At 50.2% G+C, this 121896-nt stretch overlaps 5 protein-coding genes, 3 long non-coding RNA genes and 1 pseudogene across 23 annotated transcripts; 6 read left to right on the forward strand and 3 right to left on the reverse strand.

The window, feature by feature from the left end:
- Nucleotides 1-8368: 8368 nt before the first annotated feature.
- Nucleotides 8369-17797, forward strand: LOC148380532 (janus kinase and microtubule-interacting protein 3-like). Its single transcript, XM_088366108.1, has 15 exons — nt 8369-8439; nt 13805-13949; nt 14074-14187; nt 14419-14574; nt 14635-14761; nt 15616-15686; nt 15823-15927; nt 16071-16184; nt 16266-16382; nt 16566-16628; nt 16715-16813; nt 16895-17128; nt 17249-17314; nt 17365-17444; nt 17521-17797. The coding sequence occupies exons 1-12, from the start codon at nt 8369-8371 to the stop codon at nt 16922-16924; spliced, it is 1212 nt and encodes a 403-aa protein (XP_088222234.1). The 3' UTR covers nt 16925-17128; nt 17249-17314; nt 17365-17444; nt 17521-17797.
- Nucleotides 17798-21126: 3329 nt separating this feature from the next.
- Nucleotides 21127-22643, reverse strand: LOC148380533 (uncharacterized). Its single transcript, XR_015855147.1, has 3 exons — nt 22493-22643; nt 22037-22137; nt 21127-21559 (listed from the first exon to the last, which is right to left on the reverse strand). It is a non-coding gene; the product is annotated as an uncharacterized LOC148380533 (long non-coding RNA).
- A 1608-nt stretch (nt 22644-24251) lies between these two features.
- Nucleotides 24252-25896, forward strand: LOC148380534 (uncharacterized; annotated as a pseudogene).
- A 1091-nt stretch (nt 25897-26987) lies between these two features.
- LOC148380535 (uncharacterized) lies at nt 26988-27801 on the forward strand. The gene is made up of 2 exons (XR_015855148.1): nt 26988-27032; nt 27112-27801. It is a non-coding gene; the product is annotated as an uncharacterized LOC148380535 (long non-coding RNA).
- Nucleotides 27802-39020: 11219 nt separating this feature from the next.
- LOC148380536 (janus kinase and microtubule-interacting protein 3-like) lies at nt 39021-83085 on the forward strand. 3 transcript variants are annotated; one of them, XM_088365701.1, is made up of 11 exons: nt 39021-39194; nt 39279-39349; nt 39486-39590; nt 39735-39847; nt 80781-80842; nt 81054-81116; nt 81203-81301; nt 81387-81620; nt 81741-81806; nt 81868-81936; nt 82013-83085. In XM_088365701.1, the coding sequence occupies exons 5-11, from the start codon at nt 80783-80785 to the stop codon at nt 82151-82153; spliced, it is 732 nt and encodes a 243-aa protein (XP_088221827.1). In that variant the 5' UTR covers nt 39021-39194; nt 39279-39349; nt 39486-39590; nt 39735-39847; nt 80781-80782; the 3' UTR covers nt 82154-83085. The 3 variants fall into 3 exon arrangements, with proteins under 3 accessions (XP_088221827.1, XP_088221826.1, XP_088221828.1); XM_088365700.1 differs by lacking the exons at nt 39021-39194; nt 39279-39349; nt 39486-39590; nt 39735-39847 and having other exon boundaries at nt 80654-80842; XM_088365702.1 differs by lacking the exons at nt 39021-39194; nt 39279-39349; nt 39486-39590; nt 39735-39847 and having other exon boundaries at nt 80654-80842; nt 81208-81301.
- LOC148380537 (janus kinase and microtubule-interacting protein 3-like) lies at nt 39977-41541 on the forward strand. The gene is made up of 8 exons (XM_088365698.1): nt 39977-40066; nt 40153-40251; nt 40345-40578; nt 40699-40764; nt 40826-40894; nt 40971-41048; nt 41105-41338; nt 41418-41541. Exons 1-8 carry the CDS (start codon nt 39977-39979, stop codon nt 41532-41534), a joined length of 987 nt encoding a protein of 328 aa, XP_088221824.1. The 3' UTR covers nt 41535-41541.
- Nucleotides 78018-80171, forward strand: LOC148380538 (uncharacterized). 2 transcript variants are annotated; one of them, XR_015855082.1, is made up of 4 exons: nt 78018-78242; nt 78474-79590; nt 79675-79745; nt 79882-80171. It is a non-coding gene; the product is annotated as an uncharacterized LOC148380538 (long non-coding RNA). The 2 variants fall into 2 exon arrangements; XR_015855081.1 differs by having other exon boundaries at nt 78146-79590; nt 79882-80170.
- Nucleotides 83086-86202: 3117 nt separating the features above from the next.
- LOC148380539 (janus kinase and microtubule-interacting protein 3-like) lies at nt 86203-121647 on the reverse strand. Of its 11 annotated transcripts, none has more exons than XM_088365055.1 (17): nt 99966-100042; nt 95480-95582; nt 95249-95416; nt 95060-95136; nt 94416-94592; nt 89342-89412; nt 89101-89205; nt 88646-88956; nt 88372-88434; nt 88187-88285; nt 87872-88105; nt 87686-87751; nt 87556-87624; nt 87402-87479; nt 87112-87345; nt 86907-87032; nt 86203-86537 (listed from the first exon to the last, which is right to left on the reverse strand). In XM_088365055.1, exons 11-16 carry the CDS (start codon nt 87902-87904, stop codon nt 86916-86918), a joined length of 597 nt encoding a protein of 198 aa, XP_088221181.1. In that variant the 5' UTR covers nt 87905-88105; nt 88187-88285; nt 88372-88434; nt 88646-88956; nt 89101-89205; nt 89342-89412; nt 94416-94592; nt 95060-95136; nt 95249-95416; nt 95480-95582; nt 99966-100042; the 3' UTR covers nt 86203-86537; nt 86907-86915. The 11 variants fall into 11 exon arrangements, 8 of the variants coding, with proteins under 8 accessions (XP_088221181.1, XP_088221183.1, XP_088221182.1 ...); XM_088365057.1 differs by lacking the exon at nt 95480-95582 and adding an exon at nt 95607-95636 and having other exon boundaries at nt 99966-99984; XM_088365056.1 differs by lacking the exon at nt 95480-95582 and having other exon boundaries at nt 99966-100054.
- On the reverse strand, nt 107308-109932 carry LOC148380540 (janus kinase and microtubule-interacting protein 3-like). Of its 3 annotated transcripts, XM_088365050.1 has the most exons (10): nt 109779-109932; nt 109501-109563; nt 109316-109414; nt 108997-109230; nt 108811-108876; nt 108681-108749; nt 108527-108604; nt 108237-108470; nt 108032-108157; nt 107308-107662 (listed from the first exon to the last, which is right to left on the reverse strand). In XM_088365050.1, the coding sequence occupies exons 1-9, from the start codon at nt 109845-109847 to the stop codon at nt 108041-108043; spliced, it is 1029 nt and encodes a 342-aa protein (XP_088221176.1). In that variant the 5' UTR covers nt 109848-109932; the 3' UTR covers nt 107308-107662; nt 108032-108040. The 3 variants fall into 3 exon arrangements, with proteins under 3 accessions (XP_088221176.1, XP_088221178.1, XP_088221177.1); XM_088365052.1 differs by having other exon boundaries at nt 108032-108155; nt 108997-109414; XM_088365051.1 differs by lacking the exon at nt 109779-109932 and having other exon boundaries at nt 108032-108155; nt 109501-109622.
- Nucleotides 121648-121896: the final 249 nt, after the last annotated feature.

Raw genomic sequence — 121896 nt, forward strand, 5'->3', positions numbered from 1 at the left:
CGTTGCAGGTGCTTATTTCTTCGTGCGCAGTGGTCAACGCGGAACTCCCTAGCTGCCAGGAGCTCTTTTTACTGTGCGCACCCAACCAGAGTGACGGGAGGAGCACATTTCAGAAAACGTGCTCAGCTCGTCGAGAAAATGCGATTTAAGCAATAAAATTAAAAATGCAGCTAAAACCTAAACCAAACGTTGCAGGTGCTTATTTCTTCGTGCGCAGTGCTCAACGCGGCACTCCCTAGCTGCCAGGAGCACTTTTTCCTGTGCGCACCCAACCAGAATGACGGGAGGAGCACATTTCAGAAAACGTGCTCAGCTCGTCGAGAAAATGCGATTCAAGCAATAAAATTAAAAATGCACCTAAAACCTAAACCAAACGTTGCAGGTGCTTATTTCTTCATGCGCAGTGGTCAACGCGGCACTCTCTAGATGCCAAGAGCACTTTTTACTGTGCGCACCCAACCAGAGTGACGGGAGGAGCACATTTCAGAAAACGTGCTCAGCTCGTCGAGAAAATGCGATTAAAGCAATAAGATTAAAAATGCACCTAAAACCTAAACCAAACGTTGCAGGTGCTTATTTCTTCATGCGCAGTGGTCAACGCGGCACTCTCTAGCTGCCAGGAGGACTTTTTACTACGCGCACCCAGCCAGAGCGACGGGAGGAGCACATTTCAGAAAACGTGCTCAGCTCGTCGAGAAAATGCGATTTAAGCAATAAAATTAAAAATGCACCTAAAACCTAAACCAAACGTTGCAGGTGCTTATTTCTTCATGCGCAGTGGTCAACGCGGCACTCTCTAGCTGCCAGGAGCACTTTTTACTACGCGCACCCAACCAGAGCGACGGGAGGAGCACATTTCAGAAAACGTGCTCAGCTCGTCGAGAGAATGCGATTTAAGCAATAAAATAAAAAATGCACCTAAAACCTAAACCAAACGTTGCAGGTGCTTATTTCTTCGTGCGCAGTGGTCAACGCGGCACTCCCTAGCTGCCAGGAGCTCTTTTTACTGTGTGCACCCAACCAGAGCGACGGGAGGAGCACATTTCAGAAAACGTGCTCAGCTCGTCGAGAGAATGCGATTTAAGCAATAAAATAAAAAATGCACCTAAAACCTAAACCAAACGTTGCAGGTGCTTATTTCTTCGTGCGCAGTGGTCAACGCGGCACTCCCTAGCTGCCAGGAGCTCTTTTTACTGTGCGCACCCAACCAGAGCGACGGGAGGAGCACATTTCAGAAAACGTGCTCAGCTCGTCGAGAAAATGCGATTTAAACAATACAATTAAAAATGCACCTAAAACCTAAACCAAACGTTGCAGGTGCTTATTTCTTCGTGCGCAGTGGTCAACGCGGCACTCCCTAGCTGCCAGGAGCACTTTTTACTGTGCGCACCCAATTAGAGTGACGGAAGGAGCACATTTCAGAAAACGTACTCAGCTCGTCGAGAAAATGCGATTTCAGCAATAAAATTAAAAATGCACCTAAAACCTAAACCAAACGTTGCAGGTGCTTATTTCTTTGTGCGCAGTGGTCAACGCGGCACTCTCTAGCTGCCAAGAGCACTTTTCACTATGCGCACCCAACCAGAGTGACGGGATGAGCACATTTCAGAAAACGTGCTCAGCTCGTCGAGAAAATGCGATTTAAGCAATAAAATTAAAAATGCAGCTAAAACCTAAACCAAACGTTGCAGGTGCTTATTTCTTCGTGCGTAGTGCTCAACGCGGCACTCCCTAGCTGCCAGGAGCACTTTTTACTGTGCGCACCCAACCAGAGTGACGGGAGGAGCACATTTCAGAAAACGTGCTCAGCTCGTCGAGAGAATGCGATTTAAGCAATAAAATTAAAAATGCACCTAAAACCTAAACCAAACGTTGCAGGTGCTTATTTCTTCATGCGCAGTGGTCAACGCGGCACTCCCGAGCTGCCAAGAGCGCTTTTTACTGTGCGCACCCAACCAGAGCGACGGGAGGAGCACATTTCAGAAAACTTGCTCAGCTCGTCGAGAGAATGCGATTTAAGCAATAAAATTAAAAATGCACCTAAAACCTAAACCAAACGTTGCAGGTGCTTATTTCTTCGTGCGCAGTGGTCAACGCGGAACTCCCTAGCTGCCAGGAGCTCTTTTTACTGTGCGCACCCAACCAGAGCGACGGGAGGAGCACATTTCAGAAAACGTGCTCAGCTCGTCGAGAAAATGCGATTTAAGCAATAAAATTAAAAATGCACCTAAAACGTAAACCAAACGTTGCAGGTGCTTATTTCTTCGTGCGCAGTGGTCAACGCGGCACTCCCTAGCTGCCAGGAGCACTTTTTACTGTGCGCACCCAACCAGAGCGACGGGAGGAGCACATTTCAGAAAACGTGCTCAGCTCGTCGAGAGAATGCGATTTAAGCAATAAAATTAAAAATGCACCTAAAACCTAAACCAAACGTTGCAGGTGCTTATTTCTTCGTGCGCAGTGGTCAACGTTGAACTCCCTAGCTGCCAGGAGCTCTTTTTACTGTGCGCACCCAACCAGAGCGACGGGAGGAGCACATTTCAGAAAACGTGCTCAGCTCGTCGAGAAACTGCGATTTAAGCAATAAAATTAAAAATGCACCTAAAACCTAAACCAAACGTTGCAGGTGGTTATTTCTTCATGCGCAGTGGTCAACGCGGCACTCTCTAGCTGCCAGGAGCACTTTTTACTACGCGCACCCAACCAGAGCGACGGGAGGAGCACATTTCAGAAAACGTGCTCAGCTCGTCGAGAGAATGCGATTTAAGCAATAAAATAAAAAATGCACCTAAAACCTAAACCAAACGTTGCAGGTGCTTATTTCTTCGTGCGCAGTGGTCAACGCGGCACTCCCTAGCTGCCAGGAGCTCTTTTTACTGTGCGCACCCAACCAGAGCGACGGGAGGAGCATATTTCATAAAACGTGCTCAGCTCGTCGAGAAAATGCGATTTAAGCAATAAAATTAAAAATGCACCTAAAACCTAAACCAAACGTTGCAGGTGCTTATTTCTTCATGCGCAGTGGTCAACGCGGCACTCTCTAGCTGCCAGGAGCACTTTTTACTACGCGCACCCAACCAGAGCGACGGGAGGAGCACATTTCAGAAAACGTGCTCAGCTCGTCGAGAGAATGCGATTTAAGCAATAATATAAAAAATGCACCTAAAACCTAAACAAAAGGTTGCAGGTGCTTATTTCTTTGTGCGCAGTGGTCAACGCGGCACTCTCTAGCTGCCAAGAGCACTTTTTACTATGCGCACCCAACCAGAGTGACGGGATTAGCACATTTCAGAAAACGTGCTCAGCTCGTCGAGAAAATGCGATTTAAGCAATAAAATTAAAAATGCACCTAAAACCTAAACCAAACGTTGCAGGTGCTTATTTCTTCATGCGCAGTGGTCAACGCGGCACTCTCTAGCTGCCAAGAGCACTTTTTACTGTGCGCACCCAACCAGAGTGACGAGAGGAGCACATTTCAGAAAACGTGCTCAGCTCGTCGAGAAAATGCGATTTAAGCAATAAAATTAAAAATGCACCTAAAACCTAAACCAAACGTTGCAGGTGCTTATTTCTTCGTGCGCAGTACTCAACGCGGCACTCCCTAGCTGCCAGGAGCACTTTTTACTGTGCGCAGCCAACCAGAGTGACGGGAGGAGCACATTTCAGAAAACGTGCTCAGCTCGTCGAGAAAATGCGATTTAAGCAATAAAATTAAAAATGCACCTAAAACCTAAATCAAACGTTGCAGGTGCTTATTTCTTCGTGCGCAGTGCTCAACGCGGCACTCCCTAGCTGCCAGGAGCACTTTTTACTGTGCGCACCCAACCAGAGTGAAGGGAGGAGCACATTTCAGAAAACGTACTCAGCTCGTCGAGAAAATGCGATTTAAGCAATAAAATTAAAAATGCACCTAAAACCTAAACCAAACGTTGCAGGTGCTTATTTCTTCATGTGCAGTGGTCAACGCGGCACTCTCTAGCTGCCAGGAGCACTTTTTACTATGCTCGCACAACCAGAGCGACGGGAGGAGCACATTTCAGAAAACGTGCTCAGCTCGTCGAGAAAATGCGATTTAAGCAATAAAATTTAAAATGCACCTAAAACCTAAACCAAACCTTGCAGGTGCTTATTTCTTTGTGCGCAGTGGTCAACGCGGCACTCTTTAGCTGCCAAGAGCACTTTTTACTATGCGCACCCAACCAGAGTGACGGGAGGAGCACATTTCAGAAAACGTGCTCAGCTCGTCGAGAAAATGCGATTTAAGCAATAAAATTAAAAATGCACTTAAAACCTAAACCAAACGTTGCAGGTGCTTATTTCTTCATGCGCAGTGGTCAACGCGGCACTCTCTAGCTGCCAAGAGCACTTTTTACTGTGCGCACCCAACCAGAGCGACGGGAGGAGCACATTTCAGAAAACGTGCTCAGCTTGTCGAGAAAATGCAATTTAAGCAATAAAATTAAAAATGCACCTAAAACCTAAACCAAACGTTGCAGGTGCTTATTTCTTCATGCGCAGTGGTCAACGCGGCACTCTCTAGCTGCCAGGAGCACTTTTTACTATGCGCGCCCAACCAGAGCGACGGGAGGAGCACATTTCAGAAAACGTGCTCAGCTCGTCGAGAAAATGCGATTTAAGCAATAAAATTAAAAATGCACCTAAAACCTAAACCAAACGTTGCAGGTGCTTATTTCTTCATGCGCAGTGGTCAACGCGGCACTCCCGAGCTGCCAAGAGCACTTTTTACTGTGCGCACCCAACCAGAGCGACGGGAGGAGCACATTTCAGAAAACGTGCTCAGCTCGTCGAGAGAATGCAATTTAAGCAATAAAATTAAAAATATACCTAAAACCTAAACCAAACGTTGCAGGTGCTTATTTCTTCGTGCGCAGTGCTCAACGCGGCACTCCCTAGCTGCCAGGAGCACTTTTTACTGTGCGCACCCAACCAGAGTGACGGGAGGAGCACATTTCAGAAAACGTGCTCAGCTCGTCGAGAAAATGCGATTTAAGCAATAAAATTAAAAATGCACCTAAAACCTAAACCAAACGTTGCAGGTGCTTATTTCTTCATGCTCAGTGGTCAACGCGGCACTCTCTAGCTGCCAAGAGCACTTTTTACTGTGCGCACCCAACCAGAGTGACGGGAGGAGCACATTTCAGAAAACGCGCTCAGCTCGTCGAGAAAATGCGATTTAAGCAATAAAATAAAAAATGCACCTAAAACCTAAACCAAACGTTGCAGGTGCTTATTTCTTCGTGCGCAGTGGTCAACGCGGCACTCTCTAGCTGCCAGGAGCTCTTTTTACTGTGCGCACCCAACCAGAGCGACGGGAGGAGCACATTTCAGAAAACGTGTTCAGCTTGTCGAGAAAATGCGATTTAAGCAATAAAATCAAAAATGCACCTAAAACCTAAACCAAACGTTGCAGGTGCTTATTTCTTCATGCGCAGTGGTCAACGCGGCACTCTCTAGCTGCCAGGAGCACTTTTTACTATGCGCGCCCAACCAGAGCGACGGGAGGAGCACGTTTCAGAAAACGTGCTCAGCTCGTCGAGAAAATGCGATTTAAGCAATAAAATTAAAAATGCACCTAAAACCTAAACCAAACGTTGCAGGTGCTTATTTCTTCATGTGCAGTGGTCAACGCGGCACTCCCGAGCTGCCAAGAGCACTTTTTACTGTGCGCACCCAACCAGAGCGACGGGAGGAGCACATTTCAGAAAACGTGCTCAGCTCGTCGAGAGAATGCGATTTAAGCAATAAAATTAAAAATGCACCTAAAACCTAAACCAAACGTTGCAGGTGCTTATTTCTTCGTGCGCAGTGGTCAACGCGGAACTCCCTAGCTGCCAGGAGCTCTTTTTACTGTGCGCACCCAACCAGAGCGACGGGAGGAGCACATTTCAGAAACCGTGCTCAGCTCGTCGAGAAACTGCGATTTAAGCAATAAAATTAAAAATGCACCTAAAACCTAAACCAAACGTTGCAGGTGGTTATTTCTTCATGCGCAGTGGTCAACGCGGCACTCTCTAGCTGCCAGGAGCACTTTTTACTACGCGCACCCAACCAGAGCGACGGGAGGAGCACATTTCAGAAAACGTGCTCAGCTCGTCGAGAGAATGCGATTTAAGCAATAAAATAAAGAATGCACCTAAAACCTAAACCAAACGTTGCAGGTGCTTATTTCTTCGTGCGCAGTGGTCAACGCGGCACTCCCTAGCTGCCAGGAGCTCTTTTTACTGTGCGCACCCAACCAGAGCGACGGGAGGAGCATATTTCAGAAAACGTGCTCAGCTCGTCGAGAAAATGCGATTTAAGCAATAAAATTAAAAATGCACCTAAAACCTAAACCAAACGTTGCAGGTGCTTATTTCTTCGTGCGCAAAGCTCAACGCGGCACTCCCTAGCTGCCAGGAGCACTTTTTACTGTGCACACCCAACCAGAGTGACGGGAGGAGCACATTTCAGAAAACGTGCTCAGCTCGTCGAGAAAATGCGATTTAAGCAATAAAATTAAAAATGCACCTAAAACCTAAACCAAACTTTGCAGGTCCTTATTTCTTCATGCGCAGTGGTCAACGCGGCACTCTCTAGCTGCCAAGAGCACTTTTTACTGTGCGCACCCAACCAGAGTGACGGGAGGATCACATTTCAGAAAACGTGCTCAGCTCGTTTCAGGAGCTTAAGAGGAGGTTCACATCCGCTCCCATCCTCAGAGTTCCCGATCCCGACAGACAGTTCGTGGTCGAAGTGGACGCCTCGAACGTGGGTGTCGGGGCGGTGTTGTCTCAACGCAGCCGCCAAGACGATCGTCTCCACCCGTGCGCCTTCTTTTCTCGCCGTTTGTCAGCCTCAGAACGGAACTATGACATCGGTAATCGGGAGCTCCTCGCCGTCAAGTTGGCTTTGGAGGAGTGGCGACATTGGCTGGAGGGCGCCACCACTCCGTTCATTGTCTGGACCGACCACCGCAACTTGGAGTATCTGAGATCGGCCAAGAGACTGAACGCGAAACAGGCACGGTGGGCTCTGTTCTTTGACCGGTTTGAGTTCTCTCTTTCCTACAGACCGGGTTCCCGTAACGCGAAGGCGGACGCCCTGTCGCGTTTGTTTCCTGGTGGGGAGGAGGGACAGGGTCCGCCTCCCACTATCCTCCCGAGCTCGGTTCGGGTGGCGGCTCTTACATGGGAGATCGAACGCCAAGTGGAAGCCGCATCACGCGATCAACCCGGCCCCAGCAACTGCCCGGAGGGTCGCCTGTTCGTCCCTGAAGGCCTGCGATCGGCCGTGCTGCAATGGGCGCACGACTCACGCCTGGCCTGTCATCCCGGCGCTGCACGCACGAGGTACGTGGTGGCACAGCGTTTCTGGTGGCCCACCTGGCAAGTGGAGACCAGCGACTACGTCAGAGCCTGCTCAATCTGTAACCGCTACAAGACGCCTACTCGTCCTCCGGCCGGGCTGCTTCAACCCTTGCCGGTTCCCCAGCGTCCCTGGTCTCACCTGTCGATCGACTTTGTCACGGGCCTCCCCCCCTCAGAGGGAAACACGGTGGTCCTCACGGTGGTAGACCGTTTTAGCAAGATGACGCATTTCCCTCTGCCTAGGCTCCCATCTGCGAAGCAGGCAGCGTCCATCATGGTGCGGGAGGTGTTTCGTCACCACGGTCTCCCACGAGACATCGTGTCAGACCGAGGACCTCAATTCGCTTCCACCTTCTGGACGGAGTTCTGCCGACTCCTCGGCGCCACGGCCAGCCTCTCCTCGGGGTTTCACCCTCAGTCCAACGGTCAAGCGGAGCGCCTGAACCAGGAACTGGGCAGGTCTCTCCGATGCATGGCCGCCGGAGACCAGCGCGGGTGGGTCCAACAGCTTCCCTGGGTAGAGTACGCTCACAATTCCCTTCCCAGCTCGGCCACGGGACTTTCGCCTTTCCACTGCGTCTTCGGGTACCAGCCACCCTTGTTCGCCCACCAGGAGCGTGGTGCGGCGTGCCCGTCGGCCCAGGCTTGTGTCCGCCGTTGTCATCGTGCCTGGGCAAGGGGCCGGGCCACTCTTCTCCGCTCTGTTTCAGGCTACGCCCGCCAGGCGAACAAGCACCGGACGCCGGCTCCGGAGTACAGAGTGGGGCAGCGTGTGTGGCTCTCGACGCGGGATTTGCCGCTGCGAGCGGGATCCCACAAACTGGCGCCCCGCTTTGTTGGACCGTTCCCTATCCAGAAGGTGATTGGCCCGGCCGCAGTCCGTCTGCTCCTTCCAGACTCCATGAAGGTTCATCCCACGTTCCACGTGTCCCGTGTGCGGCCCATCCATGAAAGCGCGTTGGCGCCGGCGCCCGTTCCGCCGCCGCCGCCCCAGCTCGTCGATGGGGGCCCGGCTTACGCTGTCCGCTCCCTGCTCCGATCGCGGCGGCGTGGTCGGGGCCTACAATACCTCGTGGACTGGGAGGGTTATGACGACGCGCACCGCTCCTGGATTCCGAGCCGCTGGATACTCGACCGTTCGCTCATCACGGAGTTCCATCGCTGTCATCCGGACCAACCGGGTCCTCGGCGCGGGCGCCCAAGGAGGGACGGGGGGACCAGGGGTGAGGGTCCAGGGTGGTCTTGCCCACCGGTACCGGGGTCTTCTGCCCCCGCGCCCGTCGATCCTGCGTCTGGCGAGGTGTCGGACGTTTCAGCGGTGTGCTGACCCCTCCACCTGGCCACCCGGGGTATTGCCTTCCTTTTAGTTTTTTTTGTTTTGTTATTTTCAGTTCCTGGGGACGTCAGGAGCCGTCCCTTGTGGGGGGGGTTCTTTCACGTGCTGGTGCCACCTGCGACGGGACCACGCCCCCCTGTCAGTGGGATCACCGTCACCTGCCACGGGTTCATGGACAGCGCTATATCAGCGCCGCCAGCGCCGACCCGAGTGCCAGTCTGTCCCTTGATGCTGCTTCGCTCATCAATCCCGGAGAGAATTGACTCGCTTGACTACTCGAGACCCTCGCAGAATCGTTGTCCTCTCCAGCCCGATCGCCGCTCCAGCGCCAGCTGTTCCCATCATCCCCTTCAAATAAAGTCCGTCGTTACGCACTTGGCTGTACTGTCCGATCCTTAACACTCTAGCTGCCAAGAGCACTTTTTACTATGCACACCCAACCAGAGTGGCGGGAGGAGCACATTTCAGAAAACGTGCTCAGCTCGTCGAGAAAATGCGATTTAAGCAAAAAAATTAAAAATGCACCTAAAACCTAAACCAAACGTTGCAGGTGGTTATTTCTTCATGCGCAGTGGTCAACGCGGCACTCTCTAGCTGCCAAGAGTACTTTTTACTATGCGCACCCAACCAGAGTGACGGGAGGAGCACATTTCAGAAAACGTGCTCAGCTCGTCGAGAAAATGCGATTTAAGCAATAAAATTAAAAATGCACCTAAAACCTAAACCAAACGTTGCAGGTGGTTATTTCTTCATGCGCAGTGGTCAACGCGGCACTCTCTAGCTGCCAAGAGCACTTTTTACTATGCGCACCCAACCAGAGTTACGGGAGGAGCACATTTCAGAAAACATGCTCAGCTCGTCGAGTAAATGCGATTTAAGCTTATAAACAGCCGATCCGCTCAGCCGGAGCTATTTTCGGCCACCCGGCGCGTGCGCACGGCCTCCCTGTGGTCCCGGGCGGCGCGCGTGAGTGCGCGGCCCGCTGGAAGTCGAATGGGGCTCCGCGATCTCATCCGCGGTGCTTATAAAGTGCCGATCCGATCGGCCGGAGCTATTTTCGGCCACCCGGCGTGTGCGCACGGCCTCCCGGCTGTGCCGGGCGGCGTGCGTGAGCTCTTTGGCTGCTGGAAGTCGAATGAGTCTCCGCGATCTCATCCGCGGTGCTTCTACAGTGCCGATCCGCTCGGCCGGAGCTATTTTCGGCCACTTGGCGCATGCGCGCGGACTCCCGGTGGTCCCGGGCGGGGTGTGTGAGCACGCCGGCGTCCGGAAGTCGAAAAAGGTTCCACGATCTCCTCCGTGGTGATTATAAACAGCTGATCCGCTCGGCGGGAGCTATTTCCGGCCACTTGGCGCTTGCACACGGCCTCCTTAATGTGCCGGGCAGCGTGCGCGAGCTCGCAGCCTGCTGGAAGTCGAATGACGCTCCGCGATATCCTCCGCGGTGCTTATAAAGTGCCAATCCGCTCGTCTGGAGCTATTTCCGGCCACTGCGCATGCGCACGGCATCCCGGTGGTGCCGGGTGGCGGAGTTCATGAGGGCACCGGCCGCTGGAAGTCGAATGAGGCTCCGCGATCTCCTCCGCGGTGCTTATAAAGTGCCGATCAGCTCGGCTGGAGCTATTTTCGGCCACTGCGCATGCGCACGGCCTCCCGTGTGTGTCGGGCGGCGTGCGCGAGCTCGCCGGCTGCTGGAAATCGAATGAGGCTCCGCGATCTCCTCTGCGGTGCTGATAAACAGCCGGTCCGCTCGATGGGAACTATTTCCGGCCACTGCGCATGCGTACGGCCTCCCGGTGGTGCCGGGCGGCGCGCGTGAGTGCGCGGCCCGCTGGAAGTCGAATGAGGCTCCGCGATCTCCTCCACGGTGCTTATAAACAGCCGATCCGCTCGGCCGGAGTTATTTTCGGCCACGGCGCATGCGCATGGCCTCCCGGTGGTGCCGGGTGGCGTGCACAAGTGCGCTGGCTGCTGGAAGTCTAATGAGGCTCCGCGATCTCCTCCGCGGTGCTTATAAACAGCCGATCCACTCGGACAGAGTTATTTTCGGCAACAGCGCACGCGCACGGCCTCCCGGTGGAGCCGGGCGGCGTGCGCAAGTGCGCTGGCCGCTGGAAGTCTAATGAGGCTCCGCTATCTCCTCCGCGGTGCTTATAAACAGCCGATCCGCTTTGCTGCAGCGATCTCCGGCCACTGCGCATGCGCACGGCCTCCCGGCTGTGCCGGCTGGCGTGCGTGAGCTTGCCGGCTGCTGGAAGTCGAATGAGTCCCCGCGATCTCATCCGCGGTGCTTCTACAGTGCCGATCCGCTCGGCCGGAGCTATTTTCGGCCACTTGCCGCATGCGCAAGGCCTCCCGGCTGTGCCGGCTGGCGTGCGTGAGCGTGCCGGCTTCCGGATGTCGAAAAAGGCTCCACGATCTCTTCCGCGGTGCTTATAAACAGCCGATCCGCTCGGCTGGAGCTATTTTCGGCCACTGCGCATGCCCACGGCCTCCCGGATGTGCCGGGCGGCGTGCGCGAGCTCTCCGGCTGCTGGAAGTCGAATGAGGTAGTTACTCATAGTTACTCCCGCCATTTACCAGCTTAAAGTGTCATCGGACGCGCAGGAATGCGAGTGTGCGCTAAGTGCGAGAGGTGGTGTATTTACTCGCCGTGTCCGCTGGAGGGAGGCAGTTCCCCGCAACAGCGGCACCTGCGGCTTCCGAACGTCTTCCCGAGCGCTTGGAAGTCCGTGCAGGGGGAGAAGCGGGCCGTGCAAGGTAGCGGGTGGAGCTGGACAGTCACCGGCGCCCCTCATCGTATATTATTTTTAATATATATATATATATATATGACCTGACATGACTTAGACTTAGACAAACTTTATTGTCATCTTGTCTGCACATGGTGCATACAAAACGAAATTTCGTTGCATACGTCTTACAACAAAGTAGTGATATTGCAGTTGAATAGAAGTAACAAATCCTATGAAAAAAAAAAAAATATATATATATATATATATATATATATATATATATAGTTTTTTTTATATATATATATATATATATATATATATATATAAAAATATAAAAAATATATAGATAAAAAAAAAACTTTTCCTCACCCCCCGTGGGTGGTCTCTTTTTTCCCTTCAAGCTCGGGTCCTCTACCAGAGGCCTGGGAGCTTGAGGGTTCTACGCAGTATCTTTGCTTTTCCTAGTACTGCACTTTTCTGGACTGAGATGTCAGATGTTTTTCCTGGGATCTGTTTCAGCCACTCCTCCAGTTTGGGGGTTACTGCCCCTAGTGCTCCAATGACCACAGGTACCACTGAAGTCTTAACTCTCCAGGTCTTCTCCAGCTCTTCTCTGAGCCCTTGATATTTCTCAAGTTTCTCATGTTCCTATTTTCCTAATGTTACCATCATTTGGGATGGCTATGTCAACCACAACGGCTTTCCTCTGCTCTTTGTCCACCACCACAATGTCCGGTTGGTTCGCCATTACCATTCTGTCTGTCTGGATCTGGAAGTCCCAGAGGATCTTGGCTTGGTCATTCTCTACCACCTTTGGAGGTGTTTCCCACTTGGATCTTGGGACTTCCAGTCCATACTCTGCACAGATGTTCCTGTACACGATTCCAGCTACTTGGTTATGGCGCTCCATGTATGCTTTACCTGCCAGCATCTTACACCATGCAGTTATGTGCTGGATTGTCTCAGGACCTTCTTTGCACAATCTACACCTGGGGTCTTGTCTGGTGTGGTAGATTTGGGCCTCTATTGCTCTGGTGCTCAAGGCCTGTTCTTGTGCAGCCAGGATCAGTGCCTCTGTGCTGTCCTTCAGACCAGCTCTTTCTAGCCATTGGTAGGATTTCTGGATATCAGCTACTTCAGCTATGTTTCGGTGGTACATCCCATGTAGGGGCTTGTCCTCCCATGATGGTCCCTCCAGCACCTCATCTTCCTTTGATGCCCATTGTCTGAGACATTCACTGAGCACGTGATCCGTTGGGGCCTTATCCCTGATGTATATATATATATATATATATATATATATATATATATATTTTCATAGGATTTGTTACTTCTATTCAACTGCAATATCACTACTTTGTTGTAAGACGTATGCAACGAAATTTCGTTTTGTATGCACCATGTGCAGACAAGATGACAATAAAGTTTGTCTAAGTCTAAGTCATGTCAGGTCAGCTGTCTGGAGAGAGAGAGAAGTCAGGACCTGCCGGCGGAGCACCACCGTGCCACCGCCGCCATGACGGAACTCAAAAGCAAACTCCATGAGGAGAAGCAGAAAGAGTTAGCCGTTACCAGGGAGAGATTACTGCGGCAGCATGAAATGGAGCTGATGAGAGTGATCAAAATCAAAGTTGCAGAGATCCAGCGACTGAATGCCTTGGTCCTCAGCCTGAGGGACGGCTCCATGGACAAGGTGATCCGCTCAATCCGTGTCTGACTATCCGCACGCCACGTCGGGCTCCGATGCGGCCGCTACCGTATTGTGTAGCTTGTCCCCAGTAAGCGTCGCGGCGCTCCGTTGCGGTCTCAACGGCCCGGTGTGGCGCAATGTCTGCTCAGGTGAGGAGCGGGGGCGCTTTGCTGGCGGAGGTGGAGGAGACGCGGCGGTGTCGGGAGACCCAGTGGTGTCGCCTCCACCAGGAGCGCGGAAGAAGCCCTGGCAGCGGCCCAGCAGACCTGGCAGTCCCGAGCGGACGAGCTCCTCCCGATCGGCTCATCACCAGCATCGGGAGGAGCTGAGCCGAACCAAGTGAGACTGCGAGAGGGAGATCCGCTGACTGGTAGGACTGATCAGATGCGCGGTGCGTGGCTATGTTCCCAATTTCGTTGTATACCTGCAGTGCAATGACACCTAAGGCATTCTATTCTATTCTATTTTACAAGAAGAAAATGTCCGGTTGCTCGCTTCGCTTTTGTCACAGCACAGGTGTTCTAGTCGATTCAAGAAAAAATTGGTCGGTTGCTCTCTTTGTTTTTGTCACAATTCTGGCAAATGAGTTTGCCCGCCTGCCTGAGCGCTCTCCGTTTGTACATCCAGATGGATGAGATCAAGCTGAAAGACAGAGCGGTTAGTGTTTTGGATAAAGCCCTGGGGCCGGCCACGTCCACCGCCTTCAGCTGCAGACTCAGGCTGCCGAGCAGCAGATCGTTGTCCTGAGGGATTCCCAAAGGGCGGGCCTAAACTACCCTGGAAGTGGGGTCAACGCCGCTACTAGCAATCCTCTTCATAGCGTAAGCCACCTCATCACACACTTGCAGTACGCATGACTTAGTTTGTTGCTGGAGGAAGGTAGCACAAAAACAGTTTTGAACTTTGAACGAGTGGTTGTGTGTGTGTGTTGCGGGGCGTTTTCAGTCTCAGGAGGTTCGGGACACGCGACGGTTTCATCTGAAAATCGCTGAGCTCAGCGCAGTCATCAGGAAACTGGAGGATCGAAACGCCCTGCTTTCTGAAGAGCGCGATGAACTGGTAATTTATTGACGGCACGCTTGAAGGTTTGTGCTACGTTTGATGCGCGCCATCCAGCGAGGCACCCTTTGCGCTTGCTTATTAGTTGAGCAGTGCGGCGAGTCGGTTTCCTGGTAGATGTCTTTTATTGGGAGCCAATGCCACGATTCCGTTCAAACCGATGCAAAAGGAATGGATACGTTCTGGCCTGCGTGTTGTGCGTCTTTCACATCCCGCACTTCATGCTTGCAGCTAAAGCGACTGAGAGAAACAGAAAGCCAGTTTCTGCCACTCCTGTACAAAAACAAACGCCTGAGCAGGAAGAATGAAGAACTCTCGCTGGTGCTGTGTCGCCTTGAAAACAAAGTGCGCTTTGTCACCCAGGAGAACGAGGAGATGGCAAGCTTGGTAAGTCGACGCGGACAACGGCGGCGTGCCAACTGAGTCCACTGCATTTGTGTTCCACAGAGAAGGCCTAGTTCGCTCAATGACCTGGACCGCGGTTGCGGCCAGCAGGACGGTGAAATGGAGTTCCTTCAAGTTGTGGAGCAGCTGCACATAATGGACAACTTGTCCAAGGTCTTCAGGCAGGCACGTACGGCAGCGCCGCGCTCGCTCGCTGTCGCCAGGAAACCTTTTCCGTCCAAAGCTTGGCCGGCGGCCGCCATCCAAAAAATTGGCCCCTTAAATTCCGATCTTTCAAGCAGGAGCATTGTGCGCACGCGTTTGAACACGCTTTAGACTTGTTTTGCCGTTTTCAGCAGCTCAAAGCTCCCGTTTTGTCAGCGCCTTTGCCACTCGCTGTGCGCTGAAAACGACGGACTCGCCCAGCTGCTCAGCCTGTCAACCATGAGCCGCGAGCGCGACGTCATTGTCCTTAGGCAGCTAGTGGCAAAATGCACCCTGTTAGAGTTGCGCTCGCTCCAACTTATTTTGCAAGAACCACACGGGAGACAAGTAAGTTCTTTTGGACACCTGCAGGTGGAGAGTCCATCCGTTGTACGAATGAAGTCTGACTCTCGGCTCCTGCACAAGCATTTTTATTAAGAGAAACAGGGTGGGTGTAAGCGTGGATTGAATAGAGAAAGCCCTTGACCTCTAGTCAAAACATAGCAAGGGGTGTTTTACAACTTTGTGTAGGAAGTTGCTATCGCTTATGATAGGGATAAATAAGGGATAAATAATATTATTTATTACAGGTTGCAGTCAAAGTCAAAGCAACATAATCATACGATAAAGATAATCTGGAAAACCCTGACACACCCTGTAGTTGTCACTTTTGGAAAAGACGAGCGTCCCTCCAATCATCGCCGGTGACGTGTTTTTCAGGCTCTGGAGACAGGAGCTCATGTCAGAAATGTCATTGTGAGTCGCGTTTGTTTCAGCGCCGGAGCCGTTCGTTCCCTTTGCATCCAAAGAATCTCAAAGGCGGATTATTTGTGTCGACAGGAGAGAGATTTGCTGCTACGATACCGACGTCGAGTATCTCTGAGGAGGAACAAAGCGTGAGGTCCCGCAAGGTGAATCTGTTTGTTTGCGGCTGCTTGGTGTTGCGCAAGATGAAATGGCCTTTTTCTCGCTATCGTTCCTCTCGTCGATTCATCGTGAGGTGTCGCTTCAGTTTGTTCAGAGAGATGTTTGCTTCCGCGCCCTCAGGTCATCGAAACATTTTACGGCAACGACGAAGACGTGTTGGTGGACTCGGACGGATCGCCCTTGTCTTTTCACACCGACAGAACCCCCGACACGGAACCCGAAGAGGTAGCCCGCCATTTCTGCCAGCGTATTGGCGCCAAACATTCCTCTTCAGCCTGGAATCGGACTCGTCTTTGCGTCGCGGGTGCTTTGTCGCCGGTCTGACTGATTCTGGTACTAGTGCTGTGTTGCATTGGTGTGTGCATGAGGAGGCGGAGCTTCGCTACCGCCAGCTGACGCAAGAATATCAAGCGCTGCAACGAGCCTACGCTCTGCTAGCCCAGACCAGCGGAGGGGACTACGACGCCGAGAAGGAGATCAAGGTGGCGCCCCTTCCCGCAACCCCCGGCCGGGTCGCAGCCTCCCCGTTCTCACCCAGCCTCGGGTGTTCTCTTGTCTGAAAGGAGGAGGAGGAGCCTCCCTCCTCCTCCTTTCAGACCAGAGAAAAGCTGATGGTAGAAATGGGTCACTATCAAAGCAGAGTAGCAGATCTGGAGTCAGCGCTGAAGCAACAAGGACAGGTAAGCTCATCAATGAGCACACCTTTTTCTCAGACAACATAGCTACATTCTTCAGTCACTCATTCGTCTGGCATTACTGGACCACCCCCCCCCCCCCCGAACGTGGCTGGGAAAATGCGGAGAAAAGCAAATGTCATTTTCCAGTCAACCAAAGAATTTGTGGATGAAAATGACACATTCTAGAATGTCAAGTGGGTGGAGGAGAAGCAGCTGCTGCGTCAGAGCAATCAGCAGTTGGCCGAAAAGGTGACGGAAAGAAAGGCGCTGGGCGGAGTCGCTTGGCGTCACACCCGTCGGGAAGCCCCGCAGATGAGGTCTGACTGTCTTTTCAGGTCAGGCGGATGGAGGCGGAAGAAGCGCGTCTGAAAGAGCACATCCAGGATATCCGAGACCAAAACGAACTGCTTGAGTTCCGCATCCTGGAGCTGGAGGTGGGAAGACTCGCACAAGCGTGTTGAGGCCAGAGATGTGACAGACGGACGGACGAACGGATGCATGCCTCTGCCTTTCAGGACAGGGAGTGGCGCTCCCCCGTCTTGTAGTTTCTGCAAGTCCGTTTCCCAGACGGCCTCAGCCCTTTGCAGATCTACTGCGAGGCCAAGGGCGTGAGCTTACGTAAGGCGTCCCTCGCAACCCTAACCTTAACCCGAGGTCCCAGAACACCTTACATTGCTCCTTGCGCCTTTCCCCCGGACATCGTCATCAGTGATCTGATGAAGAAGCTGGACATCCTGGGCGATAACGCCGTAAGTGTATGTCGAACTCCTTATGTTCGCACTCCACGAGACTCGGCGGCTCAAATGTGACTTTTGGAAGGCTTTGCGCTGAAAGAAGCTTGTTGACGCTGTGCCTTTGGGCTCTTGCAGAATCTCACCAACGAGGAGCAGGTGGTCGTGATTCACGCCAGGACCCTTCTCACCCTAGCCGAGAAGGTAACGCGCACGTCCACGCACGCTCTCGCATTCTGCTTATGTGACAGCAGCCTTTCCTCAGTGGTTAGAATACATCAAAGTGACCAAGTCAGCACTTCAACAGAAGATGTTGGACATTGAAAGTGAGAAGGTAGACAGACACGCGACATCAGCCAAGGGGAACTCCGGCAATGTGCCCCAACAATTCTGACCTTGAGCTGTGCTAGGATATGTTCTGCAAGCAGAAGGGCTACCTGGATGAAGAGTTGGACTTCAGGAAGTGTTCCATGGACCAGGCTCATGAGGTAAGCCGCCCTCAAATCTCCCGCCGGACCACTGATGGACGAGGATTGCGGCCCAGAGGATCCTGGAGCTGGAGGCCATGTTGTACGAGGCGCTACCGCAGCGGGACTGCCCCGCCACGGACGGCGAAAAAGCCAGCCACGCTGGCGTGAATGACGTGCTGACGGCGGATCAGAGAGAAGAGCTTAGGAGCGCCGTGGACCAATGGAAGCGAGCCCTGATGTGCGAGTTAAGGGAGCGCGATGCTTGCATTGTTGGAAATAATATACTTTTTATCATTGGATTCTATGTAGCTACTTTTGTGTGCAAGATTCTCCACAGTATGTGTCCATCTGGCCTCGTGAAAATTACTTGGGGGCATATGGCCGGCTAATGACTGGAGTCATTAGCCGCGCTATACAATAAGCCCCACAGTTAGCTAGACATGTACAGATCATGAGATTGTCATGGGATGGCTGAAGCAGACAAAGGTCTTATTTAAGATGAAGTCATGAGTACGGCACAGCGATGTATTCCCTACGTCTTTGTTAAGCTAATGGTCATGAGACGTCCATACTGCCCCGTCCATAAGAGTATCCCCTTTGTTCTGTGGTAATGAGATATAACTATGGAATGTCCTTCCTGTTTGGAAACCTACTCGATCATGTACACTTGCCCCTTTGTTTCTCTCTCAATAAAAGGCACGGCTCAACTCAGAGCAGAGTGCGAATCTCAGCCACACTTGCTGCGTGTGTCTGGGGTGCGCCCTTCTGCGCAGGAGAAAACGCTAAGCCAAGAAAGACCTACCGTCTCTGAGATTGATTTCAGATAAATGTTGTCAACCCAACATTTTTGGGGGCTCGTCCGGGATTTCCTGAAAATCTGCTCGCTGATCCGAGGAGTGTTGAAGACGCCGAATCCGTGCACGGCAGGGGTCAAAGGATGCCTGAAGAAAGTCCTGGGGAGCGACGTTCATCCACCAGCACCTCTCGACGGTGACGATTGACGGAATCTTCAAGAGGAATCTCTCGGAGACTTGGTGAGATCTCTTCGTTGGCTGCGTGGTTGGGGTATTTCAGTCCCCAGAAAAAGGGTACCCGGGTAAGGGCGGCGGAGTCCTTGTTGTGAATTCCAAATAATAGGAATGCGGTATACAGATGTACTTGTAGACGTAAATACACCTCGTTCTGTTAAGAAAATTCCGTGGTGTGAATGGTAGCACGTATCACTCGGTATTGTGCTGCATGTAACATAGTGGGAAGAAATAACGAATTTCTGTGGAAGCACAGGCAAGAATTCCTCACCAGTAAATTGGTCGAAGCAGGAATTACCACAGAAAGTCGTTATCCCACGAAAGAAACATTCCAACTTTAGAAATCCCTAGGATTTGACAGTTGGACCAAATTGATTAAAATGGGGGGCCATCAAAGTGTTACTGACAAGGTATCAGGAGATGAAAAGTATATGTTAAATAACTTTCCAGACAGTATCGAATGGTTGACAAAATGGAACAAAAAGTATGGTGTGACTGGTCACCTTAAAGTAGATCAGTGGAAAAATGTAGTTGCCAAACTTGAGGCTAGTGTGATTATGAAAAAAGGAAAGAAAAAAGAAGAAAAGGAAAAAGAATTGGGATGTGCGAAGTTATGGTTAAAAGAGGCTGAAAAACGACGCATAGCTGGACTAAAAGCTAGAGAGGAACGAAAAGCACAACAAAATAAAATGACTGGTACAATTTGTTTTATCAAACCAGAGGACAATGAAGGACAAGGACGACAAAGACAGAGACAAAATGACGTGGCACCACAAGGACTTGACGGAGTGAATGGAGAAGCAGTTCAAGCTCAACCTGAGCATTCCAGTCTATATCCCACGAGGGAATTACAGGCCGCAGCTAGAGCTGAAGCCAGTGTGCCCCCACCCTATTCTGCGGTTTCTCAGCACACTAGACAAAAGACAAGACGAATGACAGTCCAGCCGCAGGCTGTCCCAGACAAAATGACTGAACTAACACGCGACAAATACTCAGACGAGGAAGGTGACGACCCGATAATGGGCAATTATCCCATGATTCAGGTCCCTAATCCAAATGCCGACGGACCAAATAATCAACACATGTACGTGTTTCGACCTTGGTCAAACAGAGAGTGCAGAGAAGCTGTTGAGGGAATCCCTGATCCACAAGAGGATGTAGAATCCTGGATCAGAGACATGGAAGGAGTAATACACTCATAAAGATTAAATGGTAGGGAGGCAGGAGAAGCTTTCCAGTGCTCCATCCCTCGTTTATGGGGAAGAGTGAGGGGAGATTACACAGGTAGAACTAATCAAGGGGAAGTTTTCCAATACCCAAATGATGGAGAATTAAGAGGTCCATATTTGGCTCAATTAAACGCTTTATGGGACCGATGTAGAACAACATTTAGGAGAAAAGCTGATTATGGACGTTTGGCAGGGATAAAACAAAAATTGGGTGAGGATGTTGATGACTTTAGGGTGAGATTTGAAAAAGAATTTAGAGTTCACAGTGGAATTCCCGCAGACGACCAAGACGCAGGCCCCTACCAACAACAATTAAAAAATGCCCTTTTAAATGGAATGGAATCCAAAATCAGTGAATGGATTCGGAAACACAATGTAGAGGTAGACACAGCTAGTGTTTCCACTGTAATGCAATGGGCTAGACATGCTGCTAAAATTGTAAAGAAACCTAAAACTCCAACAGGGTCAGCTGGAGTTTTTTGGGCAGACGCGGACTGCATAGAAGAATCAGAATTCTTCTATCAGAACCACCTGCCCTATCGAGGCCGAGGTGGACGCAGAGGAAATTTCAGGGGGAGAGGTAGAGGATCAGCATCCAAAAATCCTCCCCGCTGGTCTGGCGACCCCAATGCCTGCTGGCATTGTGGAGAAAAAGGCCACTGGGCCAAAGAATGTCCTAAAACGAAAAAAGGACCGCGGCCAGAACAGAGCGCATGACTAAATGTTGAAGACCGGCATTGAGTCACTTAAAAGAAAAACCATTAATAGATTTAATTGTTGATGAAGAAAAAGTATTTTTTTTGTGTGATTCTGGCGCCTGTACATCAGTTTTAAGACACAAAGTTAAGGGCCTGACCACTGGAAAACAGTCAATTTGGGTCAAAACAGCTAATGGTCAGACATACTTGGAACATATGACCCTACCACTAAAGGTTAAAGATCCAGAAACAGGCAGCGTGATTTCAGCACCAGTTGTCTATTCACCACACTGTCCTGTAAATCTCCTGGGAAGGGACTTAATGTCAGCCCTGGGCATAGCTGTGTTCCCACTAAAAGATGGGATGACAGCAGCCAGAGTGCCACACCTCTTACTCACAGAGGATGATGAAGCCGTTTACTATTCACTTGATTTCCCACACTCCCTCTGTGACCGAGAAATTGCAGATCTGATCAAATTTGCAAAATCCTCTATTTCTGATTTACAAGATGAAATGCAGTACACCAAATTACATGTCACAATGAAAGTTTCACCATGTACAGATAGTGAATATAGTGAGGAGTTCCTAAACCAGCCCTCCGTTCCAGTGTCCATTGACGATATATATTCTGATCACATATCATTTGCAGGTGCCACAGTAATCTTACCTACAAATCTAAAAACCATGTATAGAGGAGGGTCAATGCCCCACGTGTCACTTTTGAAACCAGAACATATTAAGTGGAAAGACACTGGTCCGAAGCTAAAAATAGCTGTCACAGCAACTGATTATAAGCCTTGTGAAATGGGATGGGAAGCTCCAAGTTGCGAATACAGCCCAAGCTGTGACATGTATAGACATAAATTTTGCATGTTATTCACAGCTACCCCAAAAATCCATGCCCTAGAATGACAGACAGCAACAATTGCATTTTCAGAAGAGGATGAAAAAGATTTGAAGAATGTAGATCCTGCTGTGTGGGCCACGGGCCCGACGGATGTTGGTCTGATTACAGCCATTCCACCTGTGGAAATTAAACCGATATCTTCTTACAGACCCAGAGTAAAACAGTATCCTCTGAAGCCTGAAGCTTCTATAGGCATTGAACCAGTCATTAAAGACCTATTAAAAGCAGGAATAATTAGGAAATGTAATGACTCTCCATGTAATACACCTATATTCCCAGTTCAAAAAGCAGAGGCATCAAAGTGGAGAATGATCCAGGATTTGAGAGCTGTAAATGATGCAGTGCAGACCAGAGCACCAAATGTTCCTGATCCGCACACATTACTAAATTCATTACAGCCAAATAGGACTCATTTTACAGTGATTGATTTAAGTAATGCATTTTTCTCTATTTCTGTTGCTGATGATTCTCAATATTGGTTCGCATTCACCTATAAGGGTCAGGGGTACACCTATACCAGATTACCACAAGGTTTTACCGATAGCCCAACCATTTTCACACAGGCTATCATGAACTGTATGGCTGGTTTCACACCTTCATCTGAGAGCCAAGTACTGGTCTACGTTGATGATATTTTAATTGCTTCAGAAACAAAGGAAGCATGCAGACAGGATTCCCTCCGCCTTCTGCAACACCTAGGCCAGACAGGAAATAAAGTCAGCAAACAGAAGTTACAATGGGTAAAACCAGAAGTAAATTATCTTGGTCATACACTCTCAGCAAAGGGAAGAGCGGTACAACAGGGCAGGAAACAAGCTATATTAGACACACCACGACCTGTCACAAAGAAACAACTTATGTCTTTCTTAGGACTATGTAATTACTGCAGAGCATGGGTTCCATTCTATGCTGAAATGGCTCAACCACTGATAGAGGTAGCTCATGGACAGCTATTAGCACTCAAAGATAAAATCACATGGACACCAGAAGCAGAAGAAGCATTCACAAAATTGAAAATGGCATTGGTTCAAACAACAAATTTGATCCTACCTGATTATAGCAAAAGGTTTATGCAAACAGTGGACTGTAAAGATGGGTTTATGACATCAGTGCTGACTCAACAACACGGTATGAAATGGCTACCAATAGCTTTCTATTCCAAAAGACTTGACCCTGTAGCTAGAGCTTTGCCACCATGTGTTCAGGCTATATGTGCCGCCGCAATGGCAGTAGAATAGTCAGCAGATGTTATCTTGTTCCATCCCACAGACCTGTTTGTACCACATGCTGTTGATGTGTTGCTACTTCAAAGTAAAATGAATATGCTGTCTCCAGCCAGGCATTTGTCCTACACAGCTCTGTTGCTGTCACAGCCACACATAACCATTAAACGCTGCACTATATTAAATCCAGCTACTTTACTCCCTACACCAAATGATGGTATACCTCATAATTGTGTAGAGGAAACTGAACAACTGCAGCTGCTCAGAGCAGATCTGTCAGACACACCACTCACCTCAGGTAAAACGTGGTTTGTAGATGGATCTTGCTCAAGAACACCAATAGGAAAAACGCAGACAGGTTATGCTGTAGTGGAAAACCCAGATACAGTGATAGAAGCGGCAACGCTTCCTTCGCATTTCTCAGCTCAAGCAGCTGAAATCATTGCACTGACCAGAGCATGCACTCTAGCAGATGGACAAGACCTGACTGTATACACAGACAGCCAGTATGCATTTTCAACAGTTTTTTTTTATTTTGCAAAACAATGGGAAAGGCGTGGAATGATAACTTCAACAGGAAAACAAATAACACATGCACAACTTCTAATCCAGCTCCTCCAGGCAGTAATGTTGCCCACAAAGCTTGCAATTTGCAAATGCGAGGCACACACACGGAGGAAAGACTTGGTATCACTGGACAATGCCCTAGCAGATAAAATAGCAAAGGAAGCTGCTACAGGCAAATATGGAACCTCAGATCTATTTCTGAGCTTGCCGTCAGATAAGGAGGAACTAATAAATACACAGATTCTGCATGATATGCACCATTTAACCCCTAAACAGGAACAGAAAATGTGGATAGCTAAAGGTGCACAACTGACAGACAAAGACATATACGTTGTAAATGATAAGCCTGTTTTCCCTAAATCCCTTTTTAAAGCAGCTGCGATTTCGACACATGGAAGTACTCATGTGTTGACAGGGGGGATGCAGGAGCTAATATCACAACACTTTACAACATATGGTTTCAATTTGTACTCAAAACATTTTTGTAGAGCATGTGAAGTATGCATAAGAAATAATCCACAAGGGAACGTAAGGCCAAAAAGCGGAAAATTCCCGGAACCAACATACCCGTTTCAAATGTTGCATATGGACTTCATAGAACTAAACAGGTGTGGACTGTACAAATACTGTTTAGTCCTAATCGATTCCTTTTCAAGGTGGACAGAAATAGTCCCAGCAAGAAATGCAGATGCTATAACAGTAGCAAAGGCTATTTGCAAGACCATCATTCCCAACTATGGCATCCCAGAGATCATTTACAGCGACAATGGGCCACATTTTGTCAATTCAGTCAATTAACAAAATGGCTGAACATTTGCAGATTACATTAAAAAATCATTGTTCCTATCATCCATCGAGCGCTGGCCTTGTTGAAAGGACCAATGGAACAATTAAAAATAGACTAACCAAATGCATGGCAGAAACAGGAAGACCATGGCCCGAATGTCTAGATTTGGAAAAACTCTATATGAGGATTACGCCCTGTAGCAAGGGTTTAATCCCTTATGAGATCATTCATGGCAGAGCATACAGGCTCCCTCTGTTCTCACATGATCTAGACATAGCCACAGAAGAGCTAACTTTAGCTGACTACATGATCAAAACCATGCAAATGAAAGAAGTCTCTAATGCAAATTTACTGCCCTCCACTCCTTTATCCCCACAGGATGACTCAGCGAAACCAGGCGACTGGGTTTTCATCAAAGTAATCAAGAGAAAGACGTGGTCTTCACCCCGGTGGGAGGGACCATTCCAAGTCCTACTCGCCACACCCACCGCTGTCAAGATTGCAGAAAGACCCACCTGGATACATCTCAGCCACTGTAAGCTGCAGAGAGTGCTTGACCCCTAGGCCCCGGTCAGGACGAAGTCTGGCTACAAAGGGGGTGTCAATTATAGTTTGGCATCAGTCTCAAACCGGTGAAGATCTAAGAATCCTGACCATTTAGCTCCCTGGGGGTTCAGGTGGCTCTGTGGAACTGAACAGAAAATGGCACTCAGAGGAGTGCTTGTCTGTGCTGTGGCTGTAGCATGCTTGCCGATGACATGGAGTGTCCAGGGTCCCCAAGGGGAAAGGGGAACTCCCACCCGAATCAAGAGAATGACGACCGAACTGTTGACAAAGTATATAACGATAAACCCAGATATACCACATGCAGACAACATGTGGTACCAGTATGTGTCAATGTTGGCCAAAGCATCCAACCAAACTGAATGTTACGTATGTTCCATAATGCCACGATCAAGTCAACAGCCCGTCCTACATGCCCGACCGATGCCAGAGAAAAATGGATGGTGTTTCGCATTACTAAGGGCTTTTGGGTTTAATCCCCTCGAAGGACTGAAACGGTCAGGAATTACCGATGCACAACTGGCCACCCATCCCTGTTACAACATCTCCAGGCCATTCACAATAGTGGCAAAAAGTTCTGTTGCCACACCCGCTCCAGTGACTCTCGAAGTGAGTAAAGCCATCTCACATCCCTTGTGCTTCCGACGAAGACGTGTTGATGGAATAAAGGTGGGAGATACAAAGCGCTGCATCACCACCGCACTTCTAGAAGATACCGGCGAGACCTCGATGAATACCACAGTAGCAATCAGACAAATCCTAGCAGGAGGCGAAAATCCCCATTCTATCATCGAAGGGGGATGGTGGCTCTGTGGTCGCCGAGGCTACGCAGTCCTTCCCGGACAATGGGATGGCACATGTGCCCCCGTATATGTGTCAGATCACACTGTGTTCCTCAGTCTGACACATTTTCAGGAACATCATCAACGAAAGACCCGTGCAGCTGTGGCTCCCACCTTCCGTCCCTACGACAGTGTCTGGGGCTCAGACGTACCAGATGAATACAAGCTTTGGAGCACAGGACAAAAGGTGGCGCTCACACTCTTTCCACAGGCGGGTGTGGCTAAAACTATTCTCAGAATAGAAACCATGGACTACAGGTTGAAGAGCTTTGCCAATTTTACTCTTGAAGCCCTTACAGGTTACCAGACAGAGCTGCAGGCTCTGAGACTAATGGCACTACAGTCCCGAATGGTTTTGGACCTCCTGACTGCCGAAAAAGGAGGTGTGTGTGAAATAGTTGGTACTTCCTGTTGTACCTACATCCCAGGAGAAAATGACACCCACATCGAATATGCGCTACAAGGACTTCGGAACCTCCGTAAAGCTATGTCCCAAGATGAAGCTCCAGCCAAGCATGCCCATCCCTTTTGGTGGCTGTTTTATGGTGATTGGAGGCAACTTCTCTTGAAGGTTGCAATTGTTTTAGTTGCCATACTGTTATTTCTCTGTATTTTTACATCGTGCATCATACCTTGTATTCGTCACATGATGACTAAAATGTTGACATCAGCGTTTGCTGTCCAGAATATCATGTTGGTCCAGCGTGAACAAGATGAGTGGGACCACCTTGCGTAAATCACCTACCTGTCTATTTTTCTTCCTATTGATGATCCAAAAGAAAAAAAGGGAAAAAACATTCCATTATGACGAACTCAGCCAAAGCCGAATGGAGAGCTGTAGTTCTGATAAACTCTGGAATATGAACTTTCATGCTTTTTGATGATACTATACTATATTGTGTAAGCATATATTCATTTATATACATATGTAGTTATTAGTTGATGTTTTGTTTTCCCATGAATTCCAATGTTAAAACAGGAGGGAATGTTGGAAATAATATACTTTTTATCATTGGATTCTATGTAACTACTTTTGTGTGCAAGATTCTCCGCAGTATGTGACCATCTGGCCTCGTGAAAATGACTTGGGGGTATATGGCCGGCTAATGACTGGAGTCATTAGCCGCGCTATACAATAAGCCCCACAGTTAGCTAGACATGTACAGATCATGAGATTGTCATGGGATGGCTGAAGCAGACAAAGGTCTTATTTAAGATGAAGTCATGAGTACGGCACAGCGATGTATTCCCTACGTCTTTGTTAAGCTAATGGTCATGAGACGTCCATACTGCCCCGTCCATAAGAGTATCCCCTTTGTTCTGTGGTAATGAGATATAACTATGGAATGTCCTTCCTGTTTGGAAACCTACTCGATCATGTACACTTGCCCCTTTGTTTCTCTCTCAATAAAAGGCACGGCTAAACTCAGAGCAGAGTGCGAATCTCAGCCACACTTGCTGCGTGTGTCTGGGGTGCGCCCTTCTGCGCAGGAGAAAACGCTAAGCCAAGAAAGACCTACCGTCTCTGAGATTGATTTCAGATAAATGTTGTCAACCCAACATGCATCCTCCAAGAGAGAATGGATCTGCTGCACAGCGCGCAACAGGTAAGGGCCCAAAGCCAGCCCGGCACTTACTTGCACGCTTACTGGCTTTTGAAGGCCACTTTCCATTTGTCCGTCCTAGAGGAACAAAGAGCTGAAAGAATTAATCGAAGCTCAGAAGAGACAAATCAAACAATTAGAGGAGAAGTTTCTGTTTCTCTTTCTATTCTTCTCCTTGGCCTTCATTCTGTGGACCTAACACCAGCTGGTGAGTGAGCTCCAGCGGCACCGCACTCGACACCTCCGATACACTGCCAGCCGGTCTCAGACGTTGGCAGACGCTCCGATGCCGACGTATACCCCCCGCCACGGTGACAGAGGCACCGCGTCACACCGGCGCTCATCCAATCAGAAGGCAGGAAAGGCAAATTCACATGCAGGGCACTCTTGAACCAGAAGAGAGCGCCACAAAAAACGGTTGTTGCCCCAAACGCGCACTAAAAAGGGTCAGAATAACAAGAGTCCCACCGGCCAGCCGGGGCCACCCGTCCATCCATTTCTTCAGGGGGGAAAAAATTGGAGTCACCGGTGAGTACATTTTGCATTTAGCTCTGCTTTTCTGCTTCTGTCTTCAAGTGTGTGGCATCCTGCGACCAAAGATTCAGCCAACCCCAAAGCGGTTGACCTCAACGTCCCACCACCATGCCTACCAGAGCAGGTGACGTGATGCTTTGGACATCCTTCCGTCTCAGATGCCCAAAAGTACTCTTTGCCACATCTGCGGCAATACGGTGTCTTTTCAAAGGTGCAAATAAATCCAGCGTGGGCGGAACACGCACGTCTTCGGTTTTTCCCGCTTTGTTTGTGTTACAGCTGTTGTGAAAATTTTATACAAATAAAGTTGTATAGTACAGGTTTGGCCAAGCCGCAATTCCCGAACCGCATGCGGCTCTTTGCTTGGATTCATCCGGCTCTTTTATGTTCATATCAACGTTTGTGTGTGTGTGTGTATGTGTGTGTGTGTCGGGGGGGGGGGTTGTGCGTGTTGGCTTCACTTGAGTTCAATTTGGTATTTTGGTCAAAAGCGCATGTGGTGAAATTCCACAAAGTAGGATGGGCAAACACATTCCAGTAAACTATTAGTGTCAATTGGGCTCTCGAAATGGCAGGGAAAAGATGCACAGCAAAACGGAAATATGTAGATGAACACAGGACGTTTTTATCAGAATGGGGAAAGTTTCTATTTTTTGTTGAACGTGATGGCAAACCATTCTGCCTGATATGTCAGAACTCAGCGCATTTCAAAGATTCAAATCTTCAGCGCCATGCACTTCAGCTCACTCCATGACTAACATTGATCAGGCGTCGAACCCGCAACATCATGCTTAAGAGGTGGCCATGCTAACCAGTGCGCCATTATGTCAACGCATAATAACTGTAAGTCTACTGATCAAAACAGCGGTTACTATATGACGTCGCTACGTCGTGGTCAAGTGACGCAGACAAGACATCAATGGACGGACCTTCCTCCGAAATTAGAATCCGTGGGCAGAGTTAACTTGTTTAAAAGGGAGTGGGCAGAAGAAATATTTAATTTATTTAAATCTATTTTGAGTGCACACCATTATGCCAATGCATAACAACTGTAAATGTACTAAACAAAACAGCGGTTGCTATATGACATCTGCCACGTTGTGGTCACGTGACAGACGTGACGTCGATGGGCGAAACTTCCGCCGGAATTCAAATCCGCGGGGAGAGTTAACTTGTTTAAAAGGGAGTGGGCAGAAGAATTATTTAATTTATTTAAATCTATTTGGAGTGTGCGCCATTATGTCAATGCATAACAACTGTAAGTCTACTAAACAAAACAGCGGTTGCTCTATGACGTCTGCCACGTCGTGGTCACGTGACGCGGACGTGACGTCGACGCCTACTTTACATCCCACCGATCACAGGACCCCTCGGCTGCATAACCGCGCCCCCTTCCCAACCAATCGGATTTGCTATAAGCGAAAACGACGCCAATGGGCGGGACTTCCACCAAAATTTAAATCCGTGGGCGTGGCTCGCAACAGGAAGTAGGAAAATGGCGGCGATGTTGACAAAGACACAGCGGATGGTAACATACGACTAACGAGAGAAATATTTGTATTTTCTGCTTGCAACTGGACCGTCCAGAGCGTTCACGGTAAGTACAACTCATCGTTTTTAAAAAGAAGTACTTTTGTTGCCCTGAAAAGCGAGTGAGTGTGGCGTTTGGGGGGAACGTCGAATTTCGACGATTATTTCGACTGGTCAACGGTTGTAAATGATTGCGTTGATTAAAAACTTTATTTAACTCTACTCTTAACTTTGCCGTTTCAGATATGCGGGTATTACACCGCGGAAATGACGTCAATAGGCGGAACTGTCGCCAAAATTCAAATCTGTGGGCGCAATGGCCTTGAGCGAGACAACGGATACAAACACGACGACTATCAACAGAAATATCTTTATTTTCTGCTTGCAAGTGGACCGTCTAGAGCGTACACGGTAAGTACAACTCATTGTGTTTAAAATATTTAATTTTTCATTTCCTTCCTTTAGGTTCCACGGTGTTTGTTGGCTGTAAGTTTTCCACTGCAAGAAGAGGCTCGTATCATTGACCAGGAGTGAGCTACAAGTATCATTGACCAGGAGCGAGCTACAATGGTGAGTAGCCATAACATTTATGTTAAACACTTCCTATTTCATGTCTCACAGTACTTGATTTAACAAATAAACATAAATAAATACAGTGTGAGCACTGAAGTTAACATATGTGATTATACTGCCTAATCTGTCACCGGGTATATTGTTGCAAAGTAATATAAGATCCAAAGTTGTAATTCAGAATAGTTTTCAAAAGAAGGCCATTAGAATTATATACAAGTCTGATTACCCTGAACATAATAACAAGCTATTAATTAAATCACAAATTCTTCAATTCAAAAATTTGGTAGATTAACAGACAAATAATGTCTAACAGTAATTGATTTAACACATCACGATAAGTAGATTGAGTGTGGGCACTCTCAAGTTAACATATGTGATTATACTGCCTAATCTGTTACAGAGTATGTTGTTGCCGAGTAATGTAGAATAGATCCAAAGTAGTAATCCAGAATAGTTTTGAAAAGGCCATTAGAATAATAAGCAAATCTGATTACCTTGAACATAATAACAAGCTAAGTGTTTAATATGTCCTATGAAGTCAAAATTGGGCACCATCATGTGGTGAAATTTGGAATTGCATCACATCCAATTTTGCCTGGGAACAAACAGATTAAATAAATCTTAGTTTTGAATAAGCCACACCTTCTCAAACAAGTAAACTCTGCCCATTTTGCACAGTAGATGTTCTGTTAATATCTAGTATTTATACAAAGTCATAATTTAAATTGCTTTCAACCTTCATTCATCGGTTCAACCAACATTACTCGCTCTTATTACCAATTTGTATTGATTTAACTAAGCGGTTAATACTTCCTATCAGGTCTCAAGTCAAGATTTGGCAAAATACAATTTCAGCAAATCCAATTTTGCTAGGGAACAAAAATAGATTAAATAAACTAAATAAGTCTTCTTCTCATTAAATAAATCAGAAAAGTTTGTCTTGTAACCAGTCCTCTTCAAACAAGTAAAGTCTGCCCATTTTGTGCCATAGATTTTGTGTCTATGCCTAGTATTTATACAAAATCAATTTAAACAGCTTCTTTCCTTCATTCACTTTGGAAATTTGGAATTGCAGCAAATCGAATTTTGCCAGGGAACAAAAATAGATCAATTAAACTAAATAAGTCTTCTTCCCATTAAATAAATTAAAAAGTATGTCTTGTAACCAGTCCTTTTCAAACAAGTAAAGTCTGCCCATTTTGTGCCGTAGATTTTGTGTTTATGCCTAGTATTTATACAAAATCATAATTTAAAGGACTTCATTCCTTCATTCACTTTGGAAATTTGGAATTGCAGCACATCAAATTTTGCCTGGGAAGAAAAGTAGATTAAATAAATTTAATAAGTCTTACTACTTCCCATTAAATAAATTAAATACGTCTTACTTGTTCCCACTCCTTTTCAAAAAAGTAGTTTAAAACGAGGGCCCTTCACTCAACCTTTAACCCTATTTCTTCACCTTCTAGACTAAGTGTTAAAGGCTAAATGTTAAAGGCTAAGTGTTAGAGGCTAAGTGCCAGAGGCTATTCGCCAGAGGCGAGTTTTTGTGGGCTGAAGTTTTAGTGGGGTTAGTGTGAATACAATCCAAAAGAATACAACAGAATACAATACAATAGAATATAATACATAGATTAAATTCAATAGCTCTTACTACTTCCCATTAAATAAATTAAATACGTCTTACTTGTTCCCAATCCTTTTCAAAAAAGTAGTTTAAAACGAGGGCCCTTCACTCAACCTTTGACCTCAACCCCGCACGTCACATTGTGTTGTATCTGTGAATGTTGGTTGTGGCCAAATGATAGTTTTCTTTCATTCGTTTAGGTTCCACGGTGTTTGTTGGCTATATGTTTTCCACTGTCAGAAGGATGAAAATACAAAGTACAACGCTTGGACGTGGGCGAAGACGTCACCGGTGAGTCCTTCCTTCCTATTTATTTACCTTCTAGGTGCTAGAGGCTGAGTGTTAGAGGCTAAGTGTTAGAGGCTAAGTGTTAAAGGCAACACAATACGAACAACACAACACAATACGAACAACTCAACACAATACGAACAACACAATATGAACAACACAACACAATACGAACAAAACAACACAATACGAACAACACAACACAATACGAACAACACAACACATTACTATCAACACAACACAATACGAACAACACAACGATACTGCACTGAACAACACGATACCGCACTGAACAACATGATACCGCACTGAACAACACGATACCGCACTGAACAACACCATGCCGCACTGAACAACACCATGCCGCACTGAACAATACGATCCCGCACTGAACAACACCATGCCGCACTGAACAACACCATGCCGCACTGAACAACACCATGCTGCACTGAACGACACCATGCCGCACTGAACGACACCATGCCGCACTGAACGACACCATGCCGCACTGAAAGACACCATCCCGCATTGAACAACACCATGCCGCACTGAACAACACCATGCCGCACTGAACAACACCATCCCGCACTGAACAACACCATGCCGCACTGAACAACACCATGCCGCACTGAACAACATTATGCCACACTGAACAACACCATCCTGAACTGAACAACACCATCCCGCACTGAACAACACCATCCCGCACTGAACAACATTATGCCGCACTGAACAACATTATGCCGCACTGAACAACACCATCCAGCACTGAACAACACCATGCCGCACTGAACAACACCATGCCGCACTGAACAACACCATGCCGCACTGAACAACACCGTGCCGCACTGAATACCACCATGCCGCACTGACCAACACCATCCTGCACTGAACAACACCATGCCGCACTGAACAACACGATGCCGCACTGAACTACACCATGCCGCTCTTAACAACACCATGCCGCACTGAACAACACCATGCCGCACTGAACTACACCATGCCGCACTGAACAACACGATGCCGCACTGAACAACACGATGCCGCACAGAACAACACGACGCCGCACAGAATAACACAATACCGCACAGAACAACACAATACCACACAAACAGTTTTAGATAATATTATGTCGCAGTCATGTGACGCGGACATGACGTCAATAGGCGGAACTCACGGCAAAATTATAATCCGTGGGCGTGACTTGCAACAGGAAGTAGGAAAGCGGCAATGCTGGCAAACAAGACACAGCGGTTAGTAACACGACGACTAACAAGACAAATATTTTTGTTTTCAGCTTGCAACTTGACCGTCTAGGGCGTACAAGGTAATTACAACTCATTGTTTTGAAAAATATGTTTTTTTTGTGTAGCCCTGAAAAGCGAGGGAGTGTGGCGTTTGGGGTGGAACGTCGAACTCGGCGTCTGCTTCCAGCCACAGACGCCAAATTTCGACGATTATTTCGACTGGTCAACGGTCGTAAATTATTGCGTTGATTAAAAACTTTATTTAACTCTACTCTTAACTTTGCCTTTTCAGATATGCGGGTATTACACCGCGGAAATGACGTCAATAGGCTGAACTCTCGCCAAAATTCAAATCTGTGGGCGCAATGGCCTTGAGCGAGACAACGGATACAAACACGACGATTATCAACAGAAATATCTTTATTTTCTGCTTGCAAGTGGACCGTCTAGAGCGTACACGGTAAGTACAACTCATTGTGTTTAAACAGATTTACGTTTGTGAATGTTGGTTGAGGCTAAATGTTAATGTTTGATTTCATTCCTTTAGGTTCCACGGTGTTTGTTGGCTGTATGTTTTCCACTGCAAGAAGAGGCTCGTATCATTGACCATCAGGAGCTACAATGGTGAGTACCCCTTTCGTTGTCCATTTATGTGAAACACTTCCAATTTCACGTCTAACAGTACTCGATTTAACAAATAACCATAAATAAATAGTGTGGGCAGTCAAGTTAACATATGTGATTATCCTGCCTAATATGTTTATCACAAATATGTCACTAATCACTAATATGTTTTTTTGTTTATCACAACACCTTTGGACCTTCAGCAATCGATTATTTCCCTTCATCTACATAGAGACAGAACGATGGTGTCTTAAACATCTCATTCATTTCACCAAATAACTTCACACAGGTGGATAACGGCCGTCTCGGTCACGCTATGTTGCGTGATGCAGTTTTCAAGAACTAAATACATTTATTCAATGAATAAGTCAAGCTAGATCTATGTTTATGATGTTGTAAGTTACGGTACCGATTGAAGTTGAGTCCGAACCCAGTGGAAAACAGCGCTGCGTTTGTGCTCTCCAGGTACAAATGTTGTGATCTCTGACTGACGACCGGGCGAGACTCGAGTAAGAGATGTCCAAACGAGCTCCGGCAGGGCGGGCCAAGGCGGAGTGAACGGGCGCCCTTCAGGCCGCCAATGACGAGCTGAGAGCCAAACTGATGGACGTCCAGTTAGAACTTCAGCAGGAGAAGAACAAGGTGAAAACCTCAACGGACAGACACTGCCTGCCTCCCTGCCTGCCTGCCTCCCTGCCTGCCTCCCTGCCTGCCTGCCTCCCTCCCTCCCAGTTTTCCCGATGTAGATTTGACATGCGTGTGACATGACTGTGTCAGTCTACATCAACAAATGCAGCGAGGACGTCAGCACCACTAAGAATATCATCACCCGGGGCAACCAACGACCCTGGATGACTGAGGAGGTACGTCAAACGCTACGAGTGCCATGATCGTGTCAGCCTACATCAACAAATGCACCGAGGACGTCAGCACCACTAAGAATATCATCACCCGGGGCAACCAACGACCCTGGATGACTGAGGAGGTACGTCAAACGCTACGAGCGCGGAACTCTGCCTTCAAGTCTGGCGACAAGGAGACACTGAGGACAGCGAGAGCCAACTTGAACCGTGCCATCAGGGTAGCGAAGCGAGACCGCAGTCGGAAAATTCAGGATCGTTTCCACGACGCCAACAACACCAGGAGTATGTGGCAAGGCATACGGGCTATTGAAGACTACAAACCACCCTCCCAGGGTGGGTGAAGTTGATGCTGACTTTCTAAATGGTCTAAATAACTTCTTTGGGAGGTTCGAGGCACTAAACGGCACTCCAGCAGTTAAAACTGTCCCCCATCAGGAAGAGGAGGTACTCTGCCTTGACTCCGCCGATGTGTTGAAGACCCTGAGGAGAGTCAACCCCCGTAAGGCCCCTGGCCCCGACAACATTCCTGGGCGTGTGTTCAGGGAATGTGCAAGTCAGCTGGCTGGGGTCATCACAGACATTTTTAACACCTCGCTGGGCCAAGCCACAGTGCCAGCGTGCTTTAAGACTGCCTCCATCATTCCGGTGCCGAAGAAACCTCAAATCACCTCATTTAATGATTACCGACCTGTTGCACTGACTCCGGTCATGATGAAGTGCTTCGAAAGGCTGCTTAAAGGTCACATCGTTTCCAGACTCCCCCCATTATTTGACCCGTTCCAGTTTGCCGACCGGCAAAACCGCTCCACTCAGGACGCCATCTACTCCGTTCTTCACCTGAGCCTGGCTCACCTGGAGGAGAAGAACACCCATGTGCGGATGCTGTTCCTGGACTTCAGCTCAGCGTTTAACATCATCATCCCACAGCATCTGGTAGGAAAATTGGAACACCTGGGCTTCAACACCCCCCTTGGCAACTGGCTGCTAGACTTCCTTACCAACAGACCTCAGTCAGTCAGGGTCGGACAGAACACCTCTGATGTCATCACCCTCAGCACAGGCTCCCCTCAGGGCTGCGTCCTGAGCCCCCTGCTGTTCACCCTGATGACACACGACTGCGTCCCCAGGTTCACCACCAATCACATCGTGAAGTTCGCAGACGACACAACGGTGGTGGGGCTCATCAGAGACAACAACGACCTGGACCACAGAGAGGAGGTGGAGCAGCTGGTGGGCTGGTGCAGAGACAACAGCCTGATCCTGAATGTGGAGAAGATGAAGGAGATCATCGTCGACTTCAGGAAAAAACAGCCTCACCACGCTCCACTGATCATCAACAGCTCAGCTGTGGAGGTGGTCAGCAGCACCAAATTCCTGGGGGTCCACATCACAGAGGACCTCACCTGGACTATGAACACTAAGGCACTGGTCAAGAGGGCACAGAAGCGCTTGTACTTCCTGCGGAGTATGAGGAGAGCCCACCTGCCCCCACCCATCATGAGGACGTTCTACAGGAGCACCATAGAGAGCATTCTGACAAGCTGTCTCTCTGTGTGGTGTGGAGGCTGCACCGCCTCCGATTGGAAGAACGTGAGGAGAGTGGTGAGGACAGCAGAGAGGATCATAGGGGTTCCTCTTCCCTCCATTCAGGACATTTCATCTCAGCGCTGCATGTCCCGTGCCCGTAACATCATCCATGACCCATCACACCCCCACCATGGACTGTTCTCCCTGCTGCCCTCTGGGAAGAGGTTTCGCAGCATCCGCTGCAGGTCCACCAGCTTCTGCAAAAACGTTTTCCCTGCTGTCATCAGACTGTTGAACACTAGAACTGTTGAGCTCTAAACTGAACTCTGCATCACACATTCACAGAACTGTACTTTATGACACTATGGACCTCTATCTCGCACTACCAACTTTACTGAACTTGTATGAACCCTTTAAATAGAAGTTTAATACATGGTTTAGCATTCCTCTGCACACTCTTGAATACTGTTTTGCCTACTTGCACTATTGCATAATTATCACTGCTGCACTTTATACTTATTTTTAATATATATATATATATATATATATAGTATATGTATATATATATATTTTCATAGGATATGTTACTTCTATTCAACTGCAATATCACTACTTTGTTGTAAGACGTATGCAACGGAATTTCGTTTTGTGTGCACCATGTGCAGACAAGATGACAATAAAGTTTGTCTAAGTCTAAGTCTAAGTCATGTCAGGTCAGCTGTCTGGAGAGAGAGAGAAGTCAGGACCTGCGGGCGGAGCACCACCGTGCCACCGCCGCCATGACGGAACTCAAAAGCAAACTCCATGAGGAGAAGCAGAAAGAGTTAGCCATTACCAGGGAGACATTACTGCGGCAGCATGAAATGGAGCTGATGAGAGTGATCAAAATCAAAGATGGAGAGATCCAGCGACTGAATGCCTTGGTCCTCAGCCTGAGGGACGGCTCCATGGACAAGGTGATCCGCTCTATCCGTGTCTGACTATCCGCACGCCACGTCGGGCTTCGATGCGGCCGCTACCGTATTGTGTAGCTTGTCCCCAGTAAGCGTCGCGGCGCTCCGTTGCGGTCTCAACGGCCCGGTGTGGCGCAATGTCTGCTCAGGTGAGGAGGGGGGGCGCTTTGCTGGCGGAGGTGGAGGAGACGCGGCGGTGTCGGGAGACCGAGCGGTGTCGCCTCCACCAGGAGCGCGGAAGAAGCCCTGGCAGCGGCCCAGCAGGCCTGGCAGTCCCGAGCGGCCGAGCTCCGATCGGCTCATCACCAGCATCGGGAGGAGCTGAGCCGAACCAAGAGAGACTGCGAGAGGGAGATCCGCCGACTGGTAGGACTGATCAGATGCGCGGTGCGTGGCTATGTTCCCAATTTCGTTGTATACCTGCAGTGCAATGACACCTAAGGCATTCTATTCTATTCTATTTCACAAAAAGAAAATGTCCGGTTGCTCGCTTCGCTTTTGTCACAGCAAAGGTGTTCTAGTCGATTCAAGAAAAAAATTGGCCGGTTGCTCTCTTTGTTTTTGTCACAATTCTGGCAAATGAGTTTGCCCGCCTGCCTGAGCGCTCCCCGTTTGTACATCCAGACGGATGAGATCAAGCTGAAAGACAGAGCGGTTAGTGTTTTGGATGAAGCCCTGGGGCCGGCCACGTCCACCGCCTTCAGCTGCAGACTCAGGCTGCCGAGCAGCAGATCGCTGCCCTGAGGGATTCCCAAAGGGCGGGCCTAAACTACCCTGGAAGTGGGGTCAACGCCGCTACTAGCAATCCTCTTCATTGCGTAAGCCACCTCATCACACACTTGCAGTACGCATGACTTAGTTCGTTGCTGGAGGAAGGTAGCACAAAAACAGTTTTGAACTTTGAACGAGTGCTTGTGTGTGTGTGTTGCGGGGCGTTTTCAGTCTCAGGAGGATCGGGACACGCGACGGTTTCATCTGAAAATCGCTGAGCTCAGCGCAGTCATCAGGAAACTGGAGGATCGAAACGCCCTGCTTTCTGAAGAGCGCAATGAACTGGTAATTTATTGACGGCACGCTTGAAGGTTTGCGCTACGTTTGATGCGCGCCATCCAGCGAGGCACCCATTGCGCTTGCTCATTAGCTGAGCGGCGCGGCGAGTCGGTTGCCTGGTAGATGTCTTTTATTGGGAGCCAAAGCCACGATTCCGTTTAAACCGATGCAAAAGGAATGGATACGTTCTGGCCCGCGTGTTGTGCGTCTTTCACATCCCGCACTTCATGCTTGCAGCTAAAGCGACTGAGAGAAACAGAAAGCCAGTTTCTGCCACTCCTGTACAAAAACGAACGCCTGAGCAGGAAGAATGAAGAACTCTCGCTGGTGCTGTGTCGCCTTGAAAACAAAGTGCGCTTTGTCACCCAGGAGAACGAGGAGATGGCAAGCTTGGTAAGTCGACGCGGACAACGGCGGCGTGCCAACAGAGTCCACTGCATTTGTGTTCCAGAGAGAAGGCCTAGTTCGCTCAATGACCTGGACCGCGGTTGCGGCCAGCAGGACGGTGAAATGGAGTTCCTTCAAGTTGTGGAGCAGCGGCACATCATCGACGACTTGTCCAAGGTCTTCAGGCAGGCGACTTGGTGCACGTACGGCAGCGCCGCGCTCGCTCGCTGTCGCCAGGAAACCTTTTCCGTCCAAAGCTTGGCCGGCGGCCGCCATCCAAAAAATTGGCCCCTTAAATTCCGACCATTCAAGCAGGAGCATTGTGCGCACGCGTTTGAACACGCTTTAGACTTGTTTTGCCGTTTTCAGCAGCTCAAAGCTCGCGTTTTGTCAGCGCCTTTGCCACTCGCTGTGCGCTGAAAACGACGGACTTGCCCGGCTGCTCAGCCCGTCAACCATGAGCCGCGAGCGCGACGTCATTGTCCGTAGGCAGCTAGTGGCAAAATGCACCCTGTTAGAGTTGCGCTCGCTCCAACTTATTTTGCAAGAACCACACGGGAGACAAGTAAGTTCTTTTGGACACCTGCAGGTGGAGAGTCCATCCGTTGTACGAATGAAGTCTGACTCTCGGCTCCTGCACGAGCATTTTAATTAAGAGAAACAGGGTGGGTGTAAGAGTGGATTGAATAGAGAAAGCCCTTGACCTCTAGTCAAAACATAGCAAGGGGTGTTTTACGACTTTGTGTAGGAAGGGATAAGCGATAGGGATAAATAAATAAATAAATATTATTTATTACAGGTTGCAGTCAAAGTCAAAGCAACATAATGATACGATAAAGATAATCTGGAAAACCCTGACACACCCTGTAGTTGTCACTTTTGGAAAAGACGAGCGTCCCTCCAATCATCGCCGGTGACGTGTTTTTCAGGCTCTGGAGACAGGAGCTCATGTCAGAAATGTCATTGTGAGTCGCGTTTGTTTCTGCGCCGGAGCCGTTTGTTCCCTTTGCATCCAAAGAATCTCAAAGGTGGATTATTTGTGTCGACAGGAGAGAGATTTGCTGCTACGATACCGACGTCGAGAATCTCTGAGGAGGAACAAAGCGTGAGGTCCTGCAAGGTGAGTCTGTTTGTTTGCGGCTGCTTGGTGTTGCGCAAGATGAAATGGCCTTTTTCTCGCTATCGTTCCTCTCGTCGATTCATCGTGAGGTGTCGCTTCAGTTTGTTCAGAGAGATGTTTGCTTCCGCGCCCGCAGGTCATCGAAACATTTTACGGCTACGACGAAGACGTGTTGGTGGACTCGGACGGATCGTCCTTGTCTTTTCACACCGACAGAACCCCCGACACGGAACCCGAAGAGGTAGCCCGCCATTTCTGCCAGCGTATTGGCACCAAACATTCCTCTTCAGCCTGGAATCGGACTCGTCTTTGCGTCGCGGGTGCTTTGTCGCCGGTCTGACTGATTCTGGTACTAGTGCTGTGTTGCATTGGTGTGTGCATGAAGAGGCGGAGCTTCGCTACCGCCAGCTGACGCAAGAATATCAAGCGCTGCAACAAGTCTACGCTCTGCTAGCCCAGACCAGCGAAGGGGACTACGACGCCGAGAAGGAGATCAAGGTGGCGCCCCTTCCCACAACCCCCGGCCGGGTCGCAGCCTCCCCGTTCTCACCCAGCCTCGGGTGTTCTCTGGTCTGAAAGGAGGAGGAGGAGCCTCCCTCCTCCTCCTTTCAGACCAGAGAAAAGCTGATGGTAGAAATGGGTCACTATCAAAGCAGAGTCAAGTGGGTGGAGGAGAAGCAGCTGCTGCGTCAGAGCAATCAGCAGTTGGCCGAAAAGGTGACGGAAAGAAAGGCGCTGGGCGGAGTCGCTTGGCGTCACACCCGTCGGGAAGCCCCGCAGATGAGGTCTGACTGTCTTTTCAGGTCAGGCGGATGGAGGCGGAAGAAGCGCGTCTGAAAGAGTACATCCAGGATATCCGAGACCAAAACGAACTGCTTGAGTTCCGCATCCTGGAGCTGGAGGTGGGAAGACTCGCACAAGCGTGTTGAGGCCAGAGATGTGACGGACGGACGGACGGACGGACGGACGGACGGATGCATGCCTCTGCCTTTCAGGAGAGGGAGTGGCGCTCCCCCGTCTTGAAGTTCCTGCAAGTCCGTTTCCCAGACGGCCTCAGCCCTTTGCAGATCTACTGCGAGGCCGAGGGCGTGAGCGTACGTAAGGCGTCCCTCGCAACCCTAACCTTAACCCGAGGTCCCAGAACACCTTACATTGCTCCTTGCGCCTTTCCCCCGGACATCGTCATCAGTGATCTGATGAAGAAGCTGGACATCCTGGGCTATAACGCCGTAAGTGTATGTCGAACTCCTTATGTTCGCACTCCACGAGACTCGGCGGCTCAAATGTGACTTTTGGAAGGCTTTGCGCTGAAAGAAGCTTGTTGACGCTGTGCCTTTGGGCTCTTGCAGAATCTCACCAACGAGGAGCAGGTGGTCGTGATTCACGCCAGGACCCTTCTCACCCTAGCCGAGAAGGTAACGCGCACGTCCACGCACGCTCTCGCATTCTGCTTATGTGACAGCAGCCTTTCCTCAGTGGTTAGAATACATCAAAGTGACCAAGTCAGCACTTCAACAGAAGATGTTGGACATTGAAAGTGAGAAGGTAGACAGACACGCGACATCAGCCAAGGGGAACTCCGGCAATGTGCCCCAAAAATTCTGACCTTGAGCTGTGCTAGGATATGTTCTGCAAGCAGAAGGGCTACCTGGATGAAGAGTTGGACTTCAGGAAGTGTTCCATGGACCAGGCTCATAAGGTAAGCCGCCCTCAAATCTCCCGCCGGACCACTGATGGACGAGGATTGCGGCCCAGAGGATCCTGGAGCTGGAGGCCATGTTGTACGAGGCGCTACCGCAGCGGGACTGCCCCGCCACGGACGGCGAAAAAGCCAGCCACGCTGGCGTGAATGACGTGCTGACGGCGGATCAGAGAGAAGAGCTTAGGAGCGCCGTGGACCAATGGAAGCGAGCCCTGATGTGTGAGTTGAGGGAGCGCGACGCTTGCATCCTCCAAGAGAGAATGGATCTGCTGCACAGCGCGCAACAGGTAAGGGCCCAAAGCCAGCCCGGCACTTACTTGCACGCTTACTGGCTTTTGAAGGCAACTTTCAGTTTGTCCGTCCTAGAGGAACAAAGAGCTGAAAGAATTCATCGAAGCTCAGAAGAGACAAATCAAACAATTGGAGGAGAGGTTTCTGTTTCTCTTGCTATTCTTCTCCTTGGCCTTCATTCTGTGGCCCTAACACCAGCTGGTGACGTGATGCTTTGGACATCCTTCCGTCTCAGATGCCCAAAAGTACTCTTTGCCACATCTGCGGCAATACGGTGTCTTTTCAAAGGTGCAAATAAATCCAGCGTGGGCGGAACACGCACGTCTTCGTTTTTTCCCGCTTTGTTTGTGTGACAGCTGTTGTGAAAATGTTATACAAATAAAAATGTATAGTACAGGTTTCGCATGCGGCTCTTTTATGTTCATATCAACATTTGTGTGTGTGTGGGGGGGGGGGTTGTGCGTGTTGGCTTCACTTGAGTTCAATTTGGTATTTTGGTCAAAAGCGCATGTGGTGAAATTCCACAAAGTAGGATGGGCAAACACATTCCAGTAAACTATTAGTGTCAATTGGGTTCTCGAAATGGCAGGGAAAAGATGCACAGCAAAACGGAAATATGTAGATGAACACAGGACGTTTTTATCAGAGTGGGAAAGTTTCAATTTTTTGTTGAACGTGATGGCAAACCATTCTGCCTGATATGTCAGACCTCAGCGCATTTCAAAGATTCAAATCTTCAGCGCCATGCACTTCAGCTCACTCCATGCTAACATTGATCAGGCGTCGAACCCGCAACATCATGCTGAAGAGGTGGCCATGCTAACCAGTGCGCCATTATGTCAACGCATAATAACTGTAAGTCTACTGATCAAAACAGCGGTTACTATATGACGTCGCTACGTCGTGGTCAAGTGACGCAGACAAGACATCAATGGACGGACCTTCCTCCGAAATTAGAATCCGTGGGCAGAGTTAACTTGTTTAAAAGGGAGTGGGCAGAAGAAATATTTAATTTATTTAAATCTATTTTGAGTGCACACCATTATGCCAATGCATAACAACTGTAAATGTACTAAACAAAACAGCGGTTGCTATATGACATCTGCCACGTTGTGGTCACGTGACAGACGTGACGTCGATGGGCGAAACTTCCGCCGGAATTCAAATCCGCGGGGAGAGTTAACTTGTTTAAAAGGGAGTGGGCGGAAGAATTATTTAATTTATTTAAATCTATTTGGAGTGTGCGCCATTATGTCAATGCATAACAACTGTAAGTCTACTAAACAAAACAGCGGTTGCTATATGACGTCTGCCACGTCGTGGTCACGTGACGCTGACGTGACGTCGACGCCTACTTTACATCCCACCGATCACAGGACCCCTCGGCTGCATAACCGCGCCCCCTTCCCAACCAATCGGATTTGCTATACGCGAAAACGACACCAATGGGCGGGACTTCCACCAAAATTTGAATCCGTGGGCGTGGCTCGCAACAGGAAGTAGGAAAATGGCGATGTTGACAAAGACACAGCGGATGGTAACATACGACTAACGAGAAATATTTTTATTTTCTGCTTGCAACTGGACCGTGCAGAGCGTACACGGTAAGTACAACTCATCGTTTTTAAAAAGGAAGTACTTTTGTTGCCCTGAAAAGCGAGTGAGTGTGGCGTTCGAGGGGAACGTCGAATTTCGACGATTATTTCGACTGGTCAACGGTTGTAAATGATTGCGTTGATTAAAAACTTTATTTAACTCTACTCTTAACTTTGCCGTTTCAGATATGCGGGTATTACACCGCGGAAATGACGTCAATAGGCGGAACTGTCGCCAAAATTCAAATCTGTGGGCGCAATGGCCTTGAGCGAGACAAGGGATACAAACACGACGACTATCAACAGAAATATGTTTATTTTCTGATTGCAAGTGGACCGTCTAGAGCGTACACGGTAAGTACAACTCATTGTGTTTAAAAAGATTTACGTTTGTGTAGTTTGCGTTGCGTTACATCTGTGAATGTTGGTTGAGGCTAAATGTTAATGTTTAATTTCCTTCCTTTAGGTATCACGGTGTTTGTTGGCTGTAAGTTTTCCACTGCAAGAAGAGGCTCGTATCATTGACCAGGAGCGAGCTACAAGTATCATTGACCAGGAGCGAGCTACAATGGTGAGCAGCCATAACATTTATGTTAAACACTTCCTATTTCATGTCTAACAGTACTTGATTTAACAAATAACCATAAATAAATACAGTGTGGGCACTGAAGTTAACATATGTGATTATACTGCCTAATCTGTCACCGAGTATATTGTTGCAAAGTGATATAAGATCCAAAATTGTAATTCAGAATAGTTTTCAAAAGAAGGTCATTAGAATTATATACAAGTCTGATTACCCTGAACATAATAACAAGCTATTAATTAAATCACAAATTCTTCAATTCAAAGATTTGGTAGATTATCAGACAAATAATGTCTAACAGTAATTGATTTAACACATCACGATAAGTAGATTGAGTGTGGGCACTCTCAAGTTAACATATGTGATTATACTGCCTAATCTGTTACAGAATATGTTGTTTCCAAGTAATGTAGAATAGATCCAAAGTAGTAATCCAGAATAGTTTTGAAAAGGATATTAGAATAATAAACAAATCTGATTACCTTGAACATAATAACAAGCTAAGTGTCCTATGTCCTATGAAGTCAAAATTGGGCACCATCATGTGGTGAAATTTGGAATTGCATCACATCCAATTTTGCCTGGGAACAAACAGATTTAATAAATCTTAGTCTTAAATAAGCCACTCCTCAAACAAGTAAACTCTGCCCATTTTGCGCAGTAGATGTTCTGTTAATATCTAGTATTTATACAAAGTCATAATTTAAATTGCTTTCATTTAACTAAGCGTTTAATACTTCCTATCAGGTCTCAAGTCAAGATTTGGCAAAATACAATTTCAGGAAATCCAATTTTGCCAGGGAACAAAAATAGATTAAATAAACTAAATAAGTCTTCTTCCCATTAAATAAATCAGAAAAGTCTGTCTTGTAACCAGTCCTCTTCAAACAAGTAAAGTCTGCCCATTTTGTGCCGTGGATTTTGTGTCTATGCCTAGTATTTATACAAAATCATAATTTAAACGACTTCATTCCTTCATTCACTTTGGAAATTTGGAATTTCAGCAAATCGAATTTTGCCAGGGAACAAAAATAGATCAATTAAACTAAATAAGTCTTCTTCCCACTGAATAAATTAAAGAAGTCTGTCTTGTAACCAGTCATTTTCAAACAAGTAAAGTTTGTGTTTATGCCTAGTATTTATACAAAATCATAATTTAAAGGATTTCATACCTTCATTCACTTTGGAAATCTGGAATTGCAGCACATCAAATTTTTCCTGGGAAGAAAAGTAGATTAAATAAATTTAATAAGTCTTACTACTTCCCATTAAATAAATTAAATACGTCTTACTTGTTCCCACTCCTTTTCAAAAAAGTAGTTTAAAACGAGGGCCCTTCACTCAACCTTTAACCCTATTTATTCACCTTCTAGGCTAAGTGTTAAAGGCTAAATGTTAAAGGCTAAGTGTTAGAGGCTAAGTGCCAGAGGCTAGGCGCCAGAGGCGAGTTTTTGTGGGCTGAAGTTTTAGTGGGGTTAGTGTGAATAAAATCCAAAAGAATACAACAGAATACAATACAATAGAATATAATACATAGATTAAATTCAATAGCTCTTACTACTTCCCATTAAATAAATTAAATACGTCTTACTTGTTCCCAATCCTTTTCAAAAAAGTTGTTTAAAACGAGGGCCCTTCACTCAACCTTTAACCTCAACCCCGCACGTCACATTGTGTTGTATCTGTGAATGTTGGTTGTGGCCAAATGATAGTTTTCTTTCATTCGTTTAGGTTCCACGGTGTTTGTTGGCTATATGTTTTCCACTGTCAGAAGGATGAAAATACAAAGTACAACGCTTGGATGTGGGCAAAGACGTCACCGGTGAGTCCTTCCTTCCTATTTATTTACCTTCTAGGTGCTAGAGGCTAAGTGTTAGAGGCTAAGTGTTAGAGGCTAAGTGTTAAAGGCAACACAATACGAACAACACAACACAATACGAACAACACAACACAAAACGAACAACACAACACATTACTAACAACACAACACAATACGAACAACACAACGATACTGCACTGAACAACACGATACCGCACTGAACAACATGATACCGCACTGAACAACATGATACCGCACTGAACAACACGATACCGCACTGAACAACACCATGCCGCACTGAACAACACCATGCCGCACTGAACAACACCATCCCGCACTGAACAACACCATGCCGCACTGAACGACACCATGCCGCACTGAACGACACCATGCTGCACTGAACGACACCATGCCGCACTGAACGACACCATGCCGCACTGAAAGACACCATCCCGCACTGAACAACACCATGCCGCACTGAACAACACCATCCCGCACTGAACAACACCATCCCGCACTGAACAACATTATGTCGCACTGAACAACATTATGCCGCACTGAACAACACCATGCCGCACTGAACAACACCATGCCGCACTGAACAATATTATGCCGCACTGAACAACACCATCCCGCACTGAACAACACCATGCCGCACTGAACGACACCATGCCGCACTGAACGACACCATGCTGCACTGAACGACACCATGCCGCACTGAACGACACCATGCCGCACTGAAAGACACCATCCCGCACTGAACAACACCATGCCGCACTGAACAACACCATCCCGCACTGAACAACACCATCCCGCACTGAACAACATTATGTCGCACTGAACAACATTATGCCGCACTGAACAGCACCATGCCGCACTGAACAACACCATGCCGCACTGAACAATATTATGCCGCACTGAAAAACACCATGCCGCACTAATCAACACCATCCCGCACTGAACAACACCATGCTGCATTGAACAACACCATGCCGCACTGAACAACACCATCCAGCACTGAACAAAACCATCCCGCACTGAACAACACCATGCCGCACTGAACAACATTATGCCGCACTGAACAACATTATGCCGCACTGAACAACACCATGCCGCACTGAACAACACCATGCCGCACTGAACAACACCATGCCGCACTGAACAACACCATGCCACACTAAACAACACCATTCCGCACTGAACAACACCATGCCGAACTAAACAACACCATGCCGCACTGAACAACACCATCCCGCACTGAACAATACCATGCCGCACTGAACAACACCATTCCGCACTGAACAACACCATCCAACACTGAACAACACCATGCCGCACTGAACAACACCATGCCGCACTGAACAACACCATGCCACACTGAACAACACCATCCCGCACTGAACAACACCATGCCGCACTAAACACCATGCCGCACTGAACAACACCATGCCGCACTGAACAACACCATCCCGCACTGAACAACACCATGCCGCACTGAACAACACCATTCCGCACTGAACAACACCATCCCGCACTGAACAACACCATGCCGCACTGAACAACACCATACCGTACTGAAGAACATGATGCCGCACTGAACAACACCATAACGCACTGAACAAAACCATGCCGCACTGAACAACACCATCCCGCACTGAAAAACACCATCCCGCACTGAACAACACCATGCCGCACTGAACAACACCATGCCGCACTGAACAACACCATGCCGCACTGAACAACACCATCCCGCACTGAACAACACCATCCCGCACTGAACAACACCATGTCGCACTGAACAACATTATGCCGCACTGAACAACATTATGCCGCACTGAACAACATTATGCCGCACTGAACAACACCATGCCGCACTGAACAACACCATGCCGCACTGAACAGCATTATGCCGCACTGAACAACATTATGCCGCACTGAACAACACCATCCCGCACTGAACAACACCATGCCGCTTTGAACAACACCATGCCGCACTGAACAACACCATGCCGCAATGAACAACACCATCCCGCACTGAACAACACCATCCCGCACTGAACAACACCATCCTGCACTGAAAAACATTATGCCACACTGAACAACACCATGCCGCACTGAACAACACCATGCCGCACTGAACAACACTATGCCGCACTGAACAACACCATGCCACACTGAACAACACCATGCCGCACTGAACAACACCATGCCGCACTGACCACCATGCCGCACTGAACAACACCATGCCGCACTGAACAACACCATCCCGCACTGAACAACACCATGCCGCACTGAACAATACCATCCCGCACTGAACAACACCATGCCGCACTGAACAACACCATGCCGCATTGAACAACACGACGCCGCACAGAACAACACCATGCCGCACTGAACAACACCATGCCGCACTGAACACCACCATGCCGCACTAAACAACAACATGCCGCACTGAACAAAGCCATGCCGCACTGAACAACACCATGCCGCACTGAACAACACCATGCCGCACTGAACAACACCATCCCGCACTGAACAACACCATGCCGCACTGAACAACACCATGTCGCACTGGACTACACCATGCCGCACTTAACAACACCATATCGCACTGAACAACACCATGCCGCACTGAACAGCACCATGCCGCACTGAACAACACCATGCCGCACTGAACAACACCATGCCGCACTGAACTACACCATGCCGCACTGAACAACACCATGCCGCACTTAACAACACCATGCCGCACTGAACAACACCATGCCGCACTGAATAACACCATGCCGCACTGAATAACACCATGCCGCACTGAACTACACTATGCCGCACTGAACAACACGACGCCGCACTGAACAACACGACGCCGCACAGAACACGACGCCGCACATAATAACACAATACCGCACAAACAGTTTTAGATAATATTATGTCGCAGTCATGTGACACGGACACTACGTCAATAGGCGGAACTCACGGCAAAATTATAATCCGTGGGCGTGATTTTTTTTACCTTGAACTCGTGTTTGTGCTTATTGTATGTTTGATTTTGACTGTACTTACCCGATCTAGTCACCTCTGAGGAAAAAAAACCCACTAATTTAAAGTCCTACCCTTGGATTACCTTTGTCTATTCCCTTTGAACTATTTTTGAACTAATATTTCGTTTTTATATTCAACCAACCGTTTTCTTTAGAGGTTAAGGTTAGGGATTAGGGGTTAGGGTTAGGTTTAGGGATTAGGAGTTAGGTTTAGGGATTAGGGGTTAGTTTCCTCTTTTTAGAGATTAGGGGTTAGGTTTAGGGTTAGGTTTAGGGATTAGGGGTTAGGTTTAGGGATCAGGGGTTAGATCTAGGGATTAGGGGTTAGGTTTAGGGATTAGGGGTTAGGTTTAGGGATTAGGGGTTAGGACTAGGTCTATAAGGTTATCTCGCTACACATTCCCCAAAGGGTCCGCCGACCCAGCCGGCCAGACAGAAGGCAGCGGAGGGCACAGGCCGACGCATGTCCCCCTCAACAAACCCCGCCGCACCGGAGTCGCACAAACTCCGGAACGAAGGACGGCGAAGCGAGACCGCACCTCAACCAGAACCCCCCCGGAGCAGCCGAGGCGCCCCCCCCCCCGGGACCCCAGCCAGCAAGACGGAAAAACAGTGAGACGCGAGAGAAGAAAGCAACCCCAAGTCCCACCCCTGGACCACATCACGTCTACCAACCTTGCAGCATTCTTGACCCAATATCTTGTTTCTATACTCAACCAACCACTTTCTTCAAAAGGGGTCCCATTAAGTTGTCATTGTTGTTCTGGGTAATTTGAACGTCATAATTTTGTAGACACGTCATCAGTAGTGGACCTTGGGGTCCCAGAGTGTTTCGGCAATTATCACCAGACACCCTCGCCCAAGGGAGGCCCCGCCGGGGTTGATCGAGCCCCGGAGTGTGTCTACCTAGTCAATTAAAATTACAGTTATTTGTCAAGTCAACTGCCCAGCTTTAACGCAGACAGAAAAGATCAAGAGGTCAGTCTTTGCCTCTTTTAATTTATTGATTCATTGAATTTAAACCATCATTACGTATGTTTGTATTTAACTCAGTGTTATATTATTTCATTTAAGTTTCTGGCCAAGTTTATCAGCATAATTGAAGGTCTGCCTGTAGTCCAATTGTGATGAAAACCCTTTAAACCGTTATATCCACGCAATTAATATTATTTTATCAAAGGGACTGTGTTCGTATCATCCGTTTATCTGACATTTATCAACCGGGATAATCTTACTTTAGGAGATTGTCATTCCCAGCGCCACTTTCCTGGTTCACGGTGTCACTGTCAATGGCAAATTCCCATGAGCCTCAGCGAAGTGTCTCGGCGGCTCGTCAACCAATCCCGTCCCTAAACCTATCCGTCAAGCGGCTAGTAAACGTTAGCCAAGCCGGAAGTATCCGTGATGACGCTTACATTGTCATGGCAACCAACTGTCACCAAGCGTATTTATTACCATATCCACCCCAAAAGCGATCAAAATCAAACAAAATTTTAACAAACAATTTAATAATATCTATTAGCGTTTACCCCACTTATTTATTTCTACATTTAAAAGATAATAATAACTAATTAGTGATTCTATCCAACTAAGCCCTGTTTGCAAGACAGCTATTTTATGTGTCTATGGCGCCCTCATGTGTGCTCTCCCGGCCTCTATCTTCTCTTTTAATCTGGAAAGAAAACTCCCCTAGAATTTTGTTCGAGTAAAGAATAGAGTCTGATTAAAGTTTAGACTTTTCTTTTTTATTTTGGTCAAAATTAAAAAAGAGAGAGAGAGAGAGAGAGAGGGAGAGAGAGAGAGAAAGAGAAAACGAGAGAGCGAGAGAGTGAGAGAGAGAGAGAGAGAGAGAGAGAGAGCGAAAGAGAGAGAGAGAGAGAGAGAGAGAGAGAGAGAGAGAGAGAGAGAGAGAGAGAGAGAGAGAGAGAGAGAGAGAAAGAGAGAGATAACGAGGGAACGAGAGAGCGAGAGAGCAAGAGAGAGAGAGAGAGAGGTTAGGGTTAGGGTAAGGGTCAGGGTTAGAGAGAAAGAGAGAGAGAGCGAGAGAGAGAGAGTGAGAGAGAAAAAAAAGAGAGAGAGAGAACGAGAGAGCAAGAGATAGAGAGAGAGAGAGAGAGAGAGAGAGAGAGAGAGAGAGAGAGGGGTTAGGGTTAGGGTTAGGGTTAGAGATAAAGAGAGAAAGAGAGAGAGAGAGAGAGAGAGAGAGCGAGAGAGAGAGAGCAAGAGAGAGAGAGGGAGAGAGAAAGAGAGAGAACGAGAGAATGAGAGAGAGAGAGAACGAGAGAATGAGAGAGAGAGAGAGAGAGAGAGAGAGAGAGAGAGAGAGAGAGAGAGAGAGAGAGAGAGAGAGAGAGAGAGAGAGAGAGAGAGAAAAAGATGGTCCTAACCAGGTTGGAAAAATTGCCTCTCTGCGCCATTTTTATTCTAGCCAAGAGCGAGAAAGTGAGAATTAGAGAAATTAGAGCACCAAGTGGCCGAAATAATCTCCCACCTAGCAGATCGGCTGTTTATAAGCACCGCTGAGGAGATTGCGGAGCCTCATTTGACTTCCAGTGGCCGGCACACTCGCGCACTTCGCCCGGAAATACCGGGAGACCGTGCACATGCGCCAAGTGGCCGAAAATTGCTCCCGCCGAGCGTATCGGATGTTTATAAGCACCGCGGAGGAGATCGAGCAGCCTCATTGAACTTCCAGCGGCCAGCACACTCTCGCACGCCGCCCGGAACAACTCGGAGGCCGTGCGCACGCGCCAAGTGGCCGAAATCAGCTACCGCCTAGCGGGTCGGCTGTTTATAAGCACCGCGGAGGAGATCGCGGAGCCTCATTGCACTTCCAGCGGCCAGCACACTCGCGCACGCTTCCCGGTTCCACCGGGAGGCCGTGCGCACGCGCCAGGTGGCCGAAATAAGCTCCCTTCTAGCGGATTGGCTGTTTATAAGCACCGCGGAGGAGATGGCAGAGCCTCATTGCACTTCCAGCGGCCAGCACACTCACGCACACCGCCCGGAACAACCGGGAGGACGTGCGCATGCGCCAAGTGGCCAAAATAAGCTCCCGCCTAGCGGAGCGGCTGTTTATAAGCACCGCGGAGGAGATTGCGGAGCCAGATTGCACTTCCAGCGGCAAGCACACTCGCACACGCCGCCCAACTCCACCGGAAGGCCGTGCGCACGCGCCAAGTGGCCGAAATAAATTCCCGCCTAGCGGATCGGCTGTTTAAAAGCACCGCGGAGGAGATCGCGGAGCCTCATTGCATTTCCAGCGGCAAGCACACTCGCGCACGCCGCCCGGAACAACCGGGAGGCCGTGTACATGCGCCAAGTGGCCGAAATAAGCTCCCGCCTAGCGGATCGGCTGTTTATGAGCACCGCGGAGGAGACTGCAGAGCCTCATTGCACTTCCAGCGGCCAGCACACTCGCGCACGCCACCCGGTTCCACCGGGAGGCCGTGCGCACGCGCCAATCGGCCGAAATAAGCTCCCGCCTAGCGGATCGGCTGTTTATAAGCACCGCGTAGGAGATCGCGGAGCCTCATTCCACTTCCAGCGGCCAGCACACTCGCGCACGCCGCCCGGAACAACCGGGAGGCGGTGCGAAAGCGCCAAGTGGCCGAAATAAGCTCCCGCCTAGCGGATCGGCTGTTTATAAGTACTGCGGAGAAGATCGCGGAGCCTCATTGCACTTCCAGCGGCCAGCACACTCGCGCACGCCACCTGGTTCCACCGGGAGGCCGTGCACACGCGCCAAGTGGCCCAAATAAGCTCCCGCCGAGCGGATCGGCTGTTTATAAGCACCGCGGAGGAGATCGCGGAGCCTCATTGCACTTCCAGCGGCAAGCATACTCGCGCACGCCGCCCGGAACAACCGGGAGGCCGTGCACACGCGCCAAGTGGCCGAAATAAGTTCCCGCCGAGCGGATCGGCTGTTTATAAGTACTGCGGAGGAGATCGCGGAGCCTCATTGCACTTCATGCGGCCAGCACACTCGCACACGCCGCCCGATTCCACCTTGAGGCCGTGCGCACGAGCCAAGTGGCCGAAATAAGCTCCCGCCTAGCGGATCGGCTGTTTACAAGCACCGCGGAGGAGATTGCGGAGCCTCATTGCACTTCCAGCGGCCAGCACACTCGCGCACGCCACCCGGTTCCACCGGGAGGCCGTGCGCACGCGCCAGGTGGCCGAAATAAGCTCCCGCCTAGCGGATCGGCTGTTTATAAGCACCGCGGAGGAGATCGCGGAGCCTCATTGCACTTCCAGCGGCAAGCACACTCGCGCACGCCGCCCGGAACAACCGGGAGGACGTGAGCATGCGCCAAGTGGCCGAAATAAGCTCCCGCCTCTCGGAGCGGCTGTTTATAAGCACCGCGGAGGAGTTCGCGGAGCCTGATTGCACTTCCAGCGGCCGGCACACTCGCGCACGCTTCCTGGTTCCACCGGGAGGCCGTGCGCACGCGCCAAGTGGCCGAAATAAGCTCCCGCCTAGCGGACCGGCTGTTTATAAGCACCGCGGAGGAGACCGCAGAGCCTCATTGCACTTCCAGCGGCCAGCACACTCGCACACACCGCCCGATTCCACCTTGAGGCCGTGCGCACGAGCCAAGTGGCCGAAATAAGCTCCCTTCTAGCGGATTGGCTGTTTATAAGCACCGCGGAGGAGATCGCAGAGCCTCATTGCACTTCCAGCGGCCAGCACACTCGCGCACGCTTCCTGGTTCCACCGGGAGGCCGTGCGCACGCGCCAAGTGGCCGAAATAAGCTCCCGCCTAGCGGACCGGCTGTTTATAAGCACCGCGGAGGAGACCGCAGAGCCTCATTGCACTTCCAGCGGCAAGCATACTCGCGCACGCCGCCCGGAACAACCGGGAGGCCGTGCGCATGCGCTAAGTGGCCGAAATAAGATCCCGCCTAGCGGATCGGCTGTTTATAAGCACCGCGGAGGAGATAGCGGAGCCTCATTGCACTTCCAGCGGCCAGCACACTCGCGCACGCTTCCCGGTTCCACCGGGAGAACGTGCGCACGCACCAAGTGGCCGAAATAAGCTCCCGCCTAGCGGACCGGCTGTTTATAAGCACCGCGGAGGAGACCGCAGAGCCTCATTGCACTTCCAGCGGCCAGCACACTCGCACACGCCGCCCGATTCCACCTTGAGGCCGTGCGCACGAGCCAAGTGGCCGAAATAAGCTCCCTTCTAGCGGATTGGCTGTTTATAAGCACCGCGGAGGAGATCGCAGAGCCTCATTGCACTTCCAGCGGCCAGCACACTCGCGCACACCGCCCGGCTCCACCGGGAGGCCGTGCGCACGCGCCGTGGCCGAAATAAGCTCCCGCCTAGCGGATCGGCTGTTTATAAGCACCGCGGAGGAGATCGCGGAGCCTCATTGCACTTCCAGCGGCAAGCACACTCGCGCACGCCGCCCGGAACAACCGGGAGGGGCGCATGCGCCAAGTGGCCGAAATAAGCTCCCGCCTCTCGGAGCGGCTGTTTATAAGCACCGCGGAGGAGTTCGCGGAGCTGATTGCACTTCCAGCGGCCGGCACACTCGCGCACGCTTCCTGGTTCCACCGGGAGGCCGTGCGCACGCGCCAAGTGGCCGAAATAAGCTCCCGCCTAGCGGATCGGCTGTTTATAAGCACCGCGGAGGAGATCGCGGAGCGTCATTGCACTTCCAGCGGCAAGCACACTCGCGCACGCCGCCCGGAACAACCGGGAGGGGCGCATGCGCCAAGTGGCCGAAATAAGCTCCCGCCTCTCGGAGCGGCTGTTTATAAGCACCGCGGAGGAGTTCGCGGAGCCTGATTGCACTTCCAGTGGCCGGCACACTCGCGCACGCTTCCTGGTTCCACCAGAGGCCGTGCACACGCGCCAAGTGGCCGAAATAAGCTCCCGCCTAGCGGAGCCGCTGTTTATAAGCACCGCGGAGGAGATCGCGGAGCCTCATTGCACTTCCAGCGGCAAGCACACTCGCACACGCCGCCCAACTCCACCGGAAGGCCGTGCGCACGCGCCAAGTGGCCGAAATAAATTCCTGCCTAGCGGATCAGCAATTATAAGCACCACGGAGGAGATCGCGGAGCCTCATTGCACTTCCAGCGGCCAGCACACTCGCGCACGCTTCCCGGTTCCACCGGGAGAACGTGCGCACGCACCAAGTGGCCGAAATAAGCTCCCGCCTAGCGGACCGGCTGTTTATAAGCACCGCGGAGGAGACCGCAGAGCCTCATTGCACTTCCAGCGGCCAGCACACTCGCACACGCCGCCCGATTCCACCTTGAGGCCGTGCGCACGAGCCAAGTGGCCGAAATAAGCTCCCTTCTCGCGGATTGGCTGTTTATAAGCACCGCGGAGGAGATCGCAGAGCCTCATTGCACTTCCAGCGGCCAGCACACTCGCGCACACCGCCCGGCTCCACCGGGAGGCCGTGCGCACGCGCCGTGGCCGAAATAAGCTCCCGCCTAGCGGATCGGCTGTTTATAAGCACCGCGGAGGAGATCGCGGAGCCTCATTGCACTTCCAGCGGCAAGCACACTCGCGCACGCCGCCCGGAACAACCGGGAGGGGCGCATGCGCCAAGTGGCCGAAATAAGCTCCCGCCTCTCGGAGCGGCTGTTTATAAGCACCGCGGAGGAGTTCGCGGAGCCTGATTGCACTTCCAGCGGCCGGCACACTCGCGCACGCTTCCTGGTTCCACCGGGAGGCCGTGCACACGCGCCAAGTGGCCGAAATAAGCTCCCGCCTAGCGGATCGGCTGTTTATAAGCACCGCGGAGGAGATCGCGGAGCCTCATTGCACTTCCAGCGGCAAGCACACTCGCGCACGCCGCCCGGAACAACAGGGAGGACGTGCGCACGCGCGAAGTGGCCGAAATAAGCTCCCGCCTAGCGGATCGGCTGTTTATAAGCACCGCGTAGGAGATCGCGGAGCCTCATTGCACTTCCAGCGGCCAGCACACTCGCGCACTCCGCCCGGCTCCACCTTGAGGCCGTGCGCACTAGCCAAGTGGCCGAAATAAGCTCCCGCCTAGCGGATCGGCTGTTTATAAGCACCGCGGAGGAAATCGCGGAGCCTCATTGCACTTCCAGCGGCAAGCACACTCGCGCACGCCGCCCGGAACAACCGGGAGGACGTGCGCATGCGCCAAGTGGCCGAAATAAGCTCCCGCCTAGCGGATTGGCTGTTTATAAGCACCGCGGAGGAGATCGCGGAGCCTCATTGCACTTCCAGCGGCCAGCACACTCACGCACACCGCCCGGCTCCACCGGGAGGCCGTGCGCACGCGCCGTGGCCGAAATAAGCTCCTGCCTAGCAGATCGGCTGTTTATAAGCACCGCGGAGGAGATCGCGGAGCCTCATTGCACTTCCAGCGGCAAGCACACTCGCGCACGCCACCCGGAACAACCGGGAGGACGTGCGCATGCGCCAATTGGCCAAAATAAGCTCCCGCCTAGCGGAGCGGCTGTTTATAAGCACCGCAGAGGAGATCGCGGAGCCTCATTGCACTTCCAGCGGCAAGCATACTCGCGCACGCCGCCCGGAACAACCGGGAGGACGAGCGCATGCGCCAAGTGGCCGAAATAAGCTCCCGCCTCTCGGAGCGGCTGTTTATAAGCACCGCAGAGGAGATCGCAGAGCTTCATTGCACTTCCAGCGGCCAGCACACTCGCGCACGCCGCCCGGAACAACCGGGAGGCCGTGCGCATGCGCCTAGTGGCCGAAATAAGCTCCCGACTAGCGGATTGGCTGTTTATAAGCACCGCGGAGGAGATCGCGGAGCCTCATTGCACTTCCAGCGGCCAGCACATTGGGGCACGCTTCCCGGTTCCACCGGGAGGCCGTGCGCACGCGCCAGGTGGCCGAAATAAGCTCCCTTCTAGCGGATTGGCTGTTTATAAGCACCGCGGAGGAGATCGCAGAGCCTCATTGCACTTCCAGCGGCCAGCACACTCACGCACACCGCCCGGCTCCACCGGGAGGCCGTGCGCACGCGCCGTGGCCGAAATAAGCTCCCGCCTAGCGGATCGGCTGTTTATAAGCACCGCGTAGGAGATCGCGGAGCCTCATTGCACTTCCAGCGGCAAGCACACTCGCGCACGCCGCCCGGAACAACCGGGAGGACGTGCGCATGCGCCAAGTGGCCGAAATAAGCTCCCGCCTCTCGGAGCGGCTGTTTATAAGCACCGCGGAGGAGTTCGCGGAGCCTGATTGCACTTCCAGCGGCCGGCACACTCGCGCACGCTTCCTGGTTCCACCGGGAGGCCGTGCGCACGCGCCAAGTGGCCGAAATAAGCTCCCGCCTAGCGGAGCGGCTGTTTATAAGCACCGCGGAGGAGATCGCGGAGCCTCATTGCACTTCCAGCGGCAAGCACACTCGCACACGCCGCCCGGAACAACCGGGAGGACGTGCGCATGCGCCAAGTGGCCGAAATAAGCTCCCGCCTCTCGGAGCGGCTGTTTATAAGCACCGCGGAGGAGATCGCAGAGCTTCATTGCACTTCCAGCGGCCAGCACACTCGCGCACGCCGCCCGGAACAACCGGGAGGCGGTGCGCACGCGCAAAGTGGCCGAAATAAGCTCCCGCCTAGCGGATCGGCTGTTTATAAGTACTGCGGAGGAGATCTCGGAGCCTCATTGCACTTCCAGCGGCCAGCACACTCGCGCACGCCACCCGGTTCCACCGGGAGGCCGTGCGCACGCGCTAAGTGGCCGAAATAAGCTCCCGCCTAGCGAATCGGCTGTTTATGAGCTCCGCGGAGGAGACTGCAGAGCCTCATTGCACTTCCAGCGGCCAGCACACTCGCGCACACCACCCGGTTCCACCGGGAGGCCGTGCACACGCGCCAAATGGCCGAAATAAGCTCCCGCCGAGCGGATCGGCTGTTTATAAGCACCGCGGAGGAGATCGCGGAGCCTCATTGCACTTCCAGCGGCAAGCATACTCGCGCACGCCGCCCGGAACAACCGGGAGGCCGTGCGCATGCGCTAAGTGGCCGAAATAAGATCCCGCCTAGCGGATCGGCTGTTTATAAGCACCGCGGAGGAGATCGCAGAGCCTCATTGCACTTCCAGCGGCCAGCACACTCACGCACACCGCCCGGCTCCACCAGGAGGCCGTGCGCACGCGCCGTGGCCGAAATAAGCTCCCACCTAGCGAATCGGCTGTTTATGAGCTCCGCGGAGGAGACTGCAGAGCCTCATTGCACTTCCAGCGGCCAGCACACTCGCGCACACAACCCGGTTCCACCGGGAGGCCGTGCACACGCGCCAAGTGGCCGAAAAAAGCTCCCGCCGAGCGGATCGGCTGTTTATAAGCACCGCTGAGGAGATCGCGGAGCCTCATTGCACTTCCAGCTGCAAGCATACTCGCGCACGCCGCCCGGAACAACCGGGAGGCCGTGCGCATGCGCTAAGTGGACGAAATAAGATCCCGCCTAGCGGATCAGCTGTTTATAAGCACCGCGGAGGAGATAGCGGAGCCTCATTGCACTTCCAGCGGCCAGCACACTCGCGCACGCTTCCCGGTTCCACCAGGAGGCCGTGCGCACGCGCCGTGGCCGAAATAAGCTCCCGCCTAGCGAATCGGCTGTTTATGAGCTCCGCGGAGGAGACTGCAGAGCCTCATTGCACTTCCAGCGGCCAGCACACTCGCGCACACCACCCGGTTCCACCGGGAGGCCGTGCACACGCGCCAAGTGGCCAAAATAAGCTCCCGCCGAGCAGATCGGCTGTTTATAAGCACCGCTGAGGAGATCGCGGAGCCTCATTGTACTTCCAGCGGCCAGCACACTCGCGCACGCTTCCCGGTTCCACCGGGAGGCCGTGCGCACGCGCCAGGTGGCCGAAATAAGCTCCCGCCTAGCGGATCGGCTGTTTATAAGCACCGCGGAGGAGATCGCGGAGCCTCATTGCACTTCCAGCGGCAAGCACACTCGCGCACGCCGCCCGGAACAACCGGGAGGACGTGCGCATGCGCCAAGTGGCCGAAATAAGCTCCCGCCTCTCGGAGCGGCTGTTTATAAGCACCGCGGAGGAGTTCGCGGAGCCTGATTGCACTTCCAGCGGCCGGCACACTCGCGCACGCTTCCTGGTTCCACCGGGAGGCCGTGCGCACGCGCCAAGTGGCCGAAATAAGCTCCCGCCTAGCGGAGCGGCTGTTTATAAGCACCGCGGAGGAGATCGCGGAGCCTCATTGCACTTCCAGCGGCAAGCACACTCGCACACGCCGCCCGGAACAACCGGGAGGACGTGCGCATGCGCCAAGTGGCCGAAATAAGCTCCCGCCTCTCGGAGCGGCTGTTTATAAGCACCGCGGAGGAGATCGCAGAGCTTCATTGCACTTCCAGCGGCCAGCACACTGGCGCACGCCGCCCGGAACAACCGGGAGGTCGTGCGCATGCGCCTAGTGGCCAAAATAAGCTCCCGCCTAGCGGATTGGCTGTTTATAAGCACCGCGGAGGAGATCGCGGAGCCTTATTGCACTTCCAGCGGCCAGCACACTCGCGCACGCCGCCCGGAACAACCGGGAGGCGGTGCGCACGCGCAAAGTGGCCGAAATAAGCTCCCGCCTAGCGGATCGGCTGTTTATAAGTACTGCGGAGGAGATCTCGGAGCCTCATTGCACTTCCAGCGGCCAGCACACTCGCGCACGCCACCCGGTTCCACCGGGAGGCCGTGCGCACGCGCCAAGTGGCCGAAATAAGCTCCCGCCTAGCGAATCGGCTGTTTATGAGCTCCGCGGAGGAGACTGCAGAGCCTCATTGCACTTCCAGCGGCCAGCACACTCGCGCACACCACCCGGTTCCACCGGGAGGCCGTGCACACGCGCCAAATGGCCGAAATAAGCTCCCGCCGAGCGGATCGGCTGTTTATAAGCACCGCGGAGGAGATCGCGGAGCCTCATTGCACTTCCAGCGGCAAGCATACTCGCGCACGCCGCCCGGAACAACCGGGAGGCCGTGCGCATGCGCTAAGTGGCCGAAATAAGATCCCGCCTAGCGGATCGGCTGTTTATAAGCACCGCGGAGGAGATCGCAGAGCCTCATTGCACTTCCAGCGGCCAGCACACTCACGCACACCGCCCGGCTCCACCAGGAGGCCGTGCGCACGCGCCGTGGCCGAAATAAGCTCCCGCCTAGCGAATCGGCTGTTTATGAGCTCCGCGGAGGAGACTGCAGAGCCTCATTGCACTTCCAGCGGCCAGCACACTCGCGCACACAACCCGGTTCCACCGGGAGGCCGTGCACACGCGCCAAGTGGCCGAAAAAAGCTCCCGCCGAGCGGATCGGCTGTTTATAAGCACCGCTGAGGAGATCGCGGAGCCTCATTGCACTTCCAGCGAGAAGCATACTCGCGCACGCCGCCCGGAACAACCGGGAGGCCGTGCGCATGCGCTAAGTGGACGAAATAAGATCCCGCCTAGCGGATCAGCTGTTTATAAGCACCGCGGAGGAGATAGCGGAGCCTCATTGCACTTCCAGCGGCCAGCACACTCGCGCACGCTTCCCGGTTCCACCAGGAGGCCGTGCGCACGCGCCGTGGCCGAAATAAGCTCCCGCCTAGCGAATCGGCTGTTTATGAGCTCCGCGGAGGAGACTGCAGAGCCTCATTGCACTTCCAGCGGCCAGCACACTCGCGCACACCACCCGGTTCCACCGGGAGGCCGTGCACACGCGCCAAGTGGCCAAAATAAGCTCCCGCCTCTCGGAGCGGCTGTTTATAAGCACCGCGGAGGAGTTCGCGGAGCCTGATTGCACTTCCAGCGGCCGGCACACTCGCGCACGCTTCCTGGTTCCACCGGGAGGCCGTGCGCACGCGCCAAGTGGCCGAAATAAGCTCCCGCCTAGCGGACCGGCTGTTTATAAGCACCGCGGAGGAGACCGCAGAGCCTCATTGCACTTCCAGCGTCAAGCATACTCGCGCACGCCGCCCGGAACAACCGGGAGGCCGTGCGCATGCGCTAAGTGGCCGAAATAAGATCCCGCCTAGCGGATCGGCTGTTTATAAGCACCGCGGAGGAGATAGCGGAGCCTCATTGCACTTCCAGCGGCCAGCACACTCGCGCACGCTTCCCGGTTCCACCGGGAGAACGTGCGCACGCACCAAGTGGCCGAAATAAGCTCCCGCCTAGCGGACCGGCTGTTTATAAGCACCGCGGAGGAGACCGCAGAGCCTCATTGCACTTCCAGCGGCCAGCACACTCGCACACACCGCCCGATTCCACCTTGTGGCCGTGCGCACGAGCCAAGTGGCCGAAATAAGCTCCCTTCTAGCGGATTGGCTGTTTATAAGCACCGCGGAGGAGATCGCAGAGCCTCATTGCACTTCCAGCGGCCAGCACACTCGCACACGCCGCCCGATTCCACCTTGAGGCCGTGCGCACGAGCCAAGTGGCCGAAATAAGCTCCCGCCTAGCGGATCGGCTGTTTACAAGCACCGCGGAGGAGATTGCGGAGCCTCATTGCACTTCCAGCGGCCAGCACACTCGCGCACGCTTCCCGGTTCCACCGGGAGGCCGTGCGCACGCGCCAGGTGGCCGAAATAAGCTCCCGCCTAGCGGATCGGCTGTTTATAAGCACCGCGGAGGAGATCGCGGAGCCTCATTGCACTTCCAGCAGCAAGCACACTCGCGCACGCCGCCCGGAACAACCGGGAGGACGTGCGCATGCGCCAAGTGGCCGAAATAAGCTCCCGCCTCTCGGAGCGGCTGTTTATAAGCACCGCGGAGGAGTTCGCGGAGCCTGATTGCACTTCCAGCGGCCGGCACACTCGCGCACGCTTCCTGGTTCCACCGGGAGGCCGTGCGCACGCGCCAAGTGGCCGAAATAAGCTCCCGCCTAGCGGATCGGCTGTTTATAAGCACCGCGTAGGAGATCGCGGAGCCTCATTGCACTTCCAGCGGCCAGCACACTCGCGCACTCCGCCCGGCTCCACCTTGAGGCCGTGCGCATTAGCCAAGTGGCCGAAATAAGCTCCCGCCTAGCGGATCGGCTGATTATAAGCACCGCGGAGGAAATCGCGGAGCCTCATTGCACTTCCAGCGGCAAGCACACTCGCGCACGCCGCCCGGAACAACCGGGAGGACGTGCGCATGCGCCAAGTGGCCGAAATAAGCTCCCGCCTAGCGGATTGGCTGTTTATAAGCACCGCGGAGGAGATCGCGGAGCCTCATTGCACTTCCAGCGGCCAGCACACTCGCGCACGCCAACCGGAACAACCGGGAGGCGGTGTGCACGCGCAAAGTGGCCGAAATAAGCTCCCGCCTAGCGGATCGCCTGTTTATAAGTACTGCGGAGGAGACTGCAGAGCCTCATTGCACTTCCAGCGTCCAGCACACTCGCGCACACCACCCGGTTCCACCAGGAGGCCGTGCGCACGCGCCAAGTGGCCGAAATAAGCTCCCGCCGAGCAGATCGGCTGTTTATAAGCACCGCAGAGGAGATCGCGGAGCCTCATTGCACTTCCAGCGGCAAGCATACTCGCGCACGCCGCCCGGAACAACCGGGAGGCCGTGCGCATGCGCTAAGTGGCCGAAATAAGATCCCGCCTAGCGGATCGACTGTTTATAAGCACTGCGGAGGAGATAGCGGAGCATCATTGCACTTCCAGCGGCCAGCACACTCGTGCACGCTTCCCGGTTCCACCGGGAGGCCGTGCGCACGCACCAAGTGGCCGAAATAAGCTCCCGCCTAGCGGACCGGCTGTTTATAAGCACCGCGGAGGAGACCGCAGAGCCTCATTGCACTTCCAGCGGCCAGCACACTCGCACACGCCGCCCGATTCCACCTTGAGGCCGTGCGCACGAGCCAAGTGGCCGAAATAAGCTCCCGCCTAGCGGATCGGCTGTTTACAAGCACCGCGGAGGAGATTGCGGAGCCTCATTGCACTTCCAGCGGCCAGCACACTCGCGCACGCTTCCCGGTTCCACCGGGAGGCCGTGCGCACGCGCCAGGTGGCCGAAATAAGCTCCCTTCTAGCGGATTGGCTGTTTATAAGCACCGCGGAGGAGACCGCAGAGCCTCATTGCACTTCCAGCGGCCAGCACACTCGCACACGCCGCCCGATTCCACCTTGAGGCCGTGCGCACGAGCCAAGTGGCCGAAATAAGCTCCCATCTAGCGGATTGGCTGTTTATAAGCACCGCGGAGGAGATCGCAGAGCCTCATTGCACTTCCAGCGGCCAGCACACTCGCGCACACCGCCCGGCTCCACCGGGAGGCCGTGCGCACGCGCCGTGGCCGAAATAAGCTCCCGCCTAGCGGATCGGCTGTTTATAAGCACCGCGGAGGAGATCGCGGAGCCTCATTGCACTTCCAGCGGCAAGCACACTCGCGCACGCCGCCCGGAACAACCGGGCGGACGTGCGCATGCGCCAAGTGGCCGAAATAAGCTCCCGCCTCTCGGAGCGGCTGTTTATAAGCACCGCGGAGGAGTTCGCGGAGCCTGATTGCACTTCCAGCGGCAGGCACACTCGCGCACGCTTCCTGGTTCCACCGGGAGGCCGTGCGCACGCGCCAAGTGGCCGAAATAAGCTCCCGCCTAGCGGACCGGCTGTTTATAAGCACCGCGGAGGAGACCGCAGAGCCTCATTGCACTTCCAGCGGCAAGCATACTCGCGCACGCCGCCCGGAACAACCGGGAGGCCGTACGCATGCGCTAAGTGGCCGAAATAAGATCCCGCCTAGCGGATCGGCTGTTTATAAGCACCGCGGAGGAGATAGCGGAGCCTCATTGCACTTCCAACGGCCAGCACACTCGCGTACGCTTCCCGGTTCCACCGGGAGAACGTGCGCACGCACCAAGTGGCCGAAATAAGCTCCCGCCTAGCGGACCGGCTGTTTATAAGCACCGCGGAGGAGACCGCAGAGCCTCATTGCACTTCCAGCGGCCAGCACACTCGCACACTCCTCTGTCAGAGGCCTCAGGTGGTGCGTGTTGGCGACAAAATCTCCGCCAGCATCACGCTGAGCACGGGGGCCCCCCAGGGCTGCGTGCTCAGTCCATTGCTCTTCACCCTGCTGACGCATGACTGCACTGCGACCTACAGCGACAACCGCATAGTGAAGTTTGCTGACGACACGACTCTGGTGGGTCTCATCACGAAGGGCGACGAGACTCGGTACAGGTCGGAAGTTGACCTTCTGACCACGTGGTGCAGGGACAACAACCTCCTGCTGAACGTCAGTAAGACCAAGGAAATCATTGTGGACTTCCGGAAGGGTCACACAACACACCTGCCGCTGATCATCGACGGTGCTGTGGTGGAGAGGGTGAGCTGCACCAAGTTCCTGGGGGTGCACATCAGTGAGGACCTCTCCTGGTCCGCGAACACCTCGTCACTGGCAAAGAAAGCTCAGCGCCGCCTGTATTTCCTGCGGAAGCTCAGGCGTGCATGTGCTCCTCAGGCAGTCCTGTCTACATTCTACCGTGGCACCATTGAGAGCGTCCTCACCAGTTGCATCGCTGTCTGGGGTGGTAACTGCACTGAACAGAACTTGAAGGCCCTGCAGCGCATAGTGAATACGGCTGGTAAGATTATTGGTGCTTCGCTTCCCTCCCTGAAGGACATTTACACCTCCCATCTCGCCCGCAAGGCAACCTCGATTGCCAGAGATGTGAGTCACCCGGCTCACTCCTTGTTTGACCTTCTGCCCTCTGGGAAGAGGTACAGGAGCCTGCGCTCCCGCACCACCAGACTCGCCAACAGCTTCTTTCTCCAGGCTGTTAGGGCCCTGAACTCGCTACCCCCTTCTGCGTAGCGTGCGGCACTGTTGCGCTATTTTCGGGAATGTCTGCTGTACGCGTTTTTACGCTCCTCTTAATTAATTATTTATTTATTTATTGTTGTGTTATTTATTCATTATTTATTCAGCATGCTTTTGTTATACTTGTTTACTGTTTGTCTGTTGTGAGCCATGTCTTGTCACCGTGGGATAGGGGGGAACGAAATTTCGGTTTCTTTGTGTGTCTTTGGCATGTGGAGAAATTGACAATAAAGCTGACTTTACTTTGACTTTGACACGCCGCCCGATTCCACCTTGAGGCCGTGCGCACGAGCCAAGTGGCCGAAATAAGCTCCCGCCTAGCGGATCGGCTGTTTATAAGCACCGCGGAGGAGATTGCGGAGCCTCATTGCACTTCCAGCGGCCAGCACATTCGGGCACGCTTCCCGGTTCCACCGGGAGGCCGTGCGCACGCGCCAGGTGGCCGAAATAAGCTCCCTTCTAGCGGATTGGCTGTTTATAAGCACCGCGGAGGAGATCGCAGAGCCTCATTGCACTTCCAGCGGCCAGCACACTCACGCACACCGCCCGGCTCCACCGGGAGGCCGTGCGCACGCGCCGTGGCCGAAATAAGCTCCCGCCTAGCGGATCGGCTGTTTATAAGCACCACGTAGGAGATCGCGGAGCCTCATTGCACTTCCAGCGGCAAGCACACTCGCGCACGCCGCCCGGAACAACCGGGAGGACGTGCGCATGCGCCAAGTGGCCGAAATAAGCTCCCGCCTCTCGGAGCGGCTGTTTATAAGCACCGCGGAGGAGTTCGCGGAGCCTGATTGCACTTCCAGCGGCCGGCACACTCGCGCACGCTTCCTGGTTCCACCGGGAGGCCGTGCGCACGCGCCAAGTGGCCGAAATAAGCTCCCGCCTAGCGGAGCGGCTGTTTATAAGCACCGCGGAGGAGATCGCGGAGCCTCATTGCACTTCCAGCGGCAAGCACACTCGCACACGCCGCCCAACTCCACCGGAAGGCCGTGCGCACGCGCCAAGTGACCGAAATAAATTCCTGCCTAGCGGATCGGCAATTATAAGCACCACGGAGGAGATCGCGGAGCCTCATTGCACTTCCAGCGGCCAGCACACTCGCGCACACCACCCGGTTCCACCGGGAGGCCGTGCACACGCGCCAAGTGGCCGAAATAAGCTCCCGCCGAGCGGATCGGCTGTTTATAAGCACCGCGGAGGAGATCGCGGAGCCTCATTGCACTTCCAACGGCAAGCATACTCGCGCACGCCGCCCGGAACAACCGGGAGGCCGTGTGCATGCGCTAAGTGGCCGAAATAAGATCCCGCCTAGCGGATCGGCTGTTTATAAGCACCGCGGAGGAGATAGCAGAGCCTCATTGCACTTCCAGCGGCCAGCACACTCGCGCACGCTTCCCGGTTCCACCGGGAGGCCTTGCGCACGCACCAAGTGGCCGAAATAAGCTCCCGCCTAGCGGACCGGCTGTTTATAAGCACCGCGGAGGAGACCGCAGAGCCTCATTGCACTTCCAGCGGCCAGCACACTCGCACACGCCGCCCGATTCCACCTTGAGGCCGTGCGCACGAGCCAAGTGGCCGAAATAAGCTCCCGCCTAGCGGATCGGCTGTTTATAAGCACCGCGGAGGAGACCGCAGAGCCTCATTGCACTTCCAGCGGCAAGCATACTCGCGCACGCCGCCCGGAACAACCAGGAGGCCGTGCGCATGCGCTAAGTGGCCGAAATAAGATCCCTTCTAGCGGATTGGCTGTTTATAAGCACCGCGGAGGAGATCGCAGAGCCTCATTGCACTTCCAGCGGCCAGCACACTCACGCACACCGCCCGGCTCCACCGGGAGGCCGTGCGCACGCGCCGTGGCCGAAATAAGCTCCCGGCTAGCGGATCGGCTGTTTATAAGCACCGCGTAGGAGATCGCGGAGCCTCATTGCACTTCCAGCGGCAAGCACACTCGCGCACGCCGCCCGGAACAACCGGGAGGACGTGCGCATGCGCCAAGTGGCCGAAATAAGCTCCCGCCTAGCGGAGCGGCTGTTTATAAGCACCGCGGAGGAGATCGCGGAGCCTCATTGCACTTCCAGCGGCAAGCACACTCGCACACGCCGCCCAACTCCACCGGAAGCCCGTGCGCACGCGCCAAGTGGCCGAAATAAATTCCCGCCTAGCGGATCGGCTGTTTATAAGCACCGCGGAGGAGATCGTGGAGCCTCATTGCACTTCCAGCGGCAAGCACACTCGCGCACGCCGCCCGGAACAACCGGGAGGCCGTGTACATGCGCCAAGTGGCCGAAATAAGCTCCCGCCTAGCGGATCGGCTGTTTATGAGCACGCGGAGGAGACTGCAGAGCCTCATTGCACTTCCAGCGGCCAGCACACTCGCGCACGCCACCCGGTTCCACCGGGAGGCCGTGCGCACGCGCGAAGTGGCCGAAATAAGCTCCCGCCTAGCGGATCGGCTGTTTATAAGCACCGCGTAGGAGATCGCGGAGCCTCATTCCACTTCCAGCGGCCAGCACACTCGTGCACGCCGCCTGGAACAACCGGGAGGCGGTGCGCACGCGCCAAGTGGCCGAAATAAGCTCCCGCCTAGCGGATCGGCTGTTTATAAGTACTGCGGTGGAGATCGCGGAGCCTCATTGCACTTCCAGCGGCCAGCACACTCGCGCACGCCACCCGGTTCCACCGGGAGGCCGTGCGCACTTCACCCGGTTCCACCGGGAGGCCGTGCGCACGCGCCAAGTGGCCGAAATAAGCTCCCGCCTAGCGGAGCGGCTGTTTATGAGCACCGCAGAGGAGACTGCAGAGCCTCATTGCACTTCCAGCGGCCAGCACACTCGCGCACACCACCCGGTTCCACCGGGAGGCCGTGCGCACGCGCCAAGTGGCCGAAATAAGCTCCCGCCGAGCGGATCGGCTGTTTATACGCACCGCGGAGGAGATTGCGGAGCCTCATTGAACTTCCAGCGGCAAGCACACTCGCGCACGCCGCCCGGAAAAACCGGGAGGCCGTGCGCATGCGCCAAGTTGCCGGAAATAGCTCCATGCCGAGCGGATCGGCTGTTTATAAGCACCGCAGAAGAGATCGCGCAGCCTCATTCCACTTCCAGCAGCCAGCACACTCGCGCACGCCGCCCGGAACAACCGGGAGGCCGTGCGCACGCGCCAAGTTGCCGGAAATATCTCCTTGCCGAGCGGATCGGCTTTTTATAAGTACCGCGGAGGAGATCGAAGAGCCTCATTGAAATTCCAGCGGCCAGCACACTCGCGCACACCGCCCCGCTCCACCGGGAGGCCGTGCGCACGCGCCAAGTGGCCGAAACAAGCTCCCGCCTATCGGATCGGCTGTTTATAAGCACCGCGGACGAGATCGCGGAGCGTCATTCCACTTCCTGCGGCCAGCACACTCGCGCACGCCGCCCGGAACAACCCGGAGGCCGTGCGCACGCGCCAAGTGGCCAAAATCAGCTCCCGCCTAGCGGACCGGCTGTTTATAAGCACCGCAGAGGCGATTGCGGAGCCTCATTGCACTTCCAGCGGCCAGCACACTCGCGCACGCTTCCCGGTTCCACCGGGAGGCCGTGCGCACGCGCCAGGTGGCCGAAATAAGCTCCCTTCTAGCGGATTGGCTGTTTATAAGTACTGCGGAGGAGATTGCGGAGCTTCATTGCACTTCCAGCAGCCAGCACACTCGCGCACACCACCCGGTTCCACCGGGAGGCCGTGCGCACGCGCCAAGTGGCCGAAATAAGCTCCCGCCTAGCGGATCGGCTGTTTATGAGCTCCGCGGAGGAGACTGCAGAGCCTCACTGCACTTCCAGCGGCCAGCACACTCGCGCACGCAGCCCGGAACAACCCGGAGTCCGTGGGCACGCGCCAAGTGGCCGAAATAAGCTCCCGCCTAGCGGATCGGCTGTTTATAAGCACCGCGGAGGAGATTGCGGAGCCTCATTGCACTTCCAGCGGCCAGCACACTCGCGCACACTGCCCGGTTCCACCGGGAGGCCGTGCGCACGCGCCAAGTGGCCGAAATAAGATCGCGCCTAGCGGATCGGCTGTTTATCAGAACCGCGGAGGAGATCGCAGAGCCTCATTGCACTTCCAGCAGCCAGGACATTCGCACACGCTGCCCGGCTCCACCGGGAAGCCGTGCGCCCGCGCCAAGTGGCCGAAATAAGCTCCCGCCTAGCGGATCGGCTGTTTATAAGCACCTTGAGGTTGATTGCGGAGCCTGATTGCACTTCCAGCGGCCAGCACACTCGCGCACGCCGCCCGGAACAACCGGGAGGACGTGCGCATGCGCCAAGTGGCCGAAATAAGCTCCCGCCTAGCGGAGCGGCTGTTTATGAGCACCGCGGAGGAGATCACGGAGCCTCATTGCACTTCCAGCGGCAAGCACACTCGCACACGCCGCCCAACTCCACCGGAAGGCCGTGCGCACGCGCCAAGTGGCCGAAATAAATTCCTGCCTAACGGATCGGCAATTATAAGCACCGCGGAGGAGATCGCGGAGCCTCATTGCACTTCCAGCGGCAAGCACACTCGCGCACGCCGCCCGGAACAACCGGGAGGCCGTGTACATGCGCCAAGTGGCCGAAATAAGCTCCCGCCTAGCGGATCGGCTGTTTATGAGCACCGCGGAGGAGACTGCAGAGCCTCATTGCACTTCCAGCGGCCAGCACAATCGCGCACACCACCCGGTTCCACCGGGAGGCCGTGCACACGCGCCAAGTGGCCGAAATAAGCTCCCGCCGAGCGGATCGGCTGTTTATAAGCACTGCGGAGGAGATCGCGGAGCCTCATTGCACTTCCAGCGGCAAGCATACTCGCGCACGCCGCCCGGAACAACCGGGAGGCCGTGCACACGCGCCAAGTGGCCGAAATAAGCTCCCTTCTAGCGGATTGGCTGTTTATAAGCACCGCGGAGGAGATCGCAGAGCCTCATTGCACTTCCAGCGGCCAGCACACTCACGCACACCGCCCGGCTCCACCGGGAGGCCGTGCGCACGCGCCAAGTGGCCGAAATAAGCTCCCGCCTAGCGGATCGGATGTTTATGAGCTCCGCGGAGGAGACTGCAGAGCCTCATTGCACTTCCAGCGGCCAGCACACTCGCGCACACCACCCGGTTCCACCGGGAGGCCGTGCACACGCGCCAAGTGGCCGAAATAAGCTCCCGCCTAGCGGATCGGCTGTTTATAAGCACCGCGGAGGAGATTGCGGAGCCTCATTGCACTTCCAGCGGCCAGCACACTCGCGCACGCTTCCCGGTTCCACCGGGAGGCCGTGTGCACGCGCCAGGTGGCCGAAATAAGCTCCCTTCTAGCGGATTGGCTGTTTATAAGCACCGCGGAGGAGATCGCAGAGCCTCAATGCACTTCCAGCGGCCAGCACACTCGCGCACACCGCCCGGCTCCACCGGGAGGCCGTGCGCACGCGCCGTGGCCGAAATAAGCTCCCGCCTACTGGATCGGCTGTTTATAAGCACCGCGGAGGAGATCGCGGAGCCTCATTGCACTTCCAGCGGCAAGCACACTCGCGCACGCCGCCCGGAACAACCGGGAGGACGTGCGCATGCGCCAAGTGGCCGAAATAATCTCCCGCCTCTCGGAGCGGCTGTTTAAAAGCACCGCGGAGGAGATCGCGGAGCCTGATTGCACTTCCAGCGGGCGGCACACTCGCGCACGCTTCCCGGTTCCACCGGGAGGCCGTGCGCACACGCCAAGTGGCCGAAATAAGCTCCCGCCTAGCGGACTGGCTGTTTATAAGCACCGCGGAGGAGACCGCAGAGCCTCATTGCACTTCCAGCGGCAAGCATACTCGCGCACGCCGCCCGGAACAACCGGGAGGCCGTGCGCATGCGCTAAGTGGCCGAAATAAGATCCCGCCTAGCGGATCGGCTGTTTATAAGCACCGCGGAGGAGATAGCGGAGCCTCATTGCACTTCCAGCGGCCAGCACACTCGCGCACGCTTCCCGGTTCCACCGGGAGGCCGTGCGCACGCACCAAGTGGCCGAAATAAGCTTCGCCTAGCGGACCGGCTGTTTATAAGCACCGCGGAGGAGACCGCAGAGCCTCATTGCACTTCCAGCGGCCAGCACACTCGCACACGCTGCCCGATTCCACCTTGAGGCCGTGCGCACGAGCCAAGTGGCCGAAATAAGCTCCCGCCTAGCGGATCGGCTGTTTATAAGCACCGCGGAGGAGATTGCGGAGCCTCATTGCACTTCCAGCGGCCAGCACACTCGCGCACGCTTCCCGGTTCCACCGGGAGGCCGTGCGCACGCGCCAGGTGGCCGAAATAAGCTCCCCTCTAGCGGATTGGCTGTTTATAAGCACCGCGGAGGAGATCGCAGAGCCTCATTGCACTTCCAGCGGCCAGCACACTCACGCACACCGCCCGGCTCCACCGGGAGGCCGTGCGCACGCGCCGTGGCCGAAATAAGCTCCCGCCTAGCGGATCGGCTGTTTATAAGCACCGCGGAGGAGATCGCGGAGCCTCATTGCACTTCCAGCGGCAAGCACACTCGCGCACGCCGCCCGGAACAACCGGGAGGACGTGCGCATGCGCCAAGTGGCCGAAATAAGCTCCCGCCTAGCGGAGCGGCTGTTTATAAGCACCGCGGAGGAGATTGCGGAGCCTCATTGCACTTCCAGCGGCAAGCACACTCGCACACGCCGCCCAACTCCACCGGAAGGCCGTGCGCACGCGCCAAGTGGCCGAAATAAATTCCTGCCTAGCGGATCGGCAATTATAAGCCCCGCGGAGGAGATCGCGGAGCCTCATTGCACTTCCAGCGGCAAGCACACTCGCGCACGCCGCCCGGAACAACCGGGAGGCCGTGTACATGCGCCAAGTGGCCGAAATAAGCTCCCGCCTAGCGGATCGGCTGTTTATGAGCACCGCGGAGGAGACTGCAGAGCCTCATTGCACTTCCAGCGGCCAGCACACTCGCGCACACCACCCGGTTCCAGCGGGAGGCCGTGCACACGCACCAAGTGGCCGAAATAAGGGTTAGGGTTAGGGTTAGGGTTAGGATTGGATTGTGAAGTCCAACCCCTACCAGGGACGGGGAACTGATGTCCCCCCCTAGCAGAAGAGGACAACGCACGGTCCATCCATCCGTGGCCATACCTCGCCACCCGCTCCCGCCCCCGGGTTGCAGGCTGGCGCTGTCGCCCCCTACGGACAACTGTCCATTCCCCGTTGTAATTAATTGACATATTAATTTTTGGACTTCAAATTTTTATTGTTATGTCTAAATGTATATTTTTAATTTTCAAATTTCAAAGATATAATGAGTGGGTAAAACTTGAATTTTAGACTTTTTATTCTCAAACAAATTATCAAATGTCTATTTTTCAAAAAGATTTTTAGTGTCCAAATTGTCCGAATTTAGCAACGTAATTTATTGCAATGAAATAAATGATTTGTAAATAACTGTAAATAAAATCAACAATAGTAAATTATTAAATCGACTGTAAATAGGAAATTATTAAATTGAATGTAAATAGTAGTGTGCCTTAACAACGTTTCGGCTATACTAAGCCTTCTTCAGGTCTGGCACACCCGTATTGAATGAAATATTTTTGTTTCTCATAGGATTAAGTAGGGAGTTCCTCCCCCGAAGGAGAGGAGCAAAGGCACGGTCCTCCCATCCACGCCCACGTCCCACAACCAGCCCCAGAGCACACCGCCCGTCGTGGCTGCGCCAGGATTAAGTAGGGAGTTCCTCCCCCGAAGGAGAGGAGCAAAGGCACGGTCCTACCATCCACGCCCACGTCCCACAACCAGCCCCAGAGCACACCGCCCGTCGTGGCTGCGCCAGCCATGCTGGTCAGGCCAAATTGGGCTTAATAAACATGTATTTGCTTTGTAGTTGTTGTTTGTTTTTGTGTTTGTACTTTGCCTATCCGGTCGCCTTTGTTATATATGTAATAAATGAGTCTCGACTTGGCATGATAGATTGACAGCTGCATTTGCGGTCAAATTAGTCGTACCTCGCACTTAATTCATCGACTCCCCTATCTGGGTGGAGCGAGAGCATTTTGCTCTGTGCGGCATCCATGCGCTCTCCTATCTGGGTAGAGCGTGGGTAAATTATAATTTTGCGTCTAATTGTTTTCCTATCGGCGCTAGTTTGCGCTCCCTTTTATTTCCTCCGTGTGGCCATCGACAACATTTCGGCATCTTTTGTGCCTTCCTCAGGTCTGGCACACGGGAATTGCAGCTAAATTTAGTTTCATTGCATGTGGAGCTGTTTCCTCCTTCATGGCCGCATCGAGACTGAGTTTCCTGCTTTGAGCGGTCCTTATATAGTTTCATGTCAGCAATTTGCGTTTCGTTCCGGATAATTTCCCATCTACTTATTTTAGCTTATTAACTTGTTGTTTTCGCTCTTGTGAATTTCTGTTTCTTTTCTTGCAGGCACCGATTGGGCGTGAATATGTGATCTCGGCATAGGTAAGTATAACTGTGTTTCCTTTTTTCAGGTTTGTATCAGGTAAGTATTGTTTTTTGATAATGTAAATATTTACTTCCAACCATTTTTTAGTTTATATTCAATTTTGTGTTTATGTTTCCTTTTTTCAGGTTTGTATCAGGTAAGTATTGTTTTTTGATAGTGTAAATATTTACTTCCAACCACTTTTTAGTTTATATTCAATTTTGTGTTTACTGTTCAAATTTTTGACTTCTTATTTTCAATTTTTGACTTAAGGTTGAAATTTTTTTCATATTGGGAGTCAGGGAGGGATTTGGATTAGGGTTAGGGTTAGGGTTGGGGTTAGGGTTAGGGTTAGGGTTTGGGGTTAGGTTAGGGTTAGGGTTAGGGTAGGATCGGTTCAGGGGACAGCGCACAGACGCAGCAGGAGCTGAATGGAAACTGGAAACGTGGGGGGGGCAGTGGAGGTGGCACAGGCGAGTTAGGATTAAGTAGGGAGTTCCTCCCCCGAAGGAGAGGAGCAAAGGCACGGTCCTACCATCCACGCCCACGTCCCACAACCAGCCCCAGAGCACACCGCCCGTCGTGGCTGCGCCAGCCATGCTGGTCAGGCCAAATTGGGCTTAATAAACATGTATTTGCTTTGTAGTTGTTGTTTGTTTTTGTGTTTGTACTTTGCCTATCCGGTCGCCTTTGTTATATATGTAATAAATGAGTCTCGACTTGGCATGATAGATTGACAGCTGCATTTGCGGTCAAATTGGTCGTACCTCGCACTTAATTCATCGACTCCCCTATCTGGGTGGAGCGAGAGCATCTTGCTCTGTGCGGCATCCATGCGCTCTCCTATCTGGGTAGAGCGTGGGTAAATTATAATTTTGCGTCTAATTGTTTTCCTATCGGCGCTAGTTTGCGCTCCCTTTTATTTCCTCCGTGTGGCCATCGACAACGTTTCGGCATCTTTTGTGCCTTCCTCAGGTCTGGCACACGGGAATTGCAGCTAAATTTAGTTTCATTGCATGTGGAGCTGTTTCCTCCTTCATGGCCGCATCGAGACTGAGTTTCCTGCTTTGAGCGGTCCTTATATAGTTTCATGTCAGCAATTTGCGTTTCGTTCTGGATAATTTCCCATCTACTTATTTTAGCTTATTAACTTGTTGTTTTCGCTCTTGTGAATTTCTGTTTCTTTTCTTGCAGGCACCGATTGGGCGTGAATATGTGATCTCGGCATAGGTAAGTATAACTGTGTTTCCTTTTTTCAGGTTTGTATCAGGTAAGTATTGTTTTTTGATAATGTAAATATTTACTTCCAACCATTTTTTAGTTTATATTCAATTTTGTGTTTATGTTTCCTTTTTTCAGGTTTGTATCAGGTAAGTATTGTTTTTTGATAGTGTAAATATTTACTTCCAACCACTTTTTAGTTTATATTCAATTTTGTGTTTATGTTCAAATTTTTGACTTCTTATTTTCAATTTTTGACTTAAGGTTGAAATTTTTTTCATATTGGGAGTCAGGGAGGGATTTGGATTAGGGTTAGGGTTGGGGTTAGGGTTAGGGTTAGGGTTTGGGGTTAGGTTAGGGTTAGGGTTAGGGTTAGGGTAGGATCGGTTCAGGGGACAGCGCACAGACGCAGCAGGAGCTGAATGGAAACTGGAAACGTGGGGGGGCAGTGGAGGTGGCACAGGCGAGTTAGGATTAAGTAGGGAGTTCCTCCCCCGAAGGAGAGGAGCAAAGGCACGGTCCTACCATCCACGCCCACGTCCCACAACCAGCCCCAGAGCACACCGCCCGTCGTGGCTGCGCCAGCCATGCTGGTCAGGCCAAATTGGGCTTAATAAACATGTATTTGCTTTGTAGTTGTTGTTTGTTTTTGTGTTTGTACTTTGCCTATCCGGTCGCCTTTGTTATATATGTAATAAATGAGTCTCGACTTGGCATGATAGATTGACAGCTGCATTTGCGGTCAAATTAGTCGTACCTCGCACTTAATTCATCGACTCCCCTATCTGGGTGGAGCGTGAGCATCTTGCTCTGTGCGGCATCCATGCGCTCTCCTATCTGGGTAGAGCGTGGGTAAATTATAATTTTGCGTCTAATTGTTTTCCTATCGGCGCTAGTTTGCGCTCCCTTTTATTTCCTCCGTGTGGCCATCGACAACGTTTCGGCATCTTTTGTGCCTTCCTCAGGTCTGGCACACGGGAATTGCAGCTAAATTTAGTTTCACTGCCTGTGGAGCTGTTTCCTCCTTCATGGCCGCATCGAGACTGAGTTTCCTGCTTTGAGCGGTCCTTATATAGTTTCATGTCAGCAATTTGCGTTTCGTTCCGGATAATTTCCCATCTACTTATTTTAGCTTATTAACTTGTTGTTTTCGCTCTTGTGAATTTCTGTTTCTTTTCTTGCAGGCACCGATTGGGCGTGAATATGTGATCTCGGCATAGGTAAGTATAACTGTGTTTCCTTTTTTCAGGTTTGTATCAGGTAAGTATTGTTTTTTGATAATGTAAATATTTACTTCCAACCATTTTTTAGTTTATATTCAATTTTGTGTTTATGTTTCCTTTTTTCAGGTTTGTATTGACTCCGCCGATGTGTCTAAGATCCTGAGGAGAGTCCCCCCATAAGGCCCCTGGCCCCGACAACATTCCTGGGCGGGTGTTCAGGGAATGTGCAAGTCATCTGGCTGGGGTCATCACAGACATTTTTAACACCTCGCTGGGCCAAGCCACAGTGCCGGCGTGCTTTAAGACTGCCTCCATCATTCCGGTGCCGAAGAAACCTCAAATCACCTCATTTAATGATTACCGGCCTGTTGCACTGACTCCGGTTATGATGAAGTGCTTCGAAAGGCTGCTTAAAGGTCACATCGTTTCCAGACTCCCCCTATTATTTGACCCGTTCCAGTTTGCCGACCGGCAAAACCGCTCCACTCAGGACGCCATCTCCTCCGTTCTTCACCTGAGCCTGGCTCACCTGGAGGAGAAGAACACCCATGTGCGGATGCTGTTCCTGGACTTCAGCTCAGCGTTTAACACCATCATCCCACAGCATCTGGTAGGAAAATTGGAACACCTGGGCTTCAACACCCCCCTTCGCAACTGGCTGCTAGACTTCCTCACCAACAGACCTCAGTCAGTCCGGGTCGGACAGAACACCTCTGATGTCATCACCCTCAGCACAGGCTCCCCTCAGGGCTGCGTCCTGAGCCCCCTGCTGTTCACCCTGATGACACACGACTGCGTCCTCAGGTTCACCACCAATCACATCGTGAAGTCAGCAGACGACACAACGATGGTGGGGCTCATCAGAGACAACAACGACCTGGACTACAGAGAGGAGGTGGAGCAGCTGGTGGGCTGGTGCAGAGAAAACAGCCTGATCCTGAATGAGGAGAAGATGAAGGAGATCATCGTCGACTTCAGGAAAAAACAGCCTCACCACGCTCCACTGATCATCAACAGCTCAGCTGTGGAGGTGGTCAGCAGCACCAAATTCCTGGGGGTCCACATCACAGAAGACCTCACCTGGACTGTGAACACTACGGCACTGGTCAAGAGGGCACAGAAGCGCTTGTACTTCCTGCGGAGGATGAGGAGAGCCCACCTGCCCCCACCCATCATGAGGACGTTCTACAGGAGCACCATAGAGAGCATTCTGACAAGCTGTCTCTCTGTGTGGTGTGGAGGCTGCACCGCCTCCGATTGGAAGAACGTGAGGAGAGTGGTGAGGACAGCAGAGAGGATCATAGGGGCTCCTCTTCCCTCCATTCAGGACATTTCATCTCAGCGCTGCATATCCCGTGCCCGTAACATCATCAATGACCCATCACACCCCCACCATGGACTGTTCTCCCTGCTGGCCTCTGGGAAGAGGTTTCGCAGCATCCGCTGCAGGTCCACCAGGTTCTGCAACAGCTTTTTCCCTGCTGTCATCAGACTGTTGAACACTAGAACTGTTGAGCTCTAAACTGAACTCTGCATCACACATTCACAGAACTGTACTTTATGACACTACGGACCTCTATCTTGCACTATCTCGCACTACCAACTTTACTGAACTTGTATAAACCCTTTAAATAGAAGTTTAATACATTGTTTAGCATTCCTCTGCACACTCTTGAATACTGTTTTGCCTACTTGCACTATTGCATAATTATCACTGCTGCACTTTATACTTATTTTTAATATATATATATATATATATAGTATATGTATATATATATATTTTCATAGGATATGTTACTTCTATTCAACTGCAATATCACTACTTTGTTGTAAGACGTATGCAACGGAATTTCGTTTTGTATGCACCATGTGCAGAAAAGATGACAATAAAGTTTGTCTAAGTCTAAGTCTAAGTCATGTCAGGTCAGCTGTCTGGAGAGAGAGAGAAGTCAGGACCTGCGGGCGGAGCACCACCGTGCCACCGCCGCCATGACGGAACTCAAAAGCAAACTCCATGAGGAGAAGCAGAAAGAGTTAGCCATTACCAGGGAGACATTACTGCGGCAGCATGAAATGGAGCTGATGAGAGTGATCAAAATCAAAGATGGAGAGATCCAGCGACTGAATGCCTTGGTCCTCAGCCTGAGGGACGGCTCCATGGACAAGGTGATCCGCTCTATCCGTGTCTGACTATCCGCACGCCACGTCGGGCTTCGGTGCGGCCGCTACCGTATTGTGTAGCTTGTCCCCAGTAAGCGTCGCGGCGCTCCGTTGCGGTCTCAACGGCCCGGTGTGGCGCAACGTCCGCTCAGGTGAGGAGGGGGGGCGCTTTGCTGGCGGAGGTGGAGGAGACGCGGCGGTGTCGGGAGACCGAGCGGTGTCGCCTCCACCAGGAGCGCGGAAGAAGCCCTGGCAGCGGCCCAGCAGGCCTGGCAGTCACGAGCGGCCGAGCTCCGATGGGCTCATCACCAGCATCGGGAGGAGCTGAGCCGAACCAAGAGAGACTGCGAGAGGGAGATCCGCCGACTGGTAGGACTGATCAGATGCGCGGTGCGTGGCTATGTTCCCAATTTTGTTGTATACCTGCAGTGCAATGACACCTAAGGCATTCTATTCTATTCTATTTCACAAGAAGAAAATGTCCGGTTGCTCGCTTCGCTTTTGTCACAGCAAAGGTGTTCTAGTCGATTCAAGAAAAAAATTGGCCGGTTGCTCTCTTTGTTTTTGTCACAAATCTGGCAAATGAGTTTGCCCGCCTGCCTGAGCGGTCCCCGTTTGTACATCCAGACGGATGAGATCAAGCTGAAAGACAGAGCGGTTAGTGTTTTGGATAAAGCCCTGGGGCCGGCCACGTCCACCGCCTTCAGCTGCAGACTCAGGCTGCCGAGCAGCAGATCGCTGCCCTGAGGGATTCCCAAAGGGCGGGCCTAAACTACCCTGGAAGTGGGGTCAACGCCGCTACTAGCAATCCTCTTCATAGCGTAAGCCACCTCATCACACACTTGCAGTACGCATGACTTAGTTCGTTGCTGGAGGAAGGTAGCACAAAAACAGTTTTGAACTTTGAACGAGTGCTTGTGTGTGTGTGTTGCGGGGCGTTTTCAGTCTCAGGAGGATCGGGACACGCGACGGTTTCATCTGAAAATCGCTGAGCTCAGCGCAGTCATCAGGAAACTGAAGGATCGAAACGCCCTGCTTTCTGAAGAGCGCAATGAACTGGTAATTTATTGACGGCACGCTTGAAGGTTTGCGCTACGTTTGATGCGCGCCATCCAGCGAGGCACCCATTGCGCTTGCTTATTAGTTGAGCGGCGCGGCGAGTCGGTTGCCTGGTAGATGTCTTTTATTGGGAGCCAAAGCCACGATTCCGTTCAAACCGATGCAAAAGGAATGGATACGTTCTGGCCCGCGTGTTGTGCGTCTTTCACATCCCGCACTTCATGCTTGCAGCTAAAGCGACTGAGAGAAACAGAAAGCCAGTTTCTGCCACTCCTGTACAAAAACAAATGCCTGAGCAGGAAGAATGAAGAACTCTCGCTGGTGCTGTGTCGCCTTGAAAACAAAGTGCGCTTTGTCACCCAGGAGAACGAGGAGATGGCAAGCTTGGTAAGTCGACGCGGACAACGGCGGCGTGCCAACAGAGTCCACTGCATTTGTGTTCCACAGAGAAGGCCTAGTTCGCTCAATGACCTGGACCGCGGTTGCGGCCAGCAGGACGGTGAAATGGAGTTCTTTCAAGTTGTGGAGCAGCGGCACATCATCGACGACTTGTCCAAGGTCTTCAGGCACGCGACTCGGTGCACGTACGGCAGCGCCGCGCTCGCTCGCTGTCGCCAGGAAACCTTTTCCGTCCAAAGCTTGGCCGGCGGCCGCCATCCAAAAAATTGGCCCCTTAAATTCCGACCTTTCAAGCAAGAGCATTGTGCGCACGCGTTTGAACACGCTTTAGACTTGTTTTGCCGTTTTCAGCAGCTCAAAGCTCCCGTTTTGTCAGCGCCTTTGCCACTCGCTGTGCGCTGAAAACGACGGACTTGCCCGGCTGCTCAGCCCGTCAACCATGAGCCGCGAGCGCGATGTCATTGTCCGTAGGCAGCTAGTGGCAAAATGCACCCTGTTAGAGTTGCGCTCGCTCCAACTTATTTTGCAAGAACCACACGGGAGACAAGTAAGTTCTTTTGGACACCTGCAGGTGGAGAGTCCATCCGTTGTACGAATGAAGTCTGACTCTCGGCTCCTGCACGAGCATTTTAATTAAGAGAAACAGGGTGGGTGTAAGAGTGGATTGAATAGAGGAAGCCCTTGACCTCTAGTCAAAACATAGCAAGGGGTGTTTTACGACTTTGTGTCGGAAGGGATAAGCGATAGGGATAAATAAGGGATAAATAATATTATTTATTACAGGTTGCAGTCAAAGTCAAAGCAACATAATGATACGATAAAGATAATCTGGAAAACCCTGACACACCCTGTAGTTGTCACTTTTGGAAAAGACGAGCGTCCCTCCAATCATCGCCGGTGACGTGTTTTTCAGGCTCTGGAGACAGGAGCTCATGTCAGAAATGTCATTGTGAGTCGCGTTTGTTTCTGCGCCGGAGCCGTTCGTTCCCTTTGCATCCAAAGAATCTCAAAGGCGGATTATTTGTGTCGACAGGAGAGAGATTTGCTGCTACGATACCGACGTCGAGAATCTCTGAGGAGGAACAAAGCGTGAGGTCCTGCAAGGTGAGTCTGTTTGTTTGCGGCTGCTTGGTGTTGCGCAAGATGAAATGGCCTTTTTCTCGCTATCGTTCCTCTCGTCGATTCATCGTGAGGTGTCGCTTCAGTTTGTTCAGAGAGATGTTTGCTTCCGCGCCCGCAGGTCATCGAAACATTTTACGGCTACGACGAAGACGTGTTGGTGGACTCGGACGGATCGTCCTTGTCTTTTCACACCGACAGAACCCCCGACACGGAACCCGAAGAGGTAGCCCGCCATTTCTGCCAGCGTATTGGCACCAAACATTCCTCTTCAGCCTGGAATCGGACTCGTCTTTGCGTCGCGGGTGCTTTGTCGCCGGTCTGACTGATTCTGGTACTAGTGCTGTGTTGCATTGGTGTGTGCATGAAGAGGCGGAGCTTCGCTGACGCAAGAATATCAAGCGCTGCAACGAGCCTACGCTCTGCTAGCCCAGACCAGCGAAGGGGACTACGACGCCGAGAAGGAGATTGTTAGAGATTAGCTCACTCCAACTTATTTTGCAAGAACCACACGGGAGACAAGCAAGTCCTTTTTAGACACCTGCAGGTGGAGAGTTCACTCGTTCAAGGAATGAAGTCTGAACCCTTGTTCCTGCGAGGGGATATTTATTAAGAGAAACAGAGTGGGGGTTGAGAGTGGGGGTCAGAGTAGACAAATGGCCGAAGCCCCTGGCTGATCAAAGCACAGCAGGGGGTCCTTCACGATGTTGTGTGAACAAAACACTTTGATTGCTTCCTCTGCAGCTAGTCAATCAGTTCAAAAGATCTTAGCACTTTGTTCTACTACTTTCGTTAAGACAGGACAAGCGAGTTTAATTATTACAGGTTACATTCCAACATAATCATAGGATCAAACTAACCTGAAAACCCTAACAGAGATCAAGGTGGCGCCCCTTCCCGCAACCCCCGGCCGGGTCGCAGCCTCCCCGTTCTCACCCAGCCTCGGGTGTTCTCTGGTCTGAAAGGAGGAGGAGGAGCCTCCCTCCTCCTCCTTTCAGACCAGAGAAAAGCTGATGGTAGAAATGGGTCACTATCAAAGCAGAGTAGCAGATCTGGAGTCAGCGCTGAAGCAACAAGGACAGGTAAGCTCATCAATGAGCACACCTTTTTCTCAGACAAAATAGCTACATTCTTCAGTCACTCATTCGTCTGGCATTACTGGACCAACCCCCCCCCCCGAACGTGGCTGGGAAAATGCGGATAAAAGCAAATGTCATTTTCCAGTCAACCAAAGAATTTGTGGATGAAAATGACACAACATTCCAAAGCTGTCCACGCGTTTGTCTCTTCTAGAATGTCAAGTGGGTGGAGGAGAAGCAGCTGCTGCGTCAGAGCAATCAGCAGTTGGCCGAAAAGGTGACGGAAAGAAAGGCGCTGGGCGGAGTCGCTTGGCGTCACACCCGTCGGGAAGCCCCGCAGATGAGGTCTGACTGTCTTTTCAGGTCAGGCGGATGGAGGCGGAAGAAGCGCGTCTGAAAGAGCACATCCAGGATATCCGAGACCAAAACGAACTGCTTGAGTTCCGCATCCTGGAGCTGGAGGTGGGAAGACTCGCACAAGCGTGTTGAGGCCAGAGATGTGACGGACGGACGGACGGACGGACGGATGCATGCCTCTGCCTTTCAGGAGAGGGAGTGGCGCTCCCCCGTCTTGAAGTTTCTGCAAGTCTGTTTCCCAGACGGCCTCAGCCCTTTGCAGATCTACTGCGAGGCCGAGGGCGTGAGCGTACGTAAGGCGTCCCTCGCAACCCTAACCTTAACCCGAGGTCCCAGAACACCTTACATTGCTCCTTGCGCCTTTCCCCCGGACATCGTCATCAGTGATCTGATGAAGAAGCTGGACATCCTGGGCTATAACGCCGTAAGTGCATGTCGAACTCCTTATGTTCGCACTCCGCGAGACTCGGCGGCTCAAATGTGACTTTTGGAAGGCTTTGCGCTGAAAGAAGCTTGTTGACGCTGTGCCTTTGGGCTCTTGCAGAATCTCACCAACGAGGAGCAGGTGGTCGTGATTCACGCCAGGACCCTTCTCACCCTAGCCGAGAAGGTAACGCGCACGTCCACGCATGCTCTCGCATTCTGCTTATGTGACAGCAGCCTTTCCTCAGTGGTTAGAATACATCAAAGTGACCAAGTCAGCACTTCAACAGAAGATGTTGGACATTGAAAGTGAGAAGGTAGACAGACACGCGACATCAGCCAAGGGGAACTCCGGCAATGTGCCCCAACAATTCTGACCTTGAGCTGTGCTAGGATATGTTCTGCAAGCAGAAGGGCTACCTGGATGAAGAGTTGGACTTCAGGAAGTGTTCCATGGACCAGGCTCATAAGGTAAGCCGCCCTCAAATCTCCCGCCGTGACACTTCGCTGAGGATCATGGGAATTTGCCATTGACAGTGACACCGTGAACCAAGAAAGTGGCGCTGGGAATGACAATCTCCTAAGGTTAGATTATTCCGGTTGATAAATGTCAGATAAACAGATGATACGAACACAGTCCCTTTGATAAAATAATATTAATTGCGTGGATATAATGGTTTAAAGGGTTTTCATCACAATTGGACTACAGACAGACCTCCAATTATGCTGATAAACTTGGCCAGAAACTTGAATGAAATAATATAACACTGCGTTAAATACAAACATACGTAATGATGGTTTAAATTCAATGAATCAATAAATTAAAAGGGACAAAGACTGACCTATTGATCTTTTCTGTCTGCGTTAAAGCTGGGCAGTTGACTTGACAAATAACTGTAATTTTAATTGACCAGGTAGACACACTCCGGGACTCGATCAACCCCGGCGGGGCCTCCCTTGGGCGAGGGTGTCTGGTGATAATGGCCGAAACACTCTGTGACCCCAAGGTCCACTACTGATGACGTGTCTACAAAATTATGACGTTCAAATTACCCACAACAAGGACGACTTAATGGGACTCTTTGTAAACAAAACGGTTGGTTTTAAAACAATATATAATAAAAAAATATATTAGTTCAAACACAACTAAGAGTTAATAGACACAATTTAAGACAAGGGTAGTCTCATAGGTCTGTACTTTTCTGTCGCTTTTCACTGTATTTCCATCTTGCTGGCCGAAGACCTGGGTGGCGCCTCAGCTACTCGGGGGAGGTTCTGGCAGGAGTGCAGTCTCACTTCGCCGTCCTTCGTACCCAATCCAGATTTTATGTGACCTGGTACGGCGAGGTTTACTGGTGAGACATGCGTAGGCCCGTGCCTTCCGTTGCCTTCTATCTAACCGACAGGGTCGGCGGACCCTTTGGGGAAGGTTTAGCGAGTAAAACTCAAAATACCTAACCCTAACCCTAACCGAATGAAAGAAAACTATCATTTGGCCACAACCAACATTCACAGATACAACACAACGTGCGGGGTTGAGGTTAAAGATTGAGTGAAGGGCCCTCGTTTTAAACTACTGTTTTGAAAAGGAGTGGGAACAAGTAAGACGTATTTAATTTATTTAATGGGAAGTAGTAAGACTTATTAAATTTATTTAATCTACTTTTCTTCCCAGGCAAAATTTGATGTGCTGCAATTCCAAATTTCCAAAGTGAATGAAGGAATGAAGTCCTTTAAATTATGATTTTGTATAAATACTAGGCATTAACACAAAATCGACGGCACAAAATGGGCAGACTTTACTTGTTTGAAAAGGACTGGTTACAAGACAGACTTTTTTAATTTATTTAATGGGAAGAAGACTTATTTAGTTTAATTGATCTATTTTTGTTCCCTGGCAAAATTCGATTTGCTGCAATTCCAAATTTCCAAAGTGAATGAAGGAAAGAAGTCGTTTAAATTATGATTTTGTTTAAATACTAGGCATAGACACAAAATCTACGGCACAAAATGGGCAGACTTTACTTGTTTGAAGAGGACTGGTTACAAGACAGACTTTTCTGATTTATTTAATGGGAAGAAGACTTATTTAGTTTATTTAATCTATTTTCGTTCCCTGGCAAAATTGGATTTGCTGAAACTGTATTTTGCCAAATCTTGCCTTGAGACCTGATAGGAAGTATTAAACGCTTAGTTAAATCAATACAAGTTGGTAATAAGAGCGAGTAATGTTGGTTGAACCGATGAATGAAGGTTGAAAGCAATTTAAATTATGACTTTGTATAAATACTAGATATTAACAGAACATCTACTGCGCGAAATGGGCAGAGTTTACTTGTTTGAGAAGGAGTGGCTTATTCAAAACTAAGATTTATTTAATCTGTTTGTTCCCAGGCAAAATTGGATGTGATGCAATTCCAAATTTCACCACATGATGGTGCCCAATTTTGACTTCATAGGACATATTAAACACTTAGCTTGTTATTATGTTCAAGGTAATCAGATTTGTTTATTATTCTAATGGCCTCTTCAAAACTATTCTGGATTACTACTTTGGATCTATTCTACATTACTTGGCAACAACATACTCTGTAACAGATTAGGCAGTATAATCATATATGTTAACTTGAGAGTGCCCACACTCAATCTACTTATCGTGATGTGTTAAATCAATTACTGTTAGACATTATTTGTCTGATAATCTACCAAATCTTTGAATTGAAGAATTTGTGATTTAATTAATAGCTTGTTCAGGGTAATCAGACTTGTATATAATTCTAATGGCCTTCTTTTGAAAACTATTCTGAATTACAACTTTGGATCTTATATTACTTTGTCTACTCGGTGACAGATTAGGCCGTATAATCACATATGTTAACTTCAGTGCCCACACTGTATTTATTTATGGTTATTTGTTAAATCAAGTACTGTTAGACATGAAATAGGAAGTGTTTAACATAAATGTTATGGCTACTCACCATTGTAGCTCGCTCCTGGTCAATGATATGAGCCTCTTCTTGCAGTGGAAAACTTGCAGCCAACAAACACCGTGGAACCTAAAGGAATGAAATTAAACATTAACATTTCGCCTGGACCAACATTCACACGTACAACGCAACGCGGCTACACTTCTGCTATTACAAACGTAAATCTCCTTAAACACAACGAGTGTTACTTACCGTGTACGCTCTAGGCAAAATTGGATGTGATGCAATTCCAAATCTATCTGAAACGGCAGTTAAAAGTAGAGTTACATCAAGTTTTCTTTTTTAATCAACACAATCATTTACAACCGTTGACCAGAAAGAATCGTCGAAATTCGACGTCCCCCACAAACGCCACGCTCACTCGCTTTTCAGGGCAACAAAAGTACTTCTTTTTAAAAACGATGAGTTGTACTTACCGTGTACGCTCTGGACGGTCCAGTTGCAAGCAGAAAATAAAAATATTTCTCTTGTTAGTCGTATGTTACCATCCGCTGTGTCTTTGTCAACATCGCCGCCATTTTCCTACTTCCTGCTGCGAGCCACGCCCACGGATTTAAATTTGGGCGGAAGCTCTTTCCATTGGCGTCGTTTTCGCGTATAGCAAATCCGATTGGTTGGGAAGGGGGCACGGTTATGCAGCCGAGGGGTCCTGTGATCGGTGGGATGTAAAGTAGGCGTCGACGTCACGTCCGCGTCACGTGACCACGACGTGGCAGACGTCATATAGCAACCGCTGTTTTGTTTAGTAGACTTACAGTTGTTATGCATTGACATAATGGCGCACACACCAAATAGATTTAAATAAATTAAATAATTCTTCTGCCCACTCTCTTTTAAACAAGTTAACTCTCCCCGCGGATTTGAATTCCGGCGAAAGTTACGCCCATCGACGTCACGTATGTCACGTGACCACGACGTGGCAGATGTCATATAGCAACCGCTGTTTTGTTTAGTAGATTTACAGTTGTTATGCATTGGCATAATGGTGTGCACTCAAAATAGATTTAAATAAATTAAATATTTCTTCTGCCCACTCCCTTTTAAACAAGTTAACTCTGCCCACGTCCATTGACGTCTTGTCTGCGTCACGTGACCACGACGTAGCGACGTCATATAGTAACCGCTGTTTTGATCAGTAGACTTAGTTATTATGCGTTGACATAATGGCGCACTGGTTAGCATGGCCACCTCTTAAGCATGATGTTGCGGGTTCGACGCCTGATCAATGTTAGCATGGAGTGAGCTGAAGTGCATGGCGCTGAAGATTTGAATCTTTGAAATGCGCCGAGGTCTGACATATCAGGCAGAATGGTTTGCCATCACGTTCAACAAAAAATAGAAACTTTCCCACTCTGATTAAAACGTCCTGTGTTCATCTACGTATTTTCGTTTTGCTGTGCATCTTTTTTCCCTGCCATTTCGAGAGCCCAATTGACACTCATAGTTTAAAGAAATGTGTTTGCCCATATCCTACTTTGTGGAATTTCACCACATGCGCTTTTGACCAAAATACCAAATTGAACTCAAGTGAAGCCAACACGCACAACCCCCCCCCCCCCCCCCCCCCACACACACACACACACACACACACACAAATGTTGATATGAACATAAAACAGCCGCATGCGGTTCGGGAGTTGCGGCTTGGCCAAACCTGTACTATACAACTTTATTTGTATAAAATTTTCACAACAGCTGTCACACAAACAAAGCGGGAAAAACCGAAGACGTGCGTGTTCCGCCCACGCTGGATTTATTTGCACCTTTGAAAAGACACCGTATTGCCGCAGATGTGGCAAAGAGTACTTTTGGGCATCTGAGACGGAAGGATGTCCAAAGCATCACGTCACCTGCTCTGGTAGGCATGGTGGTGGGACGTTGAGGTCAACCGCTTTGGGGTTGGCTGAATCTTTGATCGCAGGATGCCACACACTTGAAGACAGAAGCAGAAAAGCAGAGCTAAATGCAAAATGTACTCACCGGTGACTCCAATTTTTTTCCCCCCTGAAGAAACAGCTGGACGGGTGGCCCCGGCTGGCCAGTGGGACTCTTGTTATTCTGACCCTTTTTAGTGCGCGTTTGGGGCAACAACCGTTTTTTGTGGCGCTCTCTTCTGGTTCAAAAGTGCCCTGCATGTGAATTTGCTTTTCCTGCCTTCTGATTGGATGAGCGCCGGTGTGACGCGGTGCCTCTGTCACCGTGGCGGGGGGTATACGTTGGCATCGGAGCGTCTGCCAACGTCTGAGACCGGCTGGCAGTGTATCGGAGGTGTCGAGTGCGGTGCCGCTGGAGCTCACTCACCAGCTGGTGTTAGGGCCACAGAATGAAGGCCAAGGAGAAGAATAGAAAGAGAAACAGAAACTTCTCCTCCAATTGTTTGATTTGTCTCTTCTGAGCTTCGATGAATTCTTTCAGCTCTTTGTTCCTCTAGGACGGACAAATGGAAAGTGGCATTCAAAAGCCAGTAAGCGTGCAAGTAAGTGCCGGGCTGGCTTTGGGCCCTTACCTGTTGCGCGCTGTGCAGCAGATCCATTCTCTCTTGGAGGATGCAAGCGTCGCGCTCCCTCAACTCGCACATCAGGGCTCGCTTCCATTGGTCCACGGCGCTCCTAAGCTCTTCTCTCTGATCCGCCGTCAGCACGTCATTCACGCCAGCGTGGCTGGCTTTTTCGCCGTCCGTGGCGGGGCAGTCCCGCTGCGGTAGCGCCTCGTACAACATGGCCTCCAGCTCCAGGATCCTCTGGGCCGCAATCCTCGTCCATCAGTGGTCCGGCGGGAGATTTGAGGGCGGCTTACCTTATGAGCCTGGTCCATGGAACACTTCCTGAAGTCCAACTCTTCATCCAGGTAGCCCTTCTGCTTGCAGAACATATCCTAGCACAGCTCAAGGTCAGAATTGTTGGGGCACATTGCCGGAGTTCCCCTTGGCTGATGTCGCGTGTCTGTCTACCTTCTCACTTTCAATGTCCAACATCTTCTGTTGAAGTGCTGACTTGGTCACTTTGATGTATTCTAACCACTGAGGAAAGGCTGCTGTCACATAAGCAGAATGCGAGAGCGTGCGTGGACGTGCGCGTTACCTTCTCGGCTAGGGTGAGAAAGGTCCTGGCGTGAATCACGACCACCTGCTCCTCGTTGGTGAGATTCTGCAAGAGCCCAAAGGCACAGCGTCAACAAGCTTCTTTCAGCCCAAAGCCTTCCAAAAGTCACATTTGAGCCGCCGAGTCTCGTGGAGTGCGAACATAAGGAGTTCGACATACACTTACGGCGTTATAGCCCAGGATGTCCAGCTTCTTCATCAGATCACTGATGACGATGTCCGGGGGAAAGGCGCAAGGAGCAATGTAAGGTGTTCTGGGACCTCAGGTTAAGGTTAGGGTTGCGAGGGACGCCTTACGTACGCTCACGCCCTCGGCCTCGCAGTAGATCTGCAAAGGGCTGAGGCCGTCTGGGAAACGGACTTGCAGAAACTTCAAGACGGGGGAGCGCCACTCCCTCTCCTGAAAGGCAGAGGCATGCATCCGTCCGTCCGTCCGTCCGTCACATCTCTGGCCTCAACACGCTTGTGCGAGTCTTCCCACCTCCAGCTCCAGGATGCGGAACTCAAGCAGTTCGTTTTGGTCTCGGATATCCTGGATGTGCTCTTTCAGACGCGCTTCTTCCGCCTCCATCCGCCTGACCTGAAAAGACAGTCAGACCTCATCTGCGGGGCTTCCCGACAGGTGTGACGCCAAGCGACTCCGCCCAGCGCCTTTCTTTCCGTCACCTTTTCGGCCAACTGCTGATTGCTCTGACGCAGCAGCTGCTTCTCCTCCACCCACTTGACATTCTAGAAGAGACAAACGCGTGGACAGCTTTGGAATGTTGTGTCATTTTCATCCACAAATTCTTTGGTTGACTGGAAAATGACATTTGCTTTTCTCCGCATTTTCCCAGCCACGTTCGGGGGGGGGGGTTGGTCCAGTAATGCCAGACGGATGAGTGACTGAAGAATGTAGCTATTTTGTCTGAGAAAAAGGTGTGCTCATTGATGAGCTTACCTGTCCTTGTTGCTTCAGCGCTGACTCCAGATCTGCTACTCTGCTTTGATAGTGACCCATTTCTACCATCAGCTTTTCTCTGGTCTGAAAGGAGGAGGAGGGAGGCTCCTCCTCCTCCTTTCAGACCAGAGAACACCCGAGGCTGGGTGAGAACGGGGAGGCTGCGACCCGGCCGGGGGTTGCGGGAAGGGGCGCCACCTTGATCTCCTTCTCGGCGTCGTAGTCCCCTTCGCTGGTCTGGGCTAGCAGAGCGTAGGCTCGTTGCAGCGCTTGATATTCTTGCGTCAGCTGGCGGTAGCGAAGCTCCGCCTCTTCATGCACACACCAATGCAACACAGCACTAGTACCAGAATCAGTCAGACCGGCGACAAAGCACCCGCGACGCAAAGACGAGTCCGATTCCAGGCTGAAGAGGAATGTTTGGTGCCAATACGCTGGCAGAAATGGCGGGCTACCTCTTCGGGTTCCGTGTCGGGGGTTCTGTCGGTGTGAAAAGACAAGGACGATCCGTCCGAGTCCACCAACACGTCTTCGTCGTAGCCGTAAAATGTTTCGATGACCTGCGGGCGCGGAAGCAAACATCTCTCTGAACAAACTGAAGCGACACCTCACGATGAATCGACGAGAGGAACGATAGCGAGAAAAAGGCCATTTCATCTTGCGCAACACCAAGCAGCCGCAAACAAACAGACTCACCTTGCAGGACCTCACGCTTTGTTCCTCCTCAGAGATTCTCGACGTCGGTATCGTAGCAGCAAATCTCTCTCCTGTCGACACAAATAATCCGCCTTTGAGATTCTTTGGATGCAAAGGGAACGAACGGCTCCGGCGCAGAAACAAACGCGACTCACAATGACATTTCTGACATGAGCTCCTGTCTCCAGAGCCTGAAAAACACGTCACCGGCGATGATTGGAGGGACGCTCGTCTTTTCCAAAAGTGACAACTACAGGGTGTGTCAGGGTTTTCCAGATTATCTTTATCGTATCATTGTGTTGCTTTGACTTTGACTGCGACCTGTAATAAATAATATTATTTATCCCTTATTTATCCCTATCGCTTATCCCTTCCTACACAAAGTCGTAAAACACCCCTTGCTATGTTTTGACTAGAGGTCAAGGGCTTCCTCTATTCAATCCACTCTTACACCCACCCTGTTTCTCTTAATTAAAATGCTCGTGCAGGAGCCGAGAGTCAGACTTCATTCGTACAACGGATGGACTCTCCACCTGCAGGTGTCCAAAAGAACTTACTTGTCTCCCGTGTGGTTCTTGCAAAATAAGTTGGAGCGAGCGCAACTCTAACAGGGTGCATTTTGCCACTAGCTGCCTACGGACAATGACGTCGCGCTCGCGGCTCATGGTTGACGGGCTGAGCAGCCGGGCAAGTCCGTCGTTTTCAGCGCACAGCGAGTGGCAAAGGCGCTGACAAAACGGGAGCTTTGAGCTGCTGAAAACGGCAAAACAAGTCTAAAGCGTGTTCAAACGCGTGCGCACAATGCTCCTGCTTGAAAGGTCGGAATTTAAGGGGCCAATTTTTTGGATGGCGGCCGCCGGCCAAAATTTGGACCTTGGACAAGTCGTCGATGATGTGCCGCTGCTCCACAACTTGAAGGAACTCCATTTCACCGTCCTGCTGGCCGCAACCGCGGTCCAGGTCATTGAGCGAACTAGGCCTTCTCTGTGGAACACAAATGCAGTGGACTCTGTTGGCACGCCGCCGTTGTCCGCGTCGACTTACCAAGCTTGCCATCTCCTCGTTCTCCTGGGTGACAAAGCGCACTTTGTTTTCAAGGCGACACAGCACCAGCGAGAGTTCTTCATTCTTCCTGCTCAGGCGTTTGTTTTTGTACAGGAGTGGCAGAAACTGGCTTTCTGTTTCTCTCAGTCGCTTTAGCTGCAAGCATGAAGTGCGGGATGTGAAAGACGCACAACACGCGGACCAGAACGTATCCATTCCTTTTGCATCGGTTTGAACGGAATCGTGGCTTTGGCTCCCAATAAAAGACATCTACCAGGCAACCGACTCGCCGCGCCGCTCAACTAATAAGCAAGCGCAATGGGTGCCTCGCTGGATGGCGCGCATCAAACGTAGCGCAAACCTTCAAGCGTGCCGTCAATAAATTACCAGTTCATTGCGCTCTTCAGAAAGCAGGGCGTTTCGATCCTCCAGTTTCCTGATGACTGCGCTGAGCTCAGCGATTTTCAGATGAAACCGTCGCGTGTCCCAATCCTCCTGAGACTGAAAACGCCCCGCAACACACACACACAAGCACTCGTTCAAAGTTCAAAACTGTTTTTGTGCTACCTTCCTCCAGCAACGAACTAAGTCATGCGTACTGCAAGTGTGTGATGAGGTGGCTTACGCAATGAAGAGGATTGCTAGTAGCGGCGTTGACCCCACTTCCAGGGTAGTTTAGGCCCGCCCTTTGGGAATCCCTCAGGGCAGCGATCTGCTGCTCGGCAGCCTGAGTCTGCAGCTGAAGGCGGTGGACGTGGCCGGCCCCAGGGCTTCATCCAAAACACTAACCGCTCTGTCTTTCAGCTTGATCTCATCCGTCTGGATGTACAAACGGGGAGCGCTCAGGCAGGCGGGCAAACTCATTTGCCAGAATTGTGACAAAAACAAAGAGAGCAACCGGCCAATTTTTTTCTTGAATCGACTAGAACACCTTTGCTGTGACAAAAGCGAAGCGAGCAACCGGACATTTTCTTCTTGTGAAATAGAATAGAATAGAATGCCTTAGGTGTCATTGCACTGCAGGTATACAACGAAATTGGGAACATAGCCACGCACCGCGCATCTGATCAGTCCTACCAGTCGGCGGATCTCCCTCTCGCAGTCTCTCTTGGTTCGGCTCAGCTCCTCCCGATGCTGGTGATGAGCCGATCGGAGCTCGGCCGCTCGGGACTGCCAGGCCTGCTGGGCCGCTGCCAGGGCTTCTTCCGCGCTCCTGGTGGAGGCGACACCGCTCGGTCTCCCGACACCGCCGCGTCTCCTCCACCTCCGCCAGCAAAGCGCCCCCCCTCCTCACCTGAGCAGACATTGCGCCACACCGGGCCGTTGAGACCGCAACGGAGCGCCGCGACGCTTACTGGGGACAAGCTACACAATACGGTAGCGGCCGCATCGAAGCCCGACGTGGCGTGCGGATAGTCAGACACGGATAGAGTGGATCACCTTGTCCATGGAGCCGTCCCTCAGGCTGAGGACCAAGGCATTCAGTCGCTGGATCTCTCCATCTTTGATTTTGATCACTCTCATCAGCTCCATTTCATGCTGCCGCAGTAATGTCTCCCTGGTAATGGCTAACTCTTTCTGCTTCTCCTCATGGAGTTTGCTTTTGAGTTCCGTCATGGCGGCGGTGGCACGGTGGTGCTCCGCCCGCAGGTCCTGACTTCTCTCTCTCTCCAGACAGCTGACCTGACATGACTTAGACTTAGACTTAGACGAACTTTATTGTCATCTTGTTTGCACATGGTGCATACAAAACGAAATTCCGTTGCATACGTCTTACAACAAAGTAGTGATATTGCAGTTGAATAGAAGTAACATATCCTATGAAAATATATATATATACATATACTATATATATATATATATATATATTAAAAATAAGTATAAAGTGCAGCAGTGATAATTATGCAATAGTGCAAGTAGGCAAAACAGTATTCAAGAGTGTGCAGAGGAATGCTAAACCATGTATTAAACTTCTATTTAAAGGGTTTATACAAGTTCAGTAAAGTTGGTAGTGCGAGATAGTGCAAGATAGAGGTCCGTAGTGTCATAAAGTACAGTTCTGTGAATGTGTGATGCAGAGTTCAGTTTAGAGCTCAACAGTTCTAGTGTTCAACAGTCTGATGACAGCAGGGAAAAAGCTGTTGCAGAACCTGGTGGACCTGCAGCGGATGCTGCAAACCTCTTCCCAGAGGGCAGCAGGGAGAACAGTCCATGGTGGGCGTGTGATGGGTCATTGATGATGTTACGGGCACGGGACATGCAGCGCTGAGATGAAATGTCCTGAATGGAGGGAAGAGGAGCCCCTATGATCCTCTCTGCTGTCCTCACCACTCTCCTCACGTTCTTCCAATCGGAGGCGGTGCAGCCTCCACACCACACAGAGAGACAGCTTGTCAGAATGCTCTCTATGGTGCTCCTGTAGAACGTCCTCATGATGGGTGGGGGCAGGTGGGCTCTCCTCATCCTCCGCAGGAAGTACAAGCGCTTCTGTGCCCTCTTGACCAGTGCCGTAGTGTTCATAGTCCAGGTGAGGTCTTCTGTGATGTGGACCCCCAGGAATTTGGTGGTGCTGACCACCTCCACAGCTGAGCTGTTGATGATCAGTGGAGCGTGGTGAGGCTGTTTTTTCCTGAAGTCGACGATGATCTCCTTCATCTTCTCCTCATTCAGGATCAGGCTGTTTTCTCTGCACCAGCCCACCAGCTGCTCCACCTCCTCTCTGTAGTCCAGGTCGTTGTTGTCTCTGATGAGCCCCACCACCGTTGTGTCGTCTGCTGACTTCACGATGTGATTGGTGGTGAACCTGAGGACGCAGTCGTGTGTCATCAGGGTGCACAGCAGGGGGCTCAGGACGCAGCCCTGAAGGGAGCCTGTGCTGAGGGTGATGACATCAGAGGTGTTCTGTCCGACCCGGACTGACTGAGGTCTGTTGGTGAGGAAGTCTAGCAGCCAGTTGCGAAGGGGGGTGTTGAAGCCCAGGTGTTCCAATTTTCCTACCAGATGCTGTGGGATGATGGTGTTAAACGCTGAGCTGAAGTCCAGGAACAGCCTCCGCACATGGGTGTTCTTCTCCTCCAGGTGAGCCAGGCTCAGGTGAAGAACGGAGGAGATGGCGTCCTGAGTGGAGCGGTTTTGCCGGTCGGCAAACTGGAACGGGTCAAATAATAGGGGGAGTCTGGAAACGATGTGACCTTTCAGCAGCCTTTCGAAGCACTTCATCATAACCGGAGTCAGTGCAACAGGCCGGTAATCATTAAATGAGGTGATTTGAGGTTTCTTCGGCACCGGAATGATGGAGGCAGTCTTAAAGCACGCCGGCACTGTGGCTTGGCCCAGCGAGGTGTTAAAAATGTCTGTGATGACCCCAGCCAGATGACTTGCACATTCCCTGAACACACGCCCAGGAATGTTGTCGGGGCCAGGGGCCTTACAGGGGTTGACTCTCCTCAGGGTCTTCAACACATCGGCGGAGTCAAGGCAGAGTACCTCCTCTTCCTGATGGGGGACAGTTTTAACTGCTGGAGTGCCGTTTAGTGCCTCGAACCTCCCAAAGAAGTTATTTAGACCATTTAGAAAGTCAGCATCAACTACACCCACCGGGAGGGGGGGGGGAGGGTGAGTTGTAGTCTGTAATCGCCCGTATGCCTTGCCACATACTCCTGATGTTTTTGACGTCGTGGAAACGATCCTGAAATTTTCGACTGCGGTCTCGCTTCGCTATCCTGATGGCACGGTTCAAGTTGGCTCTCGCTGTCCTCAGTGTCTCCTTGTCGCCAGACTTGAAGGCAGAGTTCCGCGCTCGTAGCGTTTGACGTACCTCCTCAGTCATCCAGGGTCGTTGGTTGCCCCGGGTGATGATATTCTTAGTGGTGCTGACGTCCTCGGTGCATTTGTTGATGTAGGCTGACACAGTCATGGCACACGCATGTCTAATCTACATCGGGAAAACTGGGAGGGAGGGAGGCAGGCAGGGAGGCAGGCAGGGAGGCAGGCAGGGAGGCAGGCAGTGTCTGTCTGTTGAGGTTTTCACCTTGTTCTTCTCCTGCTGAAGTTCTAACTGGACGTCCATCAGTTTGGTTCTCAGCTCGTCATTGGCGGCCTGAAGGGCGTCCGTTCGCTCCGCCTTGGCCCGCCCTGCCGGAGCTCGTTTGGACATCTCTTACTCGAGTCTCGCCCGGTCGTCAGTCAGAGATCACAACATTTGTACCTGGAGAGCACAAACGCAGCGCTGTTTTCCACTGGCTTCGAACTCAACTTCAATCGGTACCGTAACTTACAACATCATAAACATAGAACTAGCTTGACTTATTCATTGAATAAATGCATTTGGTTCTTCAAAACTGCATCACGCAACATAGCGTGACCGAGACGGCCGTTATCCACCTGCGTGAAGTTATTTGGTGAAATGAATGAGATGTTTAAGACACCATCGTTCTGTCTCTATGTAGATGAAGGGAAATAATCGATTGCTGAAGGTCCAAAGGTGTTGTGATAAACAAATAAACATATTAGTGATTAGTGACATATTTGTGATAAACATATTAGGCAGGATAATCACATATGTTAACGTGACTGCCCACACTGTATTTATTTATGGTTATTTGTTAAATCGAGTACTGTTAGACATGAAATAGGAAGTGTTTAACATGAATGGAAGACGAAAGGGGTACTCACCATTGTAGCTCCTGCTGGTCAATGATACGAGCCTCTTCTTGCAGTGGAAAACATACAGCCAACAAACACCGTGGAACCTAAAGGAATGAAATTAAACATTAACATTTAGCCTCAACCAACATTCACAGATACAACGCAACGCAAACTACACAAACGTAAATCTTTTTAAACACAATGAGTTGTACTTACCGTGTACGCTCTAGACGGTCCACTTGCAAGCAGAAAATAAAGATATTTCTGTTGATAATCGTCGTGTTTGTATCCGGTGTCTCGCTCAAGGCCATTGCGCCCACAGATTTGAATTTTGGCGAGAGTTCAGCCTATTGACGTCATTTCCGCGGTGTAATACCCGCATATCTGAAACGGCAAAGTTAAGAGTAGAGTTAAATAAAGTTTTTAGTCAACGCAATAATTTACAACCGTTGACCAGTCGAAATAATCGTCGAAATTTGGCGTCTGTGGCTGGAAGCAGACGCCGAGTTCGACATTCCTCCCAAACGCCACACTCCCTCGCTTTTCAGGGCTAAAAAAAAACAGTTGTAATTACCTTGTACGCTCTAGACGGTCAAGTTGCAAGCTGAAAACAAAAATATTTGCCTTGTTAGTCATCGTGTTACTAACCGCTGTTTCTTGTTTGCCAGAATTGCCGCTTTCCTACTTCCTGTTGCAAGCCACGCCCACGGATTATAATTTTGCCGTGAGTTCCGCCTATTGACGTCATGTCCGCGTCACATGACTGCGACGTAATATTATCTAAAACTGTTTGTGCGGTATTGTGTTGTTCTGTGCGGTATTGTGTTATTCTGTGCGGCGTCGTGTTGTTCTGTGCGGCGTCGTGTTGTTCAGTGCGACGTCGTGTTGTTCAGTGCGGCATGGTGTTGTTCAGTGCGGCATGGTGTTGTTCAGTGCGGCATGGTGTTGTTCAGTGCGGCATAATGTTGTTCAGTGCGGCATAATGTTGTTCAGTGCGGCATGGTGTTGTTCAGTGCGGCATGGTGTTGTTCAGTGCGGCATGGTGTTGTTCAGTGCGCCATAATGTTGTTCAGTGCGCCATAATGTTGTTCAGTGCGGCATGGTGTTGTTCAGTGCGGGATGGTGTTGTTCAGTGCAGGATGGTGTTGTTCAGTGCGGCATGGTGTTGTTCAATGCGGCATGGTGTTGTTCAGTGCGGGATGGTGTTGTTCAGTGCGGCATGGTGTTGTTCAGTGCGGCATAATGTTGTTCAGTGCAGCATGGTGTTGTTCAGTGCGGCATGGTGTTGTTCAGTGCGGCATGGTGTTGTTCAGTGCGGCATGGTGTTGTTCAGTGCGGAATGGTGTTGTTCAGTGCGGCATGGTGTTGTTCAGTCCGGGATGGTGTTGTTCAATGCGGGATGGTGTTGTTCAGTGCGGGGTGGTGTTGTTCAGTGCGGGATGGTGTTGTTCAGTGCGGCATGGTGTTGTTCAATGCGGCATGGTGTTGTTCAGTGCGGGATGGTGTTGTTCATTGTGGCATGGTGTTGTTCAGTGCGGCATGGTGTTGTTCAGTGCGGCATGGTGTTGTTCAGTGCGGCATGGTGTTGTTCAGTGCGGCATAATGTTGTTCAGTGCGGCATGGTGTTGTTCAGTGTGGAAAGGTGTTGTTCAGTGCAGGATGGTGTTGTTCAGTGCGGCATGGTGTTGTTCAATGCAGGATCGTGTTGTTCAGTGCAGCATAATGTTGTTCAGTGCGGAATGGTGTTGTTCAGTGCGGCATGGTGTTGTTCAGTCCGGGATGGTGTTGTTCAATGCGGGATGGTGTTGTTCAGTGCGGGGTGGTGTTGTTCAGTGCGGGATGGTGTTGTTCAGTGCGGCATGGTGTTGTTCAGTGCGGCATGGTGTTGTTCAGTGCGACATAATGTTGTTCAGTGCGGCATAATGTTGTTCAGTGCGGCATGGTGTTGTTCAGTGCGGCATGGTGTTGTTCATTGTGGCATGGTGTTGTTCAGTGCGGCATGGTGTTGTTCAGTGCGGCATGGTGTTGTTCAGTGCGGCATGGTGTTGTTCAGTGCGGCATAATGTTGTTCAGTGCGGCATGGTGTTGTTCAGTGTGGAAAGGTGTTGTTCAGTGCAGGATGGTGTTGTTCAGTGCGGCATGGTGTTGTTCAATGCAGGATCGTGTTGTTCAGTGCAGCATAATGTTGTTCAGTGCAGCATGGTGTTGTTCAGTGCGACATGGTGTTGTTCAATGCGGCATGGTGTTGTTCACTGCGGGATGGTGTTGTTCAATGCGGGATCGTGTTGTTCAGTGCGGCATAATGTTGTTCAGTGCAGCATGGTGTTGTTCAGTGCGGCATGGTGTTGTTCAGTGCGACATAATGTTGTTTAGTGCGGCATGTGCGGCATGGTGTTTTTCAGTGCGGCATAATGTTGTTCAGTGCGGCATGGTGTTGTTCAGTGCGGGATACTGTTGTTCAGTGCGACATAATGTTGTTCAGTGCGGCATAATGTTGTTCAGTGCGGCATGGTGTTGTTCAGTGCGGCATGGTGTTGTTCAGTGCGGCATGGTGTTGTTCAGTGCGGCATGGTGTTGTTCAGTGCAGGATGGTGTTGTTCAGTGCAGGATGGTGTTGTTCAATGCGGCATGGTGTTGTTCTGTGCGGGATGGTGTTGTTCAGTGCAGGATGGTGTTGTTCAGTGCGGCATAGTGTTGTTCAGTGCGGAATGGTGTTGTTCAGTGCGGCATGGTGTTGTTCAGTGCGGCATGGTGTTGTTCAGTGCAGGATGGTGTTGTTCAATGCGGGATGGTGTTGTTCAGTGCGGGATGGTGTTGTTCAGTGCAGGATGGTGTTGTTCAGTGCGGCATGGTGTTGTTCAATGCAGGATCGTGTTGTTCAGTGCAGCATAATGTTGTTCAGTGCAGCATGGTGTTGTTCAGTGCAGGATGGTGTTGTTCAATGCGGGATGGTGTTGTTCAGTGCGGGATGGTGTTGTTCAGTGCAGGATGGTGTTGTTCAGTGCGGCATGGTGTTGTTCAATGCAGGATCGTGTTGTTCAGTGCAGCATAATGTTGTTCAGTGCAGCATGTGTTGTTCAGTGCGGCATGGTGTTCAATGCGGCATGGTGTTGTTCAGTGCGGGATGGTGTTGTTCAGTGCGGCATGGTGTTTTTCAGTGCGGCATAATGTTGTTCAGTGCGGCATGGTGTTGTTCAGTGCGGCATGGTGTTGTTCAGTGCGACATAATGTTGTTCAGTGCGGCATAATGTTGTTCAGTGCGGCATGGTGTTGTTCAGTGCGGCATGGTGTTGTTCAGTGCGGCATGGTGTTGTTCAGTGCGGCATGGTGTTGTTCAGTGCAGGATGGTGTTGTTCAGTGCAGGATGGTGTTGTTCAATGCAGCATGGTGTTGTTCAGTGCGGGATGGTGTTGTTCAGTGCAGGATGGTGTTGTTCAGTGCGGCATGGTGTTGTTCAGTGCGGCATGGTGTTGTTCAGTGCGGCATGGTGTTGTTCAGTGGGGCATGGTGTTGTTCAGTGCAGGATGGCGTTGTTCAGTGCGGGATGGTGTTGTTCAGTGCAGGATGGTGTTGTTCAGTGCGGCATGGTGTTGTTCAATGCGGCATGGTGTTGTTCAGTTCGGGATGGTGTTGTTCAGTGCGGCATGGTGTTGTTCAGTGTGGCATGGTGTTGTTCAGTGCGGCATGGTGTTGTTCAGTGCGGCATGGTGTTGTTCAGTGCGGCATAATGGTGTTCAGTGCGGCATGGTGTTGTTCAGTGCGGAATGGTGTTGTTCAGTGCGGCATGGTGTTGTTCAGTGCGGCATGGTGTTGTTCAGTGCGGCATGGTGTTGTTCAGTGCGGGATGGTGTTCAATGCGGGATCGTGTTGTTCAGTGCGGCATGGTGTTGTTCAGTGCGGCATGGTGTTGTTCAGTGCGGCATGGTGTTGTTCATTTCGGCATAATGTTGTTCATTTCGGCATAATGTTTAGTGCGGCATAATGTTGTTCAGTGCGGCATGGTGTTGTTCAGTGCGGGATGGTGTTGTTCAGTGCGTTATAATGTTGTTCAGTGCGGCATGGTGTTGTTCAGTGCGGCATGGTGTTGTTCAGTGCGGCATGGTGTTGTTCAGTGCGGCATAATGTTGTTCAGTGCGGCATAATGTTGTTCAGTGCGGCATGGTGTTGTTCAGTGCGGGATGGTGTTGTTCAGTGCGGGATGGTGTTGTTCAGTGCGGCATGGTGTTCAATGCGGAATGGTGTTGTTCAGTGCAGGATGGTGTTGTTCAGTGCGGCATGGTGTTGTTCAGTGCGGCATAATGTTGTTCAGTGCGGCATGGTGTTGTTCAGTGCGGCATGGTGTTGTTCAGTGCGGCATGGTGTTGTTCAGTGCGGCATGGTGTTGTTCAGTGCGGCATAATGTTGTTCAGTGCGGCATGGTGTTGTTCAGTGCGGCATGGTGTTGTTCAGTGCGGCATAATGTTCAGCGCGGCATAATGTTGTTCAGTGCGGCATGGTGTTGTTCAGTGCGGGATGGTGTTGTTCAGTGCAGGATGGTGTTGTTCAGTGCGGCATGGTGTTCAGTGCGGGATGGTGTCTTTCAGTGCGGCATGGTGTCGTTCAGTGCGGCATGGTGTCTTTCAGTGCGGCATGGTGTCGTTCAGTGAGGCATGGTGTTGTTCAGTGCGGCATGGTGTTGTTTAGTGCGGCATGGTGTTGTTCAGTGCGGGATGGTGTTGTTCAGTGTGGCATGGTGTTCAGTGCGGCATGGTGTTGTTCAGTGCGGTATCGTGTTGTTCAGTGCGGTATCGTGTTTCTCAGTGCGGTATCGTGTTGTTCAGTGCAGTATCGTTGTGTTGTTCGTATTGTGTTTAACACTTAGCCTCTAACACTTAGCCTCTAACACTTAGCCTCTAGCATCTAGAAGGTAAATAAATAGGAAGGAAGGACTCACCGGTGACGCCTTCGCCCACGTCCAAGCGTTGTACTTTGTATTTTCATCCTTCTGACAGTGGAAAACATAGCCAACAAACACCGTGGAACCTAAACGAATGAAAGAAAACTATCATTTGGCCACAACCAACATTCACAGATACAACACAATGTGACGTGCGGGGTTGAGGTTAAAGGTTGAGTGAAGGGCCCTCGTTTTAAACTACTTTTTTGAAAAGGATTGGGAACAAGTAAGACGTATTTAATTTATTTAATGGGAAGTAGTAAGAGCTATATAATTTAATCTATGTATTATATTCTATTGTATTGTATTCTGTTGTATTCTTTTGGATTGTATTCACACTAACCCCACTAAAACTTCAGCCCACAAAAACTCGCCTCTGGCGCCTAGCCTCTGGCACTTAGCCTCTAACACTTAGCCTTTAACACTTAGCCTTTAACACTTAGCCTTTAACACTTAGCCTTTAACACTTAGCCTAGAAGGTGAATAAATAGGGTTAAAGGTTGAGTGAAGGGACCTCGTTTTAAACTACTTTTTTGAAAAGGAGTGGGAACAAGTAAGACGTATTTAATTTATTTAATGGGAAGTAGTAAGACTTATTAAATTTATTTAATCTACTTTTCTTCCCAGGCAAAATTTGATGTGCTGCAATTCCAAATTTCCAAAGTGAATGAAGGAATGAAGTCCTTTAAATTATGATTTTGTATAAATACTAGGCATTAACACAAAATCGACGGCACAAAATGGGCAGACTTTACTTGTTTGAAAAGGACTGGTTACAAGACAGACTTTTTTAATTTATTTAATGGGAAGAAGACTTATTTAGTTTAATTGATCTATTTTTGTTCCCTGGCAAAATTCGATTTGGTGCAATTCCAAATTTCCAAAGTGAATGAAGGAAAGAAGTCGTTTAAATTATGATTTTGTTTAAATACTAGGCATAGACACAAAATCTACGGCACAAAATGGGCAGACTTTACTTGTTTGAAGAGGACTGGTTACAAGACAGACTTTTCTGATTTATTTAATGGGAAGAAGACTTATTTAGTTTATTTAATCTATTTTTGTTCCCTGGCAAAATTGGATTTGCTGAAATTGTATTTTGCCAAATCTTGCCTTGAGACCTGATAGGAAGTATTAAACGCTTAGTTAAATCAATACAAGTTGGTAATAAGAGCGAGTAATGTTGGTTGAACCGATGAATGAAGGTTGAAAGCAATTTAAATTATGACTTTGTATAAATACTAGATATTAACAGAACATCTACTGCGCGAAATGGGCAGAGTTTACTTGTTTGAGAAGGAGTGGCTTATTCAAAACTAAGATTTATTTAATCTGTTTGTTCCCAGGCAAAATTGGATGTGATGCAATTCCAAATTTCACCACATGATGGTGCCCAATTTTGACTTCATAGGACATATTAAACACTTAGCTTGTTATTATGTTCAAGGTAATCAGATTTGTTTATTATTCTAATGGCCTCTTCAAAACTATTCTGGATTACTACTTTGGATCTATTCTACATTACTTGGCAACAACATACTCTGTAACAGATTAGGCAGTATAATCATATCTGTTAACTTGAGAGTGCCCACACTCAATCTACTTATCGTGATGTGTTAAATCAATTACTGTTAGACATTATTTGTCTGATAATCTACCAAATCTTTGAATTGAAGAATTTGTGATTTAATTAATAGCTTGTTGTTATGTTAAGGGTAATCAGACTTGTATATAATTCTAATGGCCTTCTTTTGAAAACTATTCTGAATTACAACTTTGGATCTTATATTACTTTGCAACAATCTACTCCGTGACAGATTAGGCAGTATAATCACATATGTTAACTTCAGTGCCCACACTGTATTTATTTATGGTTATTTGTTAAATCAAGTACTGTTAGACATGAAATAGGAAGTGTTTAACATAAATGTTATGGCTACTCACCATTGTAGCTCGCTCCTGGTCAATGATACGAGCCTCTTCTTGCAGTGGAAAACTTGCAGCCAACAAACACCGTGGAACCTAAAGGAATGAAATTAAACATTAACATTTCGCCTCGACCAATTTTCACACGTACAACGCAACGTGGCTACACTTCTGCTATTACAAACGTAAATCTCCTTAAACACAATGAGTGTTACTTACCGTGTACGCTCTAGACGGTCCAGTTGCAAGCAGAAAATAAAGATATTTCTGTTGATAATCGTCGCTGCTCAGTGGCTCACGGCCATCGCGCCAACAGATTTGAATCGGAGGTTCGGGCAATTACGTCATATCCGCGGCACATGACTGCGACGTAATACCCGCTTATCTGAAACGGCAGTTAAAAGTAGAGTTACATCAAGTTTTCTTGGAACCTAAACGAATGAAAGAAAACTATCATTTGGCCACAACCAACATTCACAGATACAACACAACGTGCGGGGTTGAGGTTAAAGATTGAGTGAAGGGCCCTCGTTTTAAACTACTGTTTTGAAAAGGAGTGGGAACAAGTAAGACGTATTTAATTTATTTAATGGGAAGTAGTAAGACTTATTAAATTTATTTAATCTACTTTTCTTCCCAGGCAAAATTTGATGTGCTGCAATTCCAAATTTCCAAAGTGAATGAAGGAATGAAGTCCTTTAAATTATGATTTTGTATAAATACTAGGCATTAACACAAAATCGACGGCACAAAATGGGCAGACTTTACTTGTTTGAAAAGGACTGGTTACAAGACAGACTTTTTTAATTTATTTAATGGGAAGAAGACTTATTTAGTTTAATTGATCTATTTTTGTTCCCTGCCAAAATTCGATTTGCTGCAATTCCAAATTTCCAAAGTGAATGAAGGAAAGAAGTCGTTTAAATTATGATTTTGTTTAAATACTAGGCATAGACACAAAATCTACGGCACAAAATGGGCAGACTTTACTTGTTTGAAGAGGACTGGTTACAAGACAGACTTTTCTGATTTATTTAATGGGAAGAAGACTTATTTAGTTTATTTAATCTATTTTTGTTCCCTGGCAAAATTGGATTTGCTGAAATTGTATTTTGCCAAATCTTGCCTTGAGACCTGATAGGAAGTATTAAACGCTTAGTTAAATCAATACAAGTTGGTAATAAGAGCGAGTAATGTTGGTTGAACCGATGAATGAAGGTTGAAAGCAATTTAAATTATGACTTTGTATAAATACTAGATATTAACAGAACATCTACTGCGCGAAATGGGCAGAGTTTACTTGTTTGAGAAGGAGTGGCTTATTCAAAACTAAGATTTATTTAATCTGTTTGTTCCCAGGCAAAATTGGATGTGATGCAATTCCAAATTTCACCACATGATGGTGCCCAATTTTGACTTCATAGGACATATTAAACACTTAGCTTGTTATTATGTTCAAGGTAATCAGATTTGTTTATCATTCTAATGGCCTCTTCAAAACTATTCTGGATTACTACTTTGGATCTATTCTACATTACTTGGCAACAACATACTCTGTAACAGATTAGGCAGTATAATCACATATGTTAACTTGAGAGTGCCCACACTCAATCTACTTATCGTGATGTGTTAAATCAATTACTGTTAGACATTATTTGTCTGATAATCTACCAAATCTTTGAATTGAAGAATTTGTGATTCTAATGGCCTTCTTTTGAAAGCTATTCTGAATTACAACTTTGGATCTTATATTACTTTGCAACAATCTACTCCGTGACAGATTAGGCAGTATAATCACATATGTTAACTTCAGTGCCCACACTGTATTTATTTATGGTTATTTGTTAAATCAAGTACTGTTAGACATGAAATAGGAAGTGTTTAACATAAATGTTATGGCTACTCACCATTGTAGCTCGCTCCTGGTCAATGATACGAGCCTCTTCTTGCAGTGGAAAACTTGCAGCCAACAAACACCATGGAACCTAAAGGAATGAAATTAAACATTAACATTTCGCCTCGACCAATTTTCACACGTACAACGCAACGCGGCTACACTTCTGCTATTACAAACGTAAATCTCCTTAAACACAATGAGTGTTACTTACCGTGTACGCTCTAGACGGTCCAGTTGCAAGCAGAAAATAAAGATATTTCTGTTAATAATCGTCGCTGCTCAGTGGCTCACGGCCATCGCGCCAACAGATTTGAATCGGAGGTTCGGGCAATTACGTCATATCCGCGGCACATGACTGCGACGTAATACCCGCTTATCTGAAACGGCAGTTAAAAGTAGAGTTACATCAAGTTTTCTTGGAACCTAAACGAATGAAAGAAAACTATCATTTGGCCACAACCAACATTCACAGATACAACACAACGTGCGGGGTTGAGGTTAAAGATTGAGTGAAGGGCCCTCGTTTTAAACTACTGTTTTGAAAAGGAGTGGGAACAAGTAAGACGTATTTAATTTATTTAATGGGAAGTAGTAAGACTTATTAAATTTATTTAATCTACTTTTCTTCCCAGGCAAAATTTGATGTGCTGCAATTCCAAATTTCCAAAGTGAATGAAGGAATGAAGTCCTTTAAATTATGATTTTGTATAAATACTAGGCATTAACACAAAATCGACGGCACAAAATGGGCAGACTTTACTTGTTTGAAAAGGACTGGTTACAAGACAGACTTTTTTAATTTATTTAATGGGAAGAAGACTTATGTAGTTTAATTGATCTATTTTTGTTCCCTGCCAAAATTCGATTTGCTGCAATTCCAAATTTCCAAAGTGAATGAAGGAAATAAGTCGTTTAAATTATGATTTTGTTTAAATACTAGGCATAGACACAAAATCTACGGCACAAAATGGGCAGACTTTACTTGTTTGAAGAGGACTGGTTACAAGACAGACTTTTCTGATTTATTTAATGGGAAGAAGACTTATTTAGTTTATTTAATCTATTTTTGTTCCCTGGCAAAATTGGATTTGCTGAAATTGTATTTTGCCAAATCTTGCCTTGAGACCTGATAGGAAGTATTAAACGCTTAGTTAAATCAATACAAGTTGGTAATAAGAGCGAGTAATGTTGGTTGAACCGATGAATGAAGGTTGAAAGCAATTTAAATTATGACTTTGTATAAATACTAGATATTAACAGAACATCTACTGCGCGAAATGGGCAGAGTTTACTTGTTTGAGAAGGAGTGGCTTATTCAAAACTAAGATTTATTTAATCTGTTTGTTCCCAGGCAAAATTGGATGTGATGCAATTCCAAATTTCACCACATGATGGTGCCCAATTTTGACTTCATAGGACATATTAAACACTTAGCTTGTTATCATGTTCAAGGTAATCAGATTTGTTTATCATTCTAATGGCCTCTTCAAAACTATTCTGGATTACTACTTTGGATCTATTCTACATTACTTGGCAACAACATACTCTGTAACAGATTAGGCAGTATAATCACATATGTTAACTTGAGAGTGCCCACACTCAATCTACTTATCGTGATGTGTTAAATCAATTACTGTTAGACATTATTTGTCTGATAATCTACCAAATCTTTGAATTGAAGAATTTGTGATTTAATTAATAGCTTGTTCAGGGTAATCAGACTTGTATATAATTCTAATGGCCTTCTTTTGAAAACTATTCTGAATTACAACTTTGGATCTTATATTACTTTGCAACAATCTACTCGGTGACAGATTAGGCAGTATAATCACATATGTTAACTTCAGTGCCCACACTGTATTTATTTATGGTTATTTGTTAAATCAAGTACTGTTAGACATGAAATAGGAAGTGTTTAACATAAATGTTATGGCTACTCACCATTGTAGCTCGCTCCTGGTCAATGATATGAGCCTCTTCTTGCAGTGGAAAACTTGCAGCCAACAAACACCGTGGAACCTAAAGGAATGAAATTAAACATTAACATTTCGCCCGGACCAACATTCACACGTACAACGCAACGCGGCTACACTTCTGCTATTACAAACGTAAATCTCCTTAAACACAACGAGTGTTACTTACCGTGTACGCTCTAGGCAAAATTGGATGTGATGCAATTCCAAATCTATCTGAAACGGCAGTTAAAAGTAGAGTTACATCAAGTTTTCTTTTTTAATCAACACAATCATTTACAACCGTTGACCAGAAAGAATCGTCGAAATTCGACGTCCCCCACAAACGCCACGCTCACTCGCTTTTCAGGGCAACAAAAGTACTTCTTTTTAAAAACGATGAGTTGTACTTACCGTGTACGCTCTGGACGGTCCAGTTGCAAGCAGAAAATAAAAATATTTCTCTTGTTAGTCGTATGTTACCATCCGCTGTGTCTTTGTCAACATCGCCGCCATTTTCCTACTTCCTGCTGCGAGCCGCGCCCACGGATTTAAATTTGGGCGGAAGCTCTTTCCATTGGCGTCGTTTTCGCGTATAGCAAATCCGATTGGTTGGGAAGGGTGCACGGTTATGCAGCCAAGGGGTCCTGTGATCGGTGGGACGTAAAGTAGGCGTCGACGTCACGTCCGCGTCACGTGACCACGACGTGGCAGACGTCATATAGCAACCGCTGTTTTGTTTAGTAGACTTACAGTTGTTATGCATTGACATAATGGCGCACACACCAAATAGATTTAAATAAATTAAATAATTCTTCTGCCCACTCTCTTTTAAACAAGTTAACTCTCCCCGCGGATTTGAATTCCGGCGAAAGTTACGCCCATCGACGTCACGTATGTCACGTGACCACGACGTGGCAGATGTCATATAGCAACCGCTGTTTTGTTTAGTAGATTTACAGTTGTTATGCATTGGCATAATGGTGTGCACTCAAAATAGATTTAAATAAATTAAATATTTCTTCTGCCTACTCCCTTTTAAACAAGTTAACTCTGCCCACGTCCATTGACGTCTTGTCTGCGTCACGTGACCACGACGTAGCGACGTCATATAGTAACCGCTGTTTTGACCAGTAGACTTAGTTATTATGCGTTGACATAATGGCGCACTGGTTAGCATGGCCACCTCTTAAGCATGATGATGCGGGTTCGACGCCTGATCAATGTTAGCATGGAGTGAGCTGAAGTGCATGGCGCTGAAGATTTGAATCTTTGAAATGCGCTGAGGTCTGACATATCAGGCAGAATGGTTTGCCATCACGTTCAACAAAAAATAGAAACTTTCCCACTCTGATTAAAACGTCCTGTGTTCATCTACGTATTTTCGTTTTGCTGTGCATCTTTTCCCTGCCATTTCGAGAGCCCAATTGACACTCATAGTTTAAAGAAATGTGTTTGCCCATCCTACTTTGTGGAATTTCACCACATGCGCTTTTGACCAAAATACCAAATTGAACTCAAGTGAAGCCAACACGCACAACCCCCCCCCCCCCCCACACACACACACACACACACACACACAAATGTTGATATGAACATAAAAGAGCCGCATGCGGTTCGGGAGTTGCGGCTTGGCCAAACCTGTACTATACAACTTTATTTGTATAAAATTTTCACAACAGCTGTCACACAAACAAAGCGGGAAAAACCGAAGACGTGCGTGTTCCGCCCACGCTGGATTTATTTGCACCTTTGAAAAGACACCGTATTGCCGCAGATGTGGCAAAGAGTACTTTTGGGCATCTGAGACGGAAGGATGTCCAAAGCATCACGTCACCTGCTCTGGTAGGCATGGTGGTGGGACGTTGAGGTCAACCGCTTTGGGGTTGGCTGAATCTTTGATCGCAGGATGCCACACACTTGAAGACAGAAGCAGAAAATCAGAGCTAAATGCAAAATGTACTCACCGGTGACTCCAATTTTTTTCCCCCCTGAAGAAACAGCTGGACGGGTGGCCCCGGCTGGCCAGTGGGACTCTTGTTATTCTGACCCTTTTTAGTGCGCGTTTGGGGCAACAACCGTTTTTTGTGGCGCTCTCTTCTGGTTCAAAAGTGCCCTGCATGTGAATTTGCTTTTCCTGCCTTCTGATTGGATGAGCGCCGGTGTGACGCGGTGCCTCTGTCACCAAGGCGGGGGGTATACGTTGGCATCGGAGCGTCTGCCAACGTCTGAGACCGGCTGGCAGTGTATCGGAGGTGTCGAGTGCGGTGCCGCTGGAGCTCACTCACCAGCTGGTGTTAGGGCCACAGAATGAAGGCCAAGGAGAAGAATAGAAAGAGAAACAGAAACTTCTCCTCCAATTGTTTGATTTGTCTCTTCTGAGCTTCGATGAATTCTTTCAGCTCTTTGTTCCTCTAGCACGGACAAATGGAAAGTGGCATTCAAAAGCCAGTAAGCGTGCAAGTAAGTGCCGGGCTGGCTTTGGGCCCTTACCTGTTGCGCGCTGTGCAGCAGATCCATTCTCTCTTGGAGGATGCAAGCGTCGCGCTCCCTCAACTCGCACATCAGGGCTCGCTTCCATTGGTCCACGGCGCTCCTAAGCTCTTCTCTCTGATCCGCCGTCAGCACGTCATTCACGCCAGCGTGGCTGGCTTTTTCGCCGTCCGTGGCGGGGCAGTCCCGCTGCGGTAGCGCCTCGTACAACATGGCCTCCAGCTCCAGGATCCTCTGGGCCGCAATCCTCGTCCATCAGTGGTCCGGCGGGAGATTTGAGGGCGGCTTACCTTATGAGCCTGGTCCATGGAACACTTCCTGAAGTCCAACTCTTCATCCAGGTAGCCCTTCTGCTTGCAGAACATATCCTAGCACAGCTCAAGGTCAGAATTGTTGGGGCACATTGCCGGAGTTCCCCTTGGCTGATGTCGCGTGTCTGTCTACCTTCTCACTTTCAATGTCCAACATCTTCTGTTGAAGTGCTGACTTGGTCACTTTGATGTATTCTAACCACTGAGGAAAGGCTGCTGTCACATAAGCAGAATGCGAGAGCGTGCGTGGACGTGCGCGTTACCTTCTCGGCTAGGGTGAGAAGGGTCCTGGCGTGAATCACGACCACCTGCTCCTCGTTGGTGAGATTCTGCAAGAGCCCAAAGGCACAGCGTCAACAAGCTTCTTTCAGCGCAAAGCCTTCCAAAACTCACATTTGAGCCGCCGAGTCTCGTGGAGTGCGAACATAAGGAGTTCGACATACACTTACGGCGTTATAGCCCAGGATGTCCAGCTTCTTCATCAGATCACTGATGACGATGTCCGGGGGAAAGGCGCAAGGAGCAATGTAAGGTGTTCTGGGACCTCGGGTTAAGGTTAGGGTTGCGAGGGACGGCTTACGTACGCTCACGCCCTCGGCCTCGCAGTAGATCTGCAAAGGGCTGAGGCCGTCTGGGAAACGGACTTGCAGACACTTCAAGACGGGGGAGCGCCACTCCCTCTCCTGAAAGGCAGATGCATGCATCCGTCCGTCCGTCCGTCCGTCCGTCACATCTCTGGCCTCAACACGCTTGTGCGAGTCTTCCCACCTCCAGCTCCAGGATGCGGAACTCAAGCAGTTCGTTTTGGTCTCGGATATCCTGGATGTGCTCTTTCAGACGCGCTTCTTCCGCCTCCATCCGCCTGACCTGAAAAGACAGTCAGACCTCATCTGCGGGGCTTCCCGACAGGTGTGACGCCAAGCGACTCCGCCCAGCGCCTTTCTTTCCGTCACCTTTTCGGCCAACTGCTGATTGCTCTGACGCAGCAGCTGCTTCTCCTCCACCCACTTGACATTCTAGAAGAGACAAACGCGTGGACAGCTTTGGAATGTTGTGTCATTTTCATCCACAAATTCTTTGGTTGACTGGAAAATGACATTTGCTTTTCTCCGCATTTTCCCAGCCACGTTCGGGGGGGGGTGGGGGTTGGTCCAGTAATGCCAGACGGATGAGTGACTGAAGAATGTAGCTATTTTGTCTGAGAAAAAGGTGTGCTCATTGATGAGCTTACCTGTCCTTGTTGCTTCAGCGCTGACTCCAGATCTGCTACTCTGCTTTGATAGTGACCCATTTCTACCATCAGCTTTTCTCTGGTCTGAAAGGAGGAGGAGGGAGGCTCCTCCTCCTCCTTTCAGACCAGAGAACACCCGAGGCTGGGTGAGAACGGGGAGGCTGCGACCCGGCTGGGGGTTGCGGGAAGGGGCGCCACCTTGATCTCCTTCTCGGCGTCGTAGTCCCCTTCGCTGGTCTGGGCTAGCAGAGCGTAGGCTCGTTGCAGCGCTTGATATTCTTGCGTCAGCTGGCGGTAGCGAAGCTCCGCCTCTTCATGCACACACCAATGCAACACAGCACTAGTACCAGAATCAGTCAGACCGGCGACAAAGCACCCGCGACGCAAAGACGAGTCCGATTCCAGGCTGAAGAGGAATGTTTGGTGCCAATACGCTGGCAGAAATGGCGGGCTACCTCTTCGGGTTCCGTGTCGGGGGTTCTGTCGGTGTGAAAAGACAAGGACGATCCGTCCGAGTCCACCAACACGTCTTCGTCGTAGCCGTAAAATGTTTCGATGACCTGCGGGCGCGGAAGCAAACATCTCTCTGAACAAACTGAAGCGACACCTCACGATGAATCGACGAGAGGAACGATAGCGAGAAAAAGGCCATTTCATCTTGCGCAACACCAAGCAGCCGCAAACAAACAGACTCACCTTGCAGGACCTCACGCTTTGTTCCTCCTCAGAGATTCTCGACGTCGGTATCGTAGCAGCAAATCTCTCTCCTGTCGACACAAATAATCCGCCTTTGAGATTCTTTGGATGCAAAGGGAACGAACGGCTCCGGCGCAGAAACAAACGCGACTCACAATGACATTTCTGACATGAGCTCCTGTCTCCAGAGCCTGAAAAACACGTCACCGGCGATGATTGGAGGGACGCTCGTCTTTTCCAAAAGTGACAACTACAGGGTGTGTCAGGGTTTTCCAGATTATCGTATCATTGTGTTGCTTTGACTTTGACTGCGACCTGTAATAAATAATATTATTTATCCCCTATTTATCCCTATCGCTTATCCCTTCCTACACAAAGTTGTAAAACACCCCTTGCTATGTTTTGACTAGAGGTCAAGGGCTTCCTCTATTCAATCCACTCTTACACCCACCCTGTTTCTCTTAATTAAAATGCTCGTGCAGGAGCCGAGAGTCAGACTTCATTCGTACAACGGATGGACTCTCCACCTGCAGGTGTCCAAAAGAACTTACTTGTCTCCCGTGTGGTTCTTGCAAAATAAGTTGGAGCGAGCGCAACTCTAACAGGGTGCATTTTGCCACTAGCTGCCTACGGACAATGACGTCGCGCTCGCGGCTCATGGTTGACGGGCTGAGCAGCCGGGCAAGTCCGTCGTTTTCAGCGCACAGCGAGTGGCAAAGGCGCTGACAAAACGGGAGCTTTGAGCTGCTGAAAACGGCAAAACAAGTCTAAAGCGTGTTCAAACGCGTGCGCACAATGCTCCTGCTTGAAAGGTCGGAATTTAAGGGGCCAATTTTTTGGATGGCGGCCGCCGGCCAAGCTTTGGACGGAAAAGGTTTCCTGGCGACAGCGAGCGAGCGCGGCGCTGCCGTACGTGCACCGAGTCGCCTGCCTGAAGACCTTGGACAAGTCGTCGATGATGTGCCGCTGCTCCACAACTTGAAGGAACTCCATTTCACCGTCCTGCTGGCCGCAACCGCGGTCCAGGTCATTGAGCGAACTAGGCCTTCTCTGTGGAACACAAATGCAGTGGACTCTGTTGGCACGCCGCCGTTGTCCGCGTCGACTTACCAAGCTTGCCATCTCCTCGTTCTCCTGGGTGACAAAGCGCACTTTGTTTTCAAGGCGACACAGCACCAGCGAGAGTTCTTCATTCTTCCTGCTCAGGCGTTTGTTTTTGTACAGGAGTGGCAGAAACTGGCTTTCTGTTTCTCTCAGTCGCTTTAGCTGCAAGCATGAAGTGCGGGATGTGAAAGACGCACAACACGCGGGCCAGAACGTATCCATTCCTTTTGCATCGGTTTGAACGGAATCGTGGCTTTGGCTCCCAATAAAAGACACCTACCAGGCAACCGACTCGCCGCGCCGCTCAACTAATAAGCAAGCGCAATGGGTGCCTCGCTGGATGGCGCGCATCAAACGTAGCGCAAACCTTCAAGCGTGCCGTCAATAAATTACCAGTTCATTGCGCTCTTCAGAAAGCAGGGCGTTTCGATCCTCCAGTTTCCTGATGACTGCGCTGAGCTCAGCGATTTTCAGATGAAACCGTCGCGTGTCCCGATCCTCCTGAGACTGAAAACGCCCCGCAACACACACACACAAGCACTCGTTCAAAGTTCAAAACTGTTTTTGTGCTACCTTCCTCCAGCAACGAACTAAGTCATGCGTACTGCAAGTGTGTGATGAGGTGGCTTACGCAATAAAGAGGATTGCTAGTAGCGGCGTTGACCCCACTTCCAGGGTAGTTTAGGCCCGCCCTTTGGGAATCCCTCAGGGCAGCGATCTGCTGCTCGGCAGCCTGAGTCTGCAGCTGAAGGCGGTGGACGTGGCCGGCCCCAGGGCTTCATCCAAAACACTAACCGCTCTGTCTTTCAGCTTGATCTCATCCGTCTGGATGTACAAACGGGGAGCGCTCAGGCAGGCGGGCAAACTCATTTGCCAGAATTGTGACAAAAACAAAGAGAGCAACCGGCCAATTTTTTTCTTGAATCGACTAGAACACCTTTGCTGTGACAAAAGCGAAGCGAGCAACCGGACATTTTCTTCTTGTGAAATAGAATAGAATAGAATGCCTTAGGTGTCATTGCACTGCAGGTATACAACGAAATTGGGAACATAGCCACGCACCGCGCATCTGATCAGTCCTACCAGTCGGCGGATCTCCCTCTCGCAGTCTCTCTTGGTTCGGCTCAGCTCCTCCCGATGCTGGTGATGAGCCGATCGGAGCTCGGCCGCTCGGGACTGCCAGGCCTGCTTGGCCGCTGCCAGGGCTTCTTCCGCGCTCCTGGTGGAGGCGACACCGCTCGGTCTCCCGACACCGCCGCGTCTCCTCCACCTCCGCCAGCAAAGCGCCCCCCCTCCTCACCTGAGCAGACATTGCGCCACACCGGGCCGTTGAGACCGCAACGGAGCGCCGCGACGCTTACTGGGGACAAGCTACACAATACGGTAGCGGCCGCATCGAAGCCCGACGTGGCGTGCGGATAGTCAGACACGGATAGAGCGGATCACCTTGTCCATGGAGCCGTCCCTCAGGCTGAGGACCAAGGCATTCAGTCGCTGGATCTCTCCATCTTTGATTTTGATCACTCTCATCAGCTCCATTTCATGCTGCCGCAGTAATGTCTCCCTGGTAATGGCTAACTCTTTCTGCTTCTCCTCATGGAGTTTGCTTTTGAGTTCCGTCATGGCGGCGGTGGCACGGTGGTGCTCCGCCCGCAGGTCCTGACTTCTCTCTCTCTCCAGACAGCTGACCTGACATGACTTAGACTTAGACTTAGACAAACTTTATTGTCATCTTGTCTGCACATGGTGCATACAAAACGAAATTCCGTTGCATACGTCTTACAACAAAGTAGTGATATTGCAGTTGAATAGAAGTAACATATCCTATGAAAATATATATATATACATATATACTATATATATATATATATATATATTAAAAATAAGTGCAGCAGTGATAATTATGCAATAGTGCAAGTAGGCAAAACAGTATTCAAGAGTGTGCAGAGGAATGCTAAACCATGTATTAAACTTCTATTTAAAGGGTTTATACAAGTTCAGTAAAGTTGGTAGTGCGAGATAGTGCAAGATAGAGGTCCGTAGTGTCATAAAGTACAGTTCTGTGAATGTGTGATGCAGAGTTCAGTTTAGAGCTCAACAGTTCTAGTGTTCAACAGTCTGATGACAGCAGGGAAAAAGCTGTTGCAGAACCTGGTGGACCTGCAGCGGATGCTGCAAACCTCTTCCCAGAGGGCAGCAGGGAGAACAGTCCATGGTGGGGGTGTGATGGGTCATTGATGATGTTACGGGCACGGGACATGCAGCGCTGAGATGAAATGTCCTGAATGGAGGGAAGAGGAGCCCCTATGATCCTCTCTGCTGTCCTCACCACTCTCCTCACGTTCTTCCAATCGGAGGCGGTGCAGCCTCCACACCACACAGAGAGACAGCTTGTCAGAATGCTCTCTATGGTGCTCCTGTAGAACGTCCTCATGATGGGTGGGGGCAGGTGGGCTCTCCTCATCCTCCGCAGGAAGTACAAGCGCTTCTGTGCCCTCTTGACCAGTGCCGTAGTGTTCATAGTCCAGGTGAGGTCTTCTGTGATGTGGACCCCCAGGAATTTGGTGGTGCTGACCACCTCCACAGCTGAGCTGTTGATGATCAGTGGAGCGTGGTGAGGCTGTTTTTTCCTGAAGTCGACGAGGATCTCCTTCATCTTCTCCTCATTCAGGATCAGGCTGTTTTCTCTGCACCAGCCCACCAGCTGCTCCACCTCCTCTCTGTAGTCCAGGTCGTTGTTGTCTCTGATGAGCCCCACCACCGTTGTGTCGTCTGCTGACTTCACGATGTGATTGGTGGTGAACCTGAGGACGCAGTCGTGTGTCATCAGGGTGCACAGCAGGGGGGCTCAGGACGCAGCCCTGAAGGGAGCCTGTGCTGAGGGTGATGACATCAGAGGTGTTCTGTCCGACCCGGACTGACTGAGGTCTGTTGGTGAGGAAGTCTAGCAGCCAGTTGCGAAGGGGGGTGTTGAAGCCCAGGTGTTCCAATTTTCCTACCAGATGCTGTGGGATGATGGTGTTAAACGCTGAGCTGAAGTCCAGGAACAGCCTCCGCACATGGGTGTTCTTCTCCTCCAGGTGAGCCAGGCTCAGGTGAAGAACGGAGGAGATGGCGTCCTGAGTGGAGCGGTTTTGCCGGTCGGCAAACTGGAACGGGTCAAATAATAGGGGGAGTCTGGAAACGATGTGACCTTTAAGCAGCCTTTCGAAGCACTTCATCATAACCGGAGTCAGTGCAACAGGCCGGTAATCATTAAATGAGGTGATTTGAGGTTTCTTCGGCACCGGAATGATGGAGGCAGTCTTAAAGCACGCCGGCACTGTGGCTTGGCCCAGCGAGGTGTTAAAAATGTCTGTGATGACCCCAGCCAGATGACTTGCACATTCCCTGAACACACGCCCAGGAATGTTGTCGGGGCCAGGGGCCTTACAGGGGTTGACTCTCCTCAGGGTCTTCAACACATCGGCGGAGTCAAGGCAGAGTACCTCCTCTTCCTGATGGGGGACAGTTTTAACTGCTGGAGTGCCGTTTAGTGCCTCGAACCTCCCAAAGAAGTTATTTAGACCATTTAGAAAGTCAGCATCAACTACACCCACCGGGGGGGGGGGAGGGTGAGTTGTAGTCTGTAATCGCCCGTATGCCTTGCCACATACTCCTGATGTTTTTGACGTCGTGGAAACGATCCTGAAATTTTCGACTGCGGTCTCGCTTCGCTATCCTGATGGCACGGTTCAAGTTGGCTCTCGCTGTCCTCAGTGTCTCCTTGTCGCCAGACTTGAAGGCAGAGTTCCGCGCTCGTAGCGTTTGACGTACCTCCTCAGTCATCCAGGGTCGTTGGTTGCCCCGGGTGATGATATTCTTAGTGGTGCTGACGTCCTCGGTGCATTTGTTGATGTAGGCTGACACAGTCATGGCACACGCATGTCTAATCTACATCGGGAAAACTGGGAGGGAGGGAGGCAGGCAGGGAGGCAGGCAGGGAGGCAGGCAGGGAGGCAGGCAGTGTCTGTCTGTTGAGGTTTTCACCTTGTTCTTCTCCTGCTGAAGTTCTAACTGGACGTCCATCAGTTTGGTTCTCAGCTCGTCATTGGCGGCCTGAAGGGCGTCCGTTCGCTCCGCCTTGGCCCGCCCTGCCGGAGCTCGTTTGGACATCTCTTACTCGAGTCTCGCCCGGTCGTCAGTCAGAGATCACAACATTTGTACCAGGAGAGCACAAACGCAGCGCTGTTTTCCACTGGCTTCGAACTCAACTTCAATCGGTACCGTAACTTACAACATCATAAACATAGAACTAGCTTGAGTTATTCATTGAATAAATGCATTTGGTTCTTCAAAACTGCATCACGCAACATAGCGTGACCGAGACGGCCGTTATCCACCTGCGTGAAGTTATTTGGTGAAATGAGATGTTTAAGACACCATCGTTCTGTCTCTATGTAGATGAAGGGAAATAATCGATTGCTGAAGGTCCAAAGGTGTTGTGATAAACAAATAAACATATTAGTGATTAGTGACATATTTGTGATAAACATATTAGGCAGGATAATCACATATGTTAACGTGACTGTCCACACTGTATTTATTTATGGTTATTTGTTAAATCGAGTACTGTTAGACATGAAATAGGAAGTGTTTAACATAAATGGAAGACGAAAGGGGTACTCACCATTGTAGCTCCTGCTGGTCAATGATACGAGCCTCTTCTTGCAGTGGAAAACATACAGCCAACAAACACCGTGGAACCTAAAGGAATGAAATTAAACATTAACATTTAGCCTCAACCAACATTCACAGATACAACGCAACGCAAACTACACAAACGTAAATCTTTTTAAACACAATGAGTTGTACTTACCGTGTACGCTCTAGACGGTCCACTTGCAAGCAGAAAATAAAGATATTTCTGTTGATAATCGTCGTGTTTGTATCCGGTGTCTCGCTCAAGGCCATTGCGCCCACAGATTTGAATTTTGGCGAGAGTTCAGCCTATTGACGTCATTTCCGCGGTGTAATACCCGCATATCTGAAACGGCAAAGTTAAGAGTAGAGTTAAATAAAGTTTTTAGTCAACGCAATAATTTACAATCGTTGACCAGTCGAAATAATCGTCGAAATTTGGCGTCTGTGGCTGGAAGCAGACGCCGAGTTCGACATTCCTCCCAAACGCCACACTCCCTCGCTTTTCAGGGCTAAAAAAAAAACAGTTGTAATTACCTTGTACGCTCTAGACGGTCAAGTTGCAAGCTGAAAACAAAAATATTTGCCTTGTTAGTCATCGTGTTACTAACCGCTGTGTCTTGTTTGCCATAATTGCCGCTTTCCTACTTCCTGTTGCAAGCCACGCCCACGGATTATAATTTTGCCGTGAGTTCCGCCTATTGACGTCATGTCCGCGTCACATGACTGCGACGTAATATTATCTAAAACTGTTTGTGCGGTATTGTGTTGTTCTGTGCGGTATTGTGTTATTCTGTGCGGCGTCGTGTTGTTCTGTGCGGCGTCGTGTTGTTCAGTGCGACGTCGTGTTGTTCAGTGCGGCATGGTGTTGTTCAGTGCGGCATGGTGTTGTTCAGTGCAGGATGGTGTTGTTCAATGCGGGATGGTGTTGTTCAGTGCGGGATGGTGTTGTTCAGTGCAGGATGGTGTTGTTCAGTGCGGCATGGTGTTGTTCAATGCAGGATCGTGTTGTTCAGTGCAGCATAATGTTGTTCAGTGCAGCATGGTGTTGTTCAGTGCAGGATGGTGTTGTTCAATGCGGGATGGTGTTGTTCAGTGCGGGATGGTGTTGTTCAGTGCAGGATGGTGTTGTTCAGTGCGGCATGGTGTTGTTCAATGCAGGATCGTGTTGTTCAGTGCAGCATAATGTTGTTCAGTGCAGCATGTGTTGTTCAGTGCGGCATGGTGTTCAATGCGGCATGGTGTTGTTCAGTGCGGGATGGTGTTGTTCAGTGCGGCATGGTGTTTTTCAGTGCGGCATAATGTTGTTCAGTGCGGCATGGTGTTGTTCAGTGCGGCATGGTGTTGTTCAGTGCGACATAATGTTGTTCAGTGCGGCATAATGTTGTTCAGTGCGGCATGGTGTTGTTCAGTGCGGCATGGTGTTGTTCAGTGCGGCATGGTGTTGTTCAGTGCGGCATGGTGTTGTTCAGTGCAGGATGGTGTTGTTCAGTGCAGGATGGTGTTGTTCAATGCAGCATGGTGTTGTTCAGTGCGGGATGGTGTTGTTCAGTGCAGGATGGTGTTGTTCAGTGCGGCATGGTGTTGTTCAGTGCGGCATGGTGTTGTTCAGTGCGGCATGGTGTTGTTCAGTGGGGCATGGTGTTGTTCAGTGCAGGATGGCGTTGTTCAGTGCGGGATGGTGTTGTTCAGTGCAGGATGGTGTTGTTCAGTGCGGCATGGTGTTGTTCAATGCGGCATGGTGTTGTTCAGTTCGGGATGGTGTTGTTCAGTGCGGCATGGTGTTGTTCAGTGTGGCATGGTGTTGTTCAGTGCGGCATGGTGTTGTTCAGTGCGGCATGGTGTTGTTCAGTGCGGCATAATGGTGTTCAGTGCGGCATGGTGTTGTTCAGTGCGGAATGGTGTTGTTCAGTGCGGCATGGTGTTGTTCAGTGCGGCATGGTGTTGTTCAGTGCGGCATGGTGTTGTTCAGTGCGGGATGGTGTTCAATGCGGGATCGTGTTGTTCAGTGCGGCATGGTGTTGTTCAGTGCGGCATGGTGTTGTTCAGTGCGGCATGGTGTTGTTCATTTCGGCATAATGTTGTTCATTTCGGCATAATGTTTAGTGCGGCATAATGTTGTTCAGTGCGGCATGGTGTTGTTCAGTGCGGGATGGTGTTGTTCAGTGCGTTATAATGTTGTTCAGTGCGGCATGGTGTTGTTCAGTGCGGCATGGTGTTGTTCAGTGCGGCATGGTGTTGTTCAGTGCGGCATAATGTTGTTCAGTGCGGCATAATGTTGTTCAGTGCGGCATGGTGTTGTTCAGTGCGGGATGGTGTTGTTCAGTGCGGGATGGTGTTGTTCAGTGCGGCATGGTGTTCAATGCGGAATGGTGTTGTTCAGTGCAGGATGGTGTTGTTCAGTGCGGCATGGTGTTGTTCAGTGCGGCATAATGTTGTTCAGTGCGGCATGGTGTTGTTCAGTGCGGCATGGTGTTGTTCAGTGCGGCATGGTGTTGTTCAGTGCGGCATGGTGTTGTTCAGTGCGGCATAATGTTGTTCAGTGCGGCATGGTGTTGTTCAGTGCGGCATGGTGTTGTTCAGTGCGGCATAATGTTCAGTGCGGCATAATGTTGTTCAGTGCGGCATGGTGTTGTTCAGTGCGGGATGGTGTTGTTCAGTGCAGGATGGTGTTGTTCAGTGCGGCATGGTGTTCAGTGCGGGATGGTGTCTTTCAGTGCGGCATGGTGTCGTTCAGTGCGGCATGGTGTCTTTCAGTGCGGCATGGTGTCGTTCAGTGAGGCATGGTGTTGTTCAGTGCGGCATGGTGTTGTTTAGTGCGGCATGGTGTTGTTCAGTGCGGGATGGTGTTGTTCAGTGTGGCATGGTGTTCAGTGCGGCATGGTGTTGTTCAGTGCGGTATCGTGTTGTTCAGTGCGGTATCGTGTTTCTCAGTGCGGTATCGTGTTGTTCAGTGCAGTATCGTTGTGTTGTTCGTATTGTGTTTAACACTTAGCCTCTAACACTTAGCCTCTAACACTTAGCCTCTAGCATCTAGAAGGTAAATAAATAGGAAGGAAGGACTCACCGGTGACGCCTTCGCCCACGTCCAAGCGTTGTACTTTGTATTTTCATCCTTCTGACAGTGGAAAACATAGCCAACAAACACCGTGGAACCTAAACGAATGAAAGAAAACTATCATTTGGCCACAACCAACATTCACAGATACAACACAATGTGACGTGCGGGGTTGAGGTTAAAGGTTGAGTGAAGGGCCCTCGTTTTAAACTACTTTTTTGAAAAGGATTGGGAACAAGTAAGACGTATTTAATTTATTTAATGGGAAGTAGTAAGAGCTATATAATTTAATCTATGTATTATATTCTATTGTATTGTATTCTGTTGTATTCTTTTGGATTGTATTCACACTAACCCCACTAAAACTTCAGCCCACAAAAACTCGCCTCTGGCGCCTAGCCTCTGGCACTTAGCCTCTAACACTTAGCCTTTAACACTTAGCCTTTAACACTTAGCCTTTAACACTTAGCCTTTAACACTTAGCCTTTAACACTTAGCCTAGAAGGTGAATAAATAGGGTTAAAGGTTGAGTGAAGGGACCTCGTTTTAAACTACTTTTTTGAAAAGGAGTGGGAACAAGTAAGACGTATTTAATTTATTTAATGGGAAGTAGTAAGACTTATTAAATTTATTTAATCTACTTTTCTTCCCAGGCAAAATTTGATGTGCTGCAATTCCAAATTTCCAAAGTGAATGAAGGAATGAAGTCCTTTAAATTATGATTTTGTATAAATACTAGGCATTAACACAAAATCGACGGCACAAAATGGGCAGACTTTACTTGTTTGAAAAGGACTGGTTACAAGACAGACTTTTTTAATTTATTTAATGGGAAGAAGACTTATTTAGTTTAATTGATCTATTTTTGTTCCCTGGCAAAATTCGATTTGGTGCAATTCCAAATTTCCAAAGTGAATGAAGGAAAGAAGTCGTTTAAATTATGATTTTGTTTAAATACTAGGCATAGACACAAAATCTACGGCACAAAATGGGCAGACTTTACTTGTTTGAAGAGGACTGGTTACAAGACAGACTTTTCTGATTTATTTAATGGGAAGAAGACTTATTTAGTTTATTTAATCTATTTTTGTTCCCTGGCAAAATTGGATTTGCTGAAATTGTATTTTGCCAAATCTTGCCTTGAGACCTGATAGGAAGTATTAAACGCTTAGTTAAATCAATACAAGTTGGTAATAAGAGCGAGTAATGTTGGTTGAACCGATGAATGAAGGTTGAAAGCAATTTAAATTATGACTTTGTATAAATACTAGATATTAACAGAACATCTACTGCGCGAAATGGGCAGAGTTTACTTGTTTGAGAAGGAGTGGCTTATTCAAAACTAAGATTTATTTAATCTGTTTGTTCCCAGGCAAAATTGGATGTGATGCAATTCCAAATTTCACCACATGATGGTGCCCAATTTTGACTTCATAGGACATATTAAACACTTAGCTTGTTATTATGTTCAAGGTAATCAGATTTGTTTATTATTCTAATGGCCTCTTCAAAACTATTCTGGATTACTACTTTGGATCTATTCTACATTACTTGGCAACAACATACTCTGTAACAGATTAGGCAGTATAATCATATCTGTTAACTTGAGAGTGCCCACACTCAATCTACTTATCGTGATGTGTTAAATCAATTACTGTTAGACATTATTTGTCTGATAATCTACCAAATCTTTGAATTGAAGAATTTGTGATTTAATTAATAGCTTGTTGTTATGTTAAGGGTAATCAGACTTGTATATAATTCTAATGGCCTTCTTTTGAAAACTATTCTGAATTACAACTTTGGATCTTATATTACTTTGCAACAATCTACTCCGTGACAGATTAGGCAGTATAATCACATATGTTAACTTCAGTGCCCACACTGTATTTATTTATGGTTATTTGTTAAATCAAGTACTGTTAGACATGAAATAGGAAGTGTTTAACATAAATGTTATGGCTACTCACCATTGTAGCTCGCTCCTGGTCAATGATACGAGCCTCTTCTTGCAGTGGAAAACTTGCAGCCAACAAACACCGTGGAACCTAAAGGAATGAAATTAAACATTAACATTTCGCCTCGACCAATTTTCACACGTACAACGCAACGTGGCTACACTTCTGCTATTACAAACGTAAATCTCCTTAAACACAATGAGTGTTACTTACCGTGTACGCTCTAGACGGTCCAGTTGCAAGCAGAAAATAAAGATATTTCTGTTGATAATCGTCGCTGCTCAGTGGCTCACGGCCATCGCGCCAACAGATTTGAATCGGAGGTTCGGGCAATTACGTCATATCCGCGGCACATGACTGCGACGTAATACCCGCTTATCTGAAACGGCAGTTAAAAGTAGAGTTACATCAAGTTTTCTTGGAACCTAAACGAATGAAAGAAAACTATCATTTGGCCACAACCAACATTCACAGATACAACACAACGTGCGGGGTTGAGGTTAAAGATTGAGTGAAGGGCCCTCGTTTTAAACTACTGTTTTGAAAAGGAGTGGGAACAAGTAAGACGTATTTAATTTATTTAATGGGAAGTAGTAAGACTTATTAAATTTATTTAATCTAC

The sequence above is a fragment of the Syngnathus floridae genome, chromosome 21 (genome assembly GCF_059516105.1).
Source record: "Syngnathus floridae isolate MCC-2025c chromosome 21, RoL_Sflo_1.0, whole genome shotgun sequence".
Classification (NCBI taxonomy): Eukaryota; Metazoa; Chordata; class Actinopteri; order Syngnathiformes; family Syngnathidae; genus Syngnathus; species Syngnathus floridae.

Bases quoted from the DNA above. Each gene is read 5' to 3' on its own strand.
- LOC148380537 (XM_088365698.1), top strand. From the start codon at position 39,977: ATGGTAGAAATGGGTCACTATCAAAGCAGAGTCAAGTGGGTGGAGGAG. The intron at 40,252-40,344 runs GTGGGAAGACTC...TCTGCCTTTCAG, and splicing joins TCCGCATCCTGGAGCTGGAG to GAGAGGGAGTGGCGCTCCCC. The intron at 40,765-40,825 runs GTAACGCGCACG...GCCTTTCCTCAG, and splicing joins TTCTCACCCTAGCCGAGAAG to TGGTTAGAATACATCAAAGT.
- LOC148380539 (XM_088365054.1), bottom strand. From the start codon at position 115,733: ATGTCCAAACGAGCTCCGGCAGGGCGGGCCAAGGCGGAGCGAACGGAC. The intron at 113,268-115,607 runs GTGAAAACCTCA...AAGTCATGTCAG, and splicing joins TTCAGCAGGAGAAGAACAAG to GTCAGCTGTCTGGAGAGAGA. The intron at 112,879-113,024 runs GTGATCCGCTCT...ATGTCTGCTCAG, and splicing joins GGGACGGCTCCATGGACAAG to GTGAGGAGGGGGGGCGCTTT.
- LOC148380532 (XM_088366108.1), top strand. From the start codon at position 8,369: ATGGGGGCCCGGCTTACGCTGTCCGCTCCCTGCTCCGATCGCGGCGGC. The intron at 8,440-13,804 runs GTGGACTGGGAG...TTTTGGATAAAG, and splicing joins GTCGGGGCCTACAATACCTC to CCCTGGGGCCGGCCACGTCC. The intron at 14,575-14,634 runs GTAAGTCGACGC...TGTGTTCCACAG, and splicing joins ACGAGGAGATGGCAAGCTTG to AGAAGGCCTAGTTCGCTCAA.
- LOC148380536 (XM_088365700.1), top strand. From the start codon at position 80,774: ATGGTAGAAATGGGTCACTATCAAAGCAGAGTAGCAGATCTGGAGTCA. The intron at 81,302-81,386 runs GTGGGAAGACTC...TCTGCCTTTCAG, and splicing joins TCCGCATCCTGGAGCTGGAG to GAGAGGGAGTGGCGCTCCCC. The intron at 81,807-81,867 runs GTAACGCGCACG...GCCTTTCCTCAG, and splicing joins TTCTCACCCTAGCCGAGAAG to TGGTTAGAATACATCAAAGT.
- LOC148380540 (XM_088365050.1), bottom strand. From the start codon at position 109,847: ATGGTAGAAATGGGTCACTATCAAAGCAGAGTAGCAGATCTGGAGTCA. The intron at 108,605-108,680 runs GTAGACAGACAC...GAGCTGTGCTAG, and splicing joins TGGACATTGAAAGTGAGAAG to GATATGTTCTGCAAGCAGAA. The intron at 108,158-108,236 runs GTAAGGGCCCAA...TGTCCGTGCTAG, and splicing joins TGCTGCACAGCGCGCAACAG to AGGAACAAAGAGCTGAAAGA.